At 40.9% G+C, this 144,179-nt stretch overlaps 7 protein-coding genes across 10 annotated transcripts; 3 read left to right on the top strand and 4 right to left on the bottom strand.

The window, feature by feature from the left end:
• Positions 1 to 31,324: 31,324 nt before the first annotated feature.
• Positions 31,325 to 33,703, top strand: LOC141911955 (transmembrane protein 177-like). Of its 2 annotated transcripts, none has more exons than XM_074803077.1 (3): positions 31,325 to 31,450; positions 31,806 to 32,026; positions 32,734 to 33,703. In XM_074803077.1, exons 2-3 carry the CDS (start codon positions 31,835 to 31,837, stop codon positions 33,535 to 33,537), a joined length of 996 nt encoding a protein of 331 aa, XP_074659178.1. In that variant the 5' UTR covers positions 31,325 to 31,450; positions 31,806 to 31,834; the 3' UTR covers positions 33,538 to 33,703. The 2 variants fall into 2 exon arrangements, with proteins under 2 accessions (XP_074659178.1, XP_074659179.1); XM_074803078.1 differs by having other exon boundaries at positions 31,359 to 31,512.
• A 307-nt stretch (positions 33,704 to 34,010) lies between these two features.
• On the bottom strand, positions 34,011 to 44,371 carry LOC141911869 (uncharacterized). The gene is made up of 9 exons (XM_074802945.1): positions 44,330 to 44,371; positions 42,602 to 42,776; positions 41,924 to 42,034; positions 41,711 to 41,835; positions 40,588 to 40,736; positions 36,998 to 37,146; positions 36,301 to 36,411; positions 36,093 to 36,217; positions 34,011 to 35,482 (listed from the first exon to the last, which is right to left on the bottom strand). Exons 2-9 carry the CDS (start codon positions 42,747 to 42,749, stop codon positions 35,321 to 35,323), a joined length of 1,080 nt encoding a protein of 359 aa, XP_074659046.1. The 5' UTR covers positions 42,750 to 42,776; positions 44,330 to 44,371; the 3' UTR covers positions 34,011 to 35,320.
• A 333-nt stretch (positions 44,372 to 44,704) lies between these two features.
• Positions 44,705 to 54,018, top strand: LOC141912292 (kelch-like protein 24a). 2 transcript variants are annotated; one of them, XM_074803537.1, is made up of 9 exons: positions 44,705 to 44,817; positions 46,389 to 46,509; positions 47,556 to 48,313; positions 48,811 to 48,934; positions 49,334 to 49,530; positions 49,995 to 50,160; positions 50,240 to 50,355; positions 50,517 to 50,626; positions 51,481 to 54,018. In XM_074803537.1, the coding sequence occupies exons 2-9, from the start codon at positions 46,437 to 46,439 to the stop codon at positions 51,716 to 51,718; spliced, it is 1,782 nt and encodes a 593-aa protein (XP_074659638.1). In that variant the 5' UTR covers positions 44,705 to 44,817; positions 46,389 to 46,436; the 3' UTR covers positions 51,719 to 54,018. The 2 variants fall into 2 exon arrangements, with proteins under 2 accessions (XP_074659638.1, XP_074659637.1); XM_074803536.1 differs by having other exon boundaries at positions 44,705 to 44,998.
• A 312-nt stretch (positions 54,019 to 54,330) lies between these two features.
• On the bottom strand, positions 54,331 to 64,447 carry LOC141912291 (uncharacterized). Of its 2 annotated transcripts, none has more exons than XM_074803534.1 (15): positions 64,031 to 64,447; positions 63,690 to 63,730; positions 62,878 to 63,043; positions 62,263 to 62,382; positions 61,381 to 61,515; positions 60,722 to 60,865; positions 60,079 to 60,241; positions 57,445 to 59,544; positions 56,935 to 57,083; positions 56,562 to 56,691; positions 56,208 to 56,292; positions 56,049 to 56,099; positions 55,784 to 55,870; positions 55,095 to 55,240; positions 54,331 to 54,560 (listed from the first exon to the last, which is right to left on the bottom strand). In XM_074803534.1, the coding sequence occupies exons 1-15, from the start codon at positions 64,280 to 64,282 to the stop codon at positions 54,445 to 54,447; spliced, it is 3,885 nt and encodes a 1,294-aa protein (XP_074659635.1). In that variant the 5' UTR covers positions 64,283 to 64,447; the 3' UTR covers positions 54,331 to 54,444. The 2 variants fall into 2 exon arrangements, with proteins under 2 accessions (XP_074659635.1, XP_074659636.1); XM_074803535.1 differs by having other exon boundaries at positions 56,938 to 57,083.
• Positions 64,448 to 64,738: 291 nt separating this feature from the next.
• Positions 64,739 to 74,026, top strand: LOC141912293 (D-3-phosphoglycerate dehydrogenase-like). Its single transcript, XM_074803538.1, has 10 exons — positions 64,739 to 64,974; positions 66,090 to 66,241; positions 66,775 to 66,994; positions 67,212 to 67,344; positions 68,002 to 68,150; positions 68,346 to 68,498; positions 68,835 to 68,973; positions 69,365 to 69,489; positions 72,051 to 72,279; positions 72,847 to 74,026. Exons 1-10 carry the CDS (start codon positions 64,786 to 64,788, stop codon positions 73,011 to 73,013), a joined length of 1,656 nt encoding a protein of 551 aa, XP_074659639.1. The 5' UTR covers positions 64,739 to 64,785; the 3' UTR covers positions 73,014 to 74,026.
• An 889-nt stretch (positions 74,027 to 74,915) lies between these two features.
• LOC141912297 (uncharacterized) lies at positions 74,916 to 79,199 on the bottom strand. The gene is made up of 11 exons (XM_074803541.1): positions 79,085 to 79,199; positions 78,774 to 78,883; positions 78,462 to 78,608; positions 77,954 to 78,094; positions 77,464 to 77,567; positions 77,109 to 77,232; positions 76,430 to 76,528; positions 76,273 to 76,341; positions 75,877 to 75,930; positions 75,695 to 75,781; positions 74,916 to 75,154 (listed from the first exon to the last, which is right to left on the bottom strand). Exons 1-11 carry the CDS (start codon positions 79,131 to 79,133, stop codon positions 74,972 to 74,974), a joined length of 1,167 nt encoding a protein of 388 aa, XP_074659642.1. The 5' UTR covers positions 79,134 to 79,199; the 3' UTR covers positions 74,916 to 74,971.
• A 5,884-nt stretch (positions 79,200 to 85,083) lies between these two features.
• Positions 85,084 to 116,488, bottom strand: LOC141911606 (corticotropin-releasing factor receptor 1-like). Its single transcript, XM_074802593.1, has 12 exons — positions 116,329 to 116,488; positions 92,776 to 92,901; positions 92,406 to 92,509; positions 91,546 to 91,649; positions 91,315 to 91,438; positions 90,643 to 90,796; positions 89,843 to 89,903; positions 89,467 to 89,536; positions 88,072 to 88,157; positions 86,751 to 86,886; positions 86,047 to 86,088; positions 85,084 to 85,380 (listed from the first exon to the last, which is right to left on the bottom strand). The coding sequence occupies exons 1-12, from the start codon at positions 116,486 to 116,488 to the stop codon at positions 85,084 to 85,086; spliced, it is 1,464 nt and encodes a 487-aa protein (XP_074658694.1).
• Between the last annotated feature and the right edge of the window lie 27,691 nt (positions 116,489 to 144,179).

Below are 144,179 nucleotides of genomic sequence, written 5' to 3'. Positions count from 1 at the left end.
TGGGGCTTATGAACAACCCGATAGGGCTAGTCTTAGGAAACAGAGATCAGTGTTCAATGGCAAAGTGGGTTCGAGTCCTGCTGGCCGCTAACAGAGTGCGAGCAACACACTTCAAAGGCCGTCCCGTCGTGGGGTTAAATAAAAAATCAATTAGGATTTGAGATATCTTGAGATACCGATATCTAAACGACGTAAAGCAAAAAAGCTAGCAAACAAACTTACGACATAGGCTCATGGAGCGCCACTGTATGTCAAAGCCTTCAGCATCACAGGCCCTAGCGTATCCTTCATACGCGTTGCACATACAGTCATCCTGGTTGGCGTGATCGCAGGAACAGTAGTCAATCACGCACGCCTCGTAGAAACCTTTCACTGATAATTTCTGCGTTGAAATGCATAGAAAATCCGATTTATAAATGATTAATCTTATGAAGGAAGGTCATTTTTAATAATAGTTATGTTTAGAAGCCTCGGCAGACGATGATTCCTGAATACTGGACGGTAAAACATCCCATAGTGCTGGGACAGTGAATTCAAAACCTTCACTTCTAATGTCCTTTTTGGGACAGGTCTAACTAGACGTGTGATATCAAGACTGGAACGGAGTGCCCTTGTACCCTCGTACCTCCTAGGCCCAGTTCCATAGTCGAAACTTTTAAGTCTAAAACTTGTCTCAAGTTGATAGATTGGTTATAGAACTATGACGGTTTTAGATTAGTCCTAAGTCTAAGCTATGACTACGGAACCGGTCCCTTGGGTAACTTTGACTTCTTACCAGGGCGCATTGAGCGAACTCAGGTTTGTTGACGATATCGATGCATTTTTGTTGAGCTTTGAGTCGATCGTTTACAGTCAGACAGGTATCATCGGTAGAACGCGTTTCGGTGCAAACTCCGCCATCTGTATCAACGATAAAAAGACGAAACAACCGTTGTCAAAACGACCTTATTGATAACGATAAAATCATCAAAACTTTCTTCGATTGAATCGAGGGTCCATTTCAACACAACGTTAAAGTGAAGTAGGTTTAAGACTTGTCTAATGTTGTTGGTAACCATTGACAAAACCTTTCGTGTTGTGACGATAATATGGAGAATCCCACAATAATAACGAAAAAATTATTTTCAAGTCCGAAAATGTTTCGTAGAACTAGTAGTCTAGTTTAGTTCATCGTTTCTACTAGATTCTAAAAGTCATCTTCAGGAATACCAAGTTACGTACAACAGCAATGGCATAAACTTATGTTGTTGGATTTTCAAAAGAACTAAGATGGTCTTATGATTGTTTTTTTTTAATAATCTTTGCAAACTTGTCCCGTGATTGTGTCTCTTATGTCCTGTATCTTAAATTTCTAGATTGCCGGCTGTCGCTGTGAAATTGAACCTGGATCCATTTTCATTTCGCCCGCACTTACCCTTAGGGTCAATGACCTTCCAGTCGTTGACAAGGTCAGCGATGACCGTCGTCTGCGTGTTGTCTTTAAGCCGGAAGTCGTCGTCCCGGATGCCGTTGAAATTACCGCATAAGCCGCACGATTTGTTACTGAACAAATCTTCGACAAACACGGTCACACCGTCCAGACCGTCCCAGCGAACTTTAACATTCGAGTCGAGGAAACTCACTTGTGTGAACATTGAAACCTATAACAAGCGTATAGCAACAGATCTCATAATTAACAGGGAGATAATCCAGAACGAGTTTTGATTTCTTCAACTTAATCCACGGGGAATGAATCAATTGATAATCATTTGAGTTAATCCCGAGTGTCAAAGCGGGGACCGGTTGCACGGTCGTGGCTTATACTTAAGACCAGTCTAAGGTCGACTTAGTTGTCGAGCCAATTCTAACAACTTGAGACCAGTCTTAAGATTCAAGAACATCTTTTTTGACTTAAGTCACGACTGTGCAACTGGGTCCAGGAGCAGGTGTCGTAGAGTGAAATGCCTCCCCATATCTATGCCCTCTTACAATATATCTCAGGATTAAGGGTTAGGATTAGGGTCAACAGCCCCATTATGACTCTCTACTTAATCTATTTTTGGGGCGATCTGACATTGTGGGGGAGGGGCATCTGATTCTACGACACCAATGCTGATAGAATTCCGTCGATCTCCGGACCGGCGAATATACGAACCTTTTCGATGAGGAATCCATTTTCGTCGGTGGGCGTGGCCACTTCGTTGTCGTTGATTTTAACGACTTGTGTTCCGTTGACGAGGCCCAGACGACAGCTGTCCGATCCGACATCGATTATAACTTCACTGCAAAATAGACAGAAAAATGTGAAATATTTATATCGTTCGAATAGAAATATTTGATATCATCAATTTTCACGTTTGGTATTCTAAATCGATTCCGCGATAATCCGCTAGGAGTCACTAGTAGTTAATCGGCTATCGCGCTTCAATTCCTTCTACATTTCAATTAGATTCGATTCGATTTTTTTCGGATATTTTTCTTATCAATTTTCAGTGAAATTTGTACCATACACTGAGCGAGAAAGGGAATTTTATATCTATCCGACGACTCGTTTGACGATATTCGACTAAGGCAGCCTAAAAATCGAGTTCAAATTCAATCGAGAAAATGAACTGGATTTTCACTATGAGTGACTCAGTGTTTCGTGGCGCCATCTGGTGGTGAGTAGAGGATGGGAGGTTAATAAAGAGCACGATACCGGACGCATAAACTGGAAGACTTGCACTGGTCATCGTTAACCATAGTAATACTGAACGTATCGAGCACGCAGTCTTTAGCCAGAATGTACGAACAAGATCCGTCGAAATGATAAACACGATCGTCGAACGTTATCACGTGGGAATGACTCCATACACTGCACCATCCGTCGCCGTTTAGATTCCGTGTAGCTGAAATTTAAACAAAAAAGATGAATATAATATAAGCAGGTCTTTTGGCCTCTGTAATCTGTAATTTTATGTTAGACTTATTATGATACCGGTGAGTTGGGCCTCAGTTGTACCGGAGCAGACGATGTTATCCGGCAGTTAATTCCAGTCGAGCGTTGTCCTGGCGAAGAACGAGTTTTTATTTTCAATTTGTTGTGTCAAATCACACTGCCCGGAATGAAACCGCGGGTTTGATTTTCGGAAATCAAAGTACTACAGATATATAGTTCGATGATCAGTCAAATCTTTTTTTCTTTTAGAATTCTTCGTTTAAATCGAATGGCATGAATGGATGTTTCAGTTCCACGTAACCGTATGAGTAGTTCAGGGGCGGATCCAGACCGTATTAGCCGTATTGCCCAATACGGTCTAGAATTTTTAAGTGCCCTTCGAAATTTCACCGGCAATATTTTTAAAGGCATTATTTCAGCAACCGCTAATTCCGTGTCCGGGTCGTTTATTCTGGATTGCTCTGCTAGTCTCTAGAAGCCCTCTAAAAGCCTGTAAATGGTACCATATTTTCAAAATGTTCTGGGGAGGGCCCCCATACCCCCTTCGAAGGACGTCGCACCTTCAGCACTCGCATTGACCTGGGTACTGGGTGTGCCCTAAGATCAGAAAGGTGCCCTTAAATTTCCTTCCAATACTGTCTACCCATCCCCCTGGATCCGCCCCTGTGGTTAGGATAAGTGAGGGGAGGGGGGAGGAGGTGGACTGAAGTGACGTCCCTCATGATCCCCACTCACTCGCTCCTGTCCTGGAGTGACATGCCCTAACTACTCGTATGTTGCACTGACATTACAGTTAATATTCAGTTAATATTCTTTCGCCGATTCTTTCGGCTTCTGTTCTACGATTGAGGAGCAGCAATTTCCGTCGCTATTCTGTCTTCAAAGCGTCAGAGAAAATTACATGTATAGTCACGTGACGTGTTTCGCGTTATGCTGTATACTAGTGTCTGCTGCAGGTGCGCGATAACATTCAAAATCTATATCCGGGGAATATATTGTTTTCAATCTATTTTGTAAGGCTATCAAAACATCTTTCTGGTTAATTGCTGTTATTCCCGAAACATTTTTTATTACTCGGCTACATTTGAACAAAAAAAAGGAAAACAATTCGCTCTCGTTCATGAGGTATGTCTAATGTCTGATGTCTGTAGTTCATTTTCAATTAGAATTGTCTCTAGTGAAGTACTGAACACATGTGAAGTGTGGACGATCTGTTTTTGAAAGTGTTCTGATAAAATATCTAATGTCTGGTGTTTGTAGTTCATTTTCAATAAGAAATTTCTCTGTTGAAGTACTGAACACGTAAAAGTGTGGTCGGTCAGTTTTTGAAAGTTTGCTGATTAAAAGTCGAATGTCGATGTTTAATGTAGCGGATCATGATTCCAACACTGCCCCGGACTCTATTTACACTTTGTTAAAACTGTTCGAAATTTCTTGTTGACGATGAAATAGATGAAGAAATTGACGGACGAGTCAGCTTGACTCAGTAACAGTCCGAGCAAACGCTCGCCAGATATGGTTTCCCCGGCAAAGCCTGCAAACATAGAAATATCATAACGCATCGTCAATGCGGCGGATGGCGTCTCGAATAAGAAGAAAGCTACGACAACCAATGCGATGAGTTTGGTTGCTTTCACTAAAGACTGGGAGCTGCCTTTACTATCTGCCGAGTTTGAGTGACTACGTCTTTTCAGATACCTTATCATGAAAACCAGGATGGTAAGATTTATTACAGCCAGTGTTGAAAATGGAAACAGGAATGAGAATATGATTACTGAAAACCTCTTAATTGTCCCCAAAATTGGTCTGTGATCATAATAATGGAACTGGTGCCATCTTGAATAGATGTAGGGACACGATGGCGTGAGATAGAATTTTTCGAAGACAAATTGGTGGTAACTACCGCAGATAACGATGACGTACAGCGCAATAGTAAGACGACGTATGTATGTCTTGGTGAGCCAGAGTCCGGATTTTAACGGGAAATAAATAGCGATGAGACGCTCAAGGCTGAGCATTACCACCAACCAATTCCTGATCGGCATCAAACAGTGCACCAACGGATATAGGATAAGGTCGACACCCGGAAGGAAACCTTTAAAATTGGCATATTTATAATACTTCCCGAAACGTACATAACCCCACAGCAGCCCGGCGGTGAGCGTCGGCATCGATATGAGTAGATATAAAGCGTCCGCGATAGCGAGCATTTGTAGAACATAGTAACCAGAATTAAACGGCAATTTCCTTAATACACAATAACAAATAACATTCAAAATGAACCCGATAAACTGTATCGGAAAACCTATGATTGTCTCATAAAACATACGAGATTCTGTTGAGACATTTATCTTACAACCTCGCAGAGGATCGATCGTCGTCGAGGTAGCTGACATAGTTGAAGATGTATTCATATCTGCCGAACAGAAATACCTCAGAAGTCTAAATAGTGTGCAGAATCTTACTATGATAATGCAGGGTCCAGTCGAGGGATTTAGTAAACGGTGTCAAAATGACAAATTAAGTCGTGAACTGTCAGCAAGATGAGACAACAGGTCACAAATTCCGCTCTTGTGCATCAAATGGTTTTCATCGTATGCGTGGTTTTAATCAATTCACTGGAAGATCGGAGAGATTCATGAAACATTCTCGATTCTGTAGCTCTCCAGGTTGATAGAGATCAGCCGGAACTATCCGGGGAGCTCCTGTCGACCGATTCACAGTTCTCTGGATAGACACACCCTGTCGTCACTCTGTAGATTCTAAACGATAATCACCTGATTTCACACAAGTCGGCGACGCCCACAAATTCAAACGTTCTATCAGTAGAATATAAAGAAAATCAAGCGTATATTTCGAAATATTTCTAAAATTGCACGATCGAAAATGCGTCACCTCAATATCTACTTTTGAAGACGTATATATATATTGTCACTCGAGTGCGGATGACTATATCTGTATGTGCTGTATTTTATTCTCGCGAAATAAACCGCGCGCAGATTAGTTCACAGTTCGACGCAATATAAATGAATAAATCAATTACCATTATCATTATCAATCATTAGGCCGAAGAGAAATGATACCTTGTTGGGTTATTTTTCAATACAATTGATAATCAGTTCATTTCTATAACTACCGGGTCTGATTTCGAATGCCTGGTCATGATTTAAAAATGTACAGGGTAGATAGGTGGCCGGCCGGGTCAACCATCATTCCACTATATCGACCATTTTCTATCATGAAAATTGCCTGACACTTTGCAATCATCTAAATCTAATTCACTAAAGGCTCTATTGGTGTCCAGATCGGTGTTCGATGGTTCCTACTAATTCGTCCATTAGCAACACTCGATCTACAGCCCCAAAAAGCAACCTCAGTCAGACATCTGCAAACATTCAATCTCTAAAGCATTTATCAAAAAGAGATCGTCTACTAAAAACATCACATTCCAGTATTGTATAATAAAGATACAACCTATTTCATTATTGGATTCCACGACTAATGTCAATATCATTCCATAAATACATAATAAGTCGATTGTAAAATACTACGTTGAAAATCTACATACGGAATGAAGCCACTGTATATCAAAACATCTAGTATCTGATTTGTTTCTGTTATTCTTTAGAAAAGTTTTATTATTTGGCTACATTTAAACAGAAAAAAAGAAAGAAGTTCGCTGTGCATGAGGTATATATTCATGTCCAGTTTCTGGTGTTTTTAGTTCATTTTTCAAAATGTATCACATGATGTCCTGAACACATGCGAAGTGTGGACGCTCAGTTTTTGAAAGTTTGCCGATAAAATGTCGTCGAATGTCTGGTGTTTCTGTAGCTGCAGATTGATGCGGCGGATCATGATTCTAACACTGCCTCAGACTCTATTTACACTTCGTTAAAGCTGTTCGAAATTTTTTGTTGGCGATGAAATAGATGAAGAAATTGACGAACGAGTCGATTTGACTCAGTAACAGTCCGTACATACGCTCGCCTGTTATGGGTTCCCAGTCCAAACCTTGAAGCAAAAAAACACAGAAACGTAACTGCAATGCGGCGGATGGCGTCTCGAATAAGATGAAAGCTATGACAACCAAACCGATTGTTCTAGTTGCTTTCACTATAGACCGGGAGCTGCCTTTACTATCTGCCGAGTCTGAGCGACTTTGTCTTTTTAGATACCTTATCATGAAAACCAGGATGATCAGATTTATGGCAACCAGTGCGAAAAATGGAAATAGGAATGCGAATATAATTACTGAAAACGTCTTAATTGTCCCCAACATTGGTGTGTGACCATAATAATAGTACCAGCGCCATCTTGAATAGATGTAGTAACACGATGACCTGCGATAGTATTTTTCGAAAACAAATTGGTGGTAACTACCACAGATAACGATGACGCAGAGCGCAATAGTAAGACGACGTATGTATGTCTTGGTGAGCCAGAGTCCGGATTTTAACGGGAAATAAATAGCGATGAGACGCTCAAGACTGAGCATTACCACCAACCAATTCCTGATTATCATCACAGTATCTTTCAACGGGACAAGTATGAGGTCGATTTCCGGGAGAAATGCTTTCCAATCTCCGTACTTGTAAAACTTCCCGAAACGTAGATAACTCCACAGCAGCCCAATGCTGTGCATCGGCATCGATATCAAAAGGTATAAAGCGTCCGCGACAGCGAGCATTTGTAAAACATAGTAACCAGAATTAAACGGAAATTTCCTTAATACACAGTAACAAATAACATTCAAAATGAACCCGATAAACTGTATTGGAAAACCTATGATTGTCTCATAGAACATACGAGATTCTGTTGAGACATTTATCTTACAACCTCGCAGAGGATTGATCGTCGACGTAATTGATGATGTTTTCATATCTGCCGAACAGAAATACCTCAGAAGTCTAAATAGTGTGCAGATATTGATATATGATATTCCAGGGTCCAGTCGAGGGATTTAGTAAACGGTGTCAAAATGACAAATCGAGCGTGGCTGATTTTAGCTCAGGCCTTGGACACCCGTGAACTATCAGCGTGATGAGACAACAGGTCACAAATTCCGCTTTGTGCATCAAAATGATGTTTAACGTATGCGTCGTTTTAATCAATTCACTGGAAGATCGGAGAACTTCATGAAACATTCTCGATTCTGTAGCTCTCCAGGTTGATAGAGATCAGCCGGAACTATCGGGGGAGCTCCTGTCGACCGATTCACAGTTCTCTGGATAGACACACCCTGTCGTCACTCTGTAGATTCTAAACGATAATCACCTGATTTCACACAAGTCGGCGACGCCCACGAATTCAAACGTTCACCAAGTAGAAAATCAAGCGTATATTTCGAAATATTTCTAGAATTGCACGATCGAAAATGCGTCACCTCAAAATCTACTTTTGAAGACGTATATATATATTTTCACTCGAGTGCGGATGACTATATCTGTATGTGCTGTATTTTATTCTCGCGAAATAAACCGCGCGCAGATTAGTTCACAGTTCGATGCAATATAAATGAATAAATCAATTACCATTATCATTATCAATCATTAGGCCATAGAGAAATGATTCCTTGTTGGGTTATTTTTCAATAAAATTGATAATCAGTTCATTTCTATAACTACCGGGTCTGATTTCGAAAGCCTGGTCATGATTTAAAAATGTACAGGGTAGATAGGTGGCCGGCCGGGTCAACCATTATTCCACTATATCGACCATTTCCCATTATGAAAATTGCCCGACGCTTTGCAATCATCTAAATTAAATTCACTAAAGACTCTATTGGTGTCCAGATCGGTGTTCGATGGTTCCTACTAATTCGTCCATTAGCAACACTCGATCTACGGCTCCAAAAAGCAACCTCAGTCAGACATCTGCAAACATTCAATCTTTAAAGCATTCATCAAAAAGAGATCGTCTACTAAAAACATCACATTCCAGTATTGTATAATAAAGATACAACCTATTTCATTGGATTCCACGACTAATGTCAATGTCATTCCATAAATACATAATAAGTCGATTGTAAAATACTACGTTGAAAATCTACATACGGAATGAAGCCACTGTATATCAAAACATCTAGTATCTGATTTGTTTCTGTTATTCTTTAGAAAAGTTTTATTATTTGGCTACATTTGAACAGAAAAAAAGGAAAAAGTTCGCTGTGCATGAGGTATATATTCATGTCCAGTGTCTGGTGTTTGTAGTTCATTTTCAAAATGTCTCACATGATGTCCTGAACACATGCGAAATGTGGACGCTCAGTTTTTGAAAGTTTGCCGATAAAATGTCGTCGAATGTCTGGTGTTTCTGTAGCTGCAGATTGATGCGGCGGATCATGATTCTAACACTGTCCCAGACTCTATTTACACTTCGTTAAAGCTGTTCGAAATGTTTTGTTGACGATGAAATAGATGAAGAAATTGACGAACGAGTCGATTTGACTCAGTAACAGTCCGTACATACGCTCGCCAGATATGGGTGCCGCGTCCAAACCTTGAAGCAAATAAACACAGTAACGTACCTGCAATGTGGCGGATGGCGTCTCGAATAAGAAGAAAGCTATGACAACCAAACCGATTGTTCTAGTTGCTTTCACTATAGACCGGGCGCTGCCTTTACTATCTACCGAGTCTGAGCGACTTTGTCTTTTTAGATAACTTAACATGAAAACCAAGATGATCAGATTTATGGCAACCAGTGCCAAAAATGGAAACAGGAATGCGAATATACTTACTGAAAGCATCTCAATTGTCGCCAACATTAGCGTGGTATCATAATTATAGTACCAGCGCCATCTTGAATAGATGTAGTAACACGATGACCTGGCATACAATTTTTTGTAAACAAATTGGTGGTAACTACCACAGATAACGATGACGTAGAGCGCAATAGTAAGACGACGCATGTATGTCTTGGTGAGCCAGAGTCCGGATTTTAACGGGAAATAAATGGCGATGAGACGCTCAAGACTGAGCATTACCACCAACCAATTCCTGATTATCATCATGCATTCCGTCAACGGGTGAAGTATGAGGTCGACTTCCGGGAGAAATGCTTTCCAAACTCCGTACTTGTAAAACTTCCCGAAACGTAGATAACCCCACAGCAGCCCAATGCTGTTCATCGGCATCGATGTGAATAGATATAAAGCGTCCGTGACAGCGAGCATTTGTAGAACATAGTAACCAGAATTAAACGGAAATTTCCTTAATACACAGTAACAAATAACATTCAAAATGAACCCGATAAACTGTATTGGAAAACCTATGATTGTCTCATAAAACATACGAGATTCTGTTGAGACATTTATCTTACAACCTCGCAGAGGATTGATCGTTGACATAGTTGAAGATGTATTCATATCTGCCGAACAGAAATACCTCAGAAGTCTAAATAGTGTGCAGATATTGATATATGATATTCCAGGGTCCAGTCGAGGGAGTAAGTAAAGGGTGTCAAAATGATAAATCGAGCGTGGCTGATTTTAGCTCAGGCCTTGGACACCCGTGAACTGTCAGCGTGATGAGACAACAGGTCACAAATTCCGCTTTGTGCATCAAAATGATGTTTAACGTATGCGTCGTTTTAATCAATTCACTGAAAGATCGGAGAACTTCATGAAACATTCTCGATTCTGCAGCTCTCCAGGTTGATAGAGATCAGCCGGAACTATCCGGGGAGCTCCTGTCGACCGATTCACAGTTCTCTGTATAGACACACCCTGTCGTCACTCTGTAGATTCTAAACGATAATCACCTGATTTCACATACGTCGGCGACGCCCACGAATTCAAACGTTCACCAAGTAGAAAATCAAGCGTATATTTCGAAATATTTCTAAAATTGCACGATCGAAAATGCGTCACCTCAAAATCTACTTTTGAAGACGTATATATATATATATATATTCTCACTCGAGTGCGGATGACTATATCTGTATGTGCTGTATTTTATTCTCGCGAAATAAACCGCGCGCAGATTAGTTCATAGTTCGACGCAATATAAATGAATAAATCAATTACCATTATCATTATCAATCATTAGGCCATAGAGAAATGATTCCTTGTTGGGTTATTTTTCAATAAAATTGATAATCAGTTCATTTCTATAACTACCGGGTCTGATTTCGAAAGCCTGGTCATGATTTAAAAATGTACAGGGTAGATAGGTGGCCGGCCGGGTCAACCATTATTCAACTATATCGACCATTTTCCATGATATAAATTGTCCGACGCTTTGCAATGATTTAAATTAAATTCACTAAACACTCTATTGGCGTCCAGATTGGTGTTCGATGGTTCCTACTAATCAGTCAGACATCAATCTGCAAACATTCAATGTTTAAAGCATTCATCAAAAAGAGATCGTCTACTAAAAACATCACATTCCAGTATTGTATAATAAAGATACAACCTATTTCATTATTGGATTCCACGACTAATGTCAATATCATTCCATAAATACATAATAAGTCGATTGTAAAATACTACGTTGAAAATCTACATACGGAATGTAGCCACTGTATATCAAAACGTCTAGTTTCTGATTTGTTGCTGTTATTCTTAATAGGCTTTTTATTTGGCTACAATTGAAAAGAAAAAAAAAGAAAGAAGTTTGCTGTGCATGAGGTATATATTCATGTCCAGTGTCTGGTGTTTTTAGTTCATTTTTTCAAAATGTCTTACATGATGTCCTGAACACATGCGAAGTGTGGACGCTCAGTTTTTGAAAGTTTGCCGATAAAATGTCGTCGAATGTCTGGTGTTTCTGTAGCTGCAGATTGATGCGGCGGACCATGATTCTAACACTGCCTCAGACTATATTTACACTTCGTTAAAGCTGTTCGAAATTTTTTGTTGGCGATGAAATAGATGAAGAAATTGACGAACGAGTCGATTTGACTCAGTAACAGTCCGTACATACGCTCGCCAGATATGGGCGCCGCGTCCAAACCTTGAAGCAAATAAACACAGTAACGTACCTGCAATGCGGCGGATGGCGTCTCGAATAAGAAGAAAGCTACGACAATCAAACCGATTGTTCTAGTTGTTTTCACTATAGACCGGGAGCTGCCTTTACTATCTGCCGAGTCTGAGCGACTTTGTCTTTTTAGATAACTTATCATGTAAACCAGGATGATCAGATTTATGGCAACCAGTGCGAAAAATGGAATTAGGAATGCGAATATAACTACTGAAAACGTCTTAATTGTCCCTAACATTGGTGTGTGACCATAATAATAGTACCAGCGCCATCTTGAATAGATGTAGTAACACGATGACCTGCGATAGTATTTTTCGAAAACAAATTGGTGGTAACTACCACAGATAACGATGACGCAGAGCGCAATAGTAAGACGACGTATGTATGTCTTGCTGAGCCAGAGTCCGGATTTTAACGGGAAATAAATGGCGATGAGACGCTCAAGGCTGAGCATTACCACCAACCAATTCCTATTCATCATCACAGCATCTTTCAACGGGACAAGTATGAGGTCGATTTCCGGGAGAAATGCTTTCCAATTTCCGTACTTGTAAAACTTCCCGAAACGTAGATAACCCCACAGCAGCCCAATGCTGTGCATCGGCATCGATATCAGAAGAAATAAAGCGTCCGCGACAGCGAGCATTTGTAGAACATAGTAACCAGAATTAAACGGAAATTTCCTTAATATACAGTAACAAATAACATTCAAAATAAACCCGATAAACTGTATTGGAAAACCTATGATTGTCTCATAGAACATACGAGATTCTGTTGAGACATTTATCTTACAACCTCGCAGAGGATTGATCGTCGACGTAATTGATGATGTTTTCATATCTGCCGAACAGAAATACCTCAGAAGTCTAAATAGTGTGCAGATATTGATATATGATATTCCAGGGTCCAGTCGAGGGATTGAGTAAAGGGTGTCAAAATGACAAATCGAGCGTGGCTGATTTTAGCACAGGCCTTGGACACCCGTGAACTATCAGCGTGATGAGACAACAGGTCACAAATTCCGCTTTGTGCATCAAAATGATGTTTAACGTATGCGTGGTTTTAAACCGCGCGCAGATTAGTTCACAGTTCGACGCAATATAAATGAATAAATCAATTACCATTATCATTATCAATCATTAGGCCCAAGAGAAATGATTCCTTGTTGGGTTATTTTTCAATAAAATTGATAATCAGTTCATTTCTATAACTACCGGGTCTGATCTCGAAAGCCCGGTCATGATTAAAAAATGTACAGGGTAGATAGGTGGCCGGCCGGGTCAACCATTATTCCACTATATCGACCATTTCACATTATGAAAATTGTCCCACGCTTTGCAATGATTTAAATTTAATTCACTAAAGACTCTATTGGTGTTCGATGGTTCCTACTAATTCGTCCATTAGCAACACTCGATCTACGGCTCCAAAAAGCAACCTCAGTCAGACATCTGCAAACATTCAATCTTTAAAGCATTCATCAAAAAGAGATCGTCTACTAAAAACATCACATTCCAGTATTGTATAATGAAGATACAACCTATTTCATTATTGGATTCCACGACTAGTGTCAATATCATTCCATAAATACATAATAAGTCGATTGTAAAATACTACGTTGAAAATCTACATACGGAATGAAGCCACTGTATATCAAAACATCTAGTATCTGATTTGTTTCTGTTTTTCTTTAGAAAAGTTTTATTACTTGGCTACATTTGAACAGAAAAAAAAGAAAGAAGTTCGCTGTGCATGAGGTATATATTCATGTCCAGTGTCTGGTGTTTGTAGTTCATTTTCAAAATGTCTCATATGATGTCCTGAACACATGCGAAGTATGGACGCTTAGTTTTAGAAAGTTTGCCTATAAAATGTCGTCGAATGTCTGGTGTTTCTGTAGCTGCAGATTGATGCGGCGGATCATGATTCTAACACTGCCTCAGACTCTATTTACACTTCGTTAAAGCTGTTCGAAATTTTTTTGTTGACGATGAAATAGATGAAGAAATTGACGAACGAGTCGATTTGACTCAGTAACAGTCCGTACAAACGATGGTAAGAGCTACGAGCCACTAATGCTAGTAGATAAGAGTTAGAGCCTACCCTTCTAATTACATTGATATTGTAACTAAGTGTCAAGGCAGCAGATGGCGTCTCAAATAAGAAGAAAGCCACGACAACCAAAGCTATTGTTTTGGTTGCTTTCGCTATAGACTGGGAGCTGCCTTTACTATCTGCCGAGTCTGAGCGACTTTTTCTTTCTAAATACTTTATCATGAAGATCAAGATGATCACATTTATGGCAACCAGTGCGAAAAATGGAATTAGGAATGCGAATATAACTACTGAAAACCTCTTAATTGTCCCCAACATTTCACTGTGATCATAATAATAGTACCAGCGCCATCTTGAATAGATGTAGTAACACGATGACCAGCCATAGTATTTTTCGAAAACAAATTGGTGGTAGTTGCCACAGATGATGATGACGTAGAGCGCAATAGTAAGACGACGTATGTATGTCTTGGTGAGCCAGAGTCCGGATTTTAAAGGGAAATAAATAGCGATGAGACGCTCAAGACTGAGCATTACCACCAACCAATTCCTGATTATCATCATGCATTCCATCAACGGGTAAAGTATGAGGTCGATTTCCGGGAGAAATGCTTTCCAAACTCCGTACTTGTAAAACTTCCCGAAACGTAGATAACCCCAGAGCAGCCCAATGCTTTGCAGCGGCATCGATATGAATAGATATAAAGCGTCCGCGACAGCGAGCATTTGTAGAACATAGTAACCAGAATTAAACGGAAATTTCCTTAATATACAGTAACAAATAACATTCAAAATGAACCCGATAAACTGTATTGGAAAACCTATAATTGTCTCATAGAACATACGAGATTCTGTTGAGACATTTATCTTACAACCTCGCAGAGGATCGATCGTCGTCGAGGTAGCTGACATAGTTGAAGATGTATTCATATCTGACGAACAGAAATACCTCAGAATTCTAAATAGTGTGCAGATATTGATATATGATATTCCAGGGTCCAGTCGAGGGATTGAGTAAAGGGTGTCAAAATGACAAATCGAGCGTGGCTGATTTTAGCTCAGGCCTTGGACACCCGTGAACTGTCAGCGAGATGAGACAACAGGTCACAAATTCCGCTTTGTGCATCAAAATGATGTTTAACGTATGCGTGGTTTTAATCAATTCACTGGAAGATCGGAGAACTTCATGAAACATTCTCGATTCAGTAGCTCTCCAGGTTGATAGAGATCAGCCGGAACTATCCGGGGAGCTCCTGTCGACCGATTCACAGTTCTCTGGATAGACACACCCTGTCGTCACTCTGTAGATTCTAAACGATAATCACCTGATTTCACACAAGTCGGCGACGCCCACAAATTCAAACGTTCACCAAGTAGAAATCAAGCGTTTATTTCGAAATATTTCTAAAATTGCACGATCGAAAATGCGTCACCTCAAAATCTACTTCTGAAGACGTATATATATAGATATTGTCACTCGAGTGCGGATGACTATATCTGTATGTGCTGTATTTTATTCTCGCGAAATAAACCGCGCGCAGATTAGTTCACAGTTCGACGCAATATAAATGAATAAATCAATTACCATTATCATTATCAATCATTAGGCCATAGAGAAATGATTCCTTGTTTGGCTATTTTTCAATAAAATTGATAATCATCTGATTTCTATAACTACCGGGTCTGATTTCGAAAGCCTGGTCATGATTTAAAAATGTACAGGGTAGATAGGTGGCTACGCCGGGTCAACCATTATTCCACTATATCGACAATTATCTATTATGAAAATTGCCCGACGCTTTGCAATCATCTAAATCTAATTCACTAAAGACTCTATTGGTGTCCAGATCGGTGTTCGATGGTTCCTACTAATTCGTCCATTAGCAACACTCGATCTACGGCCCCAAAAAGCAACCTCAGTCAGACATCTGCAAACATTCAATCTTTAAAGCATTCATCAAAAAGAGATCGTCTACTAAAGACATCACATTCCAGTATTGTATAATAAAGATACAACCTATTTCATTATTGGATTCCACGACTAATGTCAATGTCATTCCATAAATACATAATAAGTCGATTGTAAAATACTACGTTGAAAATCTACATACGGAATGAAGCCACTGTATATCAAAATATCTAGTATCTGATTTGTTTCTGTTATTCTTTAGAAAAGTTTAATTACTTGGCTACATTTGAACAGAAAAAAAGGAAGAAGTTTGCTGTGCATGAGGTATATATTCATGTCCAGTGTCTGGTGTTTTTAGTTCATTTTTCAAAATGTCTCACATGATGTCCTGAACACATGCGAAGTGTGGACGCTCAGTTTTTGAAAGTTTGCCGATAAAATGTCGTCGAATGTCTGGTGTTTCTGTAGCTGCAGATTGATGCGGCGGATCATGATTCTAACACTGCCTCAGACTCTATTTACACATCGTTAAAGCTGTTCGAAATTTTTTGTTGACGATGAAATAGATGAAGAAATTGACGAACGAGTCGATTTGACTCAGTAACAGTCCGTACATACGCTCGCCAAAAATGTGTCCCGCGTCCAAACCTTGAAGCAAATAAACACAGTAACGTAACTGCAATGCGGCGGATGGCGTCTCGAATAAGAAGAAAGCTACGACAATCAAACCGATTGTTCTAGTTGTTTTCACTATAGACCGGGAGCTGCCTTTACTATCTGCCGAGTCTGAGCGACTTTGTCTTTTTAGATACCTTATCATGAAAACCAGGATGATCAGATTTATGGCAACCAGTGCGAAAAATGGAAATAGGAATGCGAATATAACTACTGAAAACTTCTTAATTGTCCCCAACATTTCACTGTGATCATAATAATAGTACCAGCGCCGTCTTGAATAGATGTAGTAACACGATGACCTGCGATAGTATTTTTCGAAAACAAATTGGTGGTAACTACCACAGATAACGATGACGCAGAGCGCAATAGTAAGACGACGTATGTATGTCTTGCTGAGCCAGAGTCCGGATTTTAACGGGAAATAAATGGCGATGAGACGCTCATGACTGAGCATTACCACCAACCAATTCCTGATTATCATCACAGTATCTTTCAACGGGACAAGTATGAGGTCGATTTCCGGGAGAAATGCTTTCCAATCTCCGTACTTGTAAAACTTCCCGAAACGTAGATAACTCCACAGCAGCCCAATGCTGTGCATCGGCATCGATATCAAAAGGTATAAAGCGTCCGCGACAGCGAGCATTTGTAAAACATAGTAACCAGAATTAAACGGAAATTTCCTTAATACACAGTAACAAATAACATTCAAAATGAACCCGATAAACTGTATTGGAAAACCTATGATTGTCTCATAGAACATACGAGATTCTGTTGAGACATTTATCTTACAACCTCGCAGAGGATTGATCGTCGACGTAATTGATGATGTTTTCATATCTGCCGAACAGAAATACCTCAGAAGTCTAAATAGTGTGCAGATATTGATATATGATATTCCAGGGTCCAGTCGAGGGATTGAGTAAAGGGTGTCAAAATGACAAATCGAGCGTGGCTGATTTTAGCTCAAGCCTTGGACACCCGTGATCAGCGAGATGAGACAACAGGTCACAAATTCCGCTTTGTGCATCAAAATGATGTTTAACGTATGCGTGGTTTTAATCAATTCACTGGAAGATCGGAGAGATTCATGTAACATTCTCGATTCTGTAGCTCTCCAGGTTGATAGAGATCAGCTATCCGGGGAGCTCCTGTCGACCGATTCACAGTTCTCTGGATAGACACACCCTGTCTTCACTCTGTAGATTCTAAACGATAATCACCTGATTTCACACATGTCGGCGACGCCCACAAATTCAAACGTTCACCAAGTAGAAAATCAAGCGTATATTTCGAAATATTTCTAAAATTGCACGATCGAAAATGTGTCACCTCAAAATCTACTTCTGAAGACGTATATATATTTTCACTCGAGTGCGGATGACTATATCTGTATGTGCTGTATTTTATTCTCGCGAAATAAACCGCGCGCAGATTAGTTCACAGTTCGACGCAATATAAATGAATAAATCAATTACCATTATCATTATCAATCATTAGGCCCAAGAGAAATGATTCCTTGTTGGGTTATTTTTCAATAAAATTGATAATCAGTTCATTTCTATAACTACCGGGTCTGATTTCGAAAGCCTGGTCATGATTTAAAAATGTACAGGGTAGATAGGTGGCCGGCCGGGTCAACCATTATTCCACTATATCGATCATTTTCCATGATATAAATTGTCCGACGCTTTGCAATGATTTAAATTAAATTCACTAAAAACTTTATTGGTGTCCAGATCGGTGTTCGATGGTTCCTACTAATTCGTCCATTAGTAACACTCGATCTACGGCTACAAAAAGCAACCTCAGTCAGACATCTGCAAACATTCAATCTTTAAAGCATTCATCAAAAAGAGATCGTCTACTAAAAACATCACATTCCAGTATTGTATAATGAAGATACAACCTATTTCATTGGATTCCACGACTAATGTCAATGTCATTCCATAAATACATAATAAGTCGATTGTAAAATACTACGTTGAAAATCTACATACGGAATGAAGCCACTGTATATCAAAACATCTAGTATCTGATTTGTTGCTGTTATTCTTAAAAGGGTTTTTATTATTTGGCTACATTTGAACAGAAAAAAAGGAAAAAGTTCGCTGTGCATGAGGTATATATTCATGTCCAGTGTCTCGTGTTTGTAGTTCATTTTCAAAATGTCTCACACGATGTCCTGAACACATGCGAAGTATGGACGATCAGTTTTTGAAAGTTTGCCGATAAAATGTCGAATGTCTGGTGTTTCTGTAGCTGCAGATTGATGCGGCGGATCATGATTCTAACACTGCCTCAGACTCTATTTACACTTCGTTAAAGCTGTTCGAAATTTTTTGTTGACGATGAAATAGATGAAGAAATTGACGAACGAGTCGATTTGACTCAGTAACAGTCCGTACAAACGCTCGCCAGATATGGGTCCCGCGTCCAAACCTTGAAGCAAATAAACACAGTAACGTACCTGCAATGCGGCGGATGGCGTCTCGAATAAGAAGAAAGCTACGACAATCAAACCGATTGTTCTAGTTGCTTTCACTATAGTCTGGGAGCTGCCTTTACTATCTGCCGAGTCTGAGCGACTTTGTCTTTTTAGATAACTTATCATGAAAATCAGGATGATCAGATTTATGGCAACCAGTGCGAAAAATGGAAATAGGAATGCGAATATAACTACTGAAAACTTCTTAATTGTCCCCAACATTTCACTGTGATCATAATAATAGTACCAGCGCCGTCTTGAATAGATGTAGTAACACGATGACCTGCCATAATATTTTTTGAAAGCAAATTGGTGGTAGTTGCCGCAGATAATGATGACGTAGAGCGCAATAGTAAGACGACGTATGAATGTCTTGGTGAGCGAGATTCCGGATTTTAACGGGAAATAAATAGCGATGAGACGCTCAAGGCTGAGCATTACCACCAACCAATTCCTGATTATCATCATGCATTCCATCAACGGGTAAAGTATGAGGTCGATTTCCGGGAGAAATGCTTTCCAATTTCCGTATTTGTAAAACTTCCCGAAACGTAGATAACCCCAGAGCAGCCCAATGCTGTGCATCGGCATCGATATGAATAGATATAAAGCGTCCGTGACAGCGAGCATTTGTAGAACATAGTAACCAGAATTAAACGGAAATTTCCTTAATACACAATAACAAATAACATTCAAAATGAACCCGATAAACTGTATTGGAAAACCTATGATTGTCTCATAGAACATACGAGATTCTGTTGAGACATTTATCTTACAACCTCGCAGAGGATTGATCGTCGACGTAATTGATGATGTTTTCATATCTGCCGAACAGAAATACCTCAGAAGTCCAAATAGTGTGCAGATATTGATATATGATATTCCAGGGTCCAGTCGATGGAGTAAGTAAAGGGTGTCAAAATGATAAATCGAGCGTGGCTGATTTTAGCTCAGGCCTTGGACACCCGTGAACTGTCAGCGTGATGAGACAACAGGTCACAAATTCCGCTTTGTGCATCAAAATGATGTTTAACGTATGCGTGGTTTTAATCAATTCACTGGAAGATCGAAGAACTTCATGTAACATTCTCGATTCTGTAGCTCTCCAGGTTGATAGAGATCAGCCGGAACTATCCGAGGAGCTCCTGTCGACCGATTCACAGTTCTCTGTATAGACACACCCTGTCGTCACTCTGTAGATTCTAAACGATAATCACCTGATTTCACACATGTCGGCGACGCCCACAAATTCAAACGTTCACCAAGTAGAAAATCAAGCGTATATTTCGAAATATTTCTAAAATTGCACGATCGAAAATGTGTCACCTCAAAATCTACTTTTGAAGACGTATATATATATATTCTCACTCGAGTGCGGATGACTATATCTGTATGTGCTGTATTTTATTCTCGCGAAATAAACCGCGCGCAGATTAGTTCACAGTTCGACGCAATATAAATGAATAAATCAATTACCATTATCATTATCAATCATTAGGCCCAAGAGAAATGATACCTTGTTGGGTTATTTTTCAATAAAATTGATAATCATCTGATTTCTATAACTACCGGGTCTGATTTCGAAAGCCTTGTCATGATTTAAAAATGTACAGGGTAGATAGGTGGCCGGCCGGGTCAACCATTATTCCACTATATCGACCATTTCCCATTATGAAAATTTCCCGACGCTTTGCAATCATCTAAATTAAATTCACTAAAGACTCTATTGGTGTCCAGATCGGTGTTCGATGGTTCCTACTAATTCGTCCATTAGCAACACTCGATCTACGGCTCCAAAAAGCAACCTCAGTCAGACATCTGCAAACATTCAATCTTTAAAGCATTTATCAAAAAGAGATCGTCTACTAAAAACATCACATTCCAGTATTGTATAATGAAGATACAACCTATTTCATTGGATTCCACGACTAATGTCAATGTCATTCCATAAATACATAATAAGTCGATTGTAAAATACTACGTTGAAAATCTACATACGGAATGAAGCCACTGTATATCAAAACATCTAGTATCTGATTTGTTTCTGTTATTCTTAAAAGGGTTTTTATTATTTGGCTACATTTGAACAGAAAAAAAGAAAGAAGTTCGCTGTGCATGAGGTATATATTCATGTCCAGTGTCTGGTGTTTGTAGTTCATTTTCAAAATGTCTCATATGATGTCCTGAACACATGCGAAGTGTGGACGCTCAGTTTTTGAAAGTTTGCCGATAAAATGCCGTCGAATGTCTTGTGTTTCTGTAGCCGTGGATTGATGCGGCGGATCGTGATTCTAACACTGCCTCAGACTCTATTTACACTTCGTTAAAGCTGTTCGAAATTTTTTGTTGACGATGAAATAGATGAAGAAATTGACGAAAGAGTCGATTTGACTCAGTAACAGTCCGTACAAACGCTCGTCAGATATGGGCGCCGCGTCCCAACCTTGAAGCAAATAAACACAGTAACGTACCTGCAATGTGGCGGATGGCGTCTCGAATAAGAAGAAAGCCACGACAACCAAAGCTATTGTTTTGGTTGCTTTCGCTATAGACTGGGAGCTGCCTTTACTATCTGCCGAGTCTGAGCGACTTTTTCTTTCTAAATACTTTATCATGAAGATCAAGATGATCACATTTATGGCAACCAGTGCGAAAAATGGAATTAGGAATGCGAATATAACTACTGAAAACCTCTTAATTGTCCCCAACATTTCTCTGTGATCATAATAATAGTACCAGCGCCATCTTGAATAGATGTAGTAACACGATGACCAGCCATAGTATTTTTCGAAAACAAATTGGTGGTAGTTGCCACAGATAACGATGACGTAGAGCGCAATAGTAAGACGACGTATGTATGTCTTGGTGAGCCAGAGTCCGGATTTTAACGGGAAATAAATGGCGATGAGACGCTCAAGACTGAGCATTACCACCAACCAATTCCTGATTATCATCATGCATTCCGTCAACGGGACAAGTATGAGGTCGATTTCCGGGAGAAATGCTTTCCAAACTCCGTACTTGTAAAACTTCCCAAAACGTAGATAACCCCAAAGCAGCCCAATGCTGTGCAGTGGCATCGATATGAATAGATATAAAGCGTCCGTGACAGCGAGCATTTGTAGAACAAAGTAACCAGAATTAAACGGAAATTTCCTTAATACACAGTAACAAATAACATTCAAAATGAACCCGATAAACTGTATTGGAAAACCTATGATTGTCTCATAAAACATACGAGATTCTGTTGAGACATTTATCTTACAACCTCGCAGAGGATCGATCGTCGTCGAGGTAGCTGACATAGTTGAAGATGTATTCATATCTGCCGAACAGAAATACCTCAGAAGTCTAAATAGTGTGCAGATATTGATATATGATATTCCAGGGTCCAGTCGAGGGAGTAAGTAAAGGGTGTCAAAATGATAAATCGAGCGTGGCTGATTTTAGCTCAGGCCTTGGACACCCGTGAACTGTCAGCGTGATGAGACAACAGGTCACAAATTCCGCTTTGTGCATCAAAATAGTGTTTAACGTATGCGTCGTTTTAATCAATTCACTGAAAGATCGGAGAACTTCATGAAACATTCTCGATTCTGTAGCTCTCCAGGTTGATAGAGATCAGCCGGAACTATCCGGGGAGCTCCTGTCGACCGACTCACAGTTCTCTGGATAGACACACCCTGTCGTCACTCTGTAGATTCTAAACGATAATCACCTGATTTCACACAAGTCGGCGACGCCCACAAATTCAAACGTTCACCAAGTAGAAAATCAAGCGTATATTTCGAAATATTTCTAAAATTGCACGATCGAAAATGCGTCACCTCAAAATCTACTTTTGAAGACGTATATATATATATATTTTCACTCGTGTGCGGATGACTATATCTGTATGTGCTGTATCTTATTCTCGCGAAATAAACCGCGCGCAGATTAGTTCACAGTTCGACGCAATATAAATATATAAATGAATAAATCAATTACCATTATCATTATCAATCATTAGGCCGAAGAGAAATGATACCTTGTTGGGTTATAGTTCAATAAAATTGATAATCAGTTCATTTCTATAACTACCGGGTCTGATTTCGAAAGCCTGGTCATGATTTAAAAATGTACAGGGTAGATAGGTGGCCGGCCGGGTCAACCATTATTCCACTATATCGACCATTTCCCATTATGAAAATTGCCCGACGCTTTGCAATCATCTAAATTAAATTCACTAAAGACTCTATTGGTGTCCAGATCGGTGTTCGATGGTTCCTACTAATTCGTCCATTAGCAACACTCGATCTACGGCTCCAAAAAGCAACCTCAGTCAGACATCTGCAAACATTCAATCTTTAAAGCATTCATCAAAAAGAGATCGTCTACTAAAGACATCACATTCCAGTATTGTATAATGAAGATACAACCTATTTCATTATTGGATTCCACGACTAATGTCAATGTCATTCCATAAATACATAATAAGTCGATTGTAAAATACTACGTTGAAAATCTACATACGGAATGAAGCCACTGTATATCAAAATATCTAGTATCTGATTTGTTTCTGTTATTCTTTAGAAAAGTTTTATTATTTGGCTACATTTGAACAGAAAAAAAGAAAGAAGTTCGCTGTGCATGAGGTATATATTCATGTCCAGTGTCTGGTGTTTGTAGTTCATTTTCAAAATGTCTCATATGATGTCCTGAACACATGCGAAGTATGGACGCTTAGTTTTAGAAAGTTTGCCTATAAAATGTCATCGAATGTCTGGTGTTTCTGTAGAGCCTGCAGATTGATGCGGCGGATCATGATTCTAACACTGTCCCAGACTCTATTTACACTTTGTTAAAGCTGTTCGAAATTTTTTGTTGACGATGAAATAGATGAAGAAATTGACGAACGAGTCGATTTGACTCAGTAACAGTCCGTACAAACGCTCGTCAGATATGGGTGCCGCGTCCCAACCTTGAAGCAAATAAACAATGTAACGTACCTGCAATGTGGCGGATGGCGTCTCGAATAAGAAGAAAGCTAAAACAACCAAACCGATTGTTCTAGTTGCTTTCACTATAGACTGGGAGCTGTCTTTGCTATCTGCCGAGTCTGAGCGACTTTGTCTTTTAAGATACCTTATCATGAAAACCAGGATGATCAGATTTATGGCAACCAGTGCCAAAAATGGAAATAGAAATACGAATATTATTAATGACATTATCTTAACTGTCCCCAACATTAGCGTGGTACCATAGGTATAATTGCTGGGCCACTGTAAATAGATGTAGTGACATGTTGGCCTCTGTTCAATTTTTTTCACAACAAATTGGTGGTAGTTGCCACAGATAATGATGACGTAGAGCGCAAAAGTAAGACGACGTATGTATGTCTTGGTGAGCCAGAGTCCGGATTTTAACGGGAAATAAATAGCGATGAGACGCTCAAGACTGAGCATTACCACCAACCAATTCCTGATCATCATCACAGTATCTTTCAACGGGATAAGTATGACGTCGATTTCTGGAAGATATCGATTCATTCCCTCATACTTATAATACTCCCCAAAACGTAGATAACCCCATAGCAGCCCGACGCTGAGCATCGGCATCGATATCAAAAGAAATAAAGCGTCCGCGACAGCGAGCATTTGTAGAACATAGTAACCAGAATTAAACGGAAATTTCCTTAATACACAATAACAAATAACATTCAAAATGAACCCGATAAACTGTATTGGAAAACCTATGATTGTCTCATAAATCATATTAGATTCTGTTGAGACATTTATCTTACAACCTCGCAGAGGATTGATCGTCGACGTAATTGATGATGTATTCATATCTGCCGAACTAAAACACCTCACAAGTCCAAATAATGTGCAGAATCTTACTATGATAATCCAAGGTCCAGTCGAGGGATTTAGTAAACGGTGTCAAAATGACAAATTAAGTCGTGAACTGTCAGCAAGATGAGACAACAGGTCACAAATTCCGCTCTTGTGCATCAAATGGTTTTCGTCGTATGCGTGGTTTTAATCAATTCACTGGAAGATCGGAGAACTTCATGAAACATTCTCGATTCACTAGCTCTCCAGGTTGATAGAGATCAGTTGAAACTATTCGGGGAGCTCCTGTCGACCGATTCACAGTTCTCTGGATAAACACACCCCGTAGTTACTCTGCAGCTCGGTACTAGACGGTAATCACCCGGTTTTACACAAGTTGGTGACGCCCAAACGTATGAAGAAGTAGAATATAAAGTATATATTTCGAAATATTTCTAAAATTGCACGATCGCAAATGCGTCATACAAACACACCCCGTAGTTACTCTGCAGCTCGGTACTAGACGGTAATCACCCGATTTTACACAAGTTGATGACACCCAAACGTATAAAGAAGTAGAATATAAAGTACATATTTCGAAATATTTCGAAAATTGCACGATCGCAAATGCGTCATATCAAAATCTACCTTTTATACTTATGTATATATATATTTTCAATCGAGTGGGGATGACTATATTCGTATGCGACATGGGTGTTTTGGTCTTGTGAATTTGAGCGCGGATTAGTGAGGTATTAATTTTCTAAAATCTTATCTTATGATTAGAATTAACCTATCGCTTTATCCAGAACAATCTATATCGAACCTTTTCCGTTATGAAAACTGCCTGACGGTTTTCAGTCGTTTAAGTTAAAGGACGTACTACATGTGTGTGTATGCGTTAGGGGGGGGGGGGGTTGGAGGTGCGGCCCTACCTGCTGCAAATGTTGGGTTCGACCAACTGGCCAAAATGGCTTGTGATGAACCGGCTTCGATTTCCGGATTATCCTTGAAAATGCCTGAAAAAAATACAACATCATTCTTGTAGAATTGATGGAACTGATAACGCACTAGAGCCGGTATCGTTTATTCCCCAGACGACACTGTTTTAGGGATTCGAACCACGAACTCTATGGCCGACAAAAACAATAGTTATTCTAAAAAAAGTATTTACTTTGGCATTCAGGAACGGCGAATTCCAAACCGGAAGAACAAGTTTCTGTCACGGTACGACTTCCGTCGGCGAATTGATAATTTGCTAAACACGAAATTGTGCAGGTCCTGAAAACGAGAGAAAATCACAATCAAATTGAAATTGAAAAATATGTTTTTCTTTCCTTTACGGTAGAAATTATATCTAAGCGGTAAGTATAAATAACAGCATTCCAGCGCTTTAATCTAGACTTACAAAAATATCATATCAGTAAATTTTCGATTTAAAAGTCCGATTGTTAATGAAAAATTCAAATTCGATAAAATGTGTTAAAAAAAATACCAAGCTTTAATGCATCCATAAATGGCTTTATCAAACAGGGATCAGTTGTAGAAAATTCGGTTAAAGATAACTGTCCGACGAATTCCGCGGTCACAATAGACTTTTAACTCAGGGACGAATTCAATGGCAGGGTGCTGGGAGTGCGACTGCCCTAAAGGTATCAACTTGCCCAGAATTTAAAAGCAAAATGAAATACATTTAACTGATACAAAAAAAAACGTTTAAATAAATAAACATATTCTCCGTATTTCCACAAATGATTTTATTTTTTCCGATGAGTTTTTTTCGGAGTGCCCTTTTGATTATAGGATATGCCCTGGTATTTTGGGGGGTGCACCCCTCCGCCCCTGTAATCATCACAATGTCAAGTATCCACTTGTTGCTGTTGTTTTTGTAACTGTTGCGAGGTGGATTAAGCTCTGAGCTAAAATTTGTTCTAATTCATTTTCAATGACTCAACCCCGTGTCAAATCTTAATTCACAACTGTGGAACTGTGGATCAATAGGTGGTGAACTGATGACCAATAGGTGGTCAGTTCAAAGTTCAGATTCCAGTCAAATCATTACTGCGACCAGCCTCGCAGACTGTAGCATCACCAGGCTGGTTTTAGTGAAAGGTCCGCTTTGATGCGTATTAATTGCTCGGTCACCGAAACTCAGTGTTGCGAAAAACAATCATAGCTTTTCAGACATTTCAGAGACACTTTCTACTTCTCACTACATACTTCCACCGACCGAAATATCGTGTCAAGTTTTCTTTGTAAATTCCGCGTGTTATTATCATAATACTCATGATTGTCATCACAATAATTGTCACCTTGCGTTTCGTCGATACGTACCCAAAACTGGAATCACCATCACAGTTTATTTCACCATTTTCAGGCGGATCAATAGCCGAACAATCAACCTCTAAAAACAAACAGAAAACAGCCGAAATTTGTATTCAGATTATAGTTTTTGTGTAAAAATCTTTAAGTTACATTTCCTGATAGCATTAGCGGAAATGTAGGCCTATGTATTGTTTAGGTTTTATGATAACCAGGGCCTAGCTGGACACTATAAAAGTTTATTTAGATTAAAGACCAGACTAAGACAATTTTGGTTCTATAGTCAAACCTACATATTAATACCGAAGCTTGTTATATCTAAGACCATCTTAGTTCGATAGCCAGTCTAATAAGTTAATACCAGTCAAGGTCATTTCGGTTATATAGCCAATCTAACGACTTAAAACCAGTCTAAACTCTATTTGATTTTGAAGCCAATCTAAAAACTTAAGACCAATCTAAGCTCGTTTTAGTTCTATAGCCAATCTAACAACTGAAGACCAGTCTAAGACCGGTCTAAGTTCTATAGCCAAGGAATACTACGAATCAATCAGAAACAAAAATGGTACAGATGTTCACGTAAACATAATTTCCATATTCAAATGAGCTATTTGAATATTCAAATACGTACGATTTATCATTGCTCGTCTGGCGAGTACATGCTGCTCACGTATTGGTACCGACTCATCTGACGTGGAAGACTTTCTGAAATAAGTAGATATTCCAGTTCTTGAATATAATATTTTGTAAATATGTTTTAGAAATAGTTTTGAAACTTTCATTAAAAAAACACTAGGCATACAAATGAATTGTTTATAAAGTATATTGTATATATACTTCTTGTATCAGCTGTCTTGAAATTTTTGATTTCAAACAAAATCGTTAGAACTGGGTTCAGAGACAAATTAAAGCCACGCAACTGTGGAACTGGACCCAGTGTCAAATTAAATCCACACAACTGTGGAACTGGATCCACAGTCAAACTGACACGCATGTGGAACTGGGCCCAGAGTCAACTTAAACCCACACAACAGTGGAACTGGATCCATAATCGAATGAAACCCGCGCAACTGTAAGATCCACAGACAAATGTGGAACTGGCTAGAATCAGTATTAAATTCTTCTTACCGGACGCTTTGGTAGATAACAGTAGCGACCAATGCGCAGGCAATGAACGCCAGTAAAACACCTTTCTTCATTTGTTACTGTTTTTTTTCTTGTTATTCCTCTGTTGAGAAAGAGAGAAAAAAGAGAGAAAACAATCATTTACATAAATACGTAATAATGACCCGTTAAATCAATTTTGATGATAATAATGATGATAATTTGATAATGATTTATTTTCTTGAGTAGCGCAATATCTAGAGGGTAATCTCTGAACTTTATATAACATTTATAGAAAATAGATAAAAAATGTGCAATCATTGGTGAAATACTCGACATTAATTAACAGTACGAATGATATCAATTTGTTAAAACCATTAAGACAAATAGGTTCGTTAAAAACATATGTTTTCATATTTGATTTAAAAAAGTTTCGAAGTGTCATTTATTAATTAGTTTGCGTAAGGTAGCTGATTAGGGACATCGAACATAATTTTCATTTGTAGCCGCCGGTAAGTGACCAAAAGAAAATTGTGACGATCATTTTTTACGGCACGAAATAACAATCATATCTTGATGGTGAATTTTATGTCCCTAATCAACCCAGCCACAATATTTTACTAGAATTATGTGAATTTGAAGATTTATTTATCTGAAGCCACAAAGTTTCAATTCAATTCTATATTAATCAACATCAATGCATATACATTACAGATACATGCTACAAGTCCTAAAGACTTTATAAGCAATGATAATTAGTTAATTGAAAAATTACAACGGCATTGAACAGGTTAATGTAAATCTGATGATATCTTCTAAAACTTCAGGGGCGGACGTCGGAAAACCCTGTTAGCCTAACCGTGGTTAGTGGCTTTTCCGTGGCTAGGCTAACCAGCTTAAAACAAGAGGCCGCACGAAGACAATATTGTTAGCTAACAGCGTTTTCCAGCACTCATGCCTAACCACAGTAGGCTTTTCCTGCGGCCGCCCCAGAATAATAAACTCAAAATTGTATAATCGTTCTTCATTGTGTAATAAATCCTACTTCTAAAACCGATTGATAAAAAACACCTACCTTTCACGATAACCAGTTAACGTTTTCGTGTCTGTATATATATCGGCGCGGGTCCAGCTCGCTTCGATTCGATAAGTTACTTAAACATATATATCTGGCCCTACGTTTAGCGCGCCGTTTTTGTACCGTGTTTCGTATGATAAAGTTTCCAACCAGACTATACCGACTCGAACGACGAACGCCTCATCTGGAGCTATCCGATGAATCGTCGAAAATTAAAACAGCTGTCTCGCTGGTGGGTATAGGACAACAACAATTCCGTCAAACAGTTTGTGAATTGGGCCGGCGATAGAGATCTTACACTCCGGCGGAAATGGTATCGATCAACATTTAGCTGTAAAATTCGTTTGTATTCAAGTTATATACGGGGTAGATTTACGAATATTCTACAACCTAAAAGCGATAAGTTCATCATCAGGCCAACTAATGTCGTCAGAGTCAAGTTTTTAAAGTTCTCCGATGCGTACGGCCTGCCCACGTCGTGCTCTCAGGATTCCACCCACAGTCAGGTGCCCGCATTCAAAATCAGAAAACGAACGATATGTATAAGCTTATATGATACAACGAACTCGAATCCCAATTCGTATCATCACTTTTAAAATTCGAACAAAAAATCTTAAAATCGTTGTATCATAGAATACGTATCAATTAGATTTTTTGAACTTAAAATATCATCAACATAATCATATATAACATTCCCAATTGATTCGGGTTGCAGAAGTTGAAAAATCTGGGACAATTCAAGTTTGATTATTTTCAATTCTTCCTTAGATTTATCAGAAGTCTAATACTTTTTGAAACAATCTTAGTTCTAAAACATCTTAATAAAGTATAGGCTAATTGTGTCACGTAGAGGGACCCCAATATTTGTCTATTAAGCCTTTTAAATGAGTATTGAGACAAATTCAAAGGTGTATCTAAAAATTGGTATACGTGGATTCAACACAAATCAACTTTTGCTGCTCTGAATAAACCATTGTTGGTAATCGCCATTCTGGCACTTTTTGTACTGTTTCTTGGACGAAATGTAATGTCTCACACTGGCGGAGCCATATGAACGAAATCAATTTGATCATTCGAAATTATTATCGGATCGTTGACATCATCTGCCACCGTCGACCGAAAATTATCAATGAACAACAACATGATTGTGTTTGGCACATCGATGTGAATGCATCAAACGCAATCAATATTGTCAGAGTAACAATGATATAACTTCCACAAAATAGAGATACATAATTAGCCTCAGCGTAGGGCAACATTAAAATCCGGTCTCAATCCCCAGCCCATTGTAAAAAACCGGGCTACAAAAGAGAGATTCCTTTTGGTTTCAAAGAAAGGATTCGAATTTCATTGATCGGAGTCGGTTAAAGAACACTGACTGAATTGATCGAAGAAATTAAATCGACTAAGAGTTTTAAAGATCTTCGTGAATGTCGTCTCGTCGAGGGCACATGCGTGGGAAATTGTGTTATTTTCGATGAAAGGGAGATATTTTCTTGATAAGGAAAATCGTATAAAAGTTTATCAAGTGAATAGAGCATGACGGCCACCACATTAGATGGACATCAAGATTCTACATCAAGATTCGATGCCGAAATAACACCTTCAGCGAGTTAGATTGCCGCCGCAATGTAATAGATAGAATATTTAAGTCCAATTTCATTTTGTCAGATCGGGAGAAAGTGTCCTTCCTCGAGGGCGAACGGTCATTTTATTTCTAATTGGAAGTGGGTGTCTATATCATTCCTCTCCAATATCGTTTTTCTGAGTACTGGATGTATTTCTTGGGGCCGCAGAATCCCAAAATCCTGAGTCACTTCTATCATCGAAGTTAGTTCACAAAATCACCGTCGATGTTATTTCTAGGAGCAGCACATGACAGTCAAGATCTAACACGAGCACTATTCCTACTGTGGCACGCGAGTAGATGCCATTACTCGCGTGCCGCAGTAGGAACCCGTAGTTGGATGGCAGCACTTGACGGTATCAACAGTCCCGTACGCCGGCTCGGGTGGGAAGGCATCGATATATTACGGTTTATTTGCTGTTTAAAAGCGATCATATCTGCTGAAAACTGTCGAATTTTACTCCTGATTGTAAGACGATTCTTTAATAATTTTGTGAGCAGAAAACCTCACTTTTCTCGATAAATAGACGTGTAAGATATGACAACCAAGATAAATTCAATCTAATTTTATTCAATACGGAAAATAGGATTCAATGAAAATTGATGTTTCGCCCAATTTCAGACACAAAATCTAAATCATGTTAGCGAATCCAGTTTAAGTGACTCTTAAATGGCAAAGTATCTTTTGTTTAAGTAAAGCAAACAAAAGTAAAATTTAGCAAAAATGGTGACCAAAACATCTGTCTTATTCCTATCGCCCTCTAAATCCTTTACAATACATAAAAGGTAGCTTTTTACTAATCTGTTCTCGATTCTTACAACAGGTTCAACTCGGGAAGAATTTTCGAAAAAGATGAATTCAGCGGCGGTGAGATTCTATAAGAAGTATATCCAGCTATTTGCCGGGGCCGGTGTGTGCGGTATCTGCTGTGCTTACTGTTTACCCCACACGGCATTGATCGAACGTTACAAATCGTTCTCTCAACTTTATCCAAACGGTTTCGAGGCGAAACTCGACGATCATACGAAGGATTTAGTCCAACAGGTAATTTGGTTGGGTTGGGGGGGAATATCCAGATGTAGGGTTCAGATTAGGGGGAGGCACGTCGTAAGCGGTGTTCAAAACTTGATATTTTGGCCCCAGGACCCAGCCCGAATTATCCCCCTGGCCCAGTTCAGGCTCTGTTTGACCCTATCGTAACAAACCAAGGCCTTGATGCCCAAGTCCCAGTGTGCCCCTGGATCTGGCTCAACCTCTTGTTAACCCTTTCAGTGCTGACTAAGTAACACCCAAAGTGCTGGAGATAATTTGAAATTTTCTAGAAATTGCGCCCCAGTGTGTCGAATAATGGGTATACCGCTATAATGCGTCTACACTGCAGAGCGGTGTATCGTTAGTTACTAATATTTCACTATGTTTGACAGGTGCTGCCATCTTTCATTAGAAATTAAACTAATTACTAATTACGTCAATACACCGCGTTGCGGTGTACTAGCAATGTCCATCACCGATTTATACACCGCACTGCGGTGTAGACGCACTGAAAGGGTTAAGCTCCAGGCCGTTTTGCCCCATAGCCCTGTAGAGGTCCAGTTTTTCCCATGGCCTGTCAGTTTTATTGTATGATCCCAGGCCCCATTTCAGTCATATGCCCCCAGTTTTGTGCTAGGGCTCCATTCGATAATTCTGATTTCATTAAGATGAATTTTTTCCGATACAGATTCGGTTTTTAATTTCGAATTTCGTTCCAGGTTCACGATAAAATCCTATTGAAACCGGAACGCGAGGCGTTGATGAAAGTTTACGTCTGCTACGGGCAGGATCCGATCCACGCGGGTGCCATCGGTTTCAAGTCCGGATCGTTGTTAGGATTACCGTTGAATTTCGCGTACACAAGCGTCGACCAAATCGACCGCAAGAACATCCGCCTCGGTCGCGAACGAACCGCCGTCAAATGGGACACGTCGGCCGGCGGTCGATTCGCCGAATCGCTCATATTCAGCGACGACGCGAAACGATTCGCGATCGCGCGCGAGATTCGTTATCTCGAGAGTTTGTACGTTTACGCGAATACGTTTTTCCTAAGTTTGTTCGGAATAACGACGTACTGGTGCGGACACGCTCTGAATCAGCTCTTGGCGTTACCTCAACGCAGCTCGCTCGCGCTACGACTCTGCATGTACGGCACGATCCTCGCCGTCGGGTACGGCGTATTCGTATCGATGAAAGACGCCGTGTCGGTGCGACGCGACCGGCGCGTGGACCGACGCGCCGCCGAACTGGGCGAGGGGTACGCGCGCGGCGGAGTCGAGTATTACGAGAAATTGCTGATGCGGAACGCGGCGCTACGCGAACTCTTGGGAGCAGACGGCGAGAAGTCGTACACGCCGTACGGTAATACGACTCAATCGTGGAGACTGCCGGCGATGACGATCACGTCGCGTCTCGACCATCTACGAGAAATCGTTAGAAACATTGAACAGAAAAAGAACGAGTCTTTGGAGATGGCGGGTGTCGATCAAACCGAAACAGCGACGGATTTCAAACGAACTTGAGACTCCGCCCACGATGGTAATTAAACGACGACAAAAAATAAATCGGATTTTATTATGAATTGTTTGAGACCGATAAACCCGACTCCGCTTTCGTTGGTAATGTTTGGTTTGTAAGCGTGTAGTTTATTTAAAGGTCATTTTTGTCAAATTTCTATAAATAAAACTCAAGCCATTAGATTTATCATTGCCGCGTTGGTTGTTTGTGGAAAATGTTAATTTTCTATTCATGGTCGGTTCTGCTAAAAAGTAATGCACAGTTCTTAACTTCTTTTAAAATGAACTGAAAATCAGATTATTTCAAAGAAACGTTTTGCAAAACTGGTCCCAGATCATATATCTAGTCAGCCAGCAGCGGAGGAGTGACATTCAAAGCATCAACTGCGAGCTCCAGAAATTATCCAACCAATTCCAATTACGCCAAGTATGCAGTAGAAATGAGGAGGGTCTTAGGAGAACCAGAAAAACTAAAATCATCTTTTTAAATATTTTGTTTATTGTACGATATTTCTTCAACATATATTCATATTATTATAATGATAATAATAATAATAATAGTCGATATTTGTAGGCGGCGGCCATTTTATCTTTCTCCAATGAAAGCGACCCCGAAATCCTCTTCGCGACGGCGAGCGAGTGAGGGTGATGATAATATCAGAAAGTTGCCGACAAACTTGTCGGAATTTTTTTCAAATTTTAAGATAAACACACATTATTTTATATTATTAATAGGTACACGAAACCGTAAACAAATTGTTTGTGAATATATTTACACACATTTCTAGACGTTTCATTTATTCTTTCTTTGTTTATTTTTTGTGGAATGATTGCGCACGATCTAGAGGCCAGATTTAACACACACTGCCCGGGCAGATGTGACATTCACTCCCCGGGCAGAGGTAACATCCACTCCCCGCACAGATGTGACATTCACTCCCCGGGCAGAGGTAACATCCACTCCCCGCACAGATGTGACATTCACTCCCGGGCAGACGTAACATCCACTCCCCGGGCAGACGTAACATTCACTCCCCGAGCAGACGTAACATTCACTCCCCGGGCAGACGTAACAATCTTGACAGAACAGCTTCAAATTCATCCATCTTTTCGGCAGTTTCTTATCAAAGCAGAGTTTTTACAGAACAAACTACAGAAGGCGAATAAAGCATTAATTGAAATTGAAGCCACTAGGGGTCTCTGAATGTTGTTCTCCATTTTTAAACTTTAATTCGAAGTTTTGGAGCATTCTTGAAACCGAGAATTCGTTCGTTTTAATCTTACATTTTGTTCGAAGTTATTAACAGTTGCGGCGGAAAATAAATAATAAAATAGAAAGCTTGTCGCGAGAAAAATTCTGAAATACATTCTACGTGAATTCTACACAACACAAGACCGGGGGAGGGGGTGATATATCATTATTTCAAAATGCTCCAAAATTTCGATAAATACAGTAAACCTCGCCGTACTTGGACAAGAATGAAAATTTCGTATCTAATTTTGATGATTGTTTTAACTCGCACCAATACTAATCTAGCCAGACACCGTTCTCTTCCGAGCGCAGGCAAAAGAATTTACTGTAGTTTTTTCGCATGGTACAAACAGCGAGTACGCGAAACGCGGAGCAAACTGCATTTTACAACATAATCAAATACATGTATACTTTAATCTTTGCGTCGAGTTTTTTTTCCGTTTTTTTTTTCTTCTAATTTTCTTAAAGACGGTATAAGAGAGAAAGAGATAGTTCTTCATCTGACCCGGCTGCTGTTGTTGTTGCTGCTGCTGCTGATTATTTCTGACTTTTCAACTGGTTCGAAAGCCAATCGAGACCCTCGTAAAGTCCGTCACCGCTCGTCGCGCACGTCGCCTGTATATACCAGTTACGATTACGCAGGTGGTGAAGTCCTAATTTGTCCGTGAGTTCGGCGGCGTTCATCGCGTTCGGTAAATCCTAAAATGAAAAGCGTTTTTTTAACGAAATGATATATTTTGGAATCCAATTTCTACCGTGGTTTCGATCAGTGAATTTTTATTTGCCGTCAGTGTTCTTTATTCATATGCTGGAGATTTTGGTCTCTAATCCCCCCCCCTCCCCCAAAAATGCAGAAAATTAAGCTTAATTTAGGTGTAATCTTCTATTTTTCCCATTTAGCTCAATGTATTTCGAAACAATTATCAGCATTGATAGAATATTGACATCGACTCAGGTATGGGCAGCAGATATTTTATAAGGGGTGGCTGATTTTCAAGAGGGGTGGATGTTAAATGAAAGGGGTAGCCACCCCTCGAAAACCTGTTGTGGAGAACACTGCATTTAAAAATTCAGAGAAAGAGGAGCATTTTTTGCTACGGTAATTGTTAGAGCAATTTCAAGCAAAATGTTCTTGTAAGGTTAAAGAATTTTTGACGCTCTCCCTGATGAATTTGAAACTGAACCAAAGAAGAAATATTCAAATATATTCGAATTGCTTTACGAATATTTGTATGAACAGAAATCTGTCCGGTACATGTCATAGGGTGATTCATGCCGGCGAGATTAGGAAGAGCAGTTGTTACGGTACCTGTTTGTTGGCGAACACTAATAAAACGGCGTCTCTGAGCTCATCTTCGTTTAACATTCGATTTAATTCTTCTTTAGCTTCGCCGACACGTTCTCTATCGTTACTGTCGACTACGAATATCAAACCTACAAAACGACGAAATCAACCTCGAATCATCATCGATTACAAATCATTAAACTCACTGTGTTTCAGATCAGATCGAACGTACCTTGCGTATTCTGGAAATAATGTCGCCACAAAGGTCTGATTTTATCTTGACCGCCGACGTCCCACACGGTGAAACTAATGTTTTTATATTCTACCGTTTCTACGTTGAATCCTGTAATCGATACATCAGTAAATCATAAATCAGATGCGTGCAGCAGACTGTGGGGAAATTTCTCTAGCCGGTTGGGCAAATAGCTGACCCCTTCTTCAGGGATTAACCCTTTCAGTGCTGCCTAATTAATACCCAAAGTGCTGGAGATACCGTAATTAGAAAATTTCGAAAAAATTCCGACCAAGTGCGTTGAATATCTAATGTTCTAATGGGCATACTGCTGTAGTGCTTCTACACTGCAGTGCGATGTATCATTAGTTACTAATGTTAGTTCATAATGTTTGACAGTCTTTCAACAAGGATATCTTTCAATCTTTCAACAAGGAAAAAACCAATTACACCCATACACCACAATCATGCGGTGTGCTAGCAAAGTGCGTCGCCGATTGATACATCGCACTACGGTGTAGACCCACTGAACCGGTTAAAAGATCTTATACACTGAAAAATGTTGTCGTAGTTGACAACTTAAATTACAACCTAAATTACTTAGACTTACACTTAGTAAATTGAAAATTGGAAATACAAATTGGGACATAAAAATTTTTAAAAAACCTTTAACCTAATCCTCTCGTTTATTACTCACCGATGGTCGGAATAGTTGTAACGATTTCACCTAATTTCAGTTTGTATAAAATCGTTGTTTTACCAGCCGCGTCCAAACCGACCATCAAAATTCTCATCTCTTTCTTGCCGAACAGACCTTTGAACAAACTCGCGAACGCGCCCATGTTTGTGATTCAGTGGATGACGGGGTTGGTTTTAACTGTAACGACATACAAATAATCATCGAGACATTATCAAACACGACAGACCCGGTCATCTTCGCCTACCGCCAGGTTTTCTCAATGTATGTCTCTATACAAATACATAGTAAAACACCCCCGATATACCATCCTGCCATACACCACCACCCCCGCCTCCCGCCAGGTTTTCTCAATGTATGTCTCTATACAAATACATAGTAAAACACCCCCGATATACCACCCTGCCATATACCGCCACCCCCGCCTACCGCCAGGTTTTCTCAATGTACATCTCTGTACAAATACATAGTAAAACACCTCCGATATACCACCCTGCCATATACCGCCACCCCGCCTACTGCCAGGTTTTCTAAATGAAAATCTCTATACAAATACATAGTAAAACATCCCCGATATACCACCAAAAGCGTTCTGCACCAATGTTGGCGGCATATCGGGGCTTGACTGTAGTCTCATATTTTTTTTTCTATAACCAATCTTACATATAAAACCAGTTTAAGTTCATCTTGGTTTCTATAGCCGATCTAACAACTTAAGACCAGTTAATTACTAACAATTAGGTTCTAATCCAGTTTCTAGAGTTCAGACCACATTAAGACTGCGCAACTGGGTTCAGGAACTACACGACCAATCAGTGTCAAGGATCAGCAGACACTAGCTGCGAACTACCCTAACTATAACGCGGAGGAAATAGGAGCCCTTATCATCCTCGGCTGAAAACTTTAACTTCAGAGTAGGCAAACTCACTTCAAATATCCAGAAAAACTCTCAATGTAGGTAAAATATCCGGAATCTAGGCATTCGTTACCTGGCCAAGCCACCACTAGTCTGCGAGTGCGGTACATGTACTGGGTGTATGCATGTTTCACATCGGGATATAACGACCATGTGTTACTATACATACACACACAATCACTGCGGAATATTCAAATCAGTATGAATTATAACATACAGTGTGCATTTAAACGCTCTGTGATAACCCAGTCAATTATCATTACAATTCAAATCGATATCAACTATTTCGAACAAGCTGTCACCCCCCGACACCCAGCACATCTTCAATTTGAAGTTATGCAATTCAGGTACATGATTTCCAATAAAAAACCTTCAAGCCAACCAGCAGGCTGGAACTGCCTCCGGGCACCCTGTTGAGGGAGTCCATACAGTCTGACTCTTTCCTCGAGAGAAAAAATACCAGAAATAAAAATAGAACTTTTTTTCTTGAAATATTTTCTATTTTTCCTTTTTTTTTCCATTACATAAATTACATATCATTGTATTGTATTCTTCGAGTACAGCGAGTTAACAATAAATTAAATACAATTCAAACAGATCGGTGTACAACGCCTCCTAGTGGTGAACACGATGAACAATACCCCCTAGCAGTGAATGGAGTGTACAACGCCCCCTAGTGGTGTTAACACTGAACAATACCCCTAGCGGTGAATGCAGTGTACAACGCCCCCTAGTGGTGTTAACACGATGGACAATACACCCTAACAGTGAATGCAATGTACAACGCCCCCTAGTGGTGTTCACAATGACGATAAGCGATCGAAAAGTGCTGCGTCTAATTACGTAACTATAACTAATATCAATAATCACTCTAACCATTTATACAAACTTAGATTATAATTAGGAATCGGTTTGACAGTTGACGGGTCAAAGATTGCTGTAGTTCGAGACCCCCTCCCTCGCCCACTAACTGTGTAACCGGACCTAGAGAATCATAACTTTTTTTACAAGTACAAAACGAAGATTATCATAATAAAGGTTATTTATTAAAGGTTCTCTTTTGACGACACAAAATATCATGATCCAGTTCCACAGTCCTAAGTAGAGTTAACTCTTCGAGTCAAAATTAGTTCATTTTCAATGAGTTAACTCCATAGTCAAATCTCAACTCACAACTGTGGAACTGGGTCCTGATATACCACGACATATCGAAGATACACCTCAAAATATCAAGTATAAACCGTGACGTGAAAGCGATTTAAAAAGCAGGTATTTTTCCACAAACGGATGAAGGAATCAGGACAGATCGTACCTGCAGGATCCGGTTCCACAGTTCGGGATTAACCACTACAGGGTGAACATTTTGGGAATCTGACTGGAACCGGATCCCGACTAAACACGTGAACAAAATAGAAACTTTTATGACGAATCAATAACCAAAACATTTCTCGATGAATATTTCACTTCAAGGAATTATCTTTTATTCATAGTTAATATTAATATTATTATCATTACAATTATTATTTGAGTAACATGTGATCATACACAACATTAAATAGAGAATTAAGAACCACGTTTACGAATAAATAAATAATCATTTCACAACAGCGGATATTAGAGCGGCCAGTTACACGGAATAAGATCCTTAGATTAAGACTGGTCTTAGACCAGTGTTAATCTAAACAACTTTAGACCGGTCAAAGTAAAGTTCATCTTGGTTCTGAAACCGATCTAACAACTTAAGACCCGTCCTAGGTCATTCTTGTTCTATAATAACCGATCTTACGACTCAAAACTGCCTTAGGTCATTTGGGTTTGATGGCCAATTTAACAAAGACCACGTTGCTTAAAAGTTGGTTTAAGATAACCGGCGGATAAATACCATAGTAACAATGAACTTGTAATTGTCGCCGTGTCAAGTATCAACTGGTTAACTGTTAACTGGCTTTTGAGCAACTGCAGCCCCAGTTCGATAATCTAAAACAGCGACTGTGCAACCGAACCCAGGAAAATATACGTGCATTCTAACTTGCTGTAGGAATGAATGTCGTTTGTTCGAAATGAACGCAAATCTTCAGAAGAAATAATCACAAATCTACAATCGAACGCGCAAAATCCATTTATATCAAACCCCCGAATTTATAGACATTTTTATCCACTCAAAACAGTGCACTTAAAAAAAATATCGCGACCATAACTTGGGGATGAAAAAAAAAAAAAACGTTTTGTTCCGTGCTTTTGTGAAATAGTTCGAACTAAATCTATATCAATCTATTAAAACGTCGAGTTTAGGTAGAAAATATTCATTACTTCCGACCGGACTCAAAACAAGTATACACCGATTCACCCCCTCCCGGCCGCCCCACTCCCTAACTCTCCCTTCCCGTACAGTACTTCACAAGAGATCCTCGATAGAGCTGTTGTCAAATTCTCGAAAATTCTCAATAAAACAAAATTCTCCAAATAAAGAGACCCGACCTTTCCGAATCTCTTTTCAATAATAAACGATGTTCTCGCTGACTGACTGTACATTCAAAATTAGACCAATTTTTTTCTTTTTTTTTTTACGTTCGCTTTTTACAATATTTTTTCGTAACGCCGAAAGCGCGTCGTTGAGAGCCGAGAGACGAGTTCTACGACTAACGCCGTCTACAGGCTCGTTTATTTCTGATTTTTCAACTGGTTCGAAAGCCAATCGAGACCCTCGTAAAGTCCGTCACCGCTCGTCGCGCACGTCGCCTGTATATACCAGTTACGATTACGCAGGTTGTGAAGTCCTAATTTATCGGTGATTTCGGCGGCGTTCATCGCGTTCGGTAAATCCTAAAAAAAAAACAAAAACAAAACGACGAAATAAATTTCGAATCTATTCATGAAAAGTCGACGAGGACTCATAGAATATTTCTTAACCCTTTCAGTGCTACTTAATAATACCCGATAGTGCTGAAGATAATTTTGAAAAAATTTCAACCTAGGGTTTTATATACACCGATTTATACACCGCAATGCAGTGTAGACGCACTGAAAGGGTTAAGCGCTTAAAGTCGAAATTTCTAATTATTCCAACAGCACTTTGATGAGTAAAGCATGGAACCATCCTGAGTCAAGAGGGCTACATTCAACGACACAGTCCCTACAGATCAGTCATTCGTGCACACAAGGAGTTTTAGAGGAGAAAATTTCAAATTTCGAGAAAATATCTGCATCGCTTTCATAACATTTTATCAATGTAAACTACACCTATATCGGTACTGTTTATATCGATAAACCGTTAATTCAGTGGTTTTGTAAACAATTTCTTATCCTTAACACTAGCTGAACTCGGTTTCCAATTCGGTAACCGCATAATTGGGTAAGGGATCATTCATTTATTACGTACGCATAAAATTTGAATTTTTCAACCCCCCTCCCCCTCTGTATGCAAAATTGGCCATTTTTTCATATACATTAAGCATTACAGTACGCAATTGCACTGGCCCCTCCCCCTCCTCTAATGTGTACGAAATGAATGACCCCTAAAAACAAATCCTGGTCACAACTGTACCGATTTAGGCGTAGTCTACAGTACAACCCAGCAAACATTTCTTATTGCCCATTTTCCCAAAATTGAAGGAGTTTGGGCATCTTTAAAACCATTTTCTGTTTGAAAGGAGTTATTGTTTAGGAAGCAAGGAGTCGTTGGGACTCTGCGAATCCGCCTCATGATGTCATGGGTCGTTTCTGCACAGGGATCAAGTTACAAGGTAAAAATCGACAATGTCATAGGGTGAGATAAGGAAGAGCCGTTGTTACGTTACCTGTTTGTTGGCGAACACTAATAAAACGGCGTCTCTGAGCTCATCTTCGTTTAACATTCGACCTAATTCTTCTTTAGCTTCGCCGACACGTTCTCTATCGTTACTGTCGACTACGAATATCAAACCTACAAAACGACGAAATCAACCTCGAATCATCATCGATTACAAATCATTAAACTCACTGTGTTGCACATCAGATCAGATCGAACGTACCTTGCGTATTCTGGAAATAATGTCGCCACAAAGGTCTGATTTTATCTTGACCGCCGACGTCCCACACGGTGAAACTAATGTTTTTATATTCTACCGTTTCTACGTTGAATCCTGCGATGAACAAATGAAAACGAAACGTTGCAAAAAAAAAAAAAACTCAACGACAAAATCTTAAACCACAGCCAGAAATGGGGGATATACTCCTCCGCTAGCGTCAAGGTGGAATTCTTGAAAAGTTATTACACTCGGGGATCTTAAAAAGGCTGAATACCATAGTAACAATGAACTTTCAATCATTGTCACTATGTCAACTATCCACTAGTTAACTCAAACCAACTTTTGAGCAGCCGCAGCCACTGGAAATCCTAAATTCTCTGATACCGACTGATTTTTAAGAATTCAAAATTCCACAATTTTCACTATAGTACAGGAAAAAATGATCAAATTTCGACTTCAGATTTTCTAAATGATGACTTAATAAGTTAATTGAATTGGAAATACATATATTGAGTCTCGAAAGGGATTCAATTCAGTAATGCGACACAACAAAGTCTGATTTCATGAAAAAGTTCCAGTTTTTTTTTGGTTAAATCGCCATTGATTCAAACTAAACCATTCATAGCTTGAACTTTTTCACGACACCCGATGACCACTAATCGCGCTCGCTAAAATACTCACCGATGGTCGGAATAGTTGTAACGATTTCACCTAATTTCAGCTTGTATAAAATCGTTGTTTTACCGGCCGCGTCCAAACCGACCATCAAAATTCTCATCTCTTTCTTGCCGAACAGACCTTTGAACAAACTCGTAAACATTCCACCCATTTTGAGATTTTGATTTCTTGCTTCCGCCTGAAGAGATAAAGAGAGAATGTGCGATTGAAAAAACCTTCGAACGAACGAGTCAAGTTTTTGAATCTAGACTGAGCTTTTTACTTACTCTTTCAACTACTGTACTCAGTGGTGACAGAGATGGTGACGTTTTCGACACTTTTTTTTAGAAGAAAAAAAGCTTCCCAAAATTGGCTCGAGTTAAAAAATTATTCGCGATATGAAAAATCTTAATTCGAAAATAGAGGGCGCTTGGGTCGACGGAAACGTACGTACCGATTTGGAAAAAGAACCGAGACTAGTTGGCACGTGCGATCCAACTTAAAGTTTCAATAGATTCCGAGGCCTTGCCTAAGATGAGACTGGGCCCATGTCCACAGTTGTTAGTTTACTCAGAGTGGCGCCACTCTCCGCCAATTTACAAATCCCACGAGATTACGCAATATTCCCCGAGTGAATCAGAGAAATTTCTAAGTTAAAAAATATGTAACTATTCATTCATATTTCATTGAATCATGAACTGATTAATATGAATGAAACAGTTGGTCAATAGCATCATCCGAATTCCCAGATGTTTTGTGATTCTTTAAGTTTTTCCAGGTGAGTAGTTAACCTATTACTGAGAGGTACAATACTGCTCCAAACTCATAAAAACTTGTGTTCCAGCTTTGTTCGAGAATAGAATTTGTCTTGATGATCACGTACATTTTTAAGCCTTGACACTCAAATTGCCCGTGGAAAATATACCTACAGTCTGTGCACCTAAATATGGCCCATAGCCCGTTTAAGTTTGATATACTATTTTTTGAAATAAATATTCATCATTCAGTGGATGCCAGTTAACAAGAGGTTATCTATTCTAGGCCTACACCATACACAACAGATCTCTCTTAAATTAAATATTGAATATATTTCCATGAAACGGTTATTATTCAGCCTGCTGCTGGTCAAGTGGCCGAAAAATGTAAATGACCTAAAAGTGGCCAATCCTGCTAATACATGAGTCACCATCCCACCACCACTGGCACTTTATAGACAGGAGGTAAATATGAATATAAATAATCATTTTTTTAAATATGGTAGTGTAGTTTGAATAACTCATCTTAAATGGGGATCAACCCATAAAAAGGTTAAAACAGCACATACACCCAACAGAATGAAATTGACAAAATTCGGATTTTTTAATTTTTCGGGTTTCTGGTTAGGCCTATTTTCTACTAAATCGCAAATCTATGAACGAGAAAACCTACTGGAGAAATCTTAATTACACTGCCCAGATCCTACGATTATCTAGGTAGGAACTCGGGAAGCGGCGAAGAACCAAAACTCCCAAAAAATAAACCCGTTCGAACAGACACAGTCGAGTCACTCACAGAACGCGGAAGTGACCGATTTGAAAAACCACCACCCGAAATTCTCGGAATTTCTCTTTAAACGTCGAAATCTCGACGATTAACGGTTGAATGTCGACGGTGTGAATAAAACCGGAGTCTACGGCTCTGGTTGAACGTATTTAAAGCCGAATTCGACGCCGTTTTCGAGCATAAAATCGAGAAAAAGCTTCCGATACTGACCTGCAAACTGAGTAAACCGCTCTGTACTGAGAAACAAAATGGCCGACATAGAAGTGACGTCACACCGGCCACGTCATTTCATTAGACATCAGGGATATCGACAATTGACAATACACGACACCCCTACTTCCAACGCAGATCACATGATCAAAACATGTCAGCGCCCAGTGTGGACTGGTTGGCGGTCTCTGTGACACAGAATTGGACAGGCAACCAGTCTTAGCCCTCTCAAATTCCCGCAAGCACTTGCTTGCTTTCACTTTCACCTTCTCGGCTTCCCCTTCTCTCAATCCATTTTCCCCAATTTACTGCAAATGGAAAGATGCTTTAAATTTGATCACATGATCATCTGGCCAGGTCACATGACCAAAACATGTCAGCGCCCATCATGCGGCTCGAGTAACGGTGCCAGAAATGATCGCCCGCGGCCCTGTCATACGCCGGTCATTGTCAGTAATGGTCATGTCCCAGCCAGGGAAAAAAATAAGGTATGCCCAGGGTCGCTCGAGTATTAGCGATCGATGTTCAGACTATTGATTGATAAGGAGGAAGATTAAAGAAGTTGAAGAACGAATTAATTTTTGTTGTTCGCCAAGGACGAGTCCGGAGGAAATCGAAGAAGTCAAGTCCAAAAAGTCAAGTTCTCTGTCAGACTCGGGAGCCTAAGAGGTAGACGCATTTGAGTGAACTCAATGCTTATTTGAGAATCATTGTGATGCCAAGTGATGGATGGATTTAAATTAGCTCCTAAAGGCTAGCTAAGACCTTCTGCTTCACTAGGCCAAGGAGTTCTCAGTGTCAGATTTTCTCTGGAACATGTGCAATGCATAGGACTCCGTGGGAAAGTCTAATATTGGTCACTGTAATCTTGGCTTTTGAATGTTAAGTCTAGAATTTTGTTAATCGAATATAAGAGAGGTAGCCTACGCCTAGGCCTCTCTTAAAGTACCTTCTTCATAAGGAATATCAATTTACTGAGAGGCTTCAAGCCTTTTGTGATAGTAAATAATGATAACACGTGATATTATGATAAATTTGCTATGAGAATTACATAATAATAATTATTATTACATAATAATATGCATAATAAGTATGGGTTATCTAGATCTTTTAGGCCTAGTGAACTAAATCAAATCTAATCTGTCTGATCAGATCATCAATTAATGATAGTCAACAACCTGGTCAAGTTGTACCCCATATGAAGTTTCACTGGGGGAGGGGGGGGGGTAACTTGCTTGTACCCTCAGTTTCTCAACATATTGCTAAGAAAAAAATTCGAAAAACCAAACGTTGGTTTTTTCTTTTCATTAAAAGTAAAGATGTTCGTATTGTGATTCTATATTGCATATTTTGATATCTAATTCATGCTGCAAAATCTTCAATCTCAGACGGGAGGAAATAAAGCTTTGATTGAAATAATTGAACTAGAAAGATAGATGTTATATAAAGTAGTAACGTATGGACACGTGAATAGGGTATGAGTTCTGATCCGATATCAGGGTCAAGAAGCATGTGAAATTTCGCTACACAAGCAGTCTGATTGGTTGCGCAATCATTCAATGTATCGATTGGGAAAAAACTTTGAGACATAAAAATGCTCTAGCCCTGTGGACAAGTGATAATGATAACCTACTTGCCTTAATAAAAATATACCTCGGGCAATTGGACTTGTGCTTAGATCGGACCCTGGATATCAAACATTGTGACCCCTTAAAGAATCCCAGACAATTTCAATTAGTCTAAACCCACACGAACTTAGATCTCCTCGACCTAGTTTATATACAATCTTATCTAAAAAAGATGACAGAATTTTGAATTGCAAAAAGAATATTGATTGATGACCCCGATGAACCATGATCTAGCTGTCGTTAGGTTTGACTTTTTGGACGCGAGGATACCTATATCCTCTTATTTTTAGAGAAAATTATACATAATGAAATCATATTTTATCCTAGTTTGTCGTGAAGTTCCCCTCCCCACCACCTTAGACTCGCAAGAATTATGATGTCTCTAGACTAGTAACATTGTATTTATTAGTTGTTATCCGACTGTTTTCCAGTGAATGATGGTTCAAAGTCCAAAGCTCGTGTTATAAAAGCTAAGATCTATGGAAAGTATGTCTTTCTTAATCGGTAAGATTTTGACTGGGACGACAACATCAGAATCATCTGTCCTGCCAGGTAAAGAAAAAAAAATATTTAGCTTAAATTCTGAGACAAATTGTCGCTGAAAAAAGGGTTTGATGTTAATTTAAGATCGTAAAGACGTTTTCTTTAATCTTGATAACTCAGATCATTTGTTGGGACCGATACATCAGTAGCCTATAAGATAAACATGAGTTGAAAAATAGTTTATTTAAAACCCTTGGAGAATATATATCAAGTTCAAATCTCCAGGGCTGGGTTTCATAGAGGTGGAAGAAAAATAGTCCCTGGGAACAGTTTGAAATTTGTCAGTTATAACCATGGTTTCTCATTGTTACTATGGTGGTTGTCACCCAGATCAACGATTTACCCCTAGGGATAACTTTGATGCTTAGTCTATGAAACCAGGCCCAGGTGACTAAGATTGATTGCAGTTAAAAATTTTCCTAAAAAAGTTAGTTACTTTTCAAATTCTATTTTATATTGTTAAACCTGATTTAATCCCACGAAAAATTGAGGCTCTTTTAGCAATCCTTGAATACAGTGTTAGACGAATAAAGAAACAATGTTTGACTGTAGACTTATGATGACAGGGTCCCTACGTCGACTCCTTGATTCAATCCTTAAAGAAACTCCTTCCAAACAGAAAATGCTTTTGAAGGTGCTAATTACTCATTTAATTCGAACAAAATGCCCAAATCTCCTTTAAAACTACTTCAATTTTGAGAAAAAGGCAATTAGAAATTTTTGTCTTGTTTGTATTGTAGCGTAAAACTACGCCTAAATCGGTGCAGTTGGGACCTGGATTTGTGTTTGCCGACTTAGAAACCAAATTCATGTAGTAGGATATATATTTTGCTGACAAAACCGCTGAATTAATGGTTTACCGAAATAAACAGTACTGATTTAAGTGGAGTCTGCTGTAATTGGGATATAAAAGTGATGCAGACGCTTCTTTGAAATATGAAATTTTCTGTTTTAAAACTCCTTTAATCCAACAATGACTGATCTGTAGGGGACCCTGTTATGATGTTATTATTTCATCCATTTTGCAATATGTAAATATTTAGAATTTTTTTCAGTCATGGATGACGACACATTGGAGACACGCCGCTCGAATCACGGAGTTCGTTTACTCGAAAAGTGTCACCAGTTCCGAAGGAGCGGTCTGTTCTGTGACGTCGCGCTCGAAACCGACTCCGGCCAGCGGTACGAAGCTCATCGCACGGTTCTGTGCGCGTCGAGCGCGTACTTCGAGGGAATGTTCGCTGGCGGTCTGTCGGAGAGTCAACGCGACGTCGTGCGAATACGTGGCATCGAAGACGACGCGATGTACGAGATCGTCGAATACGCGTACACGGCACGCGCGAGCATCACGCCCGAGAATATCCAGAGTTTGTTATCGGCGGCGTCGATGCTGCAGATAACGGCGTTGACCGAGATGTGCACGCGCGCGCTCGCGACGTATCTGAACGCGGAGAATTGCATCGGTATTCGTCGGTTCGCCGACGCGTACCACCTCGACGAGTTGCGAGCGGCGGCGACGACATACGCGCTCGTTAACTTCGGCGACGTCGTCCGTCACGACGAGTTCGACGAGCAGACGGACGACGAACTGATCGAGTTGATCGGCAGCGATCGTTTGAACGTGCGTCGCGAGGAATCGGTGTTCAACGCGGTCGTGAAATGGGTCGCGTTCGACGAGGCGTCGCGCGGAGATCGTCTGGTGAAGATTCTCGAGTATATACGTCTGCCGCTCGTCAGCTGGTCGTTTCTGAAGCAGACGGTCGCGCAGCATGAATTACTGAAATCAAGAGAGGATTGTCTGTCATTTGTCAAGGTAACTTTTTACTTACAGTTAACTCATGACCAACAGATCAAGTTTCAAACATCTGAATCTGATCAGATCTTTTTGCCATCTGAATTTCATTTTGCCATCTTTGAAGTGCCAGGCTGGCCACTAACCTGTCAAGGAGGGAAAGTCTGGGAATTTTCTTCCTTGAGTCAGGGAAATTTCATTCTAAAAGTTAGGGAATAGTCAGTACAGGGAAATTTGTTGCGATTGCTAGATTGCGCATAAAATCAAACAGTTTCCATATATTTGACTGTGTTAATTGATTGGATTCTAAGCTAAGCTAATCAAGTCAAGGGAAAATACTCACATGTCAGGGAATAGTCCCGGAAAAGCAAGTCATATCAAAGTGGCTCCCCGGAGTGCTGCCGACACACTGCAAACCGCCAGCAGGACTCGATCTAGTGAATGCATCAGTGTCACGCCTTATCCCACTGAGAGTTTCTGAGGCCGCTTGTCTGTATCTGTTCTGTTTTTTTTTTTAGGAGGCCTATCAGTATCAGTCGAAAGAGTTTCATCCCGATTTACTGCCTCATCAGTGTAACCCGTCCGTTCTGAGGTCACGTCCCAGACAATCATTCATGGAGAAGGAATATATTTACATAGTCGGTAAGACATCAAGTGTGGATCGAGTTCTGCAGTGAGTGAGGATTTAACTCTCATCGAAAATGAATCCCGTAAAACAATCCTTTCACTGCCCACTCTGGATGAAATGGGTGGCCCATTACCTGGAAATCAGGGAAAAGTCAGGGAATTTTATAAAAAAAGCTAAAAATCAGGGATAATTCAGGGAAATTTGTTGATCGCGCCTAAAATCAAACAGTTTCCGTCAATGTTTTCCGTCAATGTTTTACACATTTGACTGTGTTAATTCTTAGCAGATCAAGTCAGGGAAAACAACGCCCATGTCAGGGAAACGCCCTGTTTGAGTCCTGTAAAACAACCCTTTCGCTGCTCACTTATAACCGGATAAAGTAACGAATCATTTAAAGAATTTATTTATTTCAGGTGGAGAGCGCTCCCCGGGGCGACAGTTTTTAGACAGTATTGAGGTGTATAAACCGGGCACAGGTGAATGGAGTAAAATGCCGAGTCTTCCAGCGCCGTGCCGCGGACCGGGTATTACTACTATCGGCGATGATTTATACATAGTCGGTGGTTGGTCGTCGCACGCTTTGAATACTCTTCACGTCCTCAACTTAAAGGTAAAATACGGATGCAGTTCTGGACCGCGGTCAGATGAACATGTTGAAGGTCTACCCTCAATTCGTAGATATTGTCTTTAATCTTAAGGCTAGCCTTAAGTTGTTATTGTCTATAGAAGCAAGACAGAGCTTAGACCGGTCTTAAATTGTTAGATTGTCTATAGAACCAAAATCAGCTTAGACTGGTCTTAAGTTGTTAGATTGGCTTTAGAGCTAAAATTAGCTTAGACTGGTTTTAAGTTGTTAGATTGGCTTTAGAGCTAAAATCAGCTTAGACTGGTCTTAAGTTGTTAGATTGGCTTTGGAGCTAAATTGAGCTTAGACTGGTTTTAAGTTGTTAGATAAGCTATAGAACCCAAAATGAGCTAAGACTGGTCTTACATCTAAGCGATGACTGTGCAACTGGCCCTATGAGACCAGAAAACCATTGTCCCAACATCTATTGTACTCCTCAATTATTTCAGACGAAAGTTTGGAAGCAGAAGTCTCCGATGTCGGAATGTCGTAGTAGCGTTGCCGTGGTTGCAGCAGAAGACGGCGTCTACGCGTTCGGCGGTTATAACGACTACAGTTCGGTTCGTTCGGTCGAACGTTACGACCCCGATGAAAACACGTGGAAAAAAGTTTCAGGTAAAGAGTTCAAATCCCGCTATAGCAGGGAAAGTCAGAAAGCTGATCTATTGGTCTAAGTCGTCTGTTATTTTCGCAGATATGTTAATTTCGAGGAGTATGGCAGACGCTACTTGTTTGGATAATTATATCTACGTGATCGGTGGCTACGACGGAATAACCGATTTAAAATCGGCTGAAAAATATGATTTAAAGGTTAGCGATTAATACTACAACCAAACACTTGACAATCGTTCAAAAGTTAGACCGGAAAAATACGTCGAGAAATCAGAAAATGGCATTTTTATGTTCCGAGTTGGTCGTCTTACCCCCGAATAAGGCGAGGTTTATTGTATTTTTTCGTTGATATTTTTCAGGACGAGAAATGGAGTTTAATCAGTGATATGCACGTACGGCGTTGTATGTTAAGTGTTACTGTGTGTAAGAATTACATCTACGCGGTCGGCGGGATGGATAATGACATCAGGTAAGACGCGGACAGTCGGCTTACGAAGCAGTTGAAAGGCTTCGAGTAGAAGTGAAAATCTGATTAGAAAATTTCCAGGTTTAAAATTCGTAGAGTAACCGGGTTTTAGAATGAATAACGAGACAAGTAGTAATATAAAGCCTAGCGCACATCGACACTGCGATTGGAGACAACTAGTTGCAAGGCAGTTTTCGGCGCATGAGAGGAACTGGCTGGATACGATCAGTTGCTTGAATGTGTCGATGTGAGCGAGCTTACGATTGGTAAGCGTCGATCTATCTCCAGTTCCAGCCAGTTGCCCATGTTCTACTTTTGAGCAACTGGTTGTACTCAATCGCAGTCATATCTGTCGATGTGCGCGCTCTGGATCTCGACGATCGACACGCGCCACGCAGTTGCTGCAACTGACCGGTTGTAACTAGATTTCGATGTGCGCGGGGTAATCGTTCGGTAGCAACTAGTTGTCTCCAATCGCAGTGTCGATGTGCGCTAGGCTTAAAGGTTAATTATTTATTTGATGCACAAGCTTTCGCTGCTAAGAAGCTTCATCAGGTGAATGACGAAGCTACCATACATTTGTAGCGAAAGCTCGTGCGTCAAATAAACTAGTTAACCTATATAATATAGTACTTGTCTCTTTATTCATAGGTTTAAAATGTTACAATTCATTCACTTTTCATTGAATCGTGTTCTGATAAAGAACCACGTGGTCAATTGCGTTATCTGAATTCCCCTGAGTTTTCCAGGTTTTTGGTAAAATTGGTCAAATTCCTCCGAGTTTCCTGGTTTTCCAGATCAGTGGTGCAGCCCCGTGCTAGATCTGATGATTAAGGATGATATTTGTTGTTTTATAGTGTTACGTCTGCTGAGCGTTATTGCCCGACGACCGATCAATGGACTCTGATAGCGTGTATGGAACTGCAGCGTAGCGGACTCGGACTCGTAACGGTTCGCGGGTGTCTGTACGCCCTCGCCGGTTATAACGACATCAGTCACATGAATTCCGTCGAGAAATACGACCCAGAAAAAGACGAATGGTCGATCTGCGGTTATATGGAGATTAATAGGTGGCGCTTCGGTTGCTGTACGTAACTGAACTTAGAGCTGCCAACTGTTCCTGATTTTCAGTATTTGCTACTGATGTTACTGAGGGTCTTACTGTTGATTACTGATTAATTTGAACTGAAATATAAAGGACGTTACTGAGGGTCTTACTGAGGATTACTGATTAATTTGAACAGAAATATGAAAGATGTTGCTGAGAGTCTTACTGTTGATTACTGATTAATTTGAACAGAAATATGAAAGATGTTACCGAGGGTCTACCCTCCTTCATAACTGATTAATTTGAACAGAAATATGAAAGATGTTACTTAGGGTCTTATTGTTGATTACTGATTAATTTGAACAGAAATATGAAAGATGTTACTGAGGGTCTTACTGTTGATTACTGAATAATTTGAATAGAAATATGAAAGATGTTACTGAGAATCTTACTGTTGATTACTGATTAATTTGAACAGAAATATGAAAGATGTTACCGAGGGTCTACCCTCCTTCATAACTGATTAATTTGAACAGAAATATGAAAGATGTTACTTAGGGTCTTATTGTTGATTACTGATTAATTTGAACAGAAATATGAAAGATGTTACCGAGGGTCTACCCTCCTTCATAACTGATTAATTTGAACAGAAATATGAAAGATGTTACTTAGGGTCTTACTGTTGATTACTGATTAATTTGAACAGAAATATGAAAGATGTTACCGAGGGTCTACCCTCCTTCATAACTGATTAATTTGAACAGAAATATGAAAGATGTTACTTAGGGTCTTATTGTTGATTACTGATTAATTTGAACAGAAATATGAAAGATGTTACCGAGGGTCTTACTGTTGATTACTGATTAATTTGAACAGAAATATGAAAGATGTTACCGAGGGTCTACCCTCCTTCATAACTGATTAATTTGAACAGAAATATGAAAGATGTTACTTAGGGTCTTATTGTTGATTACTGATTAATTTGAACAGAAATATGAAAGATGTTACCGAGGGTCTACCCTCCTTCATAACTGATTAATTTGAACAGAAATATGAAAGATGTTACTTAGGGTCTTATTGTTGATTACTGATTAATTTGAACAGAAATATGAAAGATGTTACTGAGGGTCTTACTGTTGATTACTGATTAATTTGAATAGAAATATGAAAGATGTTACTGAGAATCTTACTGTTGATTACTGATTAATTTGAACAGAAATATGAAAGATGTTACCGAGGGTCTACCCTCCTTCATAACTGATTAATTTGAACAGAAATATGAAAGATGTTACTTAGGGTCTTATTGTTGATTACTGATTAATTTGAACAGAAATATGAAAGATGTTACCGAGGGTCTACCCTCCTTCATAACTGATTAATTTGAACAGAAATATGAAAGATGTTACCGAGGGTCTTACTGTTGATTACTGATTAATTTGAACAGAAATATGAAAGATGTTACTGAGGGTCTTACTGTTGATTACTGATTAATTTGAACAGAAATATGAAAGATGTTACTGAAGGTCTACCCTCCTTCATAACTGATTAATTTGAACAGAAATATGAAAGATGTTACAGAGGGTCTTACTGTTGATTACTGATTAATTTGAACAGAAATATGAAAGATGTTGCTGAGAGTCTTACTGTTGATTACTGATTAATTTGAACAGAAATATGAAAGATGTTACTGAGGGTCTTACTGTTGATTACTGATTAATTTGAATAGAAATATGAAAGATGTTACTGAGAATCTTACTGTTGATTACTGATTAATTTGAACAGAAATATGAAAGATGTTACCGAGGGTCTACCCTCCTTCATAACTGATTAATTTGAACAGAAATATGAAAGATGTTACTTAGGGTCTTACTGTTGATTACTGATTAATTTGAACAGAAATATGAAAGATGTTGCTGAGAGTCTTACTGTTGATTACTGATTAATTTGAACAGAAATATGAAAGATGTTACTGAGGGTCTTACTGTTGATTACCGATTAATTTGAACAGAAATATTAAACATGTTACCGAGGGTCTACCCTCCTTCATAACTGATTAATTTGAACATTTTCTTTCATATTTCAATCAAATGTTACTGAATTGTTGCTAATAACACTTTTCAGAGGTTGGCAGCCAGCCTTGTTTGTTCGACTGATGTAGACTCTAAACGATATCTATTGTTACGCTTGGTGCTTTTTTATTGGGGGAAAAATCGCAGAAACTGAGGTTGCATTATTTTTAGTTCAACCTCATTTTTCCCTCATTTATGAGATTTTATAATTGATTCTATGCAAAAGTTGAAAAACTTCATTAATTTCAGGTGGGTAGAATATTTTATTATTCACCAAAAAATAGGATATGATATACATTTTTGAATAAATTTTTTTGTAGTCAATTTGCATGCGTCACTCTTCTTTATAGGGGCCGAGTTCATAGATGTGCGGGTAATTAGAAAGAAATATGCGCATATTTAATGAGATTCCTGTGGACAGTGGAATTCCTGGGTAACTTTCATTCCCAGTCTAATAATCCAGGCCCGGATTGAGGATTTACTATTTACCCCCAGGGGTAACTTTGAAACCCGCGGATATCGGGAAATTTACCATTGAATCTCTCTTCAGAAATGAAATGTATGAGATGTCTTTATTTAAACGTATCACGTTTTATTACGAAATTTACAGAAAAATATAAACGCAGATCGCAAACTGAAATATGACTAGAAAAAGACCCCTGTGAACAGACGCACCTCACTCCCCCGGAACAGACAGGCTCAGATCAATTGGATTTCTTCTTGTTCTTCTTTTTGTTTTTCTTCTTTTTATTTTTGCCCACTTGTTGCTGTTGCTGCGGTTGATAAGAGTGGAATCCACTTTTCCCATGAGTTGTGAAACCTGCAACAAAATGTAGCAGAACTTTCCATTACAGGATCCCATAGCCAATAATCTGGGTTCATGATTTCTAATCGAAGTCCCCTCTTAGCGGGATTAGGGCTCAAGATCTGCCACCACCGTACCGGTACCCCATAAATTACATAGTTCATGTAATCTAAAAGGGCTTTATAAAAACGTTCAGAAATTCAATGCCCTGAGTAGTTTCGGTGTCAGTTGAGAGACTTAAGTCATTGAAAATGAACTAAGTTTGAACTCTAATTCACTCAATGTTTACTCTGGCTCACACTGTGGAATTGGATCCTGAGTTTACAGTGAGCTAGCTAACTAACAACTGTGGAACTGTGGATCCTAACTAGCTGGCAACTGTGGAACAGGATCTTGAGTTTCCAGTAAACTGTAACTCACAACTGTGGAACTGGATCCTGAGTTCACAGTGAGCTAACTGACAACCGTGGAACTAAATCTATTATCTAATCGACTGTATTTCTGAAATTGGGAATTTCCGCAGATAATCGAGGGTTGAATGTAACGCACCTTCTGGATCGAACGTCGCCGGAACGCGATTAAACTTCCGATGATAACACGTCACGAAGTTCACGTCGATCGGGAGCCACTCGACGTATTTCTCAGATAATTTATTCGCCGACGTCGAAATGTTCTTGTGGAAATCGTACGTGTTCCTGAAAAGTCATACGATTAACAGTAAAACATGAGCCCTACAGAATTCAGGGTCCCTACAGATCGGTCGTTCCTGGATATAAGCAGTTTACAAGGAAACGTCTGCATCACTAACATATCCCAATTACCGGTACTGTAAGACTCCTACTAAATCGCTACTGCTTATCTTGGTAAAACCATTAATTGGTGGTTTGTAAGCAAACTTTTATCCTTGACACTACCTAAACTCTGATTCTAATTTGGCATCCGCCTAATCGGGCGATAAAAAACTACAACCGTACTGATTTAGGCATAGTTTATTGTACAACTAGAAACAAGACAAACATTCCTATTTCTCAAAATTGAAGGAGTTGTTTGCTCAAATCAAAAGAGTTTCCGGGATATCGCCAAAATCAAGGCCTGGGCCCAGTTCCATGGAAAACCTAAAACTTTTGATTTAATTGCTTCCCAATATTTGTTCAACGCGAGCAACGATTCCAACTCAACCGTTTTAAGCTCAAATATTTTCACGAAACCGAATCCTGCACTGGTAGGTGAGTATTTACCTGGATTGTTCATGCGTGGAATGCGCCAGCAGACGACAGTTGATGTCACCTTTATCGTGTTTCAACAGATAATAACCTTCGGACAATCTGAAAAATAAATTGAGAACAATTTTTTTACCAACTATGTACCAATCCGTTACTGCACAACTCTATTATTTCTGGTTAAAACTGTCGGTTAACAGAGCGAAAAATGCTCGATTTAGACCACAGAAATATTATTACCACTTGAGACAACAATTTCAGTGTTTTTTCTTAAATGATTTACCTGGAAACTGATTCCAAAATATGATGAATGACGTTCATGTATTTATCCGGCCTGAAATAGAACAGATTCCATGAATAGTGGAACGTTTGCTGTAAACTGGACAATTCAGTTTCAAACCCAATCGACCTGACAATGACATCTGAAAAGCAGGCTACGTACTTGAAATTTGATTGAGGTGGAATAATTCTAGCAGGGTCGACTTGTTCAACTGTCATGATATCGTGATTGAATGCATTCACGCGAGCTGAAAATACAAACATTCCAACATGTATAGACATGACTTGAGCTGAATTAACTCAAAAATGGATTTTGAGTCTGGAATTGTTTGCGCAAAGAAAATCCAAAAAGGCCCCTCTTTGTCCTAAATTTTCTGTGGAAGGGACCCCAGAACCCCCTACCAACTTTTCCCCCTTGTAGCCCTAGCATTTCCAAATCTGCCATTTTCACATGAAGTGCCCATTCCAATTTCAAGCCCTCTTCAAGGACTCCTAGATCTGCATCAGTTTCACTCACGTCTGATAATTTGACAGTTTTGTCGTATGAACGAAGACATCCAAGTTCTTGCCACGTCACCGACTGATAAAACTTCCATCCCGAACATCGGCTGGTATTCCATCTTAGGAATTATATACACTGGAACATTCTAAAAATAGAATCAATGATGATGTCATAAGGGGATTTATGGAGGTAGCCATATTTCTAGAAGTTTCTATAGATCAATTTGATGACATCATAGGGCGATTTATGGAGGCAGACGTCTTTTCTGGAAGTGTCTAAAGATCACTTTTTTGGGGGGGGTAGTGTCTATAGATCAATTTAATGACGTCACAGGGGGATTTATGGAGGTGTTCTAAACAATGCGATGATGTCATAGGGGGATACGTACAATAAGTGTATTATTGCTATCGTGTAAGCAGCCGTGAAGCTGACAGCGTACGATTAAACGATGTTCTCCAAAACTCCACAATCCGTACGTTACGTTGAACTGATCGGTGTCGAGGAACTGTGATGGGTCTTCTTTACGAGCACCGCTGCCTACAACGAATATTGCAATAGAATGTTCACTCAGACTCAGACCAGGACGGATTTCAATCATGAAACAATCTCATATATGTTCAGGCTGGCCACTTTCCACCCATTTAGTTTTACCTGAATGAATCTGAGGAATTTCTTGATTTAAAATGTTATAACTTTTCATTTTTATCAATCAAGTATTGATAGGAAACAAGAAACGTGTGGTCAACTACATTATTCAAATCCCCTGGGTTTTAAAGGTTTTTTGCCAAATCTTCCGGGTTTTTGGTAGTATTTGTCAGAGTTTCCTTGAATCTTTTTAGATTTCAATGATTCCCTGAGTTTTCCAGGTCAGTGGCCATCCTGTATAGATACTACCGACCTGTTTGGTGAGGTTTTGTTTTCGGCGTATTCGACTTTAAGAACTGTGTTTGCATGTTCATTATATCATCAAACGTCGATCCCTCTGTCTTCTTCATCTCTTCTCGTTTACCCGCGGGCAGCGGCTGTTTCACTGCGCCGAGAGCTTCCGATATATTAAAACTACTCTTGTTCTTCTTCGCTTTTTTAACGACCGGGTCGGGGATGGTCTCCGACGGCGCGGAGGTGCTCGCGGTTACGACTTTACGTCTGCTCGGGGATATCCGACGTCGCGGTATCGCTGCGGCGTCGTCAACATTCGCAACGATCTCCATCCCGACTTCATCTTCGCTTTCATCATCATCGCCGAATAAATTACTCATCAACGATTTTGTGTCCTTCTTTTTGGTAATTTTCACCTCTTTCAAAGGAATATCATTGTGTTTTGAGGCGTTTTCCGATTCGGTAGTTTTCATCGCTGGTTCCTCCCTGTTTTCAACCGACTTTTGTTCAGACACGTCCTGATTTGCGACTACAGCTTCTTGACTCATTTCATTAGGTGTTTCTTCAATTTCAGGAAGCTCCTCTACAACACTTTCAGCTCCTTTTTGCTCCTTTCCAGTTATCTGCTCGATCAAATCCTCCTCCTTTTGAAGTGAATTAGCTTCTTCCTCCTGTGTTTTCTCTTCACTCTCATCTTCATCATCATCACCATCACCAATATCCTCATTTCTAACTGAATTCGCTTCTTCCTCTAGTCTTTTCTCTTCAATCTTATCATCGTCACCGACATTCTCCCTCTTTTCAACTGAATGCGCTTCTTTCTCTTGTCTTTTCTCTTCACTCTCATCATCACCATCAATATCCTTCTTCGTTATTTTCGGTTTATTCGCGTCGGTTTCGACGATATTCTCATCTTCGATCGAGCGTTTTCCTCCTCGTGTTTTAACCATCGTCGTTGCAGACGGACTCGTCCCCGACGGCAGCAGCGGCAGACGTCGCCCGGAACGAGTGCGCTGCACGTCTTTCTCGTCAGCCAAAGATTTCCGAGCTCGAGTCATTCGACATTCACCGCCATCAACTTTCATCTCCGCTCCACCGAGCTCCGTTTCCGAATTTCCAGCAGGACCTTTCAAACGCCTTTTCTTATCACTTCCAGTCTTTTTACTTTCAATCGAATCTTCAATCACTTCATCCTTAGCTTCTTCTAAATCATCCAAATTCACATTTTTATGAGCAGCTGTTTCTGGAACGTCCTCAGTATTTACCTGCAGCACTTCCTTCTTCACAGCAAGCAAAACATCGCTTTTCCTCGGACGGCCTCTTTTCCTTTTACCGCCACCTTCAATATTCACAGACGCAACTCCAGCAACGGGGCCCTCTTCCACCTGCTCATCAACTTTCCTTGATTGTCTCGTCGTAATTCTCTTCCCTTCATCGACGTCATTCTTCATCTGCATTGAACGTCTCGTTACTCGAATACCTTCCTTGACCGCAGACGGCGTATTCTCAACCGCGGCAACGATCTTCTTACGACCTCCGCCCGTCTGCTTAGCGCCCATCTCTTTCATCTCGTCGAGCCAGGCATCATCTCTTGAATCAACAGCTTCATCAACATTTTCCAGCTTCCCGACCGACCTTTCATCCAAACCAATAACATCGACTTCGCGATGATGTAGATATTTAGATTTTGATAGTTCGATCGTTTTATCGTCGATATTACCGAACGTTTCCAGATTATCGATATCTTCACCGGAAATAGCGAATATGGCTGCGGACTTCGCCTCGGTTTCGTCTCTAACCTTGACGATATCCGCCGCAGCGGGCGCCGGACTCGACACCGGAGTAGCTTCAACGCTATCGAAATCTTTATAACGATATGTAGTTGCCTTCTCGAACTTGATTAGTGTCGTCTGCTGGTTAACTGATGATTTGAAGCCCGCTTTCATCGGTGGTGATTTGCCTTTGTTGTTGCCGGTTTTCGACGCCGGCGTCGTTTGAGTCATGAAATATCTCGCGGATTTCTTGAAGAATTTCGTATTTTTACGTTTCGCCGTCAATTCGTCGTAATAGAACGGTTTATCGAGATAAACGACTTTCTTTTTAACCGTTTTGCCTTCAACTGAACCGAAAACATAAAAACAACCTCATTAGCGATGATAGCTTAGGCGACAGTAGAGCATGCTTAATCTTGATGATTTGGGGACATCGATGAAATTCATCCCGTTCATAAGAAATCTACATTCAAAATCATATCTTACACATACTTTATGGACTGTAGATAAACAATGAGCTCAACTTGACCGTTTCAGTGCCTCTACATCGCAGTGCGGTGTATAATTTAGTAGTGATGGATTTTGCTAGTACACCGCATTGCAATGTATTGGTATAATTAGTAATTAGTTTATAACTATAGATTAAGATGGCAGCACCTGTCAAACATAGTAATAGTAGATGCACTGTAGCGATGTGCCCGTTATACACTGCACTGGGGGTGAAATTTTTCAAAATTTTCAAATCATCTCCAGCACTTCAGGATATTGATAAGTCACCACTGAAAGGGTAACAAACTGTGTCCTAATCGGTTCTTAAACAACGGCTGACCATATGGAGCTAGTTAATATGGGAACGAAGGTTTGAGTGAAATAGAACTCACTGTAAACGTCGTATGTTTTAACGACGACAGGTATTTCCCAGTTGTGATTGTCCTTCATCGAACTGTGATTATCGACTAAACATTTCAACGTACTCGAACTGACGACGATTTGAGCGTCGTATTTTATCGCCAATCGTTCCGCGTTCTGATCGTCGCTACAAACCTGAAGCAAATACGAGGCAAAACGTATTCGAGGTGGCGCCACTTTCAGCCAATTTACAAATCCCCTGTGGCCGGTTGCTCAAAAGTTGGTTAGAGTTAACCAGTGGATAGTTGATATGGTGACAATTAAAATTTCAGTGTTACTATGGTATTTAACGGCCGGTTATCTTTAACCATCTTTTGAGCAACTGGCCCCTCCCAGTGAATACACAGGCTCCCCCTGAGTGAATCAGAGAAAGTCCTAGGTTTAAAATGTTACAATTCATTTTTCATTGAATCATGCACTGATCAAGAAACATGTGGTCAATAGCATTATCCGAATTCCCTAAGTTTTCCAGGTTTTTGGTAAAATTTGTCAAATTCGCGTGGAGTTCTTTTTTAGTTGATATCGGTTTTATCTAAGCCAAATAATTCACTAATTTTCTTTGCAATCGACACATTTTTTCATGTGGTTCCCTAATTCCCCGTGAGATATTTTTACCGGTTTGTTCCACTTGGGGTTTTTCTGATCGGTCGGTTTTCGTTTAATCGGGAATCGGCCGGCGAGTTGACTGTATTTAATAATCGCTTTCGGTCGCTGTGTGAACGAGCGTAAATTCGGTAAATTCACTCTCCGCGTCGAACCCTAGAAATAACAGCGAGAAAATTGAAATTTTTTCCCGAGTTCAGAATCCAAGTGCAGGGCTGATCTAGGAAAAATTGAAGGCCGGGGCTCCAGGGCCCAGTTTCACAATAAGGATTAAGGCCTCAACGATTTAAGATAAACTGAATTAACGAAGGAATTAAATCGATTTAAGAGTTAAACTTTTTTGTGAAACTGGGCCCAGTAGGACAGAAAAGGCATTTCTCAGATAAAGCAGCCAAATTTAAGGCCTCCAATGGGGTTCTACCCTTGGTTTTAGATATGAAGAAATACATGTGAAAGGTTGCAATCATCGAGAGGTTGAGTGGCAAATGTACAGGTTTTAACTATCTCTTAAAGAAAAGGGCCCCGAGACCTGGGGGGATTTAGGGAGTGGTTTAAAGCCGGTTTAAAGCTTAAAACAGTTAAGTTTCAATTGTTTTCATTGATAACATGAAGATGATAAAAGCAATTAAACCAAATATTTGAATGTAAAAACTGTGTCCTGAGATACTCACAATTTCTAACAATGTGCCTAGGTAACTCATGACCGGAGCAGCCTTCGCGCTGCACACTCCTAGCGGTATAGTCTCATAGTAACTATACAACTGCGGATAATGATTCACTAATGATGCTTTAAATTCTAACAATTCCTGTCGTTAAGAAGAAAAGAACATCTTTATTTCACGTTTTAAAATACCGGTACTGGTTATTTCATTTTCAGACCTTCGATTTTCAATTAAGCTGAATTCATGGGAAAGAATTCTAAGGGTAAAATTCAACTTTTTGGAAAATTCTGGAAAGCACTCTTGGTTACGAGTTGAAATGTTTCACTGAAAATGCCTCAAATTAGTCAGTAATCAAGAGGACTAAGAGTAAAACTCTCAGTAACAGACTGTGAAGTTACATGTAGGCCTATCTGATTTTTTACCTCTGTATTTGATAATGAAGGTACATGTATTTGAATTTTTATCTCAAGGTATTTTACTGGGAAGGTAATAATATTATAATAATTAGTGCTTGTACATGTATTTGATTTTTTATCTCAAGGTATTTTACTGGGAAGGTAATAATATAATAATAATTAGTGCTTATATAGCGCCTTTCCAATGAATGCTCAAAGCGCTGTCACTCAATTATTACCCAGCTTCTGTTACCAATCCAGTACATTCTTACTCTCCCTGGGGAGATGCAACACCGATACGCTGCAGAGCGATCAAGGCGTCGTCAGCCAGTAGCAATTGTGAATTAATGACTTGCCTAAGGACACTACAGCACAGCCGGGGTTCGAACACACAACCTCCCGATTGGGGGGCGAGCACTCTACCACTAAGCCACACTGCTCCACATTTGACAATGAAGGTATTTGACTATGAAGGTATTCGGGTTTGATTTTTTACCTCTATGTATCTGCTGGCGTCGGGATGCATGTATTTGTAATCGGAAACCGAATGGTAGGCGACGTATTCTAAATATATCAGAAAATCTTCTCGTTCCGCATCAATCTTTACTTGAAGTTCCTACAAAAATAGTTAAACATCACTAAGCTGGGGGCAGGGGAAGGGAGGGGGTTTCAAAATACAGATTGACCGTGACTGTAGGGCTAAAACATTAACTAATTTAAACAAAAAGTGTCAAAAAGGACAATTGTAGAGATAACCCTACAGCAATATTCTTTCTTTGTCAGTATTGTCAGTATTCAGTTCCACACTTCTCCGGTAAGATTTAGATATCGGTTAAAACATTCGAAATCAACGGATCTTAACTCTAAAATCAAATCTAACTGTGAACTGTGGATCTGGGTCCAGCTGGAAACACTAAACCCACGAGGGAGATTTTTCCTTTTTAACCCATAGTTTACCAAAAAAGGTACTTTAACTTAAAATATTTTCTCAGAAAAAAGTGAATATGCCTAAATTGTTTCTGAATTAATTTTGATAATATGATAAAAAGCAACAAAAAATGAAACTATTTCAGTCTGAGTGTACCGGCTATTCTACTAGTTATTTTGATACCTGTAGTTTTTTTATTTCGGCGAGATCGTTTTTCATCGGTTGTACCGGATTGAAATGCGAGTATTTCTGGAATAGATGCAGGTACTCTTGCTGTTCGGCGAGGCTGATCTTCGACAGTCGCGGAAACGGAAATCTTTGCTTCGGATTGTGCTGATGCTGCGGAGGCCTACAAATTAGAATAGCAAAACATTTTACGTTTCAATTTGGGGCAATGGGAGCAGGGATGGGTCAGGGGCTCATATTTGAAGTTTCGGGGCATCCTCGCTTGCCAGGGGTCCGGTATCACTCCCGAACTCGCTTCCACCAGCCCCTTGGCCTCACGAAGCGTGATTTCATTACTGGCGCTGTTGCGCGTGACGTCATATATCGATTTGCGAAATACTTCCTTGTTCGGTAAAACGTTCGCTGATTGGTTAATTTAACGGGAAAACCAACAGAAGTCTACTGACGGTTTGTTACAAGCGCTGTGATTGGTATGACCGGATTCTGGTCGGCTAGTAACGACTCCAACGACTCGTGAGGTCAAGGGGTTCGGGGAACAGCTTTAGCGTAGTGGGTTCAAATCCCTTGACGGGTGAAGATGGTTTCGGGGTGAACTGTAGCTTAGTTCATCCAGTATCCCTGGTAGGATAATGGATGGTTGATCTAAGCTACAGTTCACCTCCAAATTTCAAATACAAGCATCTGTGTAATTATCATGATCAGGAGGGGTTATATTGTCACTTGGGCATGCAGGCAAGGGAAAAACAAAAGTTTTAACTTTTTTGTTATATTTTTCTACATCTCAGTAAACACACTGGTATAATACTTACATACACTTCTTTACTTCTTTCTTTTCAATATTTGGTTGCTCCTGAAATTATGAGAAAGACATAAAAAATCTATGTGACGCCTGAAATTTCCAAGTACAGGACTCACTTTAATGTAGTTAGTTACCTAATCGTTGGTGGTAAGCTTTTTATAATCGGATGGGCTTATACCAACATTAGTTGTGGTTTGTGAAAATATCTGATCATGAAACTAAACCACAGACAGGTTACTGACTAACTTTAATGTTAGGGCCTATACAATTCATTCATATTTTCTCAAAAGATTTCCTTGTTGGAAAAAAGACAACCTCTTCTTTCATAAGCAATACTAATTATATACTAACCTGGTGCGGTGTAGGTTCTTCTTCGCATAACCTTTGCGACGAGACGCCTTCTAATTCCCAGATTTTCAGTTGTAAAAGTTGCGCGAAGTTTCGAGTTTGTGAAAAAGTTTCGAAGATTCCCGGCGAAATAAATTGCTCGCCGTTGCTACCGGCGAAATTCCTCTGATCTGTTGTAGTCATCACTGGAGTGGCGACGGGAGCCGCCGCCGCTGTTTCTACTACTACTACGGCTTCTGAATTCATCTCAGTCATGACTGACTCCACATCGGACAAATTTTTGACAGCAGCTGCTTTTTGACAGCCTGCGCTGATGGTCAATTAATCAACCGGACCACTGTCAGTTTCTAAAATGGATATTCTTACAGCAGAAACCTTTACGGGCACTTCAAAATAATAAAAAAATCAGAAAAAATTGTACCAAATAAATTAAACTTGAATTGAATTGACGACCACGCGACCTTGAGTCCGCTGCCGCAGTAAGCTCCAACTTTCGAAGTTGGATTCGAATCCCGCTTCAACTACAACTGGTATAAATACTCCTTTAAAGTTCAGACACTTTTATTGTGTTATTTCAAAAAAAACTACACTTCGAAATCCTATAAATCTGATTCGCAATGTAAGGAACGGACCAATAAAGATTTGAATTTCCTCGACTGCCAGGGCTTGTGAATCAGCTGAAAGCGCCGCCACACCGCGCTGTCAGTACAAACACAGTAGTCGACGGTGTTCGTGGTCTATTCAAGCGGTGACAGCCTATGTTAACGCGTGTCGTCAGAATTCACACCCGCTCTCTACAAACTCAATACGCGATGCCTGTTTTAATTAAGAACGTGTTAATTAGCGACGAAGTCGACCCGAAATGCGTGGACATTCTAAAACAAAACGGAATCGACGTCGTGAAAAATACGAAATTGTCAAAACAGCAATTGATCGACGAAATTAAGGTAGTTATCAACTAACTATGCATGTCTGCAGTGCATGATTAAATTCTTCGAATTAAAAAAGTGTCCGTGATCAGTTGATAATCAACTTATTTATAAATTTCAGTAATTATTAATTTAAAAGAAGTTCAAATGCACCTACCCAAACATTTTTTGGTTTTCCTAAAAACTTAACTTATAAAATAGCTAATTATTCAGATAGCTAACTTATGGTGTAAAATTGTAAACTATCCCAAGCTGTCATCATTTAGCGAACTAGCGAACATGTAAGGCCTTATCAATTTTTAAATCGATCAAAATGCCTGGTTATCGAGACATTTTGATTATCAATTCAGCGAAACTATTTGTCCCGATTAATTCCATAAAATTTACTGACCAAATATTTATTAAGTTGTATTAGTAAAATGTAAAAAAATCTATATCTAAATCTTTTTATACCAACTCGGCAATATAAATTGATAAGCAACTCTTCAGTTTTTGTACAAAAATATTTCCGCCAATTTAAAATTAAGATAGTTTAATGGAGTATATTTGTATACAGAAAGAGAGGCTACCTGGGAATCAGGTAAAAGTCGTGGAATTTTTTTCCTTTAAAAAATTCAGGGAATATGTAAAAAACTATATAGTCAGGGAACAAGGTGTTGGGATTGCTAGCGCGCGTAAAATCGCACGGACACGATTTGGCCCGGGCCAAATTGGCTCGGATCAGGCTTGGGCCAAATTTGGCCAGTGCCTAATTAGAGAGCGCGTTCACACGCAAACCATTCACTCAATACTCAACAATGCTCAAACAAAGCTAAGTGGATCATTTTCGGTGCCAGTTGCAATTCAAACAATCATTTGTCTGGTGCTAAAATTTGGCTCGGGCCTGGTCTGACGTTTTTGGTCGGACCGAATTTGGCCCAGGCCTAACAGGCTTAGGCCCATTTGGCACCCGTGTGACCAATTATTCCGGGCCAAAAATGCTCATGTGATTTAGAAATGAAAGAATTTTGATTCTAGCTCTGAATCAACCTTGTTAAACTAACCCTGCATGAAAATAATAGGGCCTAATCAATTCTTGTTTGAAAAAAGAACTTATCGTAAATTTCTAAATCTTTCCGTCCGTCTGCGCGCAGAATTACGATGGTCTGATCGTGCGGTCGGCGACGAAAGTAACGAGCGAAATTCTCGACGCGGCGACGAATCTAAAGATTATCGGACGAGCGGGAACCGGAGTCGATAATATCGATACGAAAACAGCCACGAAAAAAGGCGTCATCGTCATGAAGTAAGTTGAAAAAGAAACCATTCATTTATTGGATTACAAGGGGCTCTCATCTGCTTTTCACTTTACCAACTCATTTATCTTCGAATAAACATTTTTAATACCGTAATAATTCATTCAGCTTCAAATCCTTATGTAATATGCTCATTGGCTTTACATGCCCTTTACAAAAGGTCACCTTTTTGGTGGATAATGATCTGGAAAACTCAGGGAATCAGAAAAAAATCTGGAAGAACTCTTGGAATTCGAATAATTCGCTATTGACCACGCGTTTCTTTACAAATACGTGATTCAATAAAAAATGAATGAATTGTAACATTTTAAATCTAGAAATTCCTTAGATCCACTCGGGAAATTGTCTGTTATAAAAGGAAGAAATTTGGGACGTGTTTCTTTAACAAGTGGTCATCACCCCGTGCGAACTAATTGCAGAAAACTAAATCGAGTTTAAATCCTTTGAATAAAAATCTTGAGTTTAACTTTGTGAGAGACATTTTTGAAAAAAAAAAAATTTTTTCTTCAATTTCAATGTCAAGTACTCCGGGTGGTAATACTATCAGTGCAGCTGAACACACGTGTGCGATGATACTCGCCTTGAGTCGGCATATTCCCCAAGGTCACACGTCGATGCAAGCCGGAAAATGGGATCGCAAGAAATACATGGGCAACGAGGTTCAGGGTAAAACGCTCGCGATTATCGGACTCGGGCGAATCGGAAAAGAGGTGGCGCTACGAATGCAGTCGTTCGGAATGAGGGTAAGTTATTGCGGGGCGAGGCTAGGGAGGACGGGGCAAGGTCTGCCGAGGATCTTAACAAATTTTCTATGATTCATAAGAATGAAAGCATATTCTGGCGAAGTCATTTTTTGTTATGACCCTTTTCCGGAATTTTTGAGAAATATTTTTTGCATTCGATTTACAGAAAGGTTTTCGTAAGTTTTTTTTCGAAACGGTTTTTCGTTCTGCGTTTCAGACGATTGGTTTCGACCCGATCATTCCCGGCGAAGTAAGCGCCGAATTCGGCGTACAGTGGCTCCCTCTGGAAGAGATCTGGCCCCAGGCCGACTACGTGACCGTCCATACCCCGTTGATACCGCAAACCCGCAGTAAGAATACTATCGCGTGAACTTGAAACATTTCTTTTTGAAATGAGTTATGACACTAGTGTGGCCGTTTAACTGGAAGTCGGGGATTTCTTTCCTTAAAAAAGTCAGGGATTTTTTAAAAAAGCTTAAAATTGGGGAAAGTTCAGCGATAAATGTTGAGATTGCTGGATCGTGCTTAAAAAAACAGTTTCTATCTATGTCCTACGTATTTGACTGTGTTAACCCTTTCAGTGCTGACTAATTAATACCCTATAGTGCTGGAGAAAATTTGAAAATTCTAGAAAATTCCACCCTAGTGTGTTGAACAATGGGAATACCACTATAGTGCGTCTACACCGCAGTGCGGTGTATCGTTAGTTACTAGTATTTCACTATGTTTGACACTTTCTGCCATTTTTCAATAGAGATAATTACAAATTACTAATTACATCAATACACCGCAGTGCGGTGTACTGGCAAAATCCATCACTGATTTATACACCGCACTGCGGTGTAGACGCCCTGAAAGGGTTAATTGATCGGATTCTTAGCAGATCCAGTCAGGGTAAACAACGTGCATTACAGGGAATAGTCGGAAGAAAAGCGAGTCTAATAAAAGTAGCGCCACCCTGTAAGCGATTGAAGGGAACTGATTTGAAATGTTTCAATTTCGCACAGATTTAATCGGTAAAGAGGTTTTCTCCAAATGTAAGAAAGGTTTACGGGTTGTGAACGTGGCACGAGGTGGAATTATTGACGAGGATGCTCTCATCCCCGCCCTGGATGCCGGACAGTGCGGAGGGGCTGCATTGGACGTCTTCATCGAGGTGAGCCTTTTGGAAAAAAATTCATTTGAAAATCTAATTTGAAAAAATAAATCGAATTTTAGGAAGTTTTTTTCGTGAAAAAAAAAAATCTGAATTTTAGTAAGTTTAAAAAAGAATCGAATCTTAGGAAATTTTTATGTGCAAAAAAGTTGGATTTTAAAAGGTGTATTTTACTGATCGCATATTTGAATTTAGGAACCACCGACCAATCAGAAGCTGGTGCAGCACCCGCTGGTCGTGAGTACGCCGCACCTGGGGGCGAGTACGGCGGAGGCCCAGAGTCGCGTTGCCGAGGAGATCGCGCAACAATTCGTTGACACGGTCAACGGGAAGAGTTTATTCGGAGCGGTGAGCAATATAACCCCCTCACCCCACCTCAATGTACCCCCACCACAAGCTCTCTCCCCACTACAACCCCCCCTCACTGTACCTCAATTCACCCCATCTCAACTCACCCCCACCTCAACTCACCCTACCTCAATTCACCCCACCTCAATTCACCCCTCACCACACCTCAACTCACCACCTCAACTCACTCAACTCAACTCACCCCTCACCACGCCTCAACCCACCCCTCACCACACCTCAACTCACCCCACCTCACCTCGAACCCTACCCTTCTCCATGAAGCTCTAAAAAACTTCTTGTTGAATTAAGAAATTGTTTTTCTATTTGTCTATGAAGATCAACGCGCCGGCGATGTCGAACGCGCTCAGTCCTGCCAGTAAACCGTGGGTAGCCGTAGGCAACGGTTTGGGTGTTCTAGCTACGGCTATGGTCGGAGCGGCCGACAATACGACGGAGGTGACGATTAAATCATTCGGTAAGATTTTCCTAATATCGAGTCCCGCGACAGAGCTGTATTGGAGAAACCCTTTGTTAAATGAGCTCTGAAAACGGGTTCCTCCCGAAACGTAAGAAAACAGGGACCATCCATTTTAAGTACTTACGCAAAATCTGCCGATTTAAAAAGGGTGACTAGAACGCCGTACGAAATGGATCGAAATGGACCCAGTTCCGCGGTCGTGAGTTAGGGTTAACCCCGAGTTAAATTTAGTTCATTTTCAATGAGTTAACCCAGAGTCAAATCTTAACTCAGAACTGTGGAACTGGGCCCAGGACTGGAAATGGTCTCTGAATCTATTTACAACAACGTTGAATTACAGAAAGGACTGTCCGATATTCTAAGCGTTTTTCTAATTTCTTATTCGTAGGTCCCGAATTAGTGAAAGCCAACTCGTATTTAGGAGCAGCAGTTTGTGCCGGGTTACTGAAAACTAGCGGCTGTGAAATGAATCTCATCAATGCCCCCGTGTTCGCTAAAGAGTTAGGAGTTAAGGTAAAACGAATTTGAAACCTCGAAAAACTTGGTCGGGACCAGTGAAAAACATGGCATTAAAACGAATTTGGCAGCGATATTAAGAAGTTATTGAATTTGAGTTAGATTAAGCAAATCTATTCTCCTGAAAACTGTTTTCGCGTTAACTGAGCATTAATGGCAGCGTAAAACTTTCAACTTGCAACAAACTTTCATTGTACGTCCGGATATTTATTGCGATATCTTTTCGCCACGAAAAAAAACACCCCTAGATTCAAGGTCAAGTTGTCGGTGTCGAAATCAGTCGTAACACGATAAAGTAGTTCTACATTCCTAAGTGGTAGTCGAGTCTGGTCGGGGTCACTAATACGAATCGATAAGAACAGTTTCTTGAAATTCTTCAGACTTGACGCCATGGTTTGCCCCTTTGTACCGTGACTCGTGGTAGTTTTTACCGGGTATCGACGACATAAAATCGATCGATCAGAATTTCGAGTCGACTTTGCGCGGAAAGTTTTGCGCGTAACAGTAATCAATTGACATGGTTTCGACACCGGGTGATCTTTGTACCTGTTTTGAAGGGCGGACGCACTTCAAATGAATGTTTATTGATTGATAGCGTTGAGGCAAACAAGCTTTCGAACTGATAATGAAATAATAAGAATAATCGAGATATTTCTCAGAATCGCTGTTTAGAGCCTCGGGTCCCGTCGCCGAGATACAAGACAATAAATAGGCTTTAATTTCTTGACTTATTGCAACCCTTCTTAACAATAGTCACTAGTTAGAGCTTAGACGTGCTAAACTTAATTGTCAAACTGGTTCTAATCTCTTACAACTCTTCTCGGTTAGACCTTAATAGACCAGGCCAAACTTGACTTTGTTCTAGAATAAAAGTTAGCTCGGATCAAGCTAAAAATAAAACCGCTTGAATTTATCTATGTACAAAATGAGCTTTAATAGACTGCATGGAATTGATTGTCAAATCGAGTTCAAGTTTGGCCTGATCGACGGTCGGTCGGTCGGTCGCTCAGAAGTTAATTACGGCTGAATTTTTAAGAGTCCTAGAGTTAACCAGTTTAAGTAAAGTGGCAACTGTTGACATAGCAACAATTCAAAGCCCATTCTTGCTACAAGTATTTATCGGACACGATCTTTAACAGACTTTTGATCGGAATTAATAAGATTATTACCACGATGAATAGGCCGCTAATGATTCCTGCTGATATCGAGCACTTGATCTCACGCTGACTCGACTCAACGAGCCACGTTATCTCCAGATAATTAAATTTCGATTCAAACCCATTGATCCTTACCAGAAGTAGAAATAGCAATAGTATATAAATAGGATTATATTTTTTGGCGCTCTTACAATGTATAATACTGAGTACAATACATGTATTTCTATCAGACAATTGTTTAAACATGTGTTACATATTTCAACATTTTTCGCACGCCACACGTGTTGATGTCATTTCGATATTTTTAATGAAATATGTGTCCGCCTGTCTACGTATAAACCTGTCTACGATTAAACCTGTCTACAATTAAACCTGTCACCGATTAAACCTGTCAACAACTAAACCTGTCAGCAATCAAACCTGTCAACACCTAAACCGGTCAACGATTAAACCTGTCAACGATTGAACCGAATGAAATTCGTTACGACAGTTGAGTTAATACAGTTTGTACCAAGAACCAGGCTGGCACCAATTACCTGAATATCGGGGAAACGTCGGAGAATTTTCTTTTCTTAATAAAGAATTTGGGGAATTTCGTAAAAAAAAGCTAAAAATCAGGGAAATTTGTTGAGATTGTGCAAGAACGGACGGAAAATCAAACAGTTTCTGTCTATGTCTTACGGTATTTGACTGTATTAATTGATTGTACCGTGTAACTACTATTTCAGAGAACAACTACTCTTTATTAGAGCTAAACTACTTCCAAAATCATCAAAACACTCGAAAAATCTGAAAAATTTCTAACTCATTTCCAATTTCGGTAAAATACTTTTTCCGATGTCAAATTACTGCCATTTTGTGGTGAAAACTACCGCAATAAGTGATACACACATCAGGCAGTTGAATCTATTACGTTCTTATGTCACTGTTGACTTAGCTGGTCTAACGGAAACATGTAAGTGGTTCATTGATCACAGATGTGCCACGCACACAGCCGGCGGTGTCTGCTGCTGATCAAACAACACTGACATGTTCAACGTTAAAGTCGTCTGTGGTTACTATCAAAAAACCTCTACTCTACAAATGAAGATAATATCATGATTTGTACGAGTCCACCTACTTCAGATTCTTACGTGCCCTCCAAATATTCTGAGAAACTACTTTCGCGAAGAAAACAGCCCAAAAACCAGTTTTTGTCCTGGATTTTCTGAGAGAGCTCCACGTCAGAAACGCCCCTTCCCCAACGTTTCGCGCTTATAACCCTAATGCTTGATCCAACCTTGAGGCGATGTATGGAGCTAAGTGACAACTATGCGACCCAACTGCGGGGGGTCCTGAAACTCGAAATTACATTTGATAAAATATTTCATGTGTTTAATTGTAGTAAAATCGTCGTTTCAGCTGACAATGCATCACAACAGTCAACCAGAAAACGGGCGCAGTAACTACGTTACGGTCGTCGTGAATAAAGGGGGCGCCGCTAGCTGTAAATTGAGCGGCTGCGCAGCCGGCGATAACGCTTTGTTAGTCGAAGTCAACGGCGCGAAATTCCCGAACGGCGTTCCACTCGTCGGCGACCTACTCGTCTATAAAAGTGCGTCCGACCCGAAAGTGATGCCAGCTGTGGCGAGTGAGTATATTATGTATATCGTGTCGATTGCGATATTGATTTCACTTCGAAATCGATTTTCAAGAGTTTTATGATATGGAAAACCGGTTTGATTTTTACAGGGACAGATGTTCTAGTCAAACCTGAAATGAAATTCAGTTTATTTTTAACGAGTTTTTATTCGAATATTAACCCTGTCAGTGCTGACTTAATAATACCCTATAGTGCTGAAGATAATTTTGATAAATTTCACTGTAGTGTGTTGAATAACGGGAATACCACTATAGTGCGTCTACACCGCGGCGCGGTGTATCGTTAGTTACTGATATTTCACTGTTTGACAGATGCTGCCATTTTTCAAGAGAGATAATTACTAATTACATCAATACACCGCACTGCGGTGTACTAGCAAAATCCATCACTGATTTATACACCCCACTGCGGTGAAGACGCACTGAAAGGGTTAAAATATCGTAATCCCCTCCAACGAAGTGCGATCGCGTGTCTGCTGCGGGTGTATATATGATCTCCAGCATTTTGGGGCGAGAATTAAGCCTTTTGTTAATCGTTAACGTGCAATGCTTTCAGGTGCCCTGGCAGGCGAGGATGTGAATGCGTTGACGTACGCGGCCAGTTTACCGATCGACGACAACGGAGAGATGTGGAACGCGATGACGCTTTCGAGGAAACTGCGCGATACGGACATTCTGAAACTGCGTGTTAATTCAGTACATCAACTCAGTTTCAGCAGTTAATTTAGTACATCAACTCAGTTTCGACAGTTGATTTAGTACATCAACTCAGACTCTTTAGAACGCGTTCGCTGCCACCGTGGTAGAACGGTGCTGCCCCTTGTTGCCACTATTTAGAACTATGCAATTAGAGCTATTCAATAGTGGCCCTAGTGGTAGAACTGGAACTAAGAGATATCTCGTAGTGGCCCTAGTGGTAGAACTGGAACTGGAACTAAGAGATATCTTGTAGTGGCTCTAGTGGTAGAACTGGAACTGGAACTAAGAGATATCTCGTAGTGGCTCTAGTGGTAGAACTGGAACTGGAACTAAGAGATATCTCGTAGTGGCTGTAGTGGTAGAACTGGAACTGGAACTAAGAGATATCTCGTAGTGGCTGTAGTGGTAGAACTGGAAAGTGGCCCTAGTGGTAGAACTGGAACTAAGAGATATCTCGTAGTGGCTCTAGTGGTAGAACTGGAACTGAAACTAAGAGATATCTCGTAGTGGCTGTAGTGGTAGAACTGGAACTGGAACTAAGAGATATCTCGTAGTGGCTGTAGTGGTAGAACTGGAAAGTGGCTGTAGTGGTAGAACTGGAACTGGAACTAAGAGATATCTCGTAGTGGCTCTAGTGGTAGAACTGGAACTGGAACTAAGAGATATCTCGTAGTGGCTCTAGTGGTAGAACTGGAACTGGAACTAAGAGATATCTCGTAGTGGCTCTAGTGGTAGAACTGGAAAGTGGCCGTAGTGGTAGAACCAGAACTACAAGATATCTCGTAGTCAGCAGCGAATGTGTTTAAACTATAGCTGAACCGTTGATTCATTCGTGAAATTTGACCCGTTTTTAAGATGTGTTTAGATTTTAAATCGATTTCTATGATGATTTTTAAACGCAATGATTTATATTGAATCGTTGTCAGCTGAGAAGAATGTCGTAATGTACGTATGTATGCGAGTTATAAGTTTTGATTATTTTTCTGTGTGATATTTTACTGTAAGTTTCGAGCAATTTCTCAATAAATATTGCTATATTTCACTAAGATGCGAGTTTTAATCATTTTTTACCCAAGATACGTCTAATCCATACAGATCTGAGGACATCTGACCCAGCACAGGTCTATTCCATACAGATATGAGGACATCTGACCCAGCACAGGCCTATTCCATACAGATCTGAGGATATCTGACCCAAGACAGGCCTATTCCATACAGATATGAGGACATCTGACCCAGCACAGGCCTATTCCATACAGATATAAGGACATCTGACCCAACACAGGCCTATTTCATACAGATATGAGGACATCTGACCCAGCACAGGTCTATTCCATACAGATATGAGGACATCTGACCCAGCACAGGCCTATTCCATACAGATCGGAGGATATCTGACCCAAGACAGGCCTATTCCATACAGAGATGAGGACATCTGACCCAGCACAGGCCTATTCCATACAGATATGAGGACATCTGACCCAGCACAGGCCTATTCCATACAGATATAAGGACATCTGACCCAACACAGGCCTATTTCATACAGATATGAGGACATCTGACCCAGCACAGGTCTATTCCATACAGATATGAGGACATCTGACCCAGCACAGGCCTATTCCATACAGATATGAGGACATCTGACCCACAACACAGGTCTATTCCATACAGATATGAGGGTGTTTGATCCAGGACAAGGCATTTTCAGATAAATATGAAGATGTTTGACCAAGAGTTAGATACAAGGGTCTTGGCTCTCAATGACTGCTATTCCTAGTATTTCATAGCGATACATTGGGATAGTCATCTCATTAAGAGCGTGCCATACATTAAAATTGTGATTTCCCATCTTTGAACGATAAAAATGATATCACTTGTGTAAAACTGAGGCTGTTGATTGATATTTCTGAGACATTTAATATCTGTACATTTTCTCATTCTTTTAAAATATATAAACACCAATAATCAATTCAAATAACAATTTATTCATCCATCTCTTCGTCCGAACTACTACTAACATCTTCATCTTCGTTATCACCGTTACCCTGGCCAACGGCGGTCTCCTCTTCAGCATCCTCATCCTCTTCCGCTGGACCGAGTTCAGTTAGTAACTCTGAGATGTGGTTCAACATCGGTTCATCGTCACATTTCACTTTTTTAGCCACCTGTACCAAACACATGAAAGCATTCATTAGTTCTTTCTACACGTCTTGTACTTAGTAGACATTCTATCAAAGCAGAAAGCTCCGTCCACAAATCCCCCTATGACATCATCAAATACGCACTACTGAAAGGATCTACAAATCTTCAGGGGTCAGTTCAATTGTCAAGACTTGAATTGGCCATAAGTCTTAAAACTGATCTAGAGTTGAGAACCCAAATGAGCCGAGTCTGGGGTTACCGGTTAGTTGTAAGATTAAATATGGAACCAAGATGAGCTTAGACATGCATTAAATCTGAGCCATGATGACTATGGATCCTACCATACCCTATCTATTGATAACTTAATGCATGGGGTCATTTATTACATACAGTGGATGGAGAGGGGGGTTAGTGCAATTACATACTATACGATTCTTTAAGTATAGATAAAAAATTACTGATTTAGCATGCTACAAGGAGGGGGTTGTAAATTACGGATTTTATGCATTTGTGATAAATGAATAATCCCTTGGGGCCCCGCGTTCATACTCAATCCAACTCACCTCATCTGCTTTGTTCAGATAAAATCGAGCATTTCCTTTATAATCGTCTCCTTGTAAATAATTCGCCCAACCCAATAAATACCACGTCTGCAAATAAACAACATGTACATGTTTACCATACCGGTTCATGTGAACTAAATAAACATGCGCATGTAACAACATGTAACATCGGTGAACTTTACCTGAACAATTTCATCATCTTCTTCTAGTAAACTGTCTAATACTTTTATACACGTCTGTGGCAGGAAACAAACAAAACATTATCAAACTTTAAACCTCCATTTCGTGGAAAAATCAGGGATCCAGCTCCACAGTTGTGGGTTACAGTTGACCCCGAGTTAAAATAAGTTAATTTTCGATGAGCTAACTTATTGAAAATTAACCCATTTTAACTGTTGAACTAGGTTCGGTTGCGCAGTTGTGACTTGAATTCAAAAGCATTCTTAAATCTTTAGACTAGTCTTAAGTTGTTAGATCGGCTATAGAACTTAGTTGTTCCTAGACTTAGGTACAAAATCTAAAGCTTTTGACTGCGCACCCAGCCCCTTGGTCCTAGATTCTAGATCAGCATTTCATACCTCATAATCTTCGACTTCGATCAGAATCTGAGCTGCTTGCGTTCTCTGCTGATACGACACCGAACACGGCTGCGAAAATATTTACAAATTAAATAAATTGAAAATCTAGACGATACATTGGTATTTTGAGAACGTTCCGATATTCAGTACAACCGACCTCGATAGGATCGAATTCTTCTGTATTTCCTTCTTTATCTAAATTTTCTAATTTCGGTAGCCACAACGAAACACTTTTCTGAATCATAGCTTTCGCTTCCTGAAATATATAACATTTAGAAGTATTACAAAAGCAGTTGAGAGGCCGAGTGGTTTAAGCCGCCGGTCACTGGTCTCGTCAATCCAGGGTTTATGGGTCCAAACCCTTGTGGCGACAGAGTTTCTTGGTCGAAGGTTCTTCTCTGGTCTCTCCCCGACTGGGAAAAAGAAACATCGAACCTGCTTATAATGCCCTGCCTCGCACTTAGCGATTGAGGGTGTTAAAAAAAAAATTTACTAAAGCAGTCCTCATAAAATATTGAATATAGTGTAGTTATTGGATAAATTGGACTTTAAGTCATGACTGAATCCTGGGGCCGGTTACACAGTCATGGCTTAGACTTAAGACCAGTCTAAGACCAACTTAGTTCTATAGCCAATCTAACAACCTGAGACCAGTCTTAAGATTTAAGACCACTTTTGGACTTAAGTCACGACTGTGCAACTGGTCCCTGGACATAAAAACCCTTTCCATGTCTCAGACTGGGACTTGTGCCGACGTGGCTGTGTTGTATTCGAATTCCAATAGATGGCGAACAGGTGCAGCATCCCATTGGCACGGAACGTCTACGAGAATTTACCTCTTGGTTTTGTTTGACTAGTTGAAAGCTCGCCATCGCTTGAAACGCCTCCGGATTTTCGGCATCCTTCTCGATCGCTCGAGCGATATTCATTTTGCAAACATCTTCCGCATTTTCTTCGAAGCTTGAAACGAAAGAAAAAAAATGAGCGAAATATTGGCGCCATCTACAGTGGGATTATTCATTTATTACGTACGCATAAAATTTGACTTTTCCAGACCCCCCCCCCTGTATGCAAAAACCGGCCATTTTATCATATACATTAAGCATTGGAGTACACAATTGCACTTACCCCTCCCCCTCCCCTAATGCGTACGTAATAAATGAATGATCCCAAATGAGAAGTGAAACTAACCACAGATCGGTCATATAGAGTTCAGCTATCGTACAATGAGCGCTGGATATATCTCGATTAGTTACAGTGCTGCCCTCTACTGGACTAGCACATGCTGCAGCTACCTGAAAAACAATAAAACAAAAATTTGTGTCTAGGGTCAAATTATCGGAAATAAACTACAGCGGATCCTTGTGGAACTTTAGGCAACCCGAAAATCTGTACCCAGTGGCTCAAAGTTGGTAAAATAAAACCAGTGGATACCATGTTAACAATGAACTTTTAATTGTCACTATGTCAACTATCCACTGGTTAACTCAAACCGACTTTTGAGCAACTGCCGCCCCAGTTTGTTAAAACTGATAGTTCATTATATCTGGTATGAAATTATCAAACTTTTCGTATTTGGGACAAAATTCTAGGTTCCTTATAACAGAGTTTGTTCCATCATTATTCTAAACCTTGATTGATACGGAATTTAAACATTGGGTTGTGATGTGGATGATTTTACCTGTTCCGCTTGAGTTTTCGTCATTAGTTCGATGCCTTTCTGGAAGCACTGAACGGCTTGAACGCCGTCAAACAACTGACCTAAATACATATACTTGCGGTAACCATCGTGAGGTGATAGCTCGACAGCTCGACCAAAACACTGACAATCAATTTAAGGAATAATAATCCTTAAAATTTTACCGATTCCCTCTATCAATATAATCGAGGATCACACGAGAGTTCAACAGGTGTCACTAGTATTCAATAGGATATCAACTACTGCCGCAAGAGGGTGTCACATGTAGCATGTGAGGACCTACCAGGTGTCGCTAGTGTGCAGTAGGACATAAACTAATGTAATGTAAACAAAGAGGATTGCTGCTGCGGCAAGCGAGGATCCAGTAAAACATCAACTACTGTGGGAATAATGGATTTCTTTCGTAGCAAGTGAGGATCCACCAGGTGTCACTAGTGTACAGTCATAATGACTGTGGCAAGTGGGGATAAACTAGTATTATAAAGGATACTTGTTTGGCGCCCTCTGGATTGCCGAGTTCTAATAACAGAATTCCCGAAGTTTCGAGAACTTTTAAATTGTCGGCGTCGATTTCTAAAGCTCGTTGACAAAACTTCTGAGCTAATTCATAATTAAACGTGTCCATGTATTCCTGAACCTGAAATAGAGAGAAAATGAGTTAATCGGAACCTGACACCACAGCTGCATCAGGCTACACAGAGTCTGAAAACCAGATGTCTATCATAAGGAATGACGGCTAGACACTCGACAAGACGATTTCCTAATCAAGCTACCCCGATTAAATAGACCCCGACTCACTAACCTTTTCAAGAATTTGATCTACGGTATATCTATCTCTGCTTGAACTTGAAGATGGCGTCTCTTCGGTCGGAGTCGACGCGTCTAAACACGAAGCCTCTATTTTCTGTTTCTCTATGAGGTGCAAATTTCACGAGATAATGACAACACCACAGACCATGCCAGTTTAGTAGATATTAACGGAAAGACAGAGGCCAGAGGGGTCAGGAACGGGAGGGGTCGGATACAGTACACGATAGGTGAAAGCCAAAAATGCTTTCAAAACGGAACTAAATAAACCTTCAGTAAATTGAAACACAATTCTTCATGATTTACCTTTGATTCTATTTCGTTTTGCTTTCTTCTTGTCTTTTGATTTGCCCATTTTTCGTCTTTACGTGAATTTTTGAGCGAAACACGTTTAGAATTTATTTTGCAAACGCGACGACCTTGAATGTCCAGAGAAGTTTCACCGAATGGATTGATGGAGCGGACTGGAAATGTGAGCCGGTCGGACTCATGGAGCGGACATTCGCTCTCTGTCCTACTGCGTTTAGTGCCATGTTATTCTAATAAAGTCCAATTACCGGGATTCTATCGCAGCGCCTTCAGTGGAGACCTTCCAAGCGAGGCTCCGATGTTGCTTGCCTTGTACATTAATCCTCTCTCATCCGCCGACCACACACTGGTCGGGACTATCTTGTTCCTGGCTGATGGTCGTGTTCGCCGGGTCAGAATCCTAGTTCCTCAGTAGGGGCCAAATTCAGTTCTCGTATCTAGTCGACGAGTGGTCGGAACTAATAACCGAATGCGCTTTATTTCCGAACTATTTCCAGACTGGTTCCGACTAACTGACATTCGGTTTCACTTAGTTCGACTATAGTCGCGACTAACTCCGATAACCAAAGTTCGCCCAGCGTACGTGGGTCACCAGTCAATTTCAGTCTCTTCGTGATGGAATGAAAATGTTTCGGAATTTTCTGCAAATTTTTCATCCCGAAAGAACTGATTCCAGACAGCCGTGTAGGTTAGCTGTGTTTGTTTCAATACTCTCAATTTCGGCAAAATTTTTCCTATTACTCGTCGTAATAGTTACCGATATGAAATTGATTTATTTTCCTCTAGAAAATGAAGCTTTCGCAGAAAATTCCAAAACAGGTTAATTCCACAAATTCGAATTCTGAGTATTGTCCCGCTGAAGTTCTCTTCGTCAAAGAAGGCTGGAAATCGAATCTTAGTCTTAGAAGTTTTCCTCAATGTCCAAGAGAAATGGGCGTGCTGCTTTCAAGGGTTCGAATCCAGCCCGAGTTGTCCTGTGTCCACTGACGAAGGCTGCAACAGCGGGTCCGAATCGGGAATTAAAACACGATGTTCCCTTATTCCGTAGAGGAGCCTGGGGTATAAACCGGGTTTAGAATAATTTTAACGAGACAAGTATAAGTATACAATATAGGTTTATTTGACGCACAAGCTTTCGCTAATAATCAGTATTTATAGGCAGACTGACAATAATTAGAGAGAACCGGGTGAGAAGAGTAATTACAAATACATAATACAATACATGGTACAATACATATCATATTACAATATATGGTACAATATATAATACAATACATAATATAACACATGGTACAATACATAATAAAATACATATTACAATACATATATTACAATACATATATATATATTACAATATATAACTGAGTGAGTTGATATAATATGATAAATTACCGAACAACAAGATAAGTGATGTATCTGGGATGCGCAAAAAGACAAATAAAATGGCGCGAGATTACCTCCAAATAAAATTGCGCAAGATTACCTCCAAATAAAACTGCGCGAGATTACATCCAAATAAAATGGCGCGAGATGAAAAATAAAATGGCGCGAGATGAGACTTCAAAATGAAATGACGCGAGATGAGACTTCAAAATAAAATGGCGCGTGAAAAATTTAATTCTATCATTTTTTAATGTGTAATATTATATAAGTGTATATTTGTCTATTGTTTTATATTTGTATCACTGTTATCTGTATGTCTTTTGGGGGTTAATAGTCCAACCCCCTAGCTCTACACGTGTTAACGTTTATGTAGTTTCTATTATGTAGAAAAAAGTTGTCAAGTCCAAATCGTCAATTCCTCATCCTACCATAGTCAGGCTTAACCCACAAAATCGTAGAAGCTTCGTTTTAAGGGGAGGGGTGAGGGTGGGGAGCGTAGGATAATTGTGAAATATATTCAAAATACCTAAGAATTAACGGTTGAAATTATGCTTTAATTGGGGGGTCAAATAACTAGTTAGAACTAACACAAATTCTATCAATTCTATTTATCTACAAGAACTATTAGACATGTCATACAAGTCGCACCTGAAGTTTTTCAAGCCACTCTGTCATCATCATTCAACTTCGGGTTCGATCTTCTGTGGCCCGGGGGTCTTTTTCTTCTCACTGAAATCATGGACGTATCAACTCTAGTTGATAAGTCCACGCTGAAATATGTCCTACCTTATTCAATTCGGACCGCTCTTGTTTTTCATCAGTAGGCGAGTCTGTTGTATCTTCCATGAAGCTGTAACACTGGGTACCGGTACCTGTTGATTAAACCTAACCTAACCCTAACATAAAGTTCAACTATTTTTTCCTAAATCTAAATCTATAAAACATAATTTCGACCGCTAATGTTAAATAAATGTTCCACCTACCTTACAGCAACCTTGTAACGCGGATGAAGCAGCAATTTGAAAATATAATCCTTTTATTTAAGAGTCAATCTTAAAGTCATTTTTAAATTCCGTGTCCTGTTGCCAAAATCCAGTTGTATTAATAACAAATAGTTTATCAGCTCAGCTGCGTTTGTTACATTCTAATGAAAATTCTCTTTTTCTAAAACGTGTCCTATCTGAGCAAATATCCAGCGACAGAGACTTCTTCGCCGTGTAGAATTTCCATGTGTAATGACAACTTGTAGGAGCGCCCACCAGTTTTTAACTGACCCCTTTAGAATTCGTAACCGGTGATTGGTTGCATCACCAATACCAAAAGCTTCGGGGAATGATTTCAAAAGGTTTTGCAGGTAGGTCACTGGCCATTCTTGAATGGCGGTCAATGGCATCTTTTCTTTTGAAGTTTGAAAACGCTGAGGTTATGTGGTGCTGATCGATTATCCGGCCGGTTGCGTTGGTCTAGGCGTCGACATGAATCCAGCTTTAGGCGGGTCTTCGCGGAAGGAAGTTTTAGAAAGTGTAAGGAAAAAAGTGTATTGAGTGTCAGAATATTAATACTTTCACCCTCACGCAAGCCTCGTGGCTAGCGGAGCGGATGATCGGTTAGAAATATGTACACCAAATTCAGACAAATTATGACAAATCTGTTAGTTTTTGTTACTAAACTGCTGCACCCCGTATATAGATACTGGAATAATCATTTAAGTCTCACTCTTTATGACAAATCTGTTAGTTTTAGTTACTATAAACTGCTGCACCCCGTATATAGATACTGCAATAATCGTTTTAGTCTCACTCTTCATAACTGCTGTATTATCAAAATATATAAAATAGTTTCTTATGTATTAGTATATTATGTAAAGATTTCAATACAATAATTTGTCTCTCTTCGTGACAATCTGAGGCTGCCATACTGCTGATCCCTACCAGTATTTGTAAATAAATAATTAATTTTGTATTACATTTTCATAAAAAATATTTTCTTTGACAAATTGTGTGGAAGCCCAGGATTGGGCTTGTTTGTTTAGCAAATAAATGTTTGATTTGTGATAAATATCTGGTCTATGAGTGGTGCAGAAGTCTGGTCGCAGCAGAGAGCATAGGCGTCGCCAGGGGGGTTCGGGGGGTGCGAACGAACCCCCTTTTTCGGCTAGGTTTCTTCATTTTTTACTATAAAAAAACTCGTTTTTTTTCCACAAGGTAATCACTCAAGGTGGCGGGAAAACGCTTTAAATATAATTTTCAAATTTTTTTTTTGGGAGGCTTACAATTTCTCGTTTAGCCAGAGCGACTTAGCCAGACTGAACCGTACAGAACTCACTGAACGCTTTGCACTTGACGATTAAATGCATGTTATATTATAGATATATCAATCTCTTATATTGCAAATTTGGTCTCTGTTCTTTCCACTTTATTGTTACTAAACTGATGGCGATTTTCTCCTAATCGATGACATCTTATCTCGGTAAACCAAACAGTAATTCATATGGCAGGGCTTCCATAAATTCAATTGTTTTGGGGCAAAAATTTATTAAGCGGGCTTGACTGTACGAATAAATGATAACATTCGCCTCATGTCGTGGCTGTTTGGGCAGTCGAGTGTTTTGGAGGAGCGTCGTAGCCGATAGGGGGCAGTCGAGTGTTTGGAGGAGCATCGGCGCCGAGAGGGGCAGTCGGCAATGTAAAAATGTGGTTGATTAAAAACCGGCGGCATCTAGTCATACGCGAGCGCACCGGAGCTAACTCACGCCGAGCCGTACCCCCTCACCCCTATTGCGTATGAAAGACCCCAGATCATAATAAACAACAGAAGAACTACTTAAAATTCTCTGATTATAAATAACAGTTTTTATTCATCATTAAGATTGAGATAGATTTAGCATCTTTTATTACATTCTATCAGTACGATTTACATGTTTTTGAACAAGCAGGCAGCTTTTATAGGAATCCTTCGCGTGAACGAATAACCCGCCTCGGAAATCCCCCTATGACATCATCGAGTTGTTCAGCCATATTTTTGGGAACATTTTATCGATTCAATGATTAGTAGGTAGTTTGATGACGTCATAGGGTTGGATTTAGGAGGCAGCCATCTTACGTGCGAAGGGTCTGATATTGTCCGTCTGCTGTGGTACATTCGACACAATGTTTATCACAGACTATAGATAAATACAATTCATTCATTGAAATTCTCTCTCTCTCGCTACTCTCACTCTCTATTGGGCGGCTCCGAGACAGGAAGAGGTGTGCTGTTTTTGGTAGCAAATCGGTATCCCAGTTTTAATAATACCGTTGAAGGTATGGGGTTTTGTTGTATATATTCTTTGTATTTTTGAATGTCCACGCATGAAATTTCAAAGGCTCAAAATTATCTAACTGGCATCCGCAACTTGCGGATGCCAGTTAAATAATTTTTACGCGGCTACATTAGAACTACGCGTAGGACACGTGGAGGTCAAATGTTTCACGTTGTTTTATTACACCGATTTTACACAAATAAGTGACATTTCTCTTAAGGCCAAAGATCCAAGGTCGTCATTTATATACAGTAATACCATTTCGTAAGTACCGTAAGTCTCGAAAAGTAGGGATTAGACGACATTCGACCTTTGTAAACAATTAGCCGGATAGAGTACATCAAAAGACAGGTTACAATAAAGTCTTTCAGCGAAGAGCCGAGTATGTAATTTAAAACTATGTGTAGCATCCGGAGCAACCCACCCAGAGCACTGACCAGTGGACTGTCCGCTGGATCTCGGCCCTTTCTTTTTGTGTTCTTCACTAAATGCAAACATTAATCTAGTATCATCTACACATTTATTCATAGTGAGCTTTTTATTTACAAATTGTTCTTTTAGTTTTTACAGAAAGTGGTATACATATATATCGTGCATCAACGTGGGGCATACCGCGCCGGACTCGCGTTCCGGGCACCGCACCGTACCGCGCCGGACTCGCGTTCCGGGCACCGCACCGTACCGCGCCGGACTCGCGTTCCGGGCACCGCACCGCGCTGGACCACCCGCGTTCCGGGCACTGTACAATTCAAAAGAAAATCTATTAAACATGTTTGGAAGTAAATAAACCAATAACGTTTCTGGTCCGATTTTCGCCAAACCAATCAGAAAAACTTCTGAAGCCTAGACAATCGATTCTAAAATAAGACTAGGTTCTTTATATTGCAAGCCCATATCGGGGACGCGTGCAAAACGGCGGCATGACGTCACGTGGTCGTCTTTTAGAATCAGACGATTTCAATCAATTTATACACATTATAAATTAACAATTCTATACAATATTTGATACTACATGCAAGTTATATTCAATTATATATCTTCGTAATAGGTTTATCATCGTTATGGACCAAAAACTTACAACAACGCGCATGCGCCGACCTGCTGGTACGTCACGTGACTCTGCGATGGTCACGTGTTTTGCTGCCCATTCACCTCGCGGTGATATGCCCGAGCTACTTCCGGTTGCATATTCAACCATTGAATCGAAAATTGTCTCCCGCGTCGTTTCGCTCTACACCGCTAGGCGTCGCCACGTGTTGTTTCGTGTATCAAAGCTCACAGCCAATCAAAGCCGTCGGTCTATTCAGTCCTGTCATACCGAATTCTCCTGGATCAGAGGCGTCTTTTTCGTGCACCTGCCATCCGGCGAGTCGTTATCGCTCTCGTTGCAATTGCGGTCCTTTTTGTTGTGCGTTCCGGTTCCGCCGCCGCCACCACCACCGCCACTTCCGTTCGTTAGCGGTATCGTTTGCGCGTGCGCCACGTGTTGGGTACTACTTCTGGCGGGTGAATTCGAACCGGCGACCGAATTACCGCGCGTGACGTAACGCGTGCTTAATGTTTTAGTGTCCTGCCAATCGGAGAAGCGCTTCGATATCGCTGCCCGAACCTGTGACAAAGAAGACAAATATATAAATATTGTTAGTGAACTCTGTAATCAGTGAGCTTAACACAATCTGATAGAATAGTGATTTGAGAAAAGACACCAGTGGAGAATGGATAATTTAACCATTGATGAAACACCGACCAAGAAGAGAAATATATTCGGATTATTCAAAGTGCACTCCTGCAATTTTCAGTGTATTTTTACATCAGTAATGAACGCGAGTTGATAGAATAGTGATTTGAGGAAAAAACGGTGGAGAATTTGAATTTAACCATTGATGAAACAATCTTGAGTTTTGTAACGATGATACAGAATATCACAAACTACGAAGGAAAAAAAGTCTGGAAATGTTTCCTTTTTTTCCGACGTTTCACGAATTATGACACCATACAATCCACAACTAATAGACTTGTTTTTCTGCTTGTGTCTCGGACTTACAGATTATTAGTACACGTGTATCTAGAAAATTGATACTTCTAGATTACTAGTACTGTTTGACGAGATCCCGCGAGACTGGGACGAAACTGCAAGCATTATGCCTAAGTATCGTTTCCGCTCACCATTAATCGAAATACAAGATGGCGGTTCCAACTTTGTGAAATAATGACAAATTCAATGTGCTTAATTTGTAAAATGAATTAATGTTAACTGTTTTTCCTTACGTCTCACCTCGCTGTTCAGGAAGCAGTAGAACACAGACACCCAAAGACCCTGAAAAAAATTAATAGAAATATAAGTTCATCGGAAGAATTCTGACCCGAGACCTCCGACTTTCAAACGACATGCTAGTCGCTATAGCTAAAGGCCTCCGAGCCGAAAACTGCGCTGCGCCATTTGCGTACGCAGTTTTTGGCTCATGTGCGGGGGCCTTTAGCCACCGCCTCTTTTTCAGTCCCTATTGTCCAATTTAATTTACTAAGTGTAAGTTGTCATTTGAAGTCGTTATATTACTGATGTCGTCGTTTTTCTATTTTTGCCCGATTCAATCTACTCAGCGTAAGCCATCGTTTGGAAAAGAACACTAGCATAACGATGACGACTCAACTGAAACGACTCGGCAAAAATGTTCATTGTCTAGAGAATCCAGTCAACGATGAGCAGATTTCTCAGAGGCGGACCCGGGCTGGATGAAAGGGGTTAGTTGTAAAGGACCGATTTTAGTCGCCGCGGCTGTCTCTCTGAAGATTTCAGGTAAATTTTTACAATCTTAGTGCGAATTAGATTAAGACAGGGGATAAGAAGCCTATGTCATGCGGATTTTCAAAAGGGCACTTGGTCAGAAAATGGGGTTCGAACCCCCGAACCCAACTCTGGATCCGCCGCTGTTTCTATCGAAGAAGACGCGTTTCGGAAATGAAATACCTATGACTTACTTGTGTAGACTGTAAGACGGCGTTGAAGTAGGCGAATACAGCCTTCACAGTCGTATCTTGACTGGGAGGTGTTATAAACAGAACGTACGTCAGTCCCAGCAACGGTAGAAGAATTAAAGTCGCGCGTACGGCTTTCCTGCAAATATCACAAACAAACATATTTCGATTCCATTTTAAAAATCTAATTTCTGATCTTACTTAAAGTAAAATATTGTATTATTTCTATAACTCATATTATCATTGTCAATATCATTATATTTCTTCTCTCCTGCTTAATGTAGTACTCCACCAACGATTGCACATTTTCAATCTATTTTCTGCCCCCCCCCCCCCAGAAATTTTGGAAAAATTTCCGTTTTGCAAATATCATTGTAGTTTCCTAAAGAACTGCCCTTTTCGGGTTTCTCTGCCCCCTCCCCCCCCCAAAAAAAAAAAAATTCAAGTGCTAGGTACAACCCTGATAATGACACCATTTTAAATATCGATATCAAAATAAATATCTTTTTAGTCAGGTTTGAAAACGTGAAATAATTACTTCGTCCTTTTTGTCGTTTGCCTATCTTTCATTACATTCAACAATTAAGGTAAAACGCTATACACGAGGATGTGCCAAGGTCGTTTCACCAAGGTCGTCAACGGTCGCGTGACGTCGATGGTGTCTAATGCAGGGAAGCGAAGTAAACAGAGAATGATAACAGAAAACTGAAATGAACGACAAATATCGGTGGATAGCGCTGGTGATAAGGATAGGTCGGATAAGCAGAAATGTCAATTTTGGGAATTCTAAAAGAATATATGAAAGTGTTTCGATTCGTTCACGGCAGACGGCGCTGTCCATGCAAGTGCACGTGTTCTTACTACAAAACAAACCCGAACGTTTGTTTGATTTACCTAATAAAATCATTCCTGAAATTGATAATCAATTAACCGAGGTAATTAGAATAGTGCAGTCTCATTTTGATAGAAACGAAACCTAATATATGTACGAATTCAAAAGATTAAAAAGGTGATCAAAAGTTTGAAGCAAAAATGAAAAGACAAGACGCTTCTTAATCATCTTTGTAAATATTGAAGTGGTTTTATTTCTATTATCTAGTTTTCTATTCGTGTGTGGCCTATTCTACTATTAAGCATTGAATCGTTCACAAACTTGAAAAAAAAACACAATATATATCGCGCAAAATAAATAATTCGTTATAAACTAGAGTAAAATAAATCACGCAGATAAGAAAGCAATGCACCGATAGTTGAAGCGTTTACGTTACTCATGACGTCACATCATGCTGTCGTGAAGACGACTCTGTGACGTCAGTGTACCTACCTATAGCGACGTGTTTCCAGCGTGTTCGATGCGCGTAACTTCGTTATCAGAACCCAAATAATAGAACCCAAAAATATAATATTCACCTGAAAAAAAAGAGTAGATTATTATATAGTTTACTGACGAGAGAGGGAGTGGATGGCGAGAGGGCGGTGAGAGGGAGTGGAGGGCGAGGGGGCGGTGAGAGGGTATGAATAGCGAGGGGGTGGAGGGAGGGAGTGGAGGGTGAGGGGCGGTGAGAGGGAGTGGAGGGCGAGGGGGCGGTGAGAGGGAGTGGAGGGCGAGGGGGTGTTGAGAGGGAGTGGAGGGCGAGGGGAAGGAGGATGGTGAGATGATATGAATAGCGAGGGGTGGAGAGAGGGTGTGCAGGCCGAACTAGGGAAGAGGGTGCACCCTCCTATTGCTTCTCATCTCGCGGATGGGAGGTAGAGTAAAATTAGGTCGAGATGAGGAAGCCAAGACGCCATTAACGCGCCCCCTAGAGCCATCTAGCAGTACGCCCTTTACTTTTATTTTGCTTCTGTCAATTTCTGCCATTGGAGTAAATCAGGGCGGGTAAATCTTTGAATGAAGATGCACCTGGGGCGGCTCCATATTAAGAGCAGTTGAAATGTAGGGCAGAGCGATCGTCTGCGACGATGAGCGCAGAATGTCATCAACGGAAACTATAAGTCGAGTTGATCGATGTGATTATTTCACCATTAACAGATTAACGATGGAACTGGACGCGACTGTTGTGATTTATATCGGTCTCAACTGGACTCAAACATCCGTCGAGTCGTACACAAATTAGGTTTTAATATTACAACGACGCAGTAGTTGGGGTGGCTCCGTGACGCACGTTGAGACTCCGAGTTCACTACGATAAAGTAGAGCATCCGACTTTCAGCCAGGGGCGAACTTCGGTTATCCGGAGTTTAAACGACTATAGTCGAACTAAGTGAACCCGAATGACAGTTAGTCGGAATTATGGCACGAAAAGCAAGGTCGCTGTAGTCTGGACCAAGTTTCAAGATGGCCATCACTATGAAATACATTACGACAGGGCGTACGGTTTTTAGTTCCGACCACTAGTCGACTAGCTACGAAAGGTTCGCCCAGGGATCGGCGCACAGTAATGGCTAATGTTATAGCTAGAGACTCCGGGATCAGTAAGCTAAGGTGGAGCATTCCACTCTCTAGACTAGACCAAACTCATCATGGCTCTTTGGATTATCAACAACTTTGGGCCAGTATTAAGATTTCTAAGCCAACATTTGTACATTAGAAGTCACTAACTGGCTCCAGAACAGGGATAACCGGAATATGCGCCGGCTCAAACTGAACAAGCATTGATCAAAAATAAGATTCTTTGAAATGGCCACGTATTGAATCGAATACATGTACTTTACTTACACCAAGGCATATCAATATAGGAGCAATATAAATGTAGTCGTAGTAAGTTCCAGTTTTAGGCAACCAACAACTGAAAAAAATAACATACCCGGTAACGTTAACATACATCATAGGATAAACAAACATGCTTCTTCAATGTTATACAAGTTGTTATTCAGCAGATTCATTTTCAGAAAATTGTAAATTTCTCCTTCAGAGACTGCGTTCTGCTGAGACCGTAGAATCGCCCGTAAAAATAACGTGTCACGATATCTACGTGCAAACTTACGGGTTGTTTCGTGAATGACCCGTAAGTTCGTTTACGTGACGCGTAACTTATATATATACGGGCGCTTCGTGAATGCGGTCGCTCGTTGTTAAGCAGCCGATTACTCACTAATTGTTGTCGACCATATATTTCACCACGGCCCACGACACGATCAAAATACACGGGGCGCCTGTAGGAGAAAAAATATATGGAAATTTAAGAACAAATCTTTGTGGCGAATTTAACAACATCTTACGACTTAAAACTCTAGCACCATTTTGGTTCGATAGTCAATCTAACAACGTAGATCCGACCAGAGCTCGTTTTGGTTCTATGTTGGCCAAAATCGAACAACCTAAGACCAGTCTAAACTCATTTTGGTTTAATAGCCAATCCAATAACTTAGGACCAGTTTAAACTCATTTTTGTTCCATAGCAAATCTAACTTCTTCACACCATTCTATAAGCTCATTTTGGTTCTATGACCAACCTACAACTCACAACCCAGTCTCTAGGCTCATATTGGTTCTATAACAAATCTAACAATTTTAAGACCGGTCTAAAGATATAAAACTTGTGTTTTGGAGTTGTGATATTTCTATATTCGCCACCATAAACACACTGTTATCGTATTGAATTCCGATAATCAAACACGTGATTCTGTCGTCTGCTATCAATAACACGACCTGATACGTTCATATCGCCAGGCTGCTGCGGCGACGTTTTTATCTCTTGTTTCACGGTGAAATTAACATCGAAAACTTGTTTAAACGTCACGAAACGACGCGTGTGCGTGCGCATACTCCCTAACGAACTATTCCGACCGTTACAAATTTGAATTTCGATTTTTAGTCTCGGAGTCGCCGAGGAATCCGAAATGAGGGATTTCTACTGCCGAATATTCAAGTAGTAAAAGAAATAATACTTACACCATCCGATCATTGCATAATGCCAAAAACGGATTTTCTCGGCGGAGTACGCCCAGACTATGATCGTATGTAGATACAACCCTTCGACGAACATCCAGAAGAAGTTCGTCATTTGAAGGTAGTTGTGAATGACCGTCAGAATCGTGCATAGCCACTGAAAATAAATAATCGAAATGATTAACGAAAAAAGTTTTTATTCGATAGACCATCCCGACACTTTCCCATCTCTAGGTTTCTAGGGGTTGTTTGCCCTTGTTGAGAGAAATATGAATTTGGCAACCCCGCCAAATAAAGGGTATCATAAGAATTGCCAGTTGCACTGAATGATGCCTGAAGACTTAATAGATTAAAGGCTTGTAGAAAGAATCCCACAATGATAAGAAAAAGTCCGATAATGTAACTTCGAGATAGTAGTTTATTTCAACGTTTCGACTATATCCTAATAGTCATTAGGAATAATGACTATTAGGATATAGTCGAAACGTCTCGAAATTACATTTTCGGACTTTTTCTTATCATTGTGGGATTCTTTCTACATCGCGTCAACACGGATATAGTGTTCTATCGATCGAGATTAAAGGCTTATATTTCTGTTTAATATCAATTAAGGAAGTTACTATTTCCTGAAACGGGAAGTCCTGTTCTTCAACAGGTAGTCGGTTAGATACGTACCCACGGAGCGGTCTCTCGGGCGCTCGTGCCCATAATCGACGTCAACATGATCCAAGCCACCGTTCTCAAAATAAACGTCGCGATCAAGTGACAATGGACTTTATTACGAATGCACCGTAAACTCCTGCGAAAAAGAAAGAGGAATAAATCTGTGGGTCTTTTTAAAACACAACGTGTATTTAGATTGAGATAGAATAGCTGGTGGTCGCCATTTGGTACCGCGCGTCTTACCTGAAATGCAGGAATATGCTCAACGCCACGCACAGCGCTAATAAAGAGATACCAAATCCGACGAAGTAAATAGTCACCACGATATTCTTTTCGGTTTCGCCATCCTAAAAATAACACACATAACTAAATTGACAGATCTCAGTGTAGAGGATAATGAATAATCCCGTTATTGGATGGTATTTGACTAGGGTATTCGATCGACTTTTCATTTAATCGCCCAACAAGTCATCTGGGTATATATTCGACCGAATTTATCTAAATTCCATTTCCATCGAGAAACTGCCATATACTGTTTGTACCAAGAGGGATTTAGATAAATCCAGTCAAAACTGACGGCAAGATTAGCTTTTAATACCATCAATATTGTGCGATTGTTCATTACGTGATTAGATTCTCTAGTTTTTAGATATCATGATATTGATAAATGCATATCTTTCAGTTCAAATATGATAATTTATATAAAAGCATTCTTAGATTAAACTGTAGTAATTGTTTGTCCACTAATGGGGTACCCGCATAGCTACTGTGGCAATCGAGGATTCCACTTATGGCAGGGGAGGATCCGCCTGGTGTCGCTAGTAGTTACTCGGTCTTCCGCATTCAATTTATCGTACTACATTTCGATTACGATTGAAAGAAGTTTATTTCAAATAAATCAAAAAACAGCACCGATATCCGAGTAGAAGAATGAATTTATTGTACATTTAGTAGGTGCTTTGAAAATGCATTGATTCGGGAGTCTAAATATTCAGTTGAAAGTTCATTGAAAAATGATGAACTAATTTTCACAACGCAAGACCGAGTGCTCGTTGCGCCATCTGGTGGGATAGCTGGTTAACGAAGTGTTTAGAAATACGTACGGCTATTTCTGAGATTTCGTCTATATTCTGTAGCGGTTCACATTGAGAATAGTTGGCCAACCTCTCCCAGCGACCAGTCGGCAAACACCATTTCGTTACGTTCTCTGGTTAATAAAAAAAACATTCTATTTTCTAAAATCTACTCATTTCTAAAGCGAATTACGTACTGGTGGAACTTTGAAAAAAAGTCAAATGAAAAGTCTTTCCTTGAATAATATTACTTTATCTGTTGCATATTCATTATTTCAGTAAAAACTCTATATACGAAAAATGGATCATATCTTATCATAGCAAAATATTCTCAGGGCTTCGTGCGAAACCATCGAATACGTTTGGGTATTTTCCATTTTCCGATTCGGCTCAAACTTACTGGAAGTGTTATAGGGAATCCCTTCGATGAATCGAGGGCAGGGAATCGACGCCAGGGTCCCGGCAACCGTCGTCGGCCAACACGACAACGAGTCATCCGTACTGTTACAATACAACTGTCTCCTATCTGAAAATATACAACGATTAAATGCGTTTTTAATCATCTGAAAATCGATTGCGAAATATCAAAAAGAATGTCGCTCCGTACTCAGTATTACGAGCATGTTTATCATTACTTTAAGCTGACAGCTTTATCGCCAGTTTTTACAAATGATATAATGAATATGATATAATTTCATTTCATTTCATGCATTTCAATATCATATTTCATTGATATTTTGTGGAAGAAATCTTAATGTGTGTATTATCGTGTTCTGCGAAAACAAAACGAACCAATCAATCTTTTAGCGTGATTGAGGCAACATTACTTAAAGCTGTATTAAATAAACACTTTACGGATGTCTTATAGTGATACAGTTATAAAGGCAGAGACAAAAATTTACAGTCCGCACATAAAGCATCGATATGTCTACCTTTCCAGGGAATCCCCCTTTCTCACAGCCCTTAGACCTGTGGATGTCTTTAAATTATGTTAGACAAACAGTACATATTTACACACATCCATCTTTTGTTACCTTATTGATAGATGAATTAGATTTAAGTGTCGAAATTCGGTACAAAAAAATCAATCGACCTGATTATATCGTTGCAATTCATTTTACAAAGCATGTTTTGACACCGACTCCAGAACCCAGTTCCGCGTAGAGTTACGGAATCAACTAATCTTGACGTAAGAGACCATCGGACCAGTTGGACTAAGAATAGGTTTTCGACGGATTCTATATAATCGTGTCAGGGTTAAAGTCAGATAAACATCGTCCATGATGAATTGACTGCTTCCCATTTCTCGGCGGTTATCTGATCTTGATACAGAACAAATTGCCAGACTGATATTTTCTTCATGTCTCTTCCGTAGAGCAGCGTCGAGAACGAGGAGAAATAAATTCAGTTCGTTAACGAGCCACGCGCGTACAGTCAGCCGATCGAGGTAAGCCCCGGTCTACCGCTAACACATATATTCAACAGCGTGGCCTTGTTTTTGAGAAGTCAATCGGCGCTGACTGATTCCCGCGCGATTGGATATTAATTTGATTGTTCTCCTAGCGCGGTAGAGAACTTGTACAGGGCACCTGAAACAAGTCCATTATCGCGTGGTTGCCTCTCAGCCAGGCAATCAAACTCGGTTTAATCATTTCGTGACCGCCGTTTTTATTTGATCAACGTCCGCGCCGCCTGCAGTCGAGCAGACGATCCTTGTCACGTCTCCGCGCGGTCATGGTCACACCGAATGACGTCATCGACGGCGAGACCCGTGGTTTGCGAAGGTGATGGTTGTTAAGTGCTTCAGTGAACCGGTAAACGATGAAATGTACTGACAATTGACTGTTTTATTATGAAATTTGAAGAACTCTTGGTTAAAAACTTCCACTCACGGGGGAGCAGCGAGAACAGATGGCATGGGTTCTTTGGTGAACCCCTCTTCTCACACAGATACATGGGTTTTTAGTGAACCCTCTCACAGCTTCGACGAGAGAGGTTCTGGAGTACGATTGGAAAAAGTAGCCATTTTAAACTGGTCTACTAGAGACTAGAAAAAAGAGTTCCTGAACTTCGCACGTATGTTTATTTCCAGATAATACGTACGTTTCAAACAAACAGCGTACTGTGCACGTTTAACGCTGTTGACGTCATGACGTATCAAAACGTCGCTAATTCGATGGCGCAGTAATCTCAAATATAAGCGCCCGAACACACGATTAATACGTTCTCTACGTGCGTGAATGAATTAGATCTAAACCGCATAAAAACCGGATCACTCATCCGTCACTCCGCCGCACAAATAGTCCCCTATTCTGAACAATCGTGATATCTTCAACGTAACGGTTATTACGTTGTCAGTTTGATTGACGTTTACGGATACACGCAGACGATTTCAGCGCACACGTCATTAGCCGCAGCAATTAGAACTACTCTCACTGATTGCTGGTTGGTTCGTTCACCGGTGGTTTTATTGGCCGTTTCGATTTGAATCTCTCCAACCTGTCAGACAGCGCTGTCACAGGTTGATGTTGAGTAATCGCGCTGGTTCCAATGCGATTCAAATTCGACGGCTTCAAATAAAGACTCATGAGATCTAGACCGTTGTCTCTGAAACTAGGCCTGCGCGGATAGACCAGGAAAAATCGATCGTAGAGGGTACCGTTATCCAAATTCCCTACCCTAACACCGTCTCGATATTGTCTCTCTCCTAGGATTCAAATAACAGCTCAAGAAATTTCAAACATCACCTGTTTCGGCAGAGCCTATTCTAGTTCTTCTATTTACAAGGCAGTATACGAATCTATCGTCCTATTCTATTCTTACCCGCTGTATGTCATTGATTCCGCCAGGGGGCACTGTATGCCATTGATTCCACCAGGGGGCACTGTATGTCATTGATTCCGCCAGGGGGCACTGTATGTCATTGATTCCACCAGGGGGCACTGTATGTCATCGATGCCACCAGGGGGCACTGTATGTCATCGATTCCACCAGGGGGCACTGTACGTCATCGATGCCACCAGGGGGCACTGTATGTCATCGATTCCACCAGGGGGCACTGAATGTCATTGATTCCACCAGGAGGTCCTTAATATTAATGCACTACTACTGGGGGCACTCGGAGTAAATGCGATACCACTAGGGGTCGCTCTGTGTCGGGCACTTCGTTCTCTGCAACTGTCAGTGAGTCACGTAGGGGGCAGCACTCACTAGGGGGCGCTCGCTGACTGCATACGACACTCGTTTCAAATCAAAGCCGTCACATTCAGCGGCCAGGTTTTTAATTGCCTCGGTAATTACTACCGGTGTAATTAAGATTTTGAATTAATTCAGGCAGTTGCTAAGACAGCTTCCGGTTGTGTGAACGCGCGCGCGATATGCATGCCGGGTCGGCGATAAGGTCATCGCGGGTAATTTACATCTTAAATTGTTCCGCGTCGACTTCTCGACGGTAAAAACTACCGAATCGAACTTTCGCGTCAGATCTCGGCGATATTAAGTTAAGTTCTATTTGTGTCGCTCGCAGCGTTTGTTGCGGTTCCGCGCGGCCTTGAGAAAAACGACGTCCTTGATAAATAAAAACACGTGCTCGATCTCGGAATGTTCAAAGCGTCGACTCTTTCACTCTCGTTCACAATCAGGTGAAGTGAACTTCAATGAGAAGTCGATTTCGCTTGAATTGCCTGCTGAATTAATCGAGCAAATATAACGTTGATGATATTCAATACGGACATTTCACAGGCTCATCACGTCGCCGGTCAAAGTAGAACTACATATTGCGATAAACCCTATCGGAAAATGGCGGTTTTAAACGACTTCATCTATTAAAGTAGTTCTTTTCGCTTGCTGCTAAAGGAATTCCAATGGATAACGACTTTCCGAAATGGCCTCCCTCTCTACCATAACAAGCGATGTCTCGCCTCTGCCTTTCTCTCTCCCCCTCTTTCCCACTCTCTCCACTCTCTCCTCTCTCTTTCTCTCTCTCAGCCCTATTTTCCGTCCGCTTTCACAATGGCCTCCTTCCCTGCTCTTACTCACCTCTGCCTTTCCCTCCCCTCCTCCTTCTCGCTCTCCTCCCTCTCTCAGCCCAATTTTTCGTCCATCTTCCGCGTCCCCCCATAGTCTCACTTTCTTTTCATCCCGTCGCCCTCTCCCCTCTCACTCTATTTACGAAAAACGAATCAACATTTTGGACGCCGCGGCGAAAATCTCGTTTCGAAACTTTATCCATTTGGAGTTTTTATTCCGCGGTAAACTCGACGAATTACCGACATCGTCAAACGAACCGACGGCCTTCTAAATTCAAGCGCAATACGGTTATTGATCCCGCTATTGGAGACCAGTAAATTTCATAACGTTGTCAATAGGAAAATCGCGTTAATGGTTTGAATGAGGCAATTTCGCGAATTGATGCAGCGCCGAGCGCGCGGTTCTGTTGCGGTTATTCGCGTGTGGAGCTGACGACACCACGCGGTCGATCTCGGCTGGAAAAGGCGCTGCTGCTCGTCTCCGTTTAGCAGCCGATCATTACTTCTCTCGTCTCGATTGCGAGAAGAGAAAGAAGACGGAAATTCCTTCGTTTTTTCTTTTCGTCTGCAGAAATAAGGAATGTGGGATGATTGCGCCGATCTCTAGAGAAGGGAAGAATTCAAACGGCACATATATCATCAGTAATGGGATTCAGTTTAGTTTCCCAGTCCGGACGATGACTGTGTACGCTCGTCTGTTGAGATGTGACGGGAGCGTATCAGAAATGACCGGGTTCACAAAGAACCGTCCCACGACACGTGTGAATGATGTCTAATTGCGCGTTCATCGAGAACCCTTCACCCAGTCCTGGAATGTGGGTCGTGCATGCGTTACTATACGCAAGACCCGTACGCCTAAACGTACCCTAACCCACATATCTGTTCTACTCGTTGCTCAACCCGGGTTCACCATGAACCCCCATTCAATTAGGTAAGGGGAGGGAATTCGCCAAAAACCCATGTCCAAGTCACTTCTCTTCCAACCATTCTTCAAAATCTAAAATAGGGGTTGACCCTGTTATCGATTTAATTGGTAGATTTCATTTCATTTATTTTGATCACGTGTCCCTTGCAAACTCACCACACCTGCCGGGAGCGAAACAGGGGGTTTGATTTTGAAATCGGGAATCGAAGTACAGATATAGTTTTGCGATCAGCGGTCGAGTTTACAGATTGTTTACAGATTTATTGTTTAAATCGAAGTACAAATAATTTTTGTTGCTGTTCATTCAAACAATCTTCCAAACAGGCGATGTCGTTTCGTGGGTCATTTTCCGAAGTTGCTAGTCCCGTACGTGTAAAGGACAGTCGTACTACACTAAATACATCGTCAATTCAATGAGAAACATTGGTGATGGTTCCATCGAAAGTCGAGAGGCTAATCTTACATCGATGCAGAATACGACAGGATACGAGATGCTCGTTACCGATACCATTAACCTTCCATATATCTATAAAACTCACCGAAACTATCACGTGTCATTCGAGCGATCGGCGGATAGAAATTAGATCGATATTTGAACCGCGTTGTGCGCGCGCACGCGATGACGCGAGTGTAGTAAAGAAGGCCCACGGGCAGCTAGCCCGATTCGATAACTAGATTTATTGGTAGCGAGCGCGACGTAAGGCGTTGTATCGCTGTGGTACGCGGTATTTTGCGTCTCGCACGGTACCACACCAGCAAAACACACGCCGTTCAGCAGATCACAACGAAATCACAAAACTAGAAATCACAAAACTAGACACTGAAACGTCGAAGTTTGTTGAGATTTCACCCAGTCCTGGCAATGGTTGTATAAATGCACAGTGATCCACGTCGCTCCACGCGATTCTAGTGTACCCAACCGTGGTAACATCAAACACTAATGATGATGCAACTCGGTGAAGTTGGGATATGCCCTCCTTCGATGAACTAAATTCCTTAATGATCTAGAATTCATTATATAGTGCCTCTAATGGTATTGGTTCGCCCCCACCCCCTCACCGCACCCTTGAGTAAACCGTGGGATAAACACTACACCATTAACAATGCAGAAGTTTCAAATATCCCTATCTCATATAGTCTTCTTGTTGATTTCAACTTGCTTTCGAGCGACATGGCCCCGCATCGGCGACGAAAAAAAACTACAGCCCTTCTTTAGACGAATGAAAAGAAAAACCGCCAGACGTGTCAACTGCGTGTGTCAATGGAAAACAACCATAAAACTCCCAAACAATAGAATACTAAAAGCATTGTCAGTATTGATAACTATTAATCGTGAAATTCCCGCGTCGTCTGCGCCACTGTGTTATTCCCGCCATTTCTCCGGTGGACGGTAAAAAAAAAACATGAGCATAAAACCGAAACGTTGGACAAAACGGAAAATGGTCGGCAATGAAACGTCGTAAAAAGCGGGGTGAACCAGGTCGAAAGAACGACCGCGATTTCCGTGAAAATCAGAGCACGTTCTGCTCCTCATTCGCCGCGTACGATCGGAAGTATTCGGGTTTCCACGAAAATTATCGAACGTTTCAGAAAGTACAAAAAAGTCGATGATTCTTTTTCCCTGATTTTCACTGTATACATGTTATTCGTACTTTCTCGTACTTAAGCAGCAAAATATTCTATTTACTTTTATTTTACCCTTAACCTCCGAGTAAGCTTAACTTCTAGTCTTGGAGGGTCTGGTGTCATACGTGTCAATTAGGCGAGATAATTTGACTTACATCACATTGCTAAAAACCGCGTATTATGTGTTATTTAGACCGCCGATCACGCAACCTATCTCTGTACTTCCGATTTCAAAATCAAACCCCTATATCGCTCCCGACAGGTGTCGTTGGTTTGTAAGGGACACTCAATCAAAAAGAAAAAAATCAAACGAAGTTCACCAACCAAACGAATAACATGGACAATATCAAAACACGAAGGATGTTGAATATTGCAATAAGAGATTTGTTGAGATGGAAAAGAATTTCCGGACCTTTCTTGATACACGCATTCTAATGGCTAATCTCTTACCAGTTTTCCTGTCATGTTCGTCCTCGTTCATATCTTGTTTAGATTAAGAATTGCTACAGTAATTCGCCTGTTCGAACGTCGATAAAATAAGGTTCAAATTCCAACACGTACTTAATAGCCGGACTCCTGCGGACAACCGTACCGAGAACCACAGGCGACCGAATCACGGAAAAGTGGAGATTTAGTAGAGTAAAGCGCTGTGCGATATGTCACGATCTTAACCCGAACGAACCCGTGCAAATGGCACAGTAAAATATCATCATAGGCAAAGTCAGGAAAATGGGGAACGAGTTATCCGATAATTTTCCTTGAGCCAGTAGTTTATTCAACGTTTCGACTATATCCTAATAGTCATCTTCACGAATACTGTATTCTTTGAGCTAGTTTAGTTTATTCAACATTTCGCCTACATTCTAATAGTCATCTTCAGGAATACTGTATTCTTTGAGCTAGTTTAGTTTATTCAACGTTTCCACTACAACCTAATAGTCATATTCGCAGGATCCATGCTAGTTAAAAGATCTCTAACTCAAACTCGACACGTTATATAAGAAATCACGCAATAAAATCTTTTTAAAGCCCTTCTAGTTTCCTAAAACTTATAGTAGTTTATTCGCCGTTTCAACTTAATCGTAATAGACATCTTCAGGAATACTGTATTCCTTGAGCTAGTGTAGTTTATTCAACATTTCAACTATATTCTATCTTCAGGAATACTGTATTCCTTGAGCTAGTGTAGTTTATTCAACGTTTCGACTTTATCCTAATAGTCATCTTCAGGAATACTGTATTCCTTGAGCTAGTGTAGTTTATTCAATGTTTCAACTATATCCTAATAGCCATCTTCAGGAATACTGTATTCCTTGAGCTAGTGTAGTTTATTCAACGTTTCGACTATATTCTAATAGTCATCTTCAGGAATACTGTATTCATTGAGCTAGTGTAGTTTATTCAACGTTTCGACTATATTCTAATAGTCATCTTCAGGAATACTGTATTCATTGAGCTAGTGTAGTTTATTCAACGTTTCGACTATATTCTAATAGTCATCTTCAGGAATACTGTATTCATTGAGCTAGTGTAGTTTATTCAACGTTTCGACTATATTCTAATAGTCATCTTCAGGAATACTGTATTCCTTGAGCTAGTGTAGTTTATTCAACGTTTCAACTATATTCTAATAGTCATCTTTGCAGGATCCATGCTAGTTAAAAAGATCTAACTCAAACTCATTGCAAAATGATCTAATTTCAACTCGGAGTTAACTTTAACTCCAACTCACAACTGTGGAACCGGATCCGCCAGAGTACTGAATACCCGAAGGTCACTATTTCGGATATGGTTGAAACATCGAATAAACTGCAGCAGCTCAAGGAAACATTTCGGAATTTCTCCTTCACCAATGGTTATCTATCTACCCCCCCCCCCCGCCATTCAGTCCAGACGACATTAGACTCTGTAATGAATTTAACAGTTTCTCACGGTGAAATTCACACCAGCCTAAAGGTTTATAGTAAATGCGGTTCAATCTCTTGATTCGAACGAATATTGACAACTGACAAATTATGTCAAGTGCCTCGAGCGGAGAAGGTGAGAGTGTGGCATGAGAGGTCTAAACGGTCGTATGAACGGTTGATACTATAAACGTAAACGTTGATTTTGAAATTCAAATTTCATGAAAAAAAAACCGCGAAAGACAAAGTCCAATATACTACATTTATATAAAGATAGAAACAATGGCAAAATAGAGTAATTGGGAATGACACAAATCACCAAGAAGTTAACCAGTCTTATGTAGATACCTTTAGTAAGGGGGTGTTGGAGAGGAAGGCAATGAGGTATTGGATAAGGGAGGGGCTTGTTGGGGGAAGTTGTAGAGGGAGGCGATGAGTCGGAAGGTGTTAGAGATGGAGGTGATGAGTTGGAAGGTGTTGGAGATGGAGGCAATGAGCTGGAAGGTGTCAGGCACGTGGTATCATAAAAAAAATAGAATTTGTTTACATTTTCTATAAAATGGAACTTCTTTTGGTTGATGAAATGACAAGTGCAGATTCCACGCAAACGATATAAATCAAACAGCTTTTATCTGTCTCCCCCTCCCTCTCTATATATCCGTCTCTCTCCCCTCCCTCTCTCTCCGTCTCTGTCTCTCTCCCGCTCTCTCTATCCACTGATACGAGGTGTCAACATTTAAAATTTCTGTCTAGACCGGAGATAATATGACGTCATCGACTGATATCTCTTAGATGTTTGAAAGATAGTTGTTACATCGGGACGAAATTGAAGCAAAAAATGAATTTCCCGATGTATTGGAAATTACTCGTGATTCATGATTGGATATTATCGCGCATGGCTGGTGACTGGATAAAACATCTGAGTCGAGGGTTGTTATGTTCGGGCTCCATGACCGATGTTAGGAAGGCTCTAGACGCGATTCCCATAGGGCCGATGTTAGGGGATCTAAATTCAACAATTCTAGCCCGCTAGGTGGCAGTCCAGACATTCTAGTTAGATTACCTTGCGTGTCACATCTATTCTATTGATATTACAACTGTTCTAGGCCAACTAGCGGTTTTTGATAGTATTTCATTTTACAAAATGGAATAATATTGCAGGTTTGCTTAGGTACGATGTACATCAATGGCAACATCAAAAAGACAATTTATATCGATAGAAGGTCAAGCCATGGCGATATTGATATTCAAATACATTGACAGTAGAAAAATTGAGAGAATATAAGAAAATATGAAAAGTACTGGTTGCTGGCTACATACTTATAGGGGTTCCAGCCGACAGTAGCCAGTCTAATGTGTGCTATTTCTAAACGGTTCTCTTTAAACACTTATTCATTATCATAAACGCGTGCATCACATAACAAATCGCTCAATCATACCGACACGTCAACAACGGATTAATTTCCATGTTACGCCACGCCGATAGCCGGATTAACGAGATAATCCGTCGATAATCCCTGCCGATTTATATCAGTCGAAGTTCTTATACGATTCGTAATTGTAATATTTCTCATATTGGTTAATGGCTTGTTGTTCTAACCGGATGAACGAACGTCTGCCGAGGTATTCGGTAATCTCCGGTAATCTTCGGTAATCTCCGTAGCGCGTATATTGAACGCCGCAAAAAAGCCTCGATATGCCTTCTGGGAAATCAGACTCGATTTGTGACGGTAAGATTGTCCGTTGAGCTTAAATGAATAGACAACGCGAGATTCTCGAGGGTAAATGACGAGATTTCTCGAGATGTTGGTAAACAACAATATTCCGACGGATTGTGACAAGCCAAACGCATCAATTTTTTCTATCCGTTCCTAATATATATTCATTTAATGAACTCAGTTTTGTTTGTAAATCTGAAAATAGGGATTGACCCTGTTATCTATTTGATTGGTAGCAGGGGTTTGAATTTCAAATCGGAAATCGAAGTACAGATATAGTTGCGTAATTGGCGCAGTTGAATTTACAGAATGGTCTGTCTAAATCGCAATATTTTTAGCGGCGGTGGGTTTGTAAGGGGCACAAAAAACCTCAAGTCAATCAATCAGTCAATCGATCAATCAACCAACCAATCAATCAATCAATCAATCAAATAGATAAAGACAATTCTTTATTCTAAGATAAAAATTTAGAATGAAACCCACACTGTATGGGGTATCGAGAAGATTTTGAGTCGAAAGATGTGTGGAAGAATCTGGTAGATTTGGCGAGAGATTCGACGACCGAAATCCAAGATGGCACCGATTATTTAGAATCAGCCGAGCCGCGCGCACCTGTTTAGGCGACGAATCGCGCACCTGTTATGTGTCGAATGGCCGTTTACTGTAATGAACGCTCGGATGATCTCACGAGAACTAATCTACCGGAAATTGAGTGACATTTTCGCTTCGATGTTTCGTCTAACGCGTCTGCGCCCCTCTGTACTCTGCTCGACCAGACACGACCGGACGCTATTAACACAGCGACAAGAAAAATTGGGGGCTTCCTCGGGTATCATTATATAGATCTAGTCCAGGGAAAGTGTTTTGGAAAATATCCGGGGCCAGTGTCACGCGGCGTTCTCTCGGATAAAATTTCAATCAACATTATCCGAACTCCGATTTCAAAATCAAGCCCCTGTTCCGCTCTCGGCAGGTGGTACTAGGTGGTCTGTAAGGGACATCAAATCAAAACAAAAATCTAACAAAATCTACCAATTAAACAATTAGGGTCAATCCCTATTTTAAGATTAGATCAAGCCCCCCCCCCTGTTCCGTTCCAGCAGTTGTTAACGATGGTGGGTTTATAAGGGGCACAAAAACCTCAAATCAATCAGTCAATCAATCGATCAATCGATCAATCAATCAATCAATCAATCAAATAGATAAAGTCGTTTCTTTATTCTAAGATAAAGATTTAGAATGAAACCCACACTGTATTGGGAATCCAGAAGATTTTGAGTCGAAGATCTGTGGAAGAATCTGGTAGATTTGGCAAGAGGTTCGACCCCACCCCGCTTCTTCGAAGATCCCGCGCACGTCAACGAAGGTTTTCGACAAACACTCCGTGACCATCCCGCCAGTAAACCCCCGCGACAACGTGACCAGCACTGCTCGATCGAAATTAATTAGCACGAATTGTCCACGCGCGCGCCGCGCCGAGTCTGTGCCAGTCTATAATCACAAGACGATATTAGATTATGTTTTTCGAGAATATACCCCTTCGTCGAGACGGAACACGTTTTGCGACGGGGAGACTATAAATATTTCAGCGGCTTTTACCATAAAACGCACGTCGCGCTAATTCGTTCTTTATCGTCTACGCTGTATATGAAATAATTCCCCCGCTGTTAGTGGTCAATAAAAAACATGCTTATAATAGCTGTTTATTATATTGACGCGTTTAGGAATGATTAAAATCTGGCCCGGATTGACACCGGCTATTCAGGCGCGGATCTAGAGGGGAGGTTTCAGGGGTCGTGACCCCCCTGCTCAGCTACCAAAAGAATTCTATAGTAATGCGCGCAAGGTCATGAAATAACCTACGATTGTGTTTTTAAGTCCAAAGATACAATAATAAATACCTCGATTTTGGTCCATTTTTCTATTGATTCGATTGAAGCAAGGGCTTGTCGAGGCAATTTGTTCTGGTAGGCCATCGAATTGAGTTCGGATCTCGGTGATGGTTTTACACAATTTTTGAGAAATAAACTATCACGGTAATAACTTATTATGTTATCAACCACGATAATTTAATTGAAAATAATTCATTTTTTTTTTAAGTGCTTTACATATAGAATGACCACGACGCTTTTCGTAACAATAGATACAATTGACGCAATTAGCAGATTCAGAATTAGTCCAGATAATATTCCCTTGCTTGTTCCGGGTGGAGATATAGACGATCTCGGAGGATAGTTCGTGCGTAAGTAGATACCGTGATATATCAGATGCGCACAATAGATCGTTAATAATCCGGTGCACTTCACGTACCGAAGAAGCCACCATCGAAAGAAGGAAGGTAAGAGGGTTTACCGCGCAGGAGTGTGCATTGTGCTATCGAATCGATCTTTTTACAACTAGTACCCGCGTAATAACTGATTAATTACGTTACGTTGATACGACGGTTACCGTGTAATTATTGACTAACGTGTAACGCGTCAAATTGATCAATTTGACGTTGATTTTACGTCTCTAGCCGCACCGATTCCTCCCCCTTCTCCGGTACCACCGAGTCTCTATCATATACACGTGTTCTATACATGCGCAGACGGTCACTGCGGTACAAAAATACCATATTATACTTAGAATGTGTGTGACTAAATCTCTAAGCCTAGTAGAACGATAACCACACTCAAACGTGGTGAACGGATAATAAGATGAAAGCCCACTATCTACAGAATAAAAGAATTTAAAAACAAGAATTTATTTATTCAATCTAAAATATATAGAAGACACGACGTTTCGATCTCACCCTAGAGATCATCGTCAGGTGTGTTCTTGTTTTTGAATTCTTTTAATCTATAGATAGTGGGTTTTTATCTTATTGATATCTGTAGCCTAGACTTAACAAGAAATTCGATGATAATGAATTTAATTTCTCTTCCGTAAACTGTAATTAGTTACGGTACCTGAAATCGGTAAGCTTTTATAATCGGATGAATACGAACGTGGACATATCAACTAAACAACAGAGACTCAGGCATTAAACTGACTATCTGACTATGTACATTTGAAATCATGTTATTATATATTCTGCTTAGATTCACACATCGTTATCTCCGCTTACGAAGTAGAAGATCAACAACATCGTTTCGTATTTTCCATATCGGTGTCAACGAGTATTCGTGAATATTTCAGAGCGCGCGATCTCGCGGAGATGATCTGGTGGAGCTGTGCGCGGTGACGACGACGACGACGACGACGATCATCGCCCGGCGCAGACGAGACGAGATTCCCGCGCTCCACTCGACGGTACTCTACTCGTTACCTCTCGGCAGACGATACGAGAGCCATCGACAAGCCGTTAAATTACCGTTAATACTTTCTCTCAATTCACCGAACGACGTTTCAGCTCGCGATCTCTGCGATTTCCACTTCCATTTTCGACAAAAATTCGATTAAATCGCAGAATAGCCGCGCAAAATTCGATTTGTGATTCTCCCTTCGAAGTCGAAAGAGATGCAAATTATTGGCCTGTACTCCCTCCTTGAACATGTTGTAAATAATTACGGATGTTTCTCGGAGAAAAAACAAACTGCGTACGCTTATTACCAGCCTCTCGCTGGATAAACAAGTTTTCTGCGAGGTACTTAGCGAATTCCGGAGCAGAGGTGGGTCGGTATATCGATGAATTGGAGTAACTATCAGGAAGGGAACCTATTGTTTGGGTGGGGCATGTGATAATCGGCGGCAGTGGGCGACTCCGGTGTAAACTGTGTGCGTAAGGCTTATAGAAAAGATGGCTGCCTCCATAAATCCATGAATCCATCTTCAACATCATCAATTGAAAATATATGAATACTCTCGACGATGACGGTTCCGGCACGCACCACTAGGTGGCGTGAATAACAGTCGGTTTTTCTAGCCGATTATTTGATTCACAAATCATCAAACGGTCGGCTCCCTAAACAGTATGATATTGAGTCTTTGACTTAAGACCGAGTTACTACTAGCGAACCTATCGGATCCTCGCTTACCGCAGTAACTGACGTATGACGTATGACGAGACTCGTTTGAAGCAAAACATGAAAAAAATCTCGTAGTTACGAATTTGATACGGCGTTGGCAGAAAACGAGATAATTTCTTTTGTCGTTTTTGTCCGTGACATTTCGCCGTACGGTTTCTCAGAAAATCAGCCATTTTTTTCCGAAGCGACGCGTGATGTGCACATTCTCAGTTTTCAGATTCGATTCGCGTTTGACATTTTAGTACCAAGACTCTTCGGCTTATAGTGTAGGGGTTAGCCTTACCGCGCATTCCCAGGTACGCGATGGTAGCTATACGAGGTGTAGGCCGCAGCAAGTAAATATGAAGGCTAAAACGTAATAACCCACATAAAAAAACCTAGAAAATCGAATCCGAAAAAAATCCGAATTCAAAACTTCGGATTAACTTTCGCTTTTTCTATTTATCTCCCTCCAGGTACCTCCTATATTTCCACCTACTTTTCTTTTTACCGAATTCAGTCAAGAAACCTTTAACATCGAAGTGATTAGTAACGAACCGATTGTATACGTGAACCTTTCGAGTTTAGGGAAGGGGGGCCTAGATAGATTACTCCGGAATTTTCTATCTGAAGGCAGGCAATTTATAGAATAAAAAGGCGTCCCGGAGTGTTATGTTGCACGAGAAAATGTTGCTCGTGATTCGATGGTGCAATGTAAGGCGGCCATCTTGCCTATAGACGGGATCAGAGGTGATTTGCTGATGTCATAGGTGGATTTACAAAGACAGCCATCTTTCTCCTGAGCGAGGGTTTTACTTGGTGATATCATAGGCAGCCATCTTGATACGTAGGCAGCCATCTTGCCTATAGACCAAATCAGAATAGGCAAATTTAATGATGTCATAGGCGAATTTTCGAAGGCAGCCATAGTTCTTGCGTGTGAACGAGAATTTTGATGATGTCATAGGGGGAAACATGACAGCAGGCATCTCTAAATTCTAGATAACTCTGAGAAAAATCTGAAATCGTCTGGAATGAATCTTGTTGTAACAGAGAAGATGTTCACCTACCTAAATGTGACGGGAACGTATCCACGCAACTGTGTTCAGTCGGGGCCGTGGGCATTTTCGAGATAGAAAAAATACGAGATAAATCCGTGATCTAGCGATATTGAGGCGAAATTGTTAAATTGTTTGAAATGTGTTAGCGCTGGCAGCGAGTTGTATTGAAAACGCGTTTATAACCGCGACCACCGAACCGACATCAACATTACCACCAGAGGTATTAACAATATTCGATTGGAATTCCGCGAGTTTCGGCGTGAGACAAACAAAAGTTCGCTGGATGGAGGTGTGAATAATCTTTACAGTGTCCCAAACAGCGCTACGGAATCAGCAAATATACACAGCCAATATTCAACACCGACGTTTAGTGAAGATTATTCATCGTAAAATCGCGGAACCTGATTTTCAGATCTTTTTCTTCATTTTTGAAAAGAAAAAAACATTCACACAATATTGCCGTCGCATTTACGCAGCACGAAATGATGACGTAATCCCTGTTGTTGGATAGCAGACGAATTTCTAAATCTCTCCTCCCAACCATCCAAGATGGCGGCTGACTATAGGTCCACGCGTAATGGGTTATAGCGAGAAGCGTTTCTCCAAAAAGCGTCACCTTTTCTCTAGATTAATTTCGAATTTCGCAATTCGACGAGCGCATTTTTCCAACCATTTTCTAATGACGGTTAATCTTTTGAATTTCAAACATGTAAAATTCTCGAACGACAACAAATTTCTGACGCGCGCGGTAACGTACTGAAAAACCTCTACGACGAAACTGTGCGGTCTATATATCAAAGTTCGTTTTGTATGAAAGTCTCCGGACTTACATTTTCAGCCCAGTACTGCACTGGCATAACCGCCTATTCACAACGTCATACGGTCAGTTGGACAATATAGTAATATTAATAATAATAATAATAATTCTATTCTGCGCGGCCACGAAGCAACAAAGCAAAACGGAGCCGGTAAAAGGGCTTTAATATTTATTACGTTGATATCATTAATAATAGGCATATTACGTGCATGTATATGCAGGGATAGTGTTAATATCTGAGTAGCTGTAATTAGATAATCGTTTTTCGGAAAATCTGTGCCCGGCCTTGCTGTTGCCAGGCTAGGGCCCGTTTCACAAAAACAGTTTAATTGAGGCTTAAGCTCCGCCGCGTTCTCGTGAGTCGGGCCCTGTCAGAGACGACCCCCTGGTGATTTTGTCTTTTGTCATTAATTTGCAAGTTTTCACTAATACATGTTTTTGTTTTGTAACCAAAGACAGATAACTGCCAAAACAAGTCATAACCGCTTCACAGCATGCTACACATTTCCGAAATTTGTTTCAAAAAGTAATCACGTCGAGATTCTAATTAGCCGGTTAATTGTTGATTATCTAGCTTGCAAATTATAATTATTAGGACGTTGAAAAGGCGCGAATCGGTGAATTATCTAAGATTATCTAAAATGACGATGAAGATGAATATTTTTTGGAAGAACACCGCACAAGTAATAAGGCTTATTGAAACCTATCATTGAAAATCGATAAAAATTGAAATCGAATTTGACCGTTGATAAAATATCTAGCGGTTTATGGGTATTTACTTTTACCTAATTTCTTTCATTGATAATGGTAAAACTCTAAAATATGGCATATAAACTGAAAACTAGGTCTAGTTTCAGAAAAATGTTTCGAATCTGAAGACTGATCTGAAGTTGTTAGATAGGCGATAGAACTGCGATGGTCCTAAAACCGACTTCATTACCCAGAGGGACTCTCATTACCGCGACCTCATACACCGCAGTAGGTCACAGTTCCAGCAGTGGTCGCATGCCGCAGCAGGTATCCCCGTTTGTAATTAACTAACGCGCAGGTTATTCGTAATCAGATATCGTTTATTAACGTGAGATGATACGAGACTTCATTAATTGTTAATTATACGCGTCGAGAACGAGTCGGCGAGAGTCACTAATCCAACACGGTGTTCAGTTTCCAGCGGAAATACCCTTTGTCTAATTACTGAGCTAGCAACCGATAACCAACAGTAGTTTTAGACTTATTCATTATGCATATTCGCGAATTACGAGATGACCTTTTACGTCTTCGATAGTCTTTCATTTCATGGGAAAAAGCTAATTATTTTTCACTGACCACGCAACATCAACAGGTAAACCGATTTGTAAGCTTACAAGATTTCACGAGTTGTCCCCGACAATGACAAAGCGCCATAGTGGAGGGCCCCGAGGGCAAGCTGCTTCGCTGAAAACGAAATCTACTATTCAGATTGATATACAGGGCAATCCCTATTTAAAGATAAAAAATGATAGTGGCAGCACCTTACGGTATAGGTGAGGCAGCACGACGACTGCCAGAGTCGGGTTCCCGTCATCTTCACCCGTCAAGGGATTCGAAACCACTACGCTAAAGCTGTTCACCGAACCCCTTGACCTCACGAGTCGTTGGAGTCGTTACTAGCCGACCAGAATCCGGTCGTACCAATCACAGCGCTTGTAACAAACGACTTTAGGCTTCTATTGGTTTTCCAGTTAAATGGACCAATCAGCGAACGTTTTACTGAACAAGGAAGTATTTCGCAAATCGATATATGACGTCATGCGCAACAGCGTCAGTAATGAAATCACGCTTCGTGAGGCCAGGGGGCTGGTGGAAGCGAGTTCGGGAGTGATACCAGACCCCTGGCAAGCGAGGATGGGTTCCCGTTAATGCACGAAAATTCCGCTAGCGTTGAGCATAGCGGCAGCACCTTACGGTATATTGTGTCCTCTATGTATCAAAATGTTAGTCTAGAGAGTACCATCCCTATAGGGATTCTATTCCGAATCATTCTATTTTCGGTTGGTCCGTGTTATCAAAAAACCCAAAAGGGACTTGGTACTATAGAAAATAGATTGATGACGTTCGGAGTAGCATGCAAGTGTATGCATGTATATCTAATCAAACTAACAACCGTGCAAGTGAATCAGAGTCAAATTGAACCATGCACGTAGTACAAATTGGTCTAGAATGCTCCTTAATGATCAGTTTAAATGGACGACATGAATCATATTGGAAGGGGTACGAAGACTGAGGGTGGGGGAGTGGGTACTGTATCAAGCAGAGAGGTTCCATAACTGAACAAACATGATGGGGGGGGTGCTACTGTGGGGGAACCAAGATCAGCGCCGAGTCACAAGCGGATTCGAGTTCAGCTGGTTGCTTTACAGCGGTCCGCGCTAAACTTTAATGGCCGTGGTCCCGTCGTGGGGTTTTAATAGACGATGCAGGGTTAGTTTTAGCATAACAAGATCAGTGCTTGACGTGCGCGTTGGGCCTATAAACCATCACCATATAGACGTATGAAATGAGTTTATTTCATCCGATGAATCAAAATAACTAGATTCTAGAACCCGACAACACTAGTACCGATTGCGGAACGATAGAGGTCACGTGTAGGGTCAGCGACATTAACGAACTTATTGAATACATAATGAACGCAATTAGTGTAAATTTGCGCGAAGGTAATGAACCGAGGTTGTCAATCAGCGGCTACTGAATTTTGACGTTTCATCGTTTAGAGTATGCACGCCATGCCCCGGTGACATATTGTAAACAAGTTTGAAATCGGGGACAGGGGAGGATCACGAATTCTAAAAGGCGACGGGTTCAGAAAAAGGCAACGCTGTCCGAAGCGAGTATTAGAGGGGGATTCGATATGTACAACCTGAAGGATTTTATGTTTATATGTTCCTACAGAATTGATGATCGATTCTGGTGCACTGGATTCAGTTTCGCAGTTTTTCCTCCCGCATGGTTGCATTGTGACGATGATAAGAGTGAGGATCGTGCTGCAGAATAGATGTGCTATGTATGGAATAGTGAGTTATAGACAAGGCTCGCAGTAACGCGTTATCAGTAGCCTGTAACGGGCAGAGAGTTGGGGAGAGAGAGAGTGAGAGAGGGGAGAGAGAGGGAAGATAGGGAGAGAGGAGAGTGTGAGAGAGTGTGAGAGAGAGTGAGGAGAGATAGAGAGAAAAGGGAGAGAGGAGATAGTGAGAGAGGGAGTCGGGAGAGAGGAGAGTGTGAGAGAGAGTGAGAGGGAGAGAGGAGAGAGTGGGGAGAGAGGAGAGTGTGAGAGAGTGAGAGTGAGAGAGGGGAGAGATGAGTGTGACAGGAAGTAGGGAGAGGGTGAGTGAGGGAGAGGGATGGAGAGAGAAGAGAGAGAGTGGGGAGAGGGAAAGAAAGGAATGAGATGGAGAGGAGAGTATCAGAGGGAGGGGTGAGAGGAGAGAGGGCTGAGAGGAGAGAGCGCTGAGAGGAGAGGGCGCTGATGGGGAGAGGGGAGTGAGGGAAGGTATTGAGAAGAGAGAGGAGAATGAGAGAGGGAGAGGAGAAGATATAGAGAAAGAGGGAGAGTGCGAAACAGATTAACTTATCTTATTTCACGAAGTCTTTTTGCGTCTGGAGACCGTTGAACGGTGCCGCCCTCCCCCTGAGAATTTCTAATGTAATTTCTCAGACTGGAAAATCCGCCGAAACTATCAGTTCCCGACAAACAATCTGTAAACCCCCGAGGCGGCGAGAGTTCATGTCAATAAAGCGTTCGAGTTTCAGGTTGGTTTCGATATTTGAATTTCGAGTTGTTTATGCTGGCGACAGTAATTTGACTCGTGAAATTTAAAATCGGATTTTTTTACAAACGGCGACGCGACGACGATGACGCAATCTCGAGAGTTTGAATTCAAGAATCGACAATAAATCCCGGCGGTTACGTAGAAGAGTTATCAATTCGATGGCCGCCTCAGGGTTCGAGACTCAACTGCTGTTGAATGAGATGTGACGACTGCGCTAACCGCAGACAGTTACCGCCTCGAATTACATCGACGTTGTAAAGAGTTTGGAAGGAAATGATCGAATGAGGAAATGAATGACGGATAAAATCTGATCCGCAATCTCTTTTCAGTGCATGACATAATCAACGATCTTACAATTGCAATTCGATATGATATTTCAAAGGTTAATCATTTAATTCGCTGATAATGAACCTGTTTACCAGCCATTCAGTGCCATTGAATTAGGAATTAGTAATTATTTGAATTTTGAATTAGGAATTAGTAAACCCCATAAACCATTTCCACGGTAACCGGAGGAAGACTATGAAATATACAATATCTACAAAACAACAGAAGATATGAATATTTCTGAAAATATAACACAGTTATGAACATAACACATATATCTAAGCCTATTTTGATGAATTTAGTTAACTGGGTTGTTGGGATTTCTTTTAAAATAACAACAGCTCAGTTCCACAGTGTTGTGATAACAACGGCTCAGTTGTGAGTAAGAGTTAAATCTTGAGTTGAAATATATTCATTTACAATGAGTTAACACCAAATCAAATCTTAACTCAGAACTGTGGAACTGGATCCGGGTTACCAAACGCGTTCAAAAATACGGATTGTATACTGAACGCCATCACGACCTTTTTGAACGCTAGCTCTGCCATCAGTACACGCGCCGCCATCACGAACTGCGCAGTCACTTCCAGGACTGGGTGAATTTATCTGACAGTTCCGGATTAGTCTAAATCCCGTATTCAGACAAACGTTAAGATTTAGATAAACTTTAAATCGGTCTCTAGTGTCTCCCGTCTCGAACTGTATTCTTTTTTTATTATTCATTACTATTATTCTTTATTTACGAATTAAATTACGTTAGAAAATTACAGATAATAATATGGTTATGTAATGTGAGTCGATGGATACCAGAAGTTAAAAACTTGTAACCATAAAACATGGCATTTTTAAGTAGTTAAAATTGCTTTAAATCAGAACCTCCTTACATCACTAGACTTACTGAGTCTTTATATATTTTTGAAAATAGCGCCATATTTAAAAATAATCTATGTTTATTATCATAATCATTATCATTGATATGATTATTATCATTATCATTATGACTGTCATGCTGATACCAACGGGTAAATATTGTGTCATCGGATGTCATTTTCTAGAAGCTGCTATTCTCCGAGCTGTTGGTATCCTCGCTTGTCGGGGTTTGACTGCCTTCCGCCGAAGCCCACGCCAACACAGACCCTGGCCGCAAATCCTTCACTGGCCTGTTACATCGCCCACGATTTTTAGGCGGACAGGTTGCCGTTCAGCGACCAGAGCGGTCACCAGTCTATGTTCTTAGCCGATCGGATGCGTACGGTAGATTCGCCCTGGCAAAACAACGCATCTGGCGGGCCCTAGAAATCTTGGTCAGTGTAAGGCCAACGAAAGTCTACAGACAGGTAGGATCTTCGGCAGGAGGTAAGCGAACTCTGGCAAGCGAGGATGGACCACTGGCGGTCGTAGCGAACGCGCTCACGGTTTGTTCCTGCGCAGTGAAATCTGTCAGTAATCGGCTGACGAGATTTGATCGCGAGGTCACCGTGAAGTCGGCCGTTATCGCGATGTTAATATCTCATTATAATCGCGCGACGACGTCTTACGAACTAAATCGAAACGTCAGCGGCGTAATACGCCGGATTAACGTCGCATACGTCAAACGTCATACCGTACACGTCGGTAACGTTTACGCGGCGCTCAACGCAGACGGTAACCCCTTCTCCCAATCGCTGCCAATCATCCGACGATTATGATCGGCAGCGTTATTCTGAACGAAACGAATCATTACTACAACATGAAGGATCTCTGTCGGATTCCTAATGTCTGGTCAGTGCGGTCTCCTCAAGACAGTGGGATAAGGCGTGATGCTGGTGCATTCGCTAGATCAGTGGGTTCGAGTCCTGCTGGCTGCTTACAGTGCGTGGGCAACACTTCAAAGGCTGTGGCCCGTCGAGAGGTTAGATAAAAAATCAATAAGGTGTTGGGAAAACAAGATCAGTGCTGAGTGACAAGCGGGCCTTCGAGGCCTGTTGTCTGCTTACAGTGTCCGGACAACACTTCAACGACCGCGGTTCTGTCGTGAGGTTTAAATGAACAATCCAATAGGGATAGTCTTGGCAAAACAGGGTCAGTGCTGAGTGACAAGTGGGTTCGAGTCCTGCTGGCTGATTGTACGGGCAACACTTCGCGGTCCCGTCGTGAGGTTTAACTGAACAATCCAATATGGTTAGTCTTGGCAAAACAAGATGCGAACGATGCAACGAAACAAGCAAACGAAAGACCGTTAATTCAAAACTGTGGAACGTTGTTCTTTAAACAAAATTTCAAAAACCAGTTCTATCTATTTTTGCAGATGCTGATGATGACGAGCACAGTTTAACGAGTATCACAACAACTGCAGGAAGTCGCGTCACTGGAACCCGAGTCATCGGTTGTTATTAGATTAACTATTAACACATTGATGTACTAGCCGCACTAACTGTCTTCAAAACCCGGCAACGCTTTCACAATCAACCCCGTTATTTAGGCAACACGCTGCGACGGATGTTTAACGTTGTTACCGCGACGTTTTTACGTTCGCGTATATATTTAGACGGGAAAGTTCGTCGTTCATGCGATGATTTATGACGTCACGTCCATTTTGGGCGACGTCGACGTTGACGTTTATGGCTCCATGACGTATTGACGTTACGGCGTTAAGTCAACGCTTCGGTCGATCAATCACTGTATTACGGCATGTGACCGCAGACGGTCGGACGGTTAGTCGGGTAATTCCGGACATCGCCGAAGTTTATCACCGTACACGAAAAAGTTATCCTTAATAATCATATCAATATTTCATACGAACGTTTTATGAATGTAACGATGAAAAAATTGATTTGTCGACTGGGCACCGCAGCCGCTTCTGTGGCAATCGAGGATTCCGCTCGTGGCAAGCAAGGATCCGCCAGGTGTCGCTAGTAGTCGGCGTTCAAATTCTTGTAAATTTCCCTTACAATCGAATGAGTTTTTCTCTTAGATCAATGAAAATTATGCAAATCACTGAGTAGAATATGAATTCAATGTATAATTTGTGGGTCCTAGTTTGCCCAGCAGTATAAAAAGTACCGATCCTCACCATCGGACCAAAATGAGCAAAGACTTTAACAAAACATAAGAACACACTGACACCGACAGTAACCCGAGGCAATGTCTGATCTCTTATATCTGATCTCTCGTGTACCGACGTCTTCGTCGTACGTCTGATGTTTCTAAGGTTTTTTTCAGTTTCTATAACTCTCAAGCATCGCAAACAACTTGAGTAGATCTACCCGTTGTTTTTTTTTTTCATATGAAATTGGTTCGTCTCCTTCGATCTCTCAGCCGCGCGCGCCATATGTAAAAACGAAGCCTATTACACGCCACGAACGCGCATCCTGCCTGAAATGACTTACGTCCGCCGACAAACTTTCAACTTTTATTCAAAGCGAAAGATGAATAATGATTTTCGATCCTGGCAATATTTCCTGCACGCGACGCCTCGCTTGACGGAACGGGAAAAAAGCGTCGTTTGTTGTCGGCGTCGTTTCGTGATGGCAGCAAAGTGGATTTACCGGGAGTAATAGCCTGCAGTATATAACCGTATACACGCTAATGCATCCCTAGGGCTGTCGCGTACATTGTCTATTTCGTGTTTAGTTTATTGTCGCGGCGGGCGATTTTTTCATTCGGACACTGAATACGAGAAAAGAAATATTCATCGACGCAACTTGCAAATGTTTACGTCGTTTTGCTTGTAACGACCCTTGAAGCGGACGATTGGCGAGAAGGTCGGTGCGTACAGCCCTCGCTGGTCATCGCGCCCGGACTGGTCATCGCGCCCGGACTGGTCATCGCGCCCGGACTGTTCATCGCGCCCGGACTGGTCATCGCGCCCGGACTGGTCATCGCGCCCGGACTGGTCGACGCGCCCGGACTGGTCATCGCGCCCGGACTGGTCATCGCAGCTAAATGGTCACCATACTGACCGAATAAACTAAACAGCTCAACAGCAGTTGTTGGGCTAACACTTTCATGTTACAATTTCGTATTTTGGGTGAAAAATTCATCTTTGTTTTCAATGTACAGAGCCGTGAGAGGGGTTCACAGAGAACCCACGCGTCTGTTCTACTCTCCCGCCACAGCTCTCTGAGGGGAGGGTTGGATGTTCACCGAGAACCCACCTAATCGCTATAAGCCCGAAGAGTCCATATCAGTCGGAGAGATCCGTATCCTCTTATTGCCTATAATCTCCGGTAAAGTTAAGCGATCTGACTTCTAAACGAAGAGAATTTCGTATTTGAGCCAAGCCGTACCCAGCGGGCAAAAACTGCTCGATCTATAGAGAAAAAACCGCGCATAAAAATCCGCGCTCCCTCGACGGTCGAGATAACCGACGAAAAATCATTATTACCATAAATTGACTGCGCACAAAGTAATAGAAGACCGGTTTCATACACTCTCCGTAATCAAAGGAAAAAAATGGAAAAACTCAACGAGTCGGAAAAATCCGACAGCGATGCTCGGATGTTTACAGACGAGACCGAGCGTGAAAACAGTCAACGATACGATGTTAATTCTGGCGGTTTATAACCGAGAGCGGGGGGGGGGGGAGGGGATAATTCGCTAATCGGAGAATTAAGCGAAACGGTTTTTATATACGCCGCGTATTAGTAAACAGAACGATGATCGCTAGAGATATAGATCGGATCCGCGCCACTGACGGACAAGGAGAAGGAGAAGGAGGAGAATGAGAAGGAGGAGGAGGAGGAGGAGGAGAAGGAGAAGGAAGAGAAGGAGAAGGAGAATGAGAAGGATGAGGAGATGAAGGAGAACGGGAAGGATGAGGAGAAGGAGAAGGAGGAGAGAGAGAACGATATCGCCCGTTGACCAGACGACTATTGCTGTAAACTCCGCGATCCGTTCAGGATGATTTGCGTTTCGAAATAATAATGTACTTCGTTTCAATCTGGTCACAACACGCGGGACAAAATAACCGTGATCACTACTTATATATCATCACCCATACTCCCGAATACTCAAAACATCATCGTCCATACTCAAAACATCATCACCCATACTCCCGAATACTCAAAACATCATCGTCCATACTCAAAACATCATCACCCATACTCCCGAATACTCAAAACATCATCGTCCATACTCAAAACATCATCGCCCATACTCCCGAAGGTTTATACGAGAAAAGTTTGATCGCGGAAAACGACTAAAACGGCGTAAAAATCCACAATATAACATTCAACATAGTTATTTCCAAATCTTGATGTATTAAATTAGGCAGCGAACAAAATTAACCCCGACCATCAGCATGCTCTGTTTAAGCTGTAAATCATGTCGTTTATCTCCCTTATCTCGCGATGCAGTGAACTCACATAAAACAGTTGTTAATTAGAAATATGATTCTCTGCGGGGGAGGTGACGGGGTTATCGAGTTCAATATATGGAGCTGATTTTGATTTTAAGTTGAATCGCGTTGAATCGTCGAACCACATCGCGTCAGTTTACGAGTCTCAGGCGCTCGTCGACGCTCGAGGAAAGTTCTACTAACTTAGATACTAATTATTTGATCACATCTGCAAATCATTAATGCGTTAATCTTCATTGATTAATCCATACATCTAAATCCGGATTATCGCAATCTTTCACCGGTCGGTTAAGTTTCTATCAGATTTTGACGGTTAATCTACTTCCGCGTGTGTTTGCGCCCGGTATCGGAGCGTTCCGCTACGGCCGCCCCAGGTGGTGCAATTCGACCCCCCCCCCCACCTACCGCGGGTACTTTGCAAGGCGTACACTGATACTGCAAAATCATGCGTGTAAAGTACTTTTAACGTAAATTTACCGTCTTTAACGTACAGTTATAGTTTGTACCGTAAACTTATCGTTTTCAACGTAAACTCGTCGTTTTTGACGTAGACTCATCTTTTTTAACGTTAACTTATTGTTTTTAACGTTAACTTATTGTTTTTAACGTAAACTTATCGTTTTTAACGTAAACTTATTGTTTTTAACGTAAACTTATCGTTTTTAACGTTAACTTATCGTTTTTCACGTAGACTTATCGTTTTTGACGTTAACTTATCGTTTTTCACGTAGACTTGCCGTGGAACTACTGGATTGAAAACATGTCCGTTTGTGGCTGAGAGGAAGCTGGAAAGCTGTATACAGATCATAATCCACCGCCCTACCCAAAACGGAGATGGGCTTCGATACCAAGCAATTTACTACATAAATCAATGAAGATCCAAGAATTTTGATCTAAGTTCGCGGTATCAATAGAACTCAAATTGATTGTCTCGGCGCAATATTGATTCTTCAACTATTCAAACTTAACCATTTTGATTAGTTAGATTTGGTTCGTGAGAGACTATAGACCCCTGCTGATAAGTTCTCTATATGAAACTGTATATTCAACGTTTAACGTCATTTCGACGTCAAGTATCTTTAGATAGATACGTCGTTTTTTTTAACCGTAATCCGTCTCTTTGATACCGACGACAAAAATAACTGGCGCGCTTTCAAAATCTTCCCAGGGGTTTATGAAGTATCGCAAATTGAACGTATATAGCCCGGTTAACATTTTGAAATGTTGAAGGTGAACGGTTCTTAAAAAAAGAAGACGTCGACCGTTTATCGATCGTGATCCGCGTATAGGAAGTCGTCGGGAACTGATGACATCAAAAGATCGAATGGGGAGCGCCTAGTAAAAACCACGTGACACACGAGAGCAGCAGACGACACGGACTACCGTTTCCGGCTCGCCGACATCCGGTTTTATCTCCCTGAAAATGAAATACTGACACGTGGTAGGTTCGGATCCAGGGGCTAATTTTTGAACGACTTTACATCGAAATCCCAAAACGCAGAGGAAGAACTGTGTCTGTGTATTTTCAGTATTAGTATTTTTTTTTTCACTTTTAAGATATTGAAATAAATAAATGTAGAATATGAAAGATGTTACTGTGGGTCTTACTGTTGATTACCGATTAATTTGAACAGAAATATGAAAGATGTTACCGAGGGTCTTACTGTTGATTACTGATTAATTTGAACAGAAATATGAAAGATGTTACAGAGGGTCTTACTGTTGATTACTGATTAATTTGAACATAAATATGAAACATGTTACTGAGGGTCTTACTGTTGATTACTGATTAATTTGAACAGAAATATGAAAGATGTTACTGAGGGTCTTACTGTTGATTACTGATTAATTTGAACAGAAATATGAAAGATGTTACCGAGGGTCTTACTGTTGATTACTGATTAATTTGAACAGAAATATGAAAGATGTTACAGAGGGTCTTACTGTTGATTACTGATTAATTTGAACAGAAATATGAAAGATGTTACTGAGGGTCTTACTGTTGATTACTGATTAATTTGAACAGAAATATGAAAGATGTTACTGAGGGTCTTACTGTTAATTACTGATTGATTTGAAAAATTGTTTTCATATTAATATGAAAATCAACTTGCTCCTGATAACCGTTCCAAGCCCTGTTCCCTGTTCCAATGATTAATTCGAACATTTTTTTATCACATATTTCAATGAAGATCAACTTTTTCGTGGTAACATTTTTCACAGGTTGGCAGGCCCGTTCCGATCCGCAACGAACAGCTTTGTTATTCTCCGAATTAAACACAAATCCACAATATTATCATTGCTATCGCCCGAACTAAAAGCTCGGCTCGCGTCTCTCGGGAAGAATTCACCAAGATTTACTGGATTGTTAGGAATTAATTACTGTACTTTAACGACAGTCAGTTCGTCTCGTGTCGTCGGTGGCTGCTGTGGATGTTTTATGGTCCCCGTACGACGGCGACGGCGGAGGTTCGGCGCACGGGAGTAGATATTTCACGTAATACCGCGCACATGTGTCGCGAGGGCGGAGAAAATTAAACGTCAGAATTTACTGGTTTTACCGGTTTTACTGGCGGTGTTGTCGAGGATAGCGCGCCCTCCGAGGTGATATAAATTCGCTCGCACTGATTGCAGAGATCGTTAACCTGTTGGGAATTCGAGAGAATTCGATCGACTATAGCCGCAGACGATAACGATCACGCTTTCCGTCGCGAAGGAGGAATTTCAAGTTGTCGGCGCGGTATAAAAATCAAAATACACGGTCACGACAGATAGAGCAAGATGTGTGTACACGGAAACAGTCTGTCGGCTAACGAGGGATTCGTCCATTGCTTCGCGAACAAACCGCCTACAACCCGACATGCATCCCGTATTCTTTTAAATAAAGATGTTTTACCGAATTTGAAATCTAGAAAACATTGAGGTCAATCTGGCATTGACGGTTAGTGAATAGTCACCATAGCTGACAAGTCAACTAATGTCGCCACCACAACCGGGCGAACTTCGGTTATCGGAGTAAGTCGACTATAGTCGAACTAGATGAAACCGAATGTCTGTTAGTCGGAACTATTGTCCGGAAATGGTCGACCATGCATTTTGAGCACGGTCGCTGTAGTTCGTACCAAGGTTTTAAGATGGCCGACACTTTGAAATACGTTAACACCGAACTAAAGTGTGTTCGGTTATTAGTTCCGACCACTAGTCGACTAGCTACGAAAACCGAAGTTTGCCCTGACTGGCCACCACCTTCAACATACAAACCTCGAAGCGCTGTCAAATACAACAGTTCTATGGTCTAGTGGTTAGCAAGCTCAGCTAGCATGCTGGGTCCAGTTCCACAGTTCTGAGTTAAGATTTGACTCTGGGTTAACTCATTGAAAATGAACTAACTTTAACTCAGAGTTAACTCTAACTCACGACTGTGGAACTGGGTCCAGGAGGTTGCATGGGTCGAGCCCAACTTTAGGGTTAGATTTGGGAGTAATTTGTTTTACAGCAGGAAGAGCTGCAGTTTAGGGTAGAATTTTTAGAATTCAACAACGATGAAAATCTTGTAATCAGAGAATGGTGACTGATTCGAGCCACTACATCTGACTGGTCGCCACCACATCTGACTGGTCGCCACCACATCTGACTGGTCGCCACCACATCTGACTGGTCGCCACCACATCTGACTGGTCGCCACTACATCTGACTGGTCGCCACCTCATCTGACTGGTCACCACCACATCTGACTGGTCGCCACTACATCTGACTGGTCGCCACCACATCTGACTGGTCGCCACCTCATCTGACTGGTCGCCACCACATCTGACTGGTCGCCACCACATCTGACTGGTCGCCACCACATCTGACTGGTCGCCACTACATCTGACTGGTCGCCACCACATCTGACTGGTCGCCACCACATCTGACTGGTCGCCACCACAGCGACCGGTAAGTGGTCACCACACTGACCTGACTAACTAACAAACTTAAACAGTCACTACGAGTCAGTGGCATGTTGAAAGATCATAACAAACATGTGAACGACCCGCGTTCGAGTCCTGCTTGTGATGGACTGAGGGTTCCAGGGGCACCGAGCTGGGTTTGTGCTGCTTCTAGGGCCGGCAGGGCTGTGGTCTTGCATTCCATTCAGCTTTATACGGGAGACCCGATTTCCGAGTTCGTCAACGATTATCACTTCTATACAAATTTTCCCGAAGAAAAAATGTCTCAATACGTTATAATGTGTTGTTGTCGATGATGTTAAGAATATGATTATCTGAATACGGCAGACGGCGGTGGCGGCGGTGGCGCCTCGAGTTTATCGCTGCGATAAATAAGATAACTATTAAACGCGCGTATAGATGACAATGTCATAAACTGCGCCGCGTGGAGAACTTAATGAAAAAAACGAGATACCGAACGATGACTGGCTTGGATTGACTTGTCGCCTATAAACATCGCAGCGCGCGCGCTATGATTATTATCATTATAATTATGATAATAATTATCATGATTATATATTTCTTTTATTACTATCATTATTATTATCATTACTATTTTTATCGGGGTTTCGTATTAGTTATAGAACGCATACGATGATTTATCAGGTATCGCTAAAAGCTTCTGCTTGGTGAATATTGCATTACAAAATAGCTGGACATACAGTTCGTATAGAACTGGGCCAAATCAAACCCACATTACTGTGGAACTCTGGACGATTTGCGGTGTGCATTTCGTTTGTTTCTTAATGCAGTTCCACAGTTGTGAGGGTCCTCTGGACCCGGTTCGATAAGCGAGTTTTATTTTACTCAGAACCCGGTTCCACTGTTGTGTGGGTTTAATTTGTCTCTGAACCCAGTTCCATAATTGTGCGGGTTTGATTTGCCTCTGGGCCCAGGTCCACCGTTTTGTGGGTTCAATTTGACTCCGAACCCAGTTCCACAGTTGTGTAGGTTCAATTTGTCTCTGAACCCAGTTCCACATTTGTGTGGGTTTAATTTGTCTCTGGATCCAGTTCCACAGTTGTGTAGGTCTAATTTGTCTCTCAGCCCAGTTCCAAAGTTATAATGGATTTAATTTAATGTAGAAATCCGGAAATAAAATTCCAAAAACAGATCATTTTTGTCTGATATCACTATCGCCACCCTACACCGCTTATTATGATATTCCATTTTTTCCAATAGACCGACTGTGAACCCGACTAATTCATTTTCACCTAGGGACACGCACGTCAAAAAATAGGTAGTTTAATCTGCAATAACGGGGCAGATTAGGGGCATATAGGTGCCAGTAAATAATCCAGAGACCGTAAATCCTATAAGCTAAGCGCCAGTCGCGGCTAAATACATGTAATTCAATGCGAATTGATATGATTTGCGGTTCTCCAATTGTGTGTATATCTATTCTATATGGCTGAGCGTTGTACGCGAGAAAAGAGGTTGGTGAGGCAGGAGAGGGAGAGGCTGACAGTGAGAGGGAGAGGCTGACAGTGAGAGGGAGAGGCTGACAGTGAGAGGGAGAGGCTGACAGTGAGAGGGAGAGGCTGACAGTGAGAGGGAGAGGCTGACAGTGAGAGGGAGAGGCTAACAGTGAGAGGGAGAGGCTGATAGTGAGAGGGAGAGGCTGACAGTGAGCGGGAGAGGCTGACAGTGAGAGGGAGAGGCTGACAGTGAGAGGGAGAGGCTGACAGTGAGAGGGAGAGGCTGACAGTGAGAGGGAGAGGCTGACAGTGAGAGGGAGAGGCTGACAGTGAGAGGGAGAGGCTGACAGTGAGAGGGAGAGGCTGACAGTGAGAGGGAGAGTGGGGAGAGAGGGGGAGTGGGAGAGAGGGGAGAGAGATGGATATAGAACTCGATAATTACGCGTAAATGGACCAATTTTGCCCAGATCAAACCGCAGTTTCTCCACACACGTACAGCAATAAACCCGACCTTCCCTTTCTCCCACAAAGTAAACGAAACCGTACAAATCAAGAGTTTAATATCCTAAAAAATCCTCCAAATGTCAGTAATCAACTAATTGCAATCAGGTAATTGACGATTTGACGCTTTGACCCGATAAATTCTAGAGGCATTTTGTAGTTATCGGTACTGCGGTACTTCCGCGGGAAGTACTCTCAACTTAAGTTTAAGTGAAGTTCCTTTTGTACCCTATATACATACGTCCGGCTCCCTCTTTTCCCTCACCGGACCTGCGACACGAGAGTAGATACATTCATTAACAAACGAAGCCGGGAGAAGTCAAGTGCTGTCATTAGTAACTAACCGTTGTTTGACTTGCAGATTTTTGCCGACTTTTGCCGCAAAGGAAAAGTGCATTGTGAAATGTTGCCACAAATAGCTACAGTGTGTGTGCTAAGCAGAATTTGTCGACATTTTTTTGTAAAAAAGAAAACTGCGATTTCAGCAGCGCGACTTCTACCCTGGAAAGTGAGGAACTGGTCGTCGGCGAATGACTGAATCTGAAATGAATATGCAATTTTCGTTGAGCCCACAAACGCGTTTGACTCTGTCCTGCCATGATGTCGTATATTTAGTCTCAAAGAGAGAGTGTTTATTTACTGTATCTCTGAGTATCAGTCAGTATCACTGAGTTTCACTGTGTATCAATGAGTATCAGCCAGTATCACTGAGTATCAGTCAGTATCACTGAGTATCAGTCAGTATCACTGAGTATCAGTCAGTATCACTGAGTTTCACTGTGTATCACTGAGTATCAGTCAGTATCACTGAGTTTCACGGTGTATCAATGAGTATCAGCCAGTATCACTGAGTATCACTGAGTATCAGTATGAAGGCCTATACTCGTCACTTTGCCGTCATGTAGACTCTAAACTCGAAATTAAAATCATATTAAGTGGCGAACTGTTGTATAGCAGTAACACTCTGCACTGACTAATGCATGAGTTTACACGCATCTCAACCACTGAGAATTGTTGTAATATTACATGTTGAATGTGCGATGGTTTCGTTAGTGTGGAGGCGAGCCGCCACCGCCGCCGCGCTATAATGAATACTGTCAGATTGTTTTTATGACACCAACGGCAGAATTAATCTGCAGTTTATTTATGTTTCACTCGATTGTTTCCTCATCTTGTGGGGTTTTTATATATAACGCTCAATTTTTTCCCTCGTTAAAGACATATTGTGGGGTGTTTATATATATAAAACGATACGAGGCTTAATCATCTCGAGAGCGACGATGATACGTATGTGTACGTAATACAATCACATATTGAGGTGGAATCTCGCGCAATGAAAGTCTCGGAGTTAAATACGCCCCACAATCACGACGCTGAAAATATCGAAACGTTGACAATCCGTTCAATTTGAAATCTATTCAAAGTTCCGAATTTTCGTTTTTCGCTAAATACCATCTATCATTACGTCACGATATGTTTGGATGTTTGTATCGTAATGCATCACGTCCCCAGTTACAACGGATACACAGTAAGAGGGAGAGAGGGAGAGAGGGGAGAGGGAGAGAGGGGAGAGGGAGAGAGGGAGAGAGGGGAGAGGGAGAGAGGGAGCGAGGGAGAGAGGGAGAGAGGGAGAGGGAGAGAGGGGAGAGGGAGAGAGGGAGAGAGGGAGAGAGGGAGAGAGGGAGAGAGGGAGAGGGAGAGAGGGGAGAGGGAGAGAGGGAGAGAGGGAGAGAGGGAGAGAGGGAGAGAGGGAGAGAGGGAGAGAGAGAGAGGGGAGAGGGAGAGAGGGAGAGAGGGAGAGAGGGAGAGGGGGAGAGGGAGAGAGGGAGAGAGGGAGAGAGGGAGAGAGGGAGAGATGAGAGCTGGCTGTAAAAAAAGGGGAGCGAGAGAAGGGGAAATGTTCATGGGTAGTAAGAAAAGGGAGAGGGGGAGCATGGTGGGGGAGCGAGACAAAGGGAAAGGGTGATGGCGAGCGAGGGAAAGGGAGAGGGTGATGGGGAACGAGAGAAAGGGGAGGATGTGGGGAGCGATGAAGAGTACGATATTAATTCAATCGTGTTTTTTTTTACAAACAATCAATCAATCTCTAATCTAACGTAAGTATATAGATTCTGTAGGAGGAGGGCGGAATGTCTTACCTAGTTTACGGCGTATTTCCTCCGAGATCTGACGCGTTTTCTCGTCGCAATTCAACGACGTCGTCGTTTTCCGTACGACGGCGACGGGCGTCGGGACGGTCGAGTTTTCGACGACCGCCGCTAGGGGTCGCTCGTCGTCGTAATTATTCCCGTTCGTGGCAGACGACGACGACGATAACGAGGGTGAGTCTCGCTGCGCGCGCCGATTTATCGGCGGAACACCGTCCGCTCGAGTCAATCCTAGTCCCGGATCTAGCTCGGATATTCTAACGGATGAATTCGAGTTCAAGGCCGCGCAATTCGCGCCTAGAATCCCCGTCGACAGGACCAGAAAAACTTTCAAAACTTCCTCGAATTTCGCCATGTCTCGTTAACCGTCAAACTCATGACAAGTCGAAATAAGTTTATCCCATTCGTTGCGACGCGATACGCAAGAAATATAGCGAGTTTAATTTTCAGTAGATCGTATCTCCGGAGTCTAATTAATTTCGGTAGTCTGCGAATTAATTTCCGGTCACGAGAACACCGACGAAAGACACGTGATCGCCAGTCGGCAGAACGAGAGAAAATCCGACTTGAAGAATCGAACGGAAAAGTTTGAAAATTCAATTATCTCAGAATATTTCGTTCACAATTTCAGCCGTTCGTTTAAGAAACACAGTGACGCAGTAACATAGCTCGCGAAATGAACAGTTTATCGGTAAGTAAAGAAGTTTTTGAGAAAAGTTTTCTCAATCAACGATATTTCTTGTTTTGACCAGCTTGTCGCTGTTGTCGACGTTCCAGTGATAGTTTTCTTTCGACGCAGGCGTTTTGAAGTTTTTGAATTTACGTCCACTCAGGAGTATTAATCGTGTCCAGATGAACCTGTAACGACGGCGTGTCTGCCACACTGTTGAATACGCGACGCGCGGTACCACCGTCTTGAACTGGCGAGAGACTCAGGAACCGTGATTGACTATTGCTGACGATAGCGTAACTACACGCGACGGCGTAGGAAGACGCGTTGATTACAGGCGTTATTCGGTTACTGGTTAGCGGCGATGATACGTGCGCGCGCATTGATACACAACACGATTGTGAACGGGTTTACAGTTCGAGGACTCTTTAAGTCATGTTTTGCTAACAACAACAATTTCTCGAGTCCCTGTTTTAATTAATATTGACTGAAATCGTCACGGAAGCCTCTAAGGAACTGTGTGTCGATCGATAAACGCAGGATATCCGCTGCTGAATAACACAATAGGATAGCGTGGAAATTTGACTGTAGAATTTTGAAAATGTCAGCAGCAGAATACAGTTCCACAGTTTGAAGCTGTAGCGTTAAGCTTTTCGATGTTTCTCTTCAATGTTTAGAGTCATATTTCAAATCTGAAACTTGGATCTGGGTCCAGAACTGTGGAACTGGCTTCAGGCGTATATACAAGACCTATAGACCCGGTTTAAGATTTCTGACTGAACTAATGTAACTATATTGTAACGTAAACACGGGCTGTGGAACGGGTCAATAAACTGTGAAACCCGGTTCTGAACAGATAGCAACGCATAATCGGCGTTGAACTGAGGAACTAATTGATCCGGTCCTAAACTGTGGAAACGTGCATGGTTCTGAATTGTGGAAACGTGGAGCCAGTGTTGACCTATGGGTAAGTGGAAATGGGGAGCCAGGTTCTGAACTGTGGAAATGTGGAACCGGTGTTGAACTGTGGAACTGTTTGATTGAGAATCCGGTCCTTAAAACAACCATGAATGAGCTCAGAACCAAGATCCACGTAAATGAGAAGAGAAACTAACGCCATTGCATAACAACAACTGCAACTAATCACTGACTGAGATCGAGTTCATTGATGGCGTGAAGCGACAGTGGGGAGAGTGGATAGAGTGGATAGAGTGGATAGAGTGGATAGAAAAAGTACGCTGCAAATAAATTAGGAGCCAATTGCCGAGTGACCTGAAACGTGTAAAAACTCGTCGATTCTGTAAACCTGCAGCATGCGGGATACGACGCGACGGTGTTCGATGTGAAAATACGTAATTACGCGCAGATTCACACGAAATATCGCGAGAATCGGAGAGAATTGGATGAGACGATGAAAAAATACTCGCTGTGAAACAATTAAAAAGAGGTGAATAACCGTCACCAGGTGGCGAGTTACTATGACCAAGAAGCGAGTGAATGTTACCTTCACTTGGAAAAGATGTTTCTGGATCTAATTTATATAATATTATTGTGTTGTTTTGATAAACCTATTTCTATTGGACCATTGCATTCTTCACTTCCGGTTGGAACAAGATGGCCGCCTTCACAAATCCCTTTTGACTTCACCAATCGTAGTGCCGGGTCTTAATTCTAGAGGGCTGGGTAACCCCCCCCCCCCTGCGCTAACTAAACTGTTCGATCGGTAATACGTTCTAGTCATGTATTGACAGTGCGTGACAAGGAGGGTAACACTAATTGTCCGTCCAATAATCCCTATCCAAATATTACGGTTAACCACTACTGGCAGCGATTGAGGATACTTCAACCCGGCTTCCAATTTGTAGGTGATATATTTTTAAGGAGGCTGTCAACCTATTTTCCTATCAGTAATATTTGTCGACACGCGTTCTGATCGCGGCTCGTAATGTTTTCATGAAATAATTGCGTACGATGATCGTGTCGCATTCGACAGACGACATCATAATACACCGCACAGGAAGTGACACGTGACCGGAATGTGCTATGTACTCGCTTCTCGCCGTGGTTGAAAATATCGCGTCAAAAAATTCTAATCTCCGGTGACCCACTGACGATGAAACACTCCGAATCCGTTTGTTTTATAGAAATTATGTGAAATCCCTACACGCCTTTAAAAGGAAATCCGAAATGTTGCATTAGGCTTCATTTCAGATGACTATTAGTCGCAACGTTGAATAACTTACAACTAAAATAAAAACCATGTCTTTTTTGTATTCTAAGTGTGATGCTTGCATTCTTTTCTACGGCGGTTTCTGAGCGCATAGAATTTTACATTTTCTCCGACAGGTTTTGTGGCCAGGGTTAGAGAACCTGAGCACGGTTTAGAAGGTGTGTCTTTGACATTGTCATGATAAAAACTTAAAAACATTCGAAAACCGAAACCTTTGGACCTTCGCTGCTCGTTAGTTTTGAGTTTGAGGACACCTAGACTTGGGACCGGCAGGATCTAGTTGCATAGTCGGGACTCAACTACAAAAGTGGTCTTAAACCCCATAAGACTTGTATTTAGTTGTAAGATTGATTATAGAACCAATCTCTGAGACTGGTCTTAAATCTAAGTCATGACTGTGCAACCCCCGGTCTATTAAAGATATATCTAGCAACTCTATACACAAAACGACTCAAAATATTCGGTGACAGTTTCAATGTAAATGCCAAGGACGTTGTATTCGTCGAGAAAAAAATGCCGTCACAAAACTGACGACCTTCACATTTGCCACAGTGGTTGGTATCCGACCGTTTTAGGGCGTACACTGCGCACAGTACGGCGGGAGGTGAAATCTCCGGTTTCACGGAAACTGTCAACTCAAACAAGACAAAATAGGGGATGCAGACAATTCCTTTCAGTTAAAAGCAAGTTTTTAGCGGGAACTAAGTTCTCGAGCGGCTGCAGAAGACAAATTACTGCTCGTGGTCGAGTGACACGCGTATTAATCAATATAAACCTCGTTTTGAAGCAGACGAACCCCGGATATTCTGTTCGCCACAGTTCGAGATGGATTACTTTCCAATTACGTCGTCGTGGTCTCGGCGGTCGCGTACAGTCAATCGGTCGGTCGTGTTGCGCCGCGTTCGACTCGTATACTGCGGACTCGTTACCGGGAAGAGCGCGTGACGTGGACATGATTTTATCAAAAGATATTTTAGAATCTCGAAGAAAAAGGTTGATTTTCTACCAGCGGAATGGAATGCAAAAATCTTCTAGCACAAATTTCCGCTTTCCATTCCGTATGCATCTCTCCATTTCATCCACCCCTAGTCTCTCTCACTCTCTCCCTCTCTCACTCTCTCCCCGGCTATCTCCCTCTCTCCCTCTCTCCATCTCTCCATCTCTCCATCTCTCCATCTCTCCATCTCTCCATCTCTCCATCTCTCCATCTCTCCCTCTCTCCCTCTCTCCCTCTCTCCATCTCTCCATCTCTCCATCTCTCCATCTCTCCATCTCTCCATCTCTCCATCTCTCCCTCTCTCCCTCTCTCCCTCTCTCCATCTCTCCATCTCTCACTCTCTCCCTCTCTCCCTCTCTCCCTCTCTCCCTCTCTCCCTCTCTCCCTTTCTCCCTCTCTCTCTCCCTCTCTCTATCCCTCCCTCTCTTTCCTTCTCACCTTCACTCCCTCCCTCCCCCCTCCCTCTCATATTCTCGACCTATTCAAAAGCATATTTTCAGCGGCCTGTGCAACATCCCTATTACAGGTTATTTATCTTCCGAATCTGGTGATCAGTAACTGTCTGATGTGACACGTCGAGAGATGTTTTGACATGTGTTGTGTGGCGCGGCTATCAATATTTACTTGCAATGTCTCGAAACCTGTGATTGAACTCGAACTGGGCGCGTAAAATCCGTACAGCAACCTTGACAATTAGAGCAGAGAAAGAGGATAGAGGTATCTGATTCAATGATCGATTCGTTCTGATCATTCTGATCAGAGAGGAGAGGGGAGAGAGGAGAGGGGAGAGGGGAGATTGGAGAGGGGGAGGGGAGGGGAGAGAGGAGAGAGGAGAGAGGAGAGGGGAGAGAGGAGAGAGGAGAGAGGAGAGAGGAGAGAGGAGAGAGGAGAGAGGAGAGAGGGGAGAGGAGAGAGGAGAGAGGAGAGAGGAGAGAGGAGAGAGGAGAGAGGAGAGAGGAGAGAGGAGAGAGGAGAGAGGAGAGAGGAGAGAGGAGAGAGGGAGAGAGGAGAGAGGAGAGAGGAGAGAGGAGAGAGGAGAGAGGAGAGAGGAGAGAGGAGAGAGGAGAGAGGAGAGAGGAGAGAGGAGAGAGGAGAGAGGAAAGAGGTTCTCCGATACCATAATCGATACGTTCTGATTGATCACAACGATCAGATATTTGATTTGATTTGATATATCTGGCGGTCCCGGCTCGTGTTGATCGGTAACTCTACAAACAATCAGGGACGAGTATTTCACGGCAAATAAAAAAATCAAAACCCGAATTCTACTTAGCGGTAATAGAAATATCAATGGGTTGTTGGAATGATTAACATCAGTATGGTCTCAAGAATTATTTTTCTTAGTCAGGGGCCCAAATGGCGCTCGGGGGGTAACTGCTGTTCATGAGAAATGGTCGACCGACCGCTGTCAGGGTAATGCGTCGGCAAAACAACTCGTGGAAAACATTCACAGAAAACCATCTCTCTAAGATATCTGGGAAACTTAATTAGATTATGAATAATATAAACATTTAGCGAACGGAGTTTGTGTCTGGAATTGATGCAGACGTCATGGTCGAATAAGTAGAACAAAATGACGTCTATTGTTGTTTGATTTCTAATGTTTGGTTTGGCCATTGTTCGCGACGGTTTCGTCGTGTGCGATATTTAGGATGGGTCTTATCCGCGAACCTCTTCGAATTTCCGCCGAAACCCACTGAGAATCTCGATGAACTAATGGGTTCTCGGTGAACCCTCTCTCCAAACGGCTCTGACGGGAGAGCAGTCATTGTAGAACGCACAAAAGGCTACTATTGGTGAACTGCGCTCACTGCTGTTGCGAACTATAGCGACTAGAACTGACACTGTCTTAAGATAATCTGCTAAATCTCTCAGAGCTGTGGCGGCCCCTGGTGTCAATGAAAAACCGACACAAGGGATATATATATATATATTGGCGAGCTCCCCACGACTGCTTTGGCGACCCCTAGTGACAAAAATAGAGAGAAGAGTTCTCGGTGAACTCCCGCCATAGCAGCGGCGACCCCTATTGACAAAATGACAAAAATCGAACGGACGCATTAGATATTGGTGACCTCACATCACTGCTGAAACGATCCCTAGCGACTAGAACGGACACTAGGTCGCTGACAGCGTTAGTTCAGGAAGTTAATTTATTTCTACTCCGAGATTTTGAAAACTGCCCACATGTGACCGATGATTAGATACTGTTTGAATAAGTCGATATCGATCCGCCGAGAGGTTCGCCTCACGACCGAAATAGAAAAAAAGCATCCGCAATTCGCGCCTAATCCGTCGTCGGTTTGTCGTCGATTGGGTGGCGGCGAGATAGGGAAAAATCGAGGGCTTACGCGTTCAGGCATAAATTCAATCAGAATCGAAATAAATCAATGAATTACATTTCAATATCGCCGGAATTTTTCGCCCGAGAAAAAAATACGTCGCAACCTGAACACGATTTGGGTAGTTAACGACGACAGCGGATACAGTATTTAACATCGTGTATCAAATCTATCAATGTCTCACGTTTAACTCGAAATGAAAATCAGCTTAAGACTGGCTTTGAGACGAGTTGTTGGATTGGTTATAGGACCGAAATCAGCTTAGACTTACATTCTTAAAATAGTAGATTGGCTATAGAACCAAAAAAGCCTAGACTGCTCTAAAAGTCGTTAGATTTGTTAAGGAACCAAAGTGAGCTTAGACTGGTCTTTAAGTTGTTAGATTGGTTATTGAACCAAAATAAGCTTAGACCGGTCTTAAGTTGTTTGATCGGTTATAGAACCAAAATGAACGTAGACTGGTCACTGGTAGACTTAGACTGGTTAAGTTGTTAGATTGGTTATAGAACTCAAATGAGCTTAGACTGGCCCGAAGTTGTTAGATTAGTTGTAGAACCAAAATGAGCTTAGACCGGTCTTAAGTTGTTAGATTGTAGGATTGGCTTAAGACCGATGATGCTATTCGACTGAGCTGATAGTCTTAAACTTGAGCCTTCACTCTGAAACTGAGTCATCGCTGGATTGACAACGACTACCGATGAGAAAGGTTGAATTGAATGCAACGCAAATATCCGTCGAACTCGAAAAGAAATGTAGATTTTCAGTGAAAATTCCGCGCTAGACTCGCCAACTCTCCGCGTATTTGTAGTACGCGCCAATGTCATGTTCTATCGTGGATGAATTCTCACAAACGGAATTCATCGTGTTTTTTTTTAGTCGAGCATGTATTTTTTTAGTCGAGCATGTTTTCAATGTTATCAAACTCACGCGATCATCATCACTATCATCATCATCATCACTATCATCGATGATGTGAGGAAGGAGCGCTATTTTTAGTTTCGTGCGGCTGATGAAATCTCTCGAAATTTTCTCCTATGCCAACCACTGCGCCGCGTAAAACAAACCGCCGCTGTTCAATGCACGCTGCAATTATCGGAAATAACAGATTTCAAACGTAGAAATTATTTCCATCCCTAAGACGAGGGCATTATGATTTTCAAAATTAGTATTTCATTCTATTAGATTACGCGTGGCCTTGAAAAAGTAATATCTAAATTCGATTTTCTTTTTACTGTTTAACAAGATGAAATTAAATCTGTTTTAAGCCTTTTCCAAAACTGAGGAAAAATTAACAGAGTATTTGACATTTCGATTACGATCTAAGGAACGGGTGACGTCTAGTATATAGACTCAATTCCGATGAGCCATTTTTAAGAGAGTATATACGTTTAGACTCAATTCCGATGAGCCATTTTCAAAACTAAGAGAGTATATACGTTTAGACGCAATTCTATGAGACATTTTCAAAACTAAGAGAGTAGTGACGTTTAGACGCAATTCTATGAGACATTTTCAAAACTAAGAGAGTAGTGACGTTTAGACGCAATTCTATGAGACATTTTCAAAACTAAGAGAGTAGTGACGTTTAGACGCAATTCTATGAGACATTTTCAAAACTAAGAGAGTAGTGACGTTTAGACGCAATTCTATGAGACAGTTTCAAAACTAAGAGAGTAGTGACGTTTAGACTCAATTCCGATGAGCCATTTTTAAGAGAGTATATACGTTTAGACGCAATTCTATGAGCCATTTTCAAAACTAAGAGAGTAGTGACGTTTAGACGCAATTCTATGAGACATTTTCTAAACTAAGAGAGTAGTGACGTTTAGACGCAATTCTATGAGACAGTTTCAAAACTAAGAGAGTAGTGACGTTTAGACTCAATTCCGATGAGCCATTTTTAAGAGAGTATATACGTTTAGACGCAATTCTATGAGCCATTTTCAAAACTAAGAGAGTAGTGACGTTTAGACGCAATTCTATGAGACATTTTCTAAACTAAGAGAGTAGTGACGTTTAGACGCAATTCTATGAGACAGTTTCAAAACTAAGAGAGTAGTGACGTTTAGACTCAATTCCGATGAGCCATTTTTAAGAGAGTATATACGTTTAGACGCAATTCTATGAGCCATTTTCAAAACTAAGAGAGTAGTGACGTTTAGACGTAATTCTATGAGACATTTTCTAAACTAAGAGAGTAGTGACGTTTAGACGCAATTCTATGAGACAGTTTCAAAACTAAGAGAGTAGTGACGTTTAGACTCAATTCCGATGAGCCATTTTTAAGAGAGTATATACGTTTAGACGCAATTCTATGAGCCATTTTCAAAACTAAGAGAGTAGTGACGTTTAGACGCAATTCTATGAGACATTTTCTAAACTAAGAGAGTAGTGACGCTTAGACGCAATTCTATGGGACATTTTCAAAACTAAGAGAGTAGTGACGTTTAGACTCGATTCTATGAGACATTTTCTGGGAGTAGTGACGTTTAGACTCAATTTTACGAGACATTTTCAAAACTAAGAGAGTAGTGACGTTTAGACGCAATTCTATGAGACATTTTCAAAACTAAGAGAGTAGTGACGTTTAGACTCAATTCTATGAGACATTTTCAAAACTAAGAGAGTAGTGACGTTTAGACTCAATTCTATGAGACATTTTCAAAACTAAGAGAGTATTGACGTTTAGACGCAATTCTATGAGACATTTTCAAAACTAAGAGAGTAGTGACGTTTAGACGCAATTCTATGAGACATTTTCAAAACTAAGAGAGTAGTGACGTTTAGACTCAATTCTATGAGACATTTTCTAAACTAAGAGAGTAGTGACGTTTAGACTCAATTCTATGAGACATTTTCTAAACTAAGAGAGTAGTGACGTTTAGACTCAATTCTATGAGCCATTTTCAAAACTAAGAGAGTAGTGACGTTTAGACTCAATTTTTAATTTATGAGCCATTTTCAAAACTAAGAGAGTAGTGACGTTTAGACTCAATACTATTAGACATTTTCTAAACTAAGAGAGTAGTGACGTTTAGACTCAATTCTATGAGCCATTTTCAAAAACTTAGAGAGTAGTGACGTTTAGACTCAATTCTATGAGCCATTTTTAAAACTAAGAGATTAGTGACGTTTAGACTCAATTCTATGAGCCATTTTTAAAACTAAGAGAGTAGTGACGTTTAGACTCAAATGTCTCAAAGAATTGAGTCGCGAAACGTCACTAGATTTCTTCAAGTGAATCGCCAGACAATCACTGCGTCTATGGTAATTAGTCCTTGTTGTTTATCGACACCGATACCGCGGAATGACAAAAAAAGGATTTCTCAGAATATACATTTCGTTAAGTGTCGGCATCTCAATCAAAATAGGCCTTATACGCCAAGGCGATCCTAGGGAGAAAATCCTTCGAAGCAGCGACGCTATGACGTCATATGCTATTTCGGTCCGGGGAGGGGTTTCATATATCGGTAGCATCAAGAAAATTGTCTTTTCTTCTGCTAAGTGAAAACAATAAAGACGTGAAAATTGATTGAAAGACGACGCCGAACAGACAAGATAGACAAATATATATATATAAATCGACTTATATACATTTCAGAACAGACACTGTTCTTCTATTATTAGGGTAACCTGGTAACAGGCTGAAAATAGCTTAACAATTGATTTTTAGATGTTACTACAAAATCGCTTAGAGCTGTACAAAGGGAAAATGTCATGACACGGGACTCGGTTCAACCACAGCAGCAGATGATCTCGCTTCAATTAGAAATGGTACATCTCGAAAAGATTGCTTTTTCTAATGTTGAAATACATAATCCATTCGACGTTTTAAATCGTAAGGCGGCCATTTTGTATTACGCGTGGCTTCAATCAGATCGAGAGACAATTGGCCACAAATTCGGTTACTAAAACATCTTGCCCAATATCAACTGATTGGTTGTTGTTAGTTCCGGGACGAATGCCAATTTCTACTTATTGTAAGTAAGTTTCAATACGAATTTATTTGCAAAATCACAAACCGCACCAAAGGACATCAAAGTCAGACACTAGACATAACCTTCACCCAGCCCTGGCAGTGGTTGTCTCCGCAGAGATCTCCGTCGCTCTACGATCCTAGTGTACCCACACAGTGTGGTACATCAGACACTAAGGTTCACTAAGGTGAAACATAACTATGCTTCACCAAAACGTCTGTCCGCTTGCCTAACACGCGCATCTATTATTGAAATCAGTGATTATGATTAGAACAAAGTATCCGATTCTAGCCTCACCCCTGACAGACCCCGCAATTATACACACTATCTCGTGATTAATTCATCAAACAACATCGTTTGGATGTTCGTTTGATTGTTTACAGCTAGCAGAGTTAAAGGCTAATTAGTCCGATATGAATAAACAATCATTTAGTATTTCAGCAGTGACATTACGTTTGATTTACCGATCTATACATTTGAGAATTCAGCATCTGAACGATGTTTCCAGCTATTAGCGATTTGACTTGTGTTGAATGGAAGCTAATTTAATTAAAAGGTTTCCTCGTCGTTTATAAATCTGGATTATTTAGTTTACGATACGGATGGCTGGCTACCCCGCGCCCGCGTAACCCTAAACCCGCAGTTATCTAGGTGCGTTCGTAGATTTATACGTTCTGACGTTTACTCGGAGATTAGAGGAGCGTCTTTGGGGGGGGGGGGGGGAGATGAAATAGAAGATGAAAATGAAAATTCTGCGCAAAGAAGGGTTTAATTAAAAAAATATCGCTGCAAAATTATCAAAGGCAAAGCGAACCTATTATGATGGCCTTGTGACACATTCAACAGCGCTCTCTGTCGTTAAAAATCAAATATTTTGAGGCGTATTTGCAAGTGTCGCATTTGAATATTTGAGGATGGACGCGATTTTAACGGCATTTTCCAAGTAGACAACTTCTGTTCTATCGATTATGCAAGAATATAGCTTATAGTATTCCATATGATGAGGAATTGAGAATTCTCTAAGAGAAAAGGGCAGCTCAAAATAGTCGAGGGTTTTGTATTTCACAGAACCCCTCGACCCGCAGCTGTCTGAAGTAGAGAGTGTAGTGAATGAATGAATGAATGAATGAATGAATGAATGAATGAATGAATGAATGAATGCTTTATTCTCCCTAAATACAAATAATCAATAAACACACATAAATACAATTTGAGAAAAGGACATCTCCAAGCCGGGGGCTGTACCATAAGGGGAGATGCCCTGTAACTATTATATAATATAATAATGAATACTATAACAATGAAGTAATGATAACAATAATAACAACATTAATTATAATAATAATAATAATAATAATAATAATAATAATAATAATAATAATAATAATAATGATGATAATGATGATGATGATGATGATGATGATGATGATGATGATGATGATGATGATGATAATAATAATAATAATAATAATAATGATAATAATGATAATAATAATAATAATAATAATAATAATAATAATAATAATAATAATAATAATAATAATAATAATAATAATAACAATAATAATAATAATAAGAAGTAAACGAAACTAGTTAAAAAGTGGCGTGGAGTATTTCGAGACAGATCTACACTTCAATAGCGATAGCGAATGTTTCACAACTCTCGCGTACAGAATCGAGATTCTCTCAATTTCGATATTTGATGCACTCTATAAATCTTTCATTTCCGATCAGAAATTAATCTATCAAAAAAGTATTTACATTTTCTCGCTGCTGACGCCGCTGCTGCCGCTACTGCCGCTGCTGCTGCTGCCGCTGTCGTCTTCTCTCGCGAGAGAATCGTTCGGAATACGATCGGAAATGCATCGATCAAAACATTAGCGACGTATTTACATTTCGAGTTCGTCAGCTGTTGCCTGTCATCCACCGCGCAGACGACTCCGAACCAGCACTGATATGGAGCATTTCGCGGACCGCGCGGTTTTTTGTGTCGTATGTCGCAGTTTTATCAGAGTCTGGAATCTAATACCATTAGAGCTGATCCCGAATTCAACTGCCAGCGACTCCACGATTTATCTCCATTGTTTGAGACGCGTGGAAAACGAACGACATATCTGCAGTATACTGTGCCTTTATCTAATGTGCCATTTCACTTAACATTTCTGTTCAATATAGATCTGAATACTGGACCCGGTTTTATGGACCGATATCGACTTTAACCCAGGCCAAATAAACATATAATAATGATAATGTCACATTTATATAGCGCCTGTTTTACTAATAATAATGTTCACCAGCGCTTTGTATGGTAGTGGTGCTGAATTCACAGAGCATCGGCTTTGCAGAAAAGCAAATGTTTTACTCTCTGTTTGAAAGTGTTGATTTCAGTTATATTCCGTATATTTGCGTCGAGAGAGTTCCACAGAGTTGGAGCAATACATTGTAAGCTACGTCCACCAAACGTTTTAAGACGGTAGCGATACGTGGTTAGAAGATTGCAACTTCGTGTGATAACTGAGTTTATAACCGCTGCAACCTACAGCTCGCTGCACCCCAGACTACAAGGGGTGGATTTAGGGGGCGGTCTAGACAGAGATTGCTGAAATCTTCATATTTGACAACCTCTCAGATGAATTGCTTCAAAAATATGTAAAACCGAGGGCGGAACCACGCGTTACCCGAATAGACGACTTTGACTTGGCTGCTCAATCCGAGATATGCCTTTTCTTTTCATCCTGACCCCAGACTTCCAATTTTCTTTGCTCCACCTCCAGACCACGAGTTATCACGCATAGTATATCGACAGTCATCCTGAGATGGACTGGACACCTGCAGTACTGCACGCCACGAGTGTCCAGTGCGCAATAACACGCGTCACATTCACAATCCAGACAATATTCGATACTGTCATATCCGGCATGTCGGTAACCGCAGTCACGCGCGCGACCAGCTGAATTTATTACGTTATCACGATGTCTGTTCATTAGGATGGACGTCCCACCTGATCACAACTTTTTTTGACGCCGTAAAAACCGTTACAACCGTTACATGTTTATATACATTGATAACTGATGTGGGGTATTCATCCAAGGGGTTTTTTGCGAGTCGATTTGCATTACGTCATCAATATTTCCGTTTCAAAATAACAATGAGTTTGGCATTCATTTTGTAATTAAACATGCTTCAAAACTCTTATCATATATTTGACGCATTTCAATCATTATTTTTAAGAGGATGTGCACTACGTTATCGATATATCGGGCTAGACTGGTTGCCGGTCAATTCAATTCAATGGTCGATTTATTTGAATTAAAAGTAACTTTATTGATCAATGATATTGCATTTCATTCATATCACATAATATGCATCGTCGAAAATTATGCAATACGGTGTAATTGTGCGCTATTTTGCAAGATGACAACAAACTTTCGAGTTAGTTTTCTTGTCTGCGAGTGAAGCATCAATTATACGCCGTTGCGCACCAAAAAAGTTCAGTGACATTGATTTCATCAGCAACCAGCGAAAAAACTCGTTTCTCGCGTGCCAGATGTCAGTGCGGTTCCAAGAATTAGATTCATATTGCCGCGACGTATACGCAAATGAGACCCATAAAAAAACCCCATCCTCGCTTGAAATATATGTTTTTCATCACGGGTACTTTTTTGTCTTTGCAAATGGTTACGTCCAGAAATTTATTACAATGCTTATGTTTGTAAAAGATCATCAGGACATTGGGTTCTGAATATCTATATGATATCGACACCATAGGTTTTTTAGTAAATTTAGGTACTGCTTTATCCTCGCTTGCCAGGGGTCCGGTATATCGGCTTAGGCTTTTGATCATTCTATTTCGTATCTGTATTCATGAATTAAACAACATTAAGAAATTACAAGGGTGATGATAAGATAATGCGATCCAGTCGATGGACACCACGAGAAGTGAGAATTTGTATCCATTTAAGTTCGCTTAGTGAGTTCGAATCCCATGACGGGTAAAGATGGTATACAGTTTGCAATTGCAGAAGAAAATCATGAAGAATATTTAGAGAATATTGACATCGAGACGACATGGTGTATATAATCGGTACTGATACTAACGCTTAAGCACACACGCGCGCCATCCCAAAACATGGGCTACCGGGGTGTTCACCCAGCCCTGGCAGTCGATGTCTCCACAGTGCTCTGCGTCGCTCTACGATCCTACTGTAACCAACTGGTACATAAGACACTAGGGTTCTTGGTGAACCGGGATGGTGTACGTGGTACTGGATCCAGGACAATACGACCGTATCTATTCATCTTCCCCCGTCAAGGGATTCGAACCCACTACGCTAAAGCTGTTCGCCGAACCCCGTGACCTCACGAGTCGTTGGAGTCGTTACTAGCCGACCAGAATCCGGTCGTACCAATCACAGCGCTTGTAACAAACGACTTTAGGCTTCTATTGGTTTTCCCGTTAAATGGACCAATCAGCGAACGTTTTACTGAACAAGGAAGTATTTCGCAAATCGATATATGACGTCATGCGCAACAGCGCCAGTAATGAAATCACGCTTCGTGAGGCCAGGGGGCTGGTGGAAGCGAGTTCGGGAGTGATACCGGACCCCTGGCAAGCGAGGATGGTATCTATTGTGTGCATTAGAAAATTGTGAATATATTTTACTTCATAAGAAACTCTTATAGTGAAGAAGCACTCTGATGTGTGGTTCTATACTGGTACATGTTGCTATGAAACATTCTCAAATTTCCTGTTTCCATTATATTGCATGAACGGGTGACTTTTTGGTTAAGCCGAGCGGTGCCTCTAATAATTAGAACGGGAAAGAGCCGGTGAATGGATCCGGTTTCCTGATATACAGCAGAGTTCAGGGCTGATCTCGAATCAACAACTCGAGTCAGTTTCCCCCAACTAGGTTTAACTAACAATTTGATTGCATCCAACAAGTTCAGACCAGTCTTAGATCTAAAACCACACTTGTCTTCAAGACTTAAGTCTGGTCTGAACTTGGACTGACCATAGAACTAAGATGGTCTTAAACTGGTTTTTACTTTCAAGCTATCGTGTAATCTTGGGACCCACGAAGTCTTACACCGAGTACAAACGTTGTAAAGAACCTTTCAATAATCCTATAAGACAAAATGAATCCTAACGTATTTTCCGATCCCTAAATTTCGCTTAAGTCGGATCTATTTCGCCGGCCCCAGTAAATCCGAGTTTTAGGCGAGGGGTTTACTGAATTACCGAGGTCCTTAAATCCAACGGATATTAATAGGTCCCAGTAAAAATAAAAATAGAAAAAAATAGTGAGGAAATCATTTCGATTTACGGCGTGGACTTCCGGTCGAAACGTCATATTTCAATACAATTCAATTCTTTCGCTTTATTTACGCACGATTTGCATTACAATAATTATGTCAGCGCGGGGCGATATCATTAAATACGGTTTCAAGAAATGCCGTATACAGTTACGTACAAGACTCGGTTCCGTTGTTTTGTAACGTACACGTAACGTTACTTCTAAAGGGAAGCGTTCTCTTACGTTAACGCTCTTTACAACGCTAGTAACGCCGGATATGTATTCAGACTCGACGCTGCCGTCAAAACATCAATTCGACATCCGCGAAAAAACCATCAGTAAAAGCGGCGTGACAGCTCCGAAACGAATTACCTCCGCAGCGGTGACAAACGTATTTTTTTAGATCTGGACCCAGTAGATCCACAGTGAGTTAGAGTTTGAGAAATAGTCTTCCTCAGTTACCCAGCATTTGACTCCAACTCGGGGTAGAATTTTACCGATCTCAATTTTACCGCAGTAAGAGACAGAGTCTACTGTATGTCACAAACTCTTACTCAGTATTTGACACCAACTCGGGGTAGAATTTTACCGATCTCAATTTTACCGCAGTAAGAGACAGAGTCTACTGTACTTCACAAACTCTTGCTCGGTATTTGACTCCAACTCGGGGTAAAATCTCATCAATCGAGTATAACCGAGTTCAGATCCAAATTAAGCAGAAGTAAATTCGACAGTTAAACCGAAATGAACAGCGTTACTACGTTACCGGTGACACCGTTTCGAGACCCCGCTCCTAACACCTCTAATTCGAATTCTAAACACTTCCCACGTGATGTATTCAAATTTCAAGATACTTTGAGGTCAACGGCATCGTCAATTTGCGACCAATCACTCAGCGCGCGCGCGTGCGCCCAATAACTGCCTGTAATCGATCAATCATATATCTTACAGGTGATCAATAGTCGATCAGGATTCTCAGGTTCAGCAGACGTCTTAATTCAATCACTCGCCATCATTTCAGCGGCTACGTGATGAGTCTTGAAGGTCCCCGCTACCTCCCTCACGAATGTTCTCTAGCGGAATCCTGTGGCTACGTGATGAGTCTTGAAGGTCTCCGCTACCTCCCTCACGAATGTTCTATAGCGGAGTCCTGTGGCTACGTGATGAGTCTTCAAGGTCCCCGCTACCTCCCTCACGTGGCTACGTGATGAGTCTTGAAGGTCCTGTCACGAAGCCACAGAATATCGGTGAAAAAGAGTCTGTGCAATTTGGAATATTGCCTATTTCTCTTTATGATCCGTCTCAGCTAGAATATGCTGTCTGGGACCCGTTACCTCGAGGCCGAAAGGGTTCTTCGGGGGTTCTTGGGTAAGCTTCAACGGTTCATCGCCAATATAGACTGCAGATCGGGGTTTACACGCCATACTTATGACACATAATTGGATGCAGCAACTTAATCAGACAAGATATAAAAACAACATTCAAAGTTCCTCCACTCCTGAAAAAAAATGACTCAGCCACTGGCTACCGAGTCTGCGTTACAAGGTCCTAACGTTCAACTTCTATCGTTACGCAATATTTGGATGCGACAACAGAAACATTCGATGAAATGGCAGCTGGGTTTTTCAGCCCTCGCTAAAGTCAGCGTGTGTTTCATATTACTGTATATAGTAACTATAACCGCAACGGAGAATGATATTACAAAACTAGCAACACCCGGGGGCCGTGGGGGCTGGAGCATCGGGTGTCCACAACAATATCATCTACCGCAAAAAAGCGATATATGTATATATTCATTTCCAGCTGTGAACCTGATACTCTGTGAGCGAAGACTGGCTGCACTATACGTATTTCCGGGGTATAGTGTTGAATATTTCTAGAAAGCTGAGACTGATCAAATTATGCATGGCGCATACACAAACACGATGCAAGAAAATTTGCTTTCTAATTCTAAGGAACTGTTATCTCGACGTGTGGTATCGGTGAGACATCACACCACGCCCGGACAGCAGACATCAGGGTATCCAATTAATAGGAAAAGCGAATCCGGAAAAGGAACTCAAGGAACTACAATGACTAAGTAAACAGGACTACGAAAATGACTGGATAAAAAGATTGCTTTTTAGAAACTTCTTGAAACACTTGAAACTATCAATAGATCTCTAAGGTTGGATGGTATGGCAGTCCAGATAAAAAGTCCTTAACAAGCGCTCACCGCATATTATCGCGATTTTGTAATGCTGAGTATAGATGGCGCTATCGTTATCGGTAATTGGGAAAGTGTCTAATTATAGATTTCAGCGAAGAATTTCGAAGAGTGACTAAAAAACCTCATCATTCAAAAGAGAAGTCTGCTTCAATTTCAGGTAATCGGGTTTTTACTGTGTCGAGGCGGATCGCGCTCATCTCGCTGTGGTTGCGGTATTTGATCTTATCGTTAATCGACGCATCGCATTCGGAGCTTTCGAGTAGAAAATTGGCCCAATTTTCACGGAACATTGACCGCGTTAGTTCGTCGCATTACCGCTGTTTACAAGTGCGGTTACTCATATTGACTTCACAATTACCAACACTTGTCTCTCAACAGCCATACAGACATAAAAGCCCCAGGACCCAGTTTCTCCTGTTCTGAGTTAAGACTTGAGTTAACTGATAGAAAATGGAATCATTTTCTGAGATAACTCTTTCTTATACTCGCTA

Source organism: Tubulanus polymorphus, chromosome 10, assembly GCF_964204645.1.
Source record: "Tubulanus polymorphus chromosome 10, tnTubPoly1.2, whole genome shotgun sequence".
In the NCBI taxonomy this organism is placed as follows: Eukaryota; Metazoa; Nemertea; class Palaeonemertea; order Tubulaniformes; family Tubulanidae; genus Tubulanus; species Tubulanus polymorphus.
The sequence above is the reverse complement of the archived record's forward strand: the minus strand, read 5'-3'. Positions and strand labels throughout refer to the sequence as shown.

Excerpts from the sequence above, each read along its gene's own strand:
- LOC141911606 (XM_074802593.1), bottom strand. The coding sequence starts at position 116,488 with ATGACCAGTCCGGGCGCGATGACCAGTCCGGGCGCGTCGACCAGTCCG. Across the intron at positions 91,650-92,405 it reads ACGAAATCTCAGAAATAGCC|GATGGCGAAACCGAAAAGAA; the intron begins GTACGTATTTCT and ends TGTTATTTTTAG. Across the intron at positions 88,158-89,466 it reads CTATATTGATATGCCTTGGT|GTGAATATTATATTTTTGGG; the intron begins GTAAGTAAAGTA and ends CTTTTTTTTCAG.
- LOC141911869 (XM_074802945.1), bottom strand. The coding sequence starts at position 42,749 with ATGGGTGGAATGTTTACGAGTTTGTTCAAAGGTCTGTTCGGCAAGAAA. Across the intron at positions 42,035-42,601 it reads TACAACTATTCCGACCATCG|GATTCAACGTAGAAACGGTA; the intron begins GTGAGTATTTTA and ends TGTTCATCGCAG. Across the intron at positions 37,147-40,587 it reads TGGCTTTCGAACCAGTTGAA|AAACATGGGCGCGTTCGCGA; the intron begins AAATCAGAAATA and ends CCACTGAATCAC.
- LOC141912292 (XM_074803537.1), top strand. The coding sequence starts at position 46,437 with ATGGAAAGTATGTCTTTCTTAATCGGTAAGATTTTGACTGGGACGACA. Across the intron at positions 46,510-47,555 it reads AGAATCATCTGTCCTGCCAG|TCATGGATGACGACACATTG; the intron begins GTAAAGAAAAAA and ends AATTTTTTTCAG. Across the intron at positions 50,356-50,516 it reads CTGAAAAATATGATTTAAAG|GACGAGAAATGGAGTTTAAT; the intron begins GTTAGCGATTAA and ends GATATTTTTCAG.
- LOC141912293 (XM_074803538.1), top strand. The coding sequence starts at position 64,786 with ATGTTAACGCGTGTCGTCAGAATTCACACCCGCTCTCTACAAACTCAA. Across the intron at positions 68,151-68,345 it reads CATTGGACGTCTTCATCGAG|GAACCACCGACCAATCAGAA; the intron begins GTGAGCCTTTTG and ends ATTTGAATTTAG. Across the intron at positions 72,280-72,846 it reads AGTGATGCCAGCTGTGGCGA|GTGCCCTGGCAGGCGAGGAT; the intron begins GTGAGTATATTA and ends CAATGCTTTCAG.
- LOC141912291 (XM_074803534.1), bottom strand. The coding sequence starts at position 64,282 with ATGACTGAGATGAATTCAGAAGCCGTAGTAGTAGTAGAAACAGCGGCG. Across the intron at positions 63,731-64,030 it reads AAGAACCTACACCGCACCAG|GAGCAACCAAATATTGAAAA; the intron begins GTTAGTATATAA and ends TCATAATTTCAG. Across the intron at positions 59,545-60,078 it reads TAAAACATACGACGTTTACA|TTGAAGGCAAAACGGTTAAA; the intron begins GTGAGTTCTATT and ends TTTTCGGTTCAG.
- LOC141911955 (XM_074803077.1), top strand. The coding sequence starts at position 31,835 with ATGAATTCAGCGGCGGTGAGATTCTATAAGAAGTATATCCAGCTATTT. Across the intron at positions 32,027-32,733 it reads CGAAGGATTTAGTCCAACAG|GTTCACGATAAAATCCTATT; the intron begins GTAATTTGGTTG and ends ATTTCGTTCCAG.
- LOC141912297 (XM_074803541.1), bottom strand. The coding sequence starts at position 79,133 with ATGGGCAAATCAAAAGACAAGAAGAAAGCAAAACGAAATAGAATCAAA. Across the intron at positions 78,095-78,461 it reads ATCCAGAGGGCGCCAAACAA|TGTTTTGGTCGAGCTGTCGA; the intron begins GTATCCTTTATA and ends ATTGATTGTCAG. Across the intron at positions 75,931-76,272 it reads TCGAAGTCGAAGATTATGAG|ACGTGTATAAAAGTATTAGA; the intron begins GTATGAAATGCT and ends TTCCTGCCACAG.